The sequence below is a fragment of the Vulpes vulpes genome, chromosome 2, assembly GCF_048418805.1.
Source record: "Vulpes vulpes isolate BD-2025 chromosome 2, VulVul3, whole genome shotgun sequence".
In the NCBI taxonomy this organism is placed as follows: Eukaryota; Metazoa; Chordata; class Mammalia; order Carnivora; family Canidae; genus Vulpes; species Vulpes vulpes.
This window is the reverse complement of record NC_132781.1, coordinates 156914877-157038552: the sequence shown is the minus strand read 5'-3', so window position 1 is coordinate 157038552 and position 123676 is coordinate 156914877. Positions and strand designations below refer to the sequence as shown.

The window sequence follows — 123676 nt, the reverse complement described above, 5'->3', positions numbered from 1 at the left end:
ATTTGAGAGAAAGCGAGTGAGTATGAGCAGGGGTGAGGGACAGAGGCAGAGGGAGAAGCAGGCTTCCCGCTGAGCAGGGATCCTGATGTGGGGCTCAATCCCAGGCCGGAGATCATGATCTGAGCTGAAGGCAGACACTTAACTGACTGAGCCACCCAGGTGTCTCTGAATATCTCATGATTTTTTCTGTTCAACTTATTGTATGTTTTCTGTCTAATTATGATATCATGTATCTAATCATGTAAAAGAGAATTTAACATTCTCAAATCTCTGCAAGTACAAGACTATTTTATTTCCATGTCCCCGGACTAGTTTTGAAATATCTATCGTTTTCTTTGCAAAGTGGCCTGGTGATCTGGAGGTATGGTATTGCAAAAAAACCATGTTACTAGGATCTGTGGAAGACGTGTGTTTTCTTGGATATGTAGAGACCTTTTCTGGAATTGGATGAGGGCTCCCTGTACATTTTATCTTGTAATTTTGTACATATGGTTTTATTTTGCACATTATATTTTACTTTTATGTCTAATTCCGCTGTCACTACGCATCTTTCTTCCAGCCACACCAATAACTTGTAGGGGCTCAGGTCTGCCTAGTTATACCTTCTTTTCGAATCCTGTAAAAATGATTGCGATATCATTATCTCATCCTCGGGTTCTGTAGTGTAGACGATGAATAAGCTTGGCCAATATCTGGGTAACCAAAAGAGAAAAACTATCTCCTCACATAACTCGATATCGAGAAAGGTTTCTTAATATTGTCGTCATGGAATGAACGTGGATTTAGACGTCAGAAAGACCCTAAGTTCTGTCCCTTTGGGCTGGCTATTGAACCCGAACACCTGCTTGGCTTTGGGAGACGTGAGTCTGCTGTGACCAGAAGGGGGCACTGTCCCAGTTTGCCCAGTAAAAGCTACAAGGGAAGAGGGAAGAGGGAAGAGGGAGGAGGGAGGAGGGCACGGTGTGTGTGTTTGGGGGGGGGGGGGGGGGGCAGGCTCTCCCAAGCCTTCTTGGATCTGTGCCTACTTCCTCTTCTGCTGAGAACACTGCGGAGCCTCTCTCCACCTGCTGAGGTCCTGTTCAGACTTCAGATTTCAGGTCAGAGGATCCCTCCTCTCTGCAGCCAGGCCGCTTCTCCGTTTCGTCACTACATACCACACCTCTACAGAGTACTCAGCGCCTGCGTGGCTTAGGTCCTTCATCTGAAAAATGAGGCTGGTCCTCATACCTACGTCCTGTTACTACTTTGAAGAATGAATGAACAGACACATGAAAACAATCCCTGGTGAACAGAAAGCATTTGATAAATTATGATTAATTTATTGTTAATAATAATTTTCGTTAGTAATAATGATCATTTATTCATTTTATTAACACTTGCTCATTTTATTATTCTCTGCCTTCTCTGCCCTGGCCGAAGCTGGCTTCACCCTCTCTGTTCCCACAGCCCTGGCTCTCATAATGCTGAGTTGTAGTTTTGTTTTGCTTGTCTGCTAGGCTCTGAGCTGCCTAGGTGCAGAAGTGTGTCCTTTACCACTGGACACCAGCTCCTAGCACAGGGCCAGGCACTTTAGGACTAATGAGGCCAAGGCACGTATTAGGAATCAAATTATGACTCAAGGGATGATGTAATAAGAAGAGAATTGGGCTCTGGAGCTCTAAGAGAATGGGCAGGCCTAGATCTATCTCCTGCCTCCTGGGCTACTTTCAAGGCCCTAGGCTTGGATTTAGATCAATGAATAGTTATTTACTAGTAGCTTATCAAACTGCAAGCTGCAAGAAAGAATGACAGATGAGGGGCGCCTGAGTGGCTCAGGCGGTGAAGCGTCTTCCTTCTGCTCTGGTCATGATCCTGCGGTCCTGGGATTGAGCCCCACTGCAGGCTCCTTGTTCAGCAAGGAGCCTGCTTCTCCCTCTGTCTGCCACTCCTCCTGCTTGTGCTCTCTCTATGACAAGAGACACACACGAGACACACAGAGAGAGAGAGTGAGAGGCAGAGACACAGGCGGAGGGATAAGCAGGCTCCATACAGGGAGCCCGACGTGGGACTCGATATCCCGGGTCTCCAGGATCATATCCTGGGCCAAAGGCTGTGCTAAACTGCTGAGCCACCGGGCTGCCCAATAAAATCTTAAAAAAAAAAAAAAAAAAAGAATGACAGATGAGATGTGACACCCTTAATGCAGAAGCATCAGCCCATATTCCAGATTCAGAGAGGATCTCAGGGAAAGAGCCCTTAGAAATGATCCAGTCTTGCTGACCCGTTGGACAGAAAAAGGACACATCAATTGAACAGGACACTTACCCTTTTCTACAATTACCTGAACATGTAGGGAAGACATCTAGGACTCAGACCTGAGATGTGGAGCCCCTGGTTTCGGATGGAGCTGCCACCAGTGCCAGCCTCCAAGTTGAAGGGCATCCCAAGGCCACTCAGCCGCCATTTCTAGGATGCACAGTGAGGTTCCTCATCCTTGTATTGGCTTTGACTGCCCCCTAGGGGACATTTTAATTCAGACCCATGGGTGCATTCCTCCAAGAAAAAGGGATGGGGCCCTGCCCAAGCCTCCTGGTTATCTTCTCTCCTGTCTCTACTCACTCCCATGACAGACTCACCCTGTTGTGTGGCTTTACACACCATCCACACACCAACTGCTTCCCCATTGTATCCCCAGCCCTCACTACCCCCCCAAACTCCAGAGAGCCACTTGTCATCTCCACTGGGAAGTCTAACCCTCATCTCAATCAGAATGTGTCCAAAGCTGAGATCCTCATCCTCCCCATCCCAGTTATGGCAACGCCATTCTTCCAGATGCCAGGCGGAAGCCCACGGTGCCATCCGAGACTCATCTTTCCTTCACACAGAAGTCCAACTGTCAGCAAATCCAGTTGGCTGCACCTTCAAAATATATCCAGAATCTGACCACCTCTTGCCATCCTGCTTCACGCTACCATCATTTCTAGACTTACTAAAATGGCCTCCTATCTGGTCCTCTAGTATTTGGCCCTTCCCAGTGGTTCTTGTCTCATTTGAAGAAAAAGCCAAACTCCTGGGACGTCTGGGTGGCTCAGCGGTTGAGTGTTCGCCTTAGGCTCGGGACGTGATCCTGGAGTCCCGGAATCAAGTCCCACATCGGGGTCCCTGCATGGAGCCTGCTTCTCCTCCCTCTGCCTATGTCTCTGCCTCTCTCTGTGTCTCTCATGAATAAATAAATAAAATCTTAAAAAAAAAAAAAGCCAAAGTCCTGACAATGATGACTTATTGATCTAACTCATCTCCTGTCACTCTCCCCATCACTGCATTCACTCCATGCTGTTGTTGCCTGTATCGGGCATGCTCCTGCCTCAGGGCCTTTGCACTTGCTCTTCCTCCTGCCTAGCATGTTCTTCCTTCAAATAACTACATGGCTGGCTCCCTCGACCTTCAGATCTTCACTCAAAAGAACCTTCTCCATGAGTCCTAAGATATCCTATCAAAACTTCAACATCTGACATTTCACATCTCCCCACCTTGCTTTATGTTTTTCCTTCCTAATATTTATCACTATTTAATACACCACACCTTTGCTCATTTATCCTCCACTGGAATATAAGTTCCCTAAGAGTAGAGTTTTTGTTTGTTTCCTGAAATATCTCCAATGCCTACAACAGAGGTTAGTGATATTTGAAAAAGGAAATTACATCCTTCCTTTGGTTTTTTAATTTTTAAATTCTTTTTAAAATTATGTTCAACGTAGAGCTCGAACTCACAACCCTGAGATCAAGAGTCACATCCTTCACCGACTGAGCCAACCAGGCACCCCATGACAAACATTGGTCTAATAACAAATTTTGGAAAAACCTGAAATGGGCCAAGCCCTTTCTTTTATACACAGAGAAGTTAAACCCAGCAGACGAGAGGTCATGTGCTCAATACTACATATTTTTCTTATTTTCTGGATGCCTGCTCTGTGACGGGCACTGTGCTATGACCCGGGGCTCCAGAGATCAACAAGACCGTTGTGGATAACAATTTTAGTGGGGCCAATGGATCATATACCCATGAAAGAAGTAAGCCAAGTAACTGGAGTGAGTGCTGAGAGAATAAATTGGGGAAGATGGGACTGAACGACAAGGGGTGATGGCACCGATTCAGACTGAGAGGTGGGCTAGGGAGTGGGATCTGAGGAGGGGACATGTGAGCCAAAACCCAAATGACCTGAAGAAGCCAGTCATGCAACGCTATGGGAAAAGAGCACTCCAGGTGGACAGAACTGTGAGTGAAAAGGCCCTGAGGTAGGGACTCCTGGTCCAGTGATCCTTACCACTTGCTGCCTCTCTGGGGCCCTGAGAACCGCCCTGTGATTGTCCTGGGCCTCCCTCAAGCTCAGCGCTAAGCTGTCAGCTTACCCAGAGAACAGCAGTTCTCTGAGGCTGTGGGTCCCCCTCCCAGAAGCCTTGTGGGTTAACCGGATCTGAGTTTCCTGGTTCCCGTCTGGCAGGGGATGAGTGGACATTTTCACTGCCTTCGTTCCCCAGGCTCCAGCCTCAGCCCCAAATCTCCATGGCAACCCTAGACACAATCCTAATCTGAAGAAGGATCTGGAGCATAAAGACCACTATAAGGAGGCCAGAGGGCTGGTGGACTCCCCTCCTCTTGCTCCTTGTGTCCTGCCAGCCCGTCTGCCGGGTCCCCACACCCTGGTCTCCCCAGGGACATCTAAACTGAGGATTCTGCAGGTCTGCGCCACTGCTGGGCACAGCGGGGCTATGGAGGCCTGTCTTCTGCAGCTGCTTCTGCTGGGGGCGGCTGCCTTGGCTGCATCTGCTCTGGAGACAGGTGAGCATGGGGGGGCTTGGCGGGGGCTTGGCTGGGGCAGGCAGGAGATTCGATCCTACCACCCTTAGAGACCGTTTCTCCATGATGGGCTGGGACCCCCTTGACTTGAGGAGGCTGGGAAGCCCTGTGCCTGGTCTTGCTTGGTGCCCCCAAGTCCAGAGTGTGTGTGCACGCGTGGCGTGTGTGTGTGTGTGGCAATGGACAACACCGTGGGTGTTGGGGTCAGACAGTCTGGGCTCACACTCTCACCACCTCTTCCTACATTTCCACCCTTGACATCACCGCCTCAACTCTTGGAGTCTGTTTCCTCAGCAGCAAAGTGGGAATAAGGGACCTCACCCCTTAAGGGACTATTATTATTGTGCATATGAGATAAGCGTGCAAGTCCTTCTGCACCTGGCACATAGAGATCGCTCAATTCACTCACTGTCCAAACCTCCCTCCACCCCCGTGGGCCTCCAGGGCAGCCCCTGGCTTTAGTAGGTCTGCGCAGATTTGAGAAAATGCCTCCACGTCCTAGGCCCTGATGGTGGATTTCTTCCCCAAAGACCCACATTCTGGCTGGTCCTCAAGACCCACAGGTGCCCCAACCATGCACCAGAAAAGCCACCTCCTCTTCTCCATCCTTACAGAAATTAGAGCTACTTGGATTATTTACACATTATCTCATTCAACCCTCACAACAACTCTGTAGTGTGAGGATGTTTTGGGATGTAAGTTACAGACACCAAAGTAATGAGGCTTAACCCATGAGGGACATTATTTCACTTAAGAGTGGCCATAGAGGATTCCAGAAATGGTTAATATAGCAGCTCAACCATGTCAGTACTTCTCCATGAATCTCATGACCTCACCCTTGCAAGACGGCTGCTACGGCGCTGGCCATCACATCCTCAGCCAACTACTTTCGAAAGCAGGAAGAAAGAGCCTCCTCCTCACACAGCTCTCCCTTTTCTTTCTTTTTTTCTTTTCCTCTTTTTTATTCAGAGAGGGAAACCTTCCCTTCAGTAAACCTCTTCAGTCTCACTGCCCAGAATCAGGTGGCATTCCAACAAGCCCTACAAGTAGAATTAGGAGGACAGAGCTTAGTTTAGGCTCTCGGTACCAGGAGGGCTGGTAGGCTGCCCTCCGACAGCTGAGAGATATTAGGGTTTTTATAGGTGCAATAGGGAAAGGCCTGGGGTGGGCAGGTGCCCAGTTCAGTCTACCCTCTCCTCCAACGAGATGCTAACAACAGCTCACATTTCTGTGACACTCATTAAACGCCACGCATCGGCCTAAGCACCGAACCCTTACCTGCCCACAGTCCTCCAGTTCCAGTTCCAGAATATGAAAAGCTCTGGAAGACCAGAATTCCTTAACTAATTTACCGGCAGCACCTGACCTGAGCTGAAGGAGGCTGTTTCTTGTCTGTATTTGTCCTGCTCAGGGTTACGTCCATAGACTCGCTCTAGAAAATGGGCTTGATCACCAAGGGCTGCAAACATAATCTCCTGCACATACACCACGTTACCTTTCTAAAATCTGGAAGATTCTGAAACACGTCCTGGAGTCTTTCAAGAAGAGACTGGGGGCCTGAATTAAATTACTCCCCCCTTCCCCAAAGGCCCGAGATTGCGCGAGCGTCCCATTTTGCCGACGGGGAAACTGAGGCCCGCGGAGGGATTGTGGGGCGCGCAGGGCCCGGGCGCGGGCGGCGCGGTTCCAGGGCCGGTCTCTCCCCGCAGCCGACCTGGCGGCCCGGTGCGGGCGGACGTGGCAGGGGGCCGGGCTGCTGCTGCGCTCGCACGCCGCCTCGCGCACCTCCTACTTCGTGGCCCGGGACGCCGACTGCGCGCTCTGGATGCGGGCGGCGGCCGCCGGCGACAGGATCCGCTTCCAGTTCCGCTTCTTCCTGGTGTACAGCTTGGCCGCGGCGGCCCCGGGGTCCCCGGCGCCCCCCGCCTCCTCCGCCGCCGCCTCCACCTCCTCCACCTCCTCCGCCTCCTCCGCCTCCGCCGCGCCCGCCGACCCCTGCGCCCCCGGCTCGTACGTGCAGTTCTACGAGGGCCCGCCGGGGGCGCCGCGGCCCCTGGGCGCCCGGGTGTGCGGCCGCAGCATCCCCGCCGCCGTCGCGTCCTCCGGGCCCGTCCTGGGCCTCCGCCTGCGCACCCGGGGCCGCCAGCCCCGCGTGGCCTTCGTGGGCGAGGCCACCTCCTTCCGGCTGGGTGGGTGGGGGCAGGGGCGGGGGGCGGGGGGCGGGGAGGCCGGGGGCGGGGGGGTGGCGAGCGCGCTCCTGGCAGCGATGGTTCCAGAACCGCGAGCCCGGCCCGTGCATCCCACTGCCCGGCCATGAGCGTGCCAGCCCCCGCCAGCGCCTGACGCCCACGCACACTCACCCGCACTCTCATTCACCACCGCGCACACCCACCCCCCACGCTCATTCACCACCGCGCACTCACCCACACGCTCATTCACCACCGCGCACTCACCCACACGCTCATTCACCACCGCGCACACACCCCGCGCGCATATTCACCACCGCGCACACTCACCTGCACGCTCATTCACCACCGCGCACACTCACCTGCACGCTCATTCACCACCGCGCACACTCACCCCGCACGCTCATTCACCACCGCGCACACTCACCTGCACGCTCATTCACTACCGCGCACACTCACCCCACATGGTCATTCACCACCGCGCACACTCACCTGCACGCTCATTCACCACTGCGCACACTCACCCCGCACGCTCATTCACCACCGCGCACACTCACCCGCACGCTCATTCACCACCTCGCACACTCACCCTGCACGCTCTTTCACCACCGCGCACACTCACCCTGCACGCTCATTCACCACCGCGCACACTCACCCCGCACGCTCATTCACACCACTGCGCACACTCACCCCTCACGCTCATTCACCACCGCGCACACTCACCTGCACGCTCATTCACTACCGCGCAACTCACCCCACATGCTCATTCACCACCGCGCACACTCACCTGCACGCTCATTCACCACTGCGCACACTCACCCCGCACGCTCATTCACCACCGCGCACACTCACCCCGCACGCTCATTCACACCACTGCGCACACCCACCCCCCACGCTCATTCACCACCGCGCACACCCACCCCCCACGCTCATTCACCACCGCGCACTCACCCGCACGCTCATTCACCACCGCGCACACTCACCCCACATGCTCATTCACCACCGCGCACACTCACCTGCACGCTCTTTCACCACCGCGCACACTCACCCTGCACGCTCATTCACCACCGCGCACACTCACCCTGCACGCTCATTCACCACCGCGCACACCCACCCCCCACGCTCATTCACCACCTCGCACACTCACCCGCACGCTCTTTCACCACCGCGCACACTCACCCGCACGCTCATTCACCACCGCGCACACTCACCCCGCACGCTCATTCACACCACTGCGCACACTCACCCCTCACGCTCATTCACCACCGCGCACACTCACCTGCACGCTCATTCACTACCGCGCACACTCACCCCACATGCTCATTCACCACCGCGCACACTCACCTGCACGGTCATTCACCACCGCGCACACTCACCCTGCACGCTCATTCACCACCGCACACACCCTTCATGCACTCACGCCGCAGCACTCCTCGCACTACACCTACCCCACCTATGCGGCACACTCGTTCACACCACCCCACGCCATATGCTGCGCACAACCTGCACTTATTCACACAACTCCACGCTTACACACCTGACACCCAATGCCCACACTCACACACCCATGCGTCCTGCACCGTTTCACACAATCCCACACACTGCACACCCAACGCTCACACTGTACACAGCCCTCACAAGCCTGTGCACCCTCGTTCACACACATACTCCCACGCCCACACCTGACACCCAACACACACACTCTCACACCGTGCACACCCATTCACATGACCCCACGTTCACACACCTCACACCTCCACACCCCCACACACTGCACATACACCACACACCCTTCACACTCATTCATGTGACCCTACACTCGCACACCCATACCCTGACACCCACATTCACACACATTCTGTGTGTACATAGAAGCCACAACATTGCACTCATTTACACAACGTACGTGCCCATGTGCCTCACACAGTGCAACGCAACCCGCATACCTCACAGACTGCACACTCACAGTTTGCATTACACACCTCATACACACAGCACCACTTTGCACACTTAGATACAACTTACCCAGTCTCAGGTTCACACCGGGCTCTTCTGTCCTGGCTCGGCCCTGCAGGTGATTGTGGGGGGCGAGTGGCTGTAAGCCACGCAACCCCCGCCCAAGCACATTAAGGAAACAGAGGGTGATTAATCATCATTTAGCAAGCGTGGCCTTTGCTCTTTGGGTGCTGTCTGTTCCTCAGGGCCACGCCGTGCGTGTCTTCTCGTCCTCTATTTGTGGGTGAGACCCAGGCTCGGGGAGGGGAGGGGAGGGGAGGTGCCCAGGCCGCCTGCTCTCTGGAGCAGCGGGGCGTTAGCGGTCAGAGCACGTCCTCTTGCCCAATTGGGTTTAAGGCTTTAGCTCCCGCAGGCGCCGGACAAGCGGAGGCTCAGCCTGTGTCGCAGCAGACGCCGTGTCCGGGGAAGGCGAGCACGCGGGCTGCCGAGACTCAGAGGACTCCAAATGCTCAGAGAAGCTTTGCCACCAACTCTGGCAAAACAGCCAGGACTGTGAGCGCCCAGAGCCCAGAGCAGGGCCGTCCGAGCACCCATGGGCTCCCCATGCCCTCCACCTGTGGACCCTGGGCAGCCCTTCAGCACTGAGCAGGTCGGGGAGCGCCCCCAGGCGCCCCATGGTCTCTTCGGACCAAGCCCACCTTTCTCCTTCCTGGGCCTGGTGCCTGGTCTGAATTTTGGATATTATTTAATTATTTAATTTTTAGCGAGTGTGCGTGAGCAAGAAAGAGCAAGGGTGGGAAGCAGGGGCAGAGAGGGAATCCTAAGCAGGCTCCAGGCCCAGCATGCAGCCCGTTGTGAGGCTGCATCTCACGGCCCTGAGATCATGACCTGAGCCGAAATCAGCAGTCCAGCACTTACTGACTCAGCCATCCAGGTGCCCTGAATTCTGGATTTTATTTTTATTTTTTTTTAAGATTTTATTTTTTATTTATGAGAGACACAGGCAGAGGGAGAAGCAGGCTCCATGCAGGGAGCCCGATGTGGGACTCGATCCCGGGTCTCCAGGATTACGCCCTGGGCTGAAGACCGCGCTAAACCGCTGAGCCACCCGGGCTGCCTGAATTCTGGATTTTAGATTTTCTCTCTCTCTCTCTCTTTACCATTAGTCTCTGGCTCTGGGAGGAACCATAGATCCTTAGGGCCAAGACCAGTGGTGCCGGGGTCTCCTTTCTGGCTCCTGTTGGCAGTAGGGTGCCCAGGGACCTATTATGTTTTGCAAACAGTTCTTACTGGTGGATTGAGAATGAACCCCGCCCTCTCTCCCTCTTTCTCTCTTTCCCTCCCTTTCTCCCTGTGGCCTTGCCTGCTTGCAAGAGGTAGCTGTCGGCCAGGGAGCTGGGGTGCTGTGGCCACACTGTGCTTAGCAGGATTGGACTCCCGCAAGAAGGTGGCAGTGGCAAAGCCCTGTCACAGCTCTGGCTTCCTTAGATCAGATTTGTCATCTAAATGAAGAAGGGTCCATTTCATATCCTCCGGCCACACACACAGTCCCTGCCACTCACACCTGCAGGCACAGCCTGCCTGCTGCATGCACACCCTCTTACATTGACACCCACAGGTGACTCCCCATACACAACCACACTACTGTTTGTGTTTTCTCTCATATTCACTCGTAAGCTTACATACCTGCTATGTATTATTCATTTTCATTTGTAGACAAAAGAAACCCAACTCAGGTTGGTTTAGCCAAAGGAGAATGGGGAGGGACCCCTGGAACAGGATATCAAATTGTTGGTTCAGGTACAGCTGGATCCAGCAGTTCGAGTAATGGCACCTGGGCTCTCTCTTTGATCTCTGTCTTTGCATTGTGGGAGTCTGTTTGGCTTCCATCTCAGGCAGCTTCTCCTTCCACCTGGCAGCAAGGTGACCCTGCAGCTCCAAGACCACGGTCCCCCTTACAGCTCTCACCTTGACAAGATAGCTAGCTAGCATCTTTTCTTACAGTTCTAGCAAAAGTCCCAGGGCCAAATCTGATTGGTCATGTAGGTCATGTATCCATTTCTGTGGCCAGAGATGGGGCGTTCTAATTCCATGCCAAAAGCAGATAATTGAGTGAATCCACGTTCTGCTGGGGAGTGCTGCCAAGGGACGCAAACCAGGACAAGGAGGGCCGGAGTGCTGGGGACACTGGCGTGCCGTTCTCACGTGGAGCTTAGGGCCCTCCTGTAAGGTAATGAGTGCGGACCCGAAGGGAGAGAGCCATGCACTTACTGCTGGGAGGGGACGCCGGGCAGAGCTGATGGCAGGGCCAGGCCCTGAGCGAGGAGTTGCTGGGAGCGGCCAGGCTCTCTGGGACACAGCAGACACCCTCACACCTACTGTGCACCACAGGGTTCATGAGCGGGGGACTGAATTCCTACTCTGCTACTTAGGTACAGGCTGTGTCGTCTTGGCCAAGAGACCTGAGCTCTCCTGTAGGTTGTTTTTTTTTTTTTTTTTAAAGATTTTATTTATTTATTCATGAGACACAGGGAGAGAGGCAGAGACACAGGCAGAGGGAGAAGCAGGCTCCATGCAGGGAGCCCGATGTGGGACTTGATCCTGGGTCTCCAGGATCACACCCTGAGCCGAAGGCAGATGCTCAAGTGCTGAGCCACCCAGGTGTCCCTCCCATAGGATTCTTGTGAGAACTTAAGGAGCTGGGGTGTGAGCCAAGTGCTTAGGGCCGTGCCCAGCACAGGAGAGGAACTCCATAAATGTCAGCCATCAGCATCATCTGGTGACCGTGCACCTGTCCCCCGTGACTCACCCACCCATGCTTCCATCCATGCACGTGGAAGCAGCCCTGCTGCTCGAAGCTCCCACGTTCCCTCCCCCTAGGGCTGCACATCCCTCTGTGTCACGGACAGACTCAGGGTCCTCATCTCCTGCGTCCCCTCTTGGCCCCAGGATCCTGTGGTGCCTACTTCCGCTGTCAGAACGGCAGGTGCATCCCCCCGAGCCTGGTGTGCGATCGCTGGGGCGTGGACAACTGTGGCGACGGTAGTGACCAGGCTTCCTGGCCACCAGCCAACTGCAGAGGTCAGTGATGGGCGCGGGCCCTGGTGTGCTGAGCAGTGAGGAGGGGCAGGGCCTCAGTGGGGAGCCCAGAGGTGGAGCTGGGGTACAGGGATAGGCAGGGGAGAATAAGGTGAAGCAGGTAGTGGGGAATCTGTGGAGGCCGGACTGAGGATCAGAGCCAGTTAGAACCAGAATGATGCTGGAGAGGATCTAATCCAGCTGCGGCCAGATGGTATGCTAGTGGTGGGAGCTCTTCCTAAGGGGCATTTTGCACAGAGGACCAAGACCTCCCAAGGAGAGATGCTCCATCTAACTGGACGTGGAGGCCCAGGCCCTAGCTGACTGCTGATGTCCCCAGGAGTGGGGACCTTCGAGTCTTACTTTGGAAATCATTCAACCAGTCTGACTCCCACATTTTATGTATGGGGAAACCGAGGCCTAGGGAGGCGAAATGACTTGCCCAAGGTCATAGAGTCCGGGAGGAGCATGACCAGGAATGACCTCTGTGGACAGGGGGCCCCAAAAGATCCTTGGAATCTAAGATGCCGCATCCTGCAAACAGGGCTGCCATGTACTATTGAACAGACTGTTCACTGCAAAAACCCACGTGGCTGAAGGGTGCAGTCCAGCTTCCTGGGACCCCACACACTTGCCTCCTAAGCCATTCTCAGTCTCCTTTGCAGGTTCCTCATTATCTCCCTGACACTCTGTGCTTCGTGCCTGAGGCCCCGTTGCCATACCCTCCCTTCCTCCAGCCTTCACCGCACCAGTTCCCTCTGTGGTCTCCTTCCTACTGCATTGCCAGCTGGACTCGTCTTTTTTTTTTTTTTTTAGATATTTATTTATTTATTTATTCATGAGAGACACACACAGAGAGAGAGGCAGAGACACAGGCAGAGGGAGAAGCGGGCTCCATGCAGGGAGCCCGATGTGGGACTCCATCCCAGGACTCCGGGATCACGCCCTGAGCTGAAGGCAGATGCTCAAGCACGGAGACACCCAGGAGCCACCCAGGCGCCCAGACACATCCTCCTTCTCGGGGAGACGCTCCACTGGCAAACTGCAGGGGCTGGAGCTGGGCCGCGTGAGCTTGTGTCCTTCCCTAGGACTTCCTGCCCTGCGACCTGGGCAGGCAACTTAATCTCTCTGCCTCACTTCCCTTATGAGTAAGATGGAAATTCTGAGAGCAACAAGCCCAGATGGGTTTAGGGAGGCTTCACTGAGCCCAAGTCAAGCCCTGGAAAGTTCTAAGTGTTACTCTTATTTCCCGCTGCAGGTCCCTCGCTGGTGCCCAGCCAGGCAGGGAGTACAGACGTCCCTCCGCCCAGGCCCCTGACGCTCTCCCAGGCTCTCGGGTCTGCAGGTCCCCTCCAGGTGGCCGCAGGGAGGAGCCCCCTCGCAGGCCGGGCCCCCGAACAGCAGGATGCTGCAGCCCCTCCGGGAGGTAGATGTCTCTTGCTTCCCACCTGCTCCCACTCCTCCCACCAGGCAGACCGCTGAGCCACCCGGGCACCCCCTCCCGTTCCTTCTGCAGGTCCCCGGCTCCGGGCCCCGGCGCTGGTCTCCTCGCTGGTCCTGGCCTCTGCGGGACTCCTCCTGGGCCTCCTCTGGTGCTGCTGTGCCTCCAGCCGGCTGGCCTGGCAGGCTGGCGCCCGTGGCCTCTGCCCCCGCTGCAGCATCTGTCCGTGTCCTGGCCAGGTGGCTCCTGGGGAGCTGCAGCCCAGTGGCCCGGCCTTCCAGGGCCAGGGAGGACGTCCCTAGAGGCTGTGGCTTCAGAAAAAGACTGGGCTCTGGGGTCAGATGGACATAGGGTTGTGCCTCAGCCCCAGGAGGGCCGTCTGACCTTGGACAGGTCACGTAACCCTCAGACTCAGTCTGCTCCTCTGGAAAATGGGAAGATTCCTGCCTCCTGGTTGTTGTGAAATACACGGGAGCTAACCGGCCTTGTAGCCCTGCTGGATCCATCAAGGGTGGGGAGCAGGGGCCTTGCTTGGCTCCCAGAGCTCACCTGCCCTGCGCTGCCCCACCCCAGCCCAGCCGCAGGTTCCACCGAGTCAAGCCCCCGTCGAAGGCGCAGGACACGCTCTGGCGGGGATAGCACCGTTTATTAAGAAAGATCAAGACAAAGACCACAGGAGGGTCCCTTCTAGGACACAGAGGCCAGGCGTCCTGGCCCCACATCTGTGGGCTGCTGGTGGGGAGGGTACATGCCCCCAGTTGGGCCCTCAGGCTCCCACAGATGGGGCAGGGCTGTCATGTCCCCTTCCTGTCCCTCCCAGTCATGAGTCCTGGCATCCCCCACCCAAGGCACTAACTCTTGTCAACCACCAATGCCCTCCTCCCCCCATGTCCCCTGGGCCTTCACTTCCAGATCAGTGGGGGGGCTATGGGCTGGTGTGGGCGGGGAGACCCTCTCAGTGCTGGGCTCTGCCTGTAGCAGCTCCTGGTAAGAGTTGGGGTGGAGTTTCCCTGGCAGCCCTGAGGCCGGGGGGCCCTGGGCTAGGTGTCGGGTGGGGGCGGGGGTGGGGGGGATGCAGGCCAGGAGGGCTCGGTGGGAGGGGGAGGCTATCAGGGGCAGGTGGCCCAGCTGGCTGGGCAGGGGTGACAAGGGCTGGGACGTGGGCTGGCGGGAGTGGGGTTGCCCGCCCAGGGGTGAGCTGCCTTTTGTTCCACAGTTGGCACTAAAGAGCTTTCCCCACCCGTCGGAGGGTGGTAAAGGCCATGCTCCTTGCTCCAGGTAGCTGGTGAGGCACCAGGCTACAGGCCGCAGTTGGCTCTGGTAGGATTGAGGGCTGCCCGAGGGCTGCTGACCTGGACAGCCCAGCTCTAGGGGAAGGGGGGGCTCTCTACTGGTGGTGACAGTTCTGAGCCCACTCAACCACCGTGTCTGACCCCAAATCCTGGCGGCCCTCTGAGGCACCGGCTCCCATCCAACCTGCCTTACCTACCAGCCTGCGGCTTTGCCCAGGTGCGTTTGTGTATGGGGGGTGGCGTGCCCACCCTCCAGTCCAGCCCAGGGCAGTAGCAGCAAAGCGTGGCATTGCCTCAGTTTCTTACAAAATATTCATAATAATATTAATAATAATAATATAGTCGACGTTGTGGGGCTGGGACACTGCCCGGGAGTCCGTCTGGGGCAGGCGGCTGCCTACGAGGGGCAGGGGCGAGTGTTGGCTCCCGCCTGGGCGCCGTGCTGCAGGTCCAGCGGCTGCGGGGGCGGGGCGCCGGGCCGGGCGGAGTGCAGCACCAGATTCTTGATACAGCCCGTGATGCCCGAGGAGAACCTGCCCCCGGTCAGCGTGGTCACGTCGGGAGCTCCGCCTGCAGGGAGCCCAGGGCGTGAGGAAGGGGCATGCTCTAGCCCCCCTCCCTCCCTTGCCCAGAGGATGGTGCCCTAGGCCAGCACCGAGCCGGGACTTACCGATGTAGACGCGGCCCTTGGTGTTGACTGCCACGTTAGGGCCTGGGGACTGGCCGCTGACCAGCTCCTCACCGTCCACCTGGATGGAGCCTCTCCGGCCCTCTCTGTGATGGGACGGGGGCGGACCCCTCACCACCAATCCCGAGTCCCCTCCCTTTGCCTCAGATATGCCAGCTAGGGAAGCCTGGCCCTGCTCCGAGCCCTTTTCTTCCCCCACTGGATGCGATGTGGCCCGGTGTAGCTTCCCAGCTCTCATCCATCATCCCATTCGGGTGCTTGCCGGCCTCCCCCCCAAGGCATTTTGTCCCCCCACCGGAAGTCTGCATTCCTGCAGGTGGCCTCTCCGCCCACCATGGTTCAAGTTCTGTCTCCAGAGCTCAAAGCCTGCCTCCCTGCACGTGGTGGGCGGCGATCTGTCCCACCTCAGAACTCTGTGCCCCCCGCCCTAGGGCCCAGGTGGACTCCCTTACCGCAGCGCAGTCACCCGATGCCACTCGCCATCGTCAATGGGGTCCTCAGAGACAAGTCGGGCCTCCCCACTGCCCAGCTGGTAGCTGCAGACATGCAGGCCCAAGACAGTGTGAGCTGGGGCAGACGGTGGTGGTGTGTGGGGCTGGGGTGCCGAGGGCTGCAGCTTCTTTCGGGAGGAGCCACGGCACCGAGCAGAGGGGAGGCCACTGAAGGGGTGAGAAGGGCCAGGGATGGGGGGAGGAAGGGCCAGGTGCCCGGACCCACCTGAAGACCAGGTGCCCGTCCTGAAGCCCAAGACTGATGAAGTCCTTGCCACGGCCGGCCTCGCCCATGTCCTGTCAGGGAAGCACAGGGTCGCTGGGGTTCCTGGTCTGGGAGCCAAGGCCCCAGCCACTGTGGCCTCACAGCCCTGGCCACCAGGAACCCTAAGACCGGGCCAGACGCCCACACTCACCACGCCCTGCCAGAGCAGGAGGCCGTTGGCCGTGCTCGTCCGAACCTCCAGCTCGATGGTCTCTGGCACCTCAGGCACACTGGGGAGTGGAGGGGGCAGGTGAGGGGGAAGAAGCTGCAGATTCCTGCTGCCCTTCCTGGATCCACAGGCTCCCCCAACACCCATCTTACCTCCTGGAGAAGATGCGGCCTGGGAGAGCTAGGAAGCCATCGTCATGGAAATAGGCTCCGTACTGCCCAGGGGCATCTGTGGGACAATGTGGGGATGGTGAGGCACCTGCTCGCCTTCATGGAGCGGCCACTGCACGGGCTCTGGACCCCCACCTCCACCCCAACGTGTGCTACTATGGGGCCCTGAGCCTGCAGTCTCTGGAGACCGCAGAGGGCTATGGACACAATTCAGGGGCCTGTGAACTTGGGTGGGGAGACACTGTAGCTCTACCTTCACTCACTTCTCATGACGTGTAGCAGTTCCTTTCATTAGGGCATGTGGGCAGCAAACCCAAGGAGCAGGAGCAGGACCTATGATTTATTACTAACAGACTTCCTTTTTTTTTTTTTTTAAGATTTTATTTATTCATGAGAGACATACACAGAGAGGCAGAGACACAGGCAGAGAGAGAGAAGCAGGCTCCATGCAGGGAGCCCGATGTGGGACTTGATCCCAGGACTCCAGCCACTCCCTGGGCTGAAGGCAGGCGCTAAACCGCTGAGCCACCCAGGCGTCCCACTAACGGACTTCCTTATCACGCCGCAGTAGTTACCAACACTTCAGAGCTTGCTGAAATCGTGGTAGCTATTAGGGCCACCACGAGGTCTCGTTTACTGCATTAATACAGAACTACATATGTTACAAATCAGAAAATTTTACATATTTTAAGAACCTTATTTCAGTATAACTGGTTTCCTCTAAAATCCTATGTATTTTATTTTATATAGTCAGTAGGGTCCAGATAGGGTGACCAATCATCCCTCTTTGCTGAGTCCCGTCCTGGGTTTAGCTCTGAAAGTCCATATTCCGAGAAACCCCTCAGTCCTGAGCAAATGGGGAGAGCTGGTCACCCAGGTCCGTGGCACATGAAAAGTTCAGAACGTTTGTATTCCCTCCATCTTGCAGCTGGGAAGACAGGCTGGGGTGGGGGTGGGGGGCTGGTGGTGAGTGGCCTGCCCACAAGTGGGAAGCCTGCATGACACCCCGGGCCTGTTGGCCCCCACGTCCATACTGTGTGTGGCTCCAGCATCCTCAGCCCTAACTGCTCAGACCCATCCCGCAGGCCAGCACTGGTCCCTGCGGGCCTACGAGGGTAGGGGACATCTGGCCACCCTCCACCAGATGGTGCTAACAGCTAACATTTACCAAGCGCCTACTATGTGCCAATCAACGTGCAGGGAGCTTTACAGCCAGCTGCAAGCATGCTTTCATTTAAATGGATCCTCATAGGGGCACCTGGGTGGCTCAGTGGTTGAGTGACTGCCTTTGGCTCAGGTTGTGATCCCAGGGTCCTGGGATCGAGTCCCACATCAGGCTCCCTGTGAAGAGCCTGCTTCTCCCTCTGCCTGTGTCTCTGTCTCTCTGTGTTGCTCATGAATAAATAAATAAAATCTTTATTTATTTATTTATTTTTTTAAAATAAAATTTTTTAAAAAAATAAACGGATTCTTACAATAATCCTATGGTTTAGACATAATGATTCCAAGTATATTAAATAATTGTACCGTGACACAAACTTTTATCCAGCTCTTGTGGAAAGGATGTTTCTTCTCTTTACCTTACACATAAGGAAACTGAGGCACAGAAGGGTAAGTGACTCACCCAAGGTCACATAGATAGTGGGTGGGGGGATTTGAATCCAGAGTCCGTGCTCTTAGCCACCCTACCACTACCTCTCCTATTACATTAGTGAGAAATAAGAAGATACCTACAGAGCCGTTAGCCCGGTGCCTGCGCATGTTCAATAAGCACTGATTTTTAAGAAATGATCACTGCTCTTAAACAGATTGTGGAATCCTTGAGAATGAAGGTCTTGCCTCATTCATCTTATATTTCCCGCTTCCAGGGTGAGGATGGGCATGCAATAGTTTGTCGACAAGCATGAATGTAGAGGAGGAAACTGAGGTCAGAGTGGCTCAGGACCCCGCCCCGGGTCACCTGGCCTGTAAGTACACAGCGGGACCGGGCTGTGTATGGCTGGGCTCTGTTCTGTCCCTCTGAGCCCAGTGAGCCTCTCTCTGGCCTTGTCTTGCTCACAGGGGTACCTGGGAGAGGGGCCGAGACCGGAAGCCAGTGTGGCCATAGGAAGTACGTACCATTGCCCCCACTACCTTCCAGATGCCAGTCAGACTCCACTGTGCCTGTGAGGAAAGGCAGCTGCAGACACTGTGCCAGGGTGGCCAACCCCAGATGGCCCCCAGAGGCAGGTGGGAAGAAGCCAGGACGGTTACCTTGTTGGCAGCGCGGGCCAGAGAAGCCGGGGGGACAGAGGCAGCGGGTGCCCTGGCAGGTGCCCCCATGCAGGCAGGGCTCACGGAGCAGGCAGGGGTTCTCCTCGAGCTCACAGAGGTCTCCTGTGGGCCAGGGCACGGTGAGCGGGCGTGGGCCGGAGTGGCTGCCCACCACCCCGCACCCCCCGCTGGGGCCAGCTGGGCTCGCCCACCTTTGAAGCCATCGAGACACAGGCACTGGAACTCGTACTCGCCGGCAGGCATGCATGTGGCGCCGTTCTGGCAAGGCTGGCGCTCGCACGGGGAGCTGGTGTAGCACTGGCCGACGCCCCGGCTGCCCAGGAAGCTGTAGGTGAGGTCCAGCCGCTTCCCGTTCACGGACACCTGTGGGCACAGGGGGCGCTGAGGGGCCCTGGCCCAGCGGGGAGCAGGGCGCAGCGGAGGGTGGCTGGGAACCGGAGCTGGGGCGTGAGTGGTCACGGGGCATCCCAGCCTAGGTGACGGAGGGACCCGAGCTGCATGCCTCCCAGGCGCCGGGGAGGTCAAGGGGTGCAGCCGGTCCTCTCCAGGAGGCGTCCTCATCCCCGCGTCACAGAGCAGGGACCTGAGGCCACAGGGAAGCGTCTGGCACCCCGCCCTCCCCTGCGGTCCTGGGGCTGCTCCTCACCTCGCCCACACAGCCGTGGAAGTGAGCGCTGACGTTGGTGGCCGGGGGCAGCCGCACGGAGGGCTCCACGCCCCCGAGGTAGAGGAGGGTGTGCAGGTTGAGGCCCTGGCTCTTGCCGGGCGAGGAGCGCAGCACCGGGCGTCTGCCGTTCACGCTCAAGCTGCCGTCCTTGTTCAGACGCTCCGCCGACACTCGGTGCCAGTGGCCCAGGGCCAGCGGCTCGGGGCTCCGCAGCACAGCCAGCCCTGGGGGGATGCCGGGCAGGGATGGCACAGGCGCGGAGGGCCCCCCGGTCCCCATACGGGGACTTGAGTGGACATGGTGTTCCGGGAGGAACCTGGGAGGGGTCTAGGGGACTTGCCTAAGGTCATGCATGGAGAGAAGGGACGTGAATGAACAGGGGACTTCAGTGGATCTGAGCCCTCCTTTGGGCATGGGGACCTAAAGCCCAAAGGTCTGCTTTTGGTGTCTGGTGCTCACCTGACCCTAACTCGTAGCGGAACTCCAGGTGGCCGCCGACCATCGCCAGGGACACGAAGTCCTCCACGGGCCCGCTCTTCCCCCCGCTGAACAGCAGGATGCCGTCGGGTGCCAGCGGCTTGAACTCAACGTCCAGGCGCAGCTCGTGGTGTGTGTTGGTGAGGGCGGGCAGTGCCAGGTAGGAGCCGGTGCCCGACATGGAGGGGGTGGTCACCGTCACACCTGCAGCAGCCATAGATCAGCCAGCGCAGTCAGGGTACCGGTGTCCCAGCCCGGCCCACTTCAGGCCCAGCAGCTGCAGCTGCACAGGAGCCCCTGCCCTTTGGCACCGCAGACCAGGCTGGAGGTGTCTCTAGGAAGGGGGGGCCCTTCACGGACTCTCATGGGGGGGATTCAGACTGGGCAGAGGCTTGGTCAGGTGACTTTGGGGCCCTCTGGCTATGGACTAAGTGTTGTCATTCACAGGGCGCTTTGTGGCCTCAGGGTGCCCTATCCAGCTTCCCCCAACTCCCGGGCTCCCTGGGGACTCAGGTCTGACACCACTCACCTTCCTCACACCTCACCCCTGAGCGGCCCAGGTGGCAGCGGCAGGTATAACCTCGGCCATCAGGCCGGTTCACGCAGGTGGCGTCGGGCCCACAGGCCTCTGGGGGACACAGAGGGCAGCAAGAGGAACATTGAGGTGGCCTGGGAGAGGGTGGGGTCCTGATGCTACAGCCCTACCTATAGCACCCCAGGGGCCTTGGCCAGCTTGGGAGGACTACGTTGGGAGACTGGGCAGGAGGAATGGATGGTGGAGGGGTAGGGGGCACCCAGGAGGCTGGGCAGGGGGCAGCATGGGAGGGAGGTGCATGAGTGGCCGGGTAACAGTGTGGGGTGGTGGGTACCTGGGATGCAGGTCATGGGGTGAGTGCTTTGGTGAGGGATGAGAGGGTGGTGGGTACCTGGGGTAGTAAGAAGCTGGCGGGGGTCGGCGCCTGGGAGCAGTGATGGGGGTAGGATGAGTAACTGGGCACCAGTGACGGGGGTGAGAACTTGGGGAGCAGAGCTAGGGGGCAGAGTGGGTGTTAGGGTGGCAGTGATGGAGGTCAGTATCTGGGAGGAGTGGTGAGAACCTGGGCAAGTGAGATTGTGGGTGGACATGGAGGGGGTAGCTGCGGGCAGAGGCGAGCACCCAAGGGTGGCAGCGGTCACAAGGGTGGGTCACGCACCTGGGTGGCAGTGCAGGGCCTGGGAGTGCTCACAGCGACTCCCGGTGAAGCCAGCCGGGCAGATGCACACGTAGCTGCTGCTCTCTGAATCCTGACATTGGCCCCCGTTCTGTGAAGCCAGCCCCAGAAGTCAGGTGGAGAACACCCTGGCTCTCCCCCACTTCCCACGGGGGCTTCCCTGGCGGAGGGCAGCAGCCAGGGGCAGTTGGGTGGGCTGTGTGGTGCGGGGTTACCTGGCACGGCCGGTCCCTACAGGTGGGGCAGTGGGAGATGCCGTGGGCGGTCAGGTTGAGGTCGTGGAAGATGATCTCCTCGCCCTGGATGCGTAGCTCCCGGACGCAGCCTGCACGATGGGCAGCCACAATGAGAGGGGTGGCAGTGCCAGGGGCCTGCCCCGCCCCCCCGCACCCTGGGGTGCTCTCCCAGGCTCCCATGGGCTCAGCCAGCCAGCAGGGGAGGTGGGGCAGGGGCTCACCTATGAAGCCGCTGCTCAGCCCGGCCTTGGGGATGGCACCGTAGTCGGGGTAGCCACCCAGGTAGAGCTCCTCATTTAGGTCCAGACCCTGGAACTTGCCCTGGGGAGTGGAGAAGCCGGGATGGGGAACAGGGGCTGGGCAGTGGTGGGCAGGTGGCTGGAAGTGTGGGGGACTGGTGGGGCCTCACCTGAGAAGTCCCGTTGACGGGAGCCAGGCTGCCCACAATCAGGGAGCCCTGGGTCAGGCTGCGCAGCAGGGTCACGGTGTGGAACTGGCCCAGCGCCAGCGGTGTGGGGTGGCGGATGGTGGCCATGCCTGAGCCTGCGTCAAACCTACTCCGTGGGGTGGGGCCAGGGCAGGAGAGAGCGCACACTGGGCTAGTCAGAAGGGCTGGGCAGGGGGCCCGGCCTGGGGAAGGCGATGTCACCGTTTCCTACCGTTCTGATCTAGTTCCTGTCCTTGCCTTGTCCACCCCCAGCTCACCCCATCCCTGCCCCTTCCTCGGGTCTCCTCCTCCACCCCCCACCCCAGAGTTTATCCAGAGCAGCCCCCGGGTGCTAACTGCCCTTGGCTCTATGGCCCTAGAGATCACCTTGCTGCTTTCCTCCTTTATGGCTGCTCTTGCCCAACTAGGATATGGATTTCCCCAAGGCCAGAACTTGATCTGTCTCTACCGGTGCATGGCACAGAGGAGGAGTCCAGTCCAGCAACTAATTTTTGAGCCAGTGAACGTATGAATCCTGTCTGCAGGAGTCCTACCCGGTAGACACGCGCTCAGCATCACCGAGCATCTCTGCCACGGTTCTGAGCTAGTCTGGGGCTGCTTCCTCCTTTACCCGGTCGGCACACTGTCCCTGCGCCACAGATCACGCGGTCACCGAGGGTGACGGCCGCATCTCCTCCTTCATTCAACTCAGTGCAGGGTGCTGTGTGCCTGACCAAAGCCCCGCGGTCCAGTCCTCTAGCCCCTTCCCTTGTGAATGGGGTGGGGGAGAGTCTCACCGGAACTCAGGCCTGCCCCCCACGAGGCCGAAGGAGATGAAGTCAGGCTGCCTGTTGGCCAGGTTGGTGGGGCTCCCCGGGCTCCGCTTCTGCCCATTGTACAGCAGCATCCCTGGAGGGCACAGCCGTGTGAGGGCCTCCCACCAGCCACGGGCCCCCCGTCCGCCCCGCCCCAGGAGTGAGTGACCACAGCCGGGGAGCCTTCACTGTCTAGCTCCCGTCCCTCCCTCCACACACCCCCGAGCAGCCAGGGCCTTCTCACTGTCTCCAGAGGCGCCCTACCCAGGGCTGGCTCCCGGTCCCTACAAACACATGGAGTCTGCTTCACTCACACTGGAGGGCCTACCTGAGAGGACAGGGAGGCAGAGACTCACCCGAGTAGAGAAGGAGGCCTGGACAGTGAAAGTCAGAGAGCCGTAGGAAGATGGGGGGGAGAGAAAAAGAGAGAGGGAGGGAGAGAGAGAAAGAGAGAGAGGAGGAAAGGCTGAGAGATGGAGACAAAGGAGGACAGAGCCAACAGGAAGCCGGGCCAGGAGGCTGGCTGTGGGTGTACCCATCAGAGGTGGGAGGTACTGAGCAGTGGGGATAGAGACAGGGGGGGATGTGAGAGGTGGCCCCGATGGCAGGCCAGGGGTCCCGGGACAGGGAGCTGGGGGAGGTAGGTAGGACAGGGGGCCTTCAGGGCTCAGACAGTGGTGGCGGTTAGCCCGGGAGATCCCCACCCCACAGCGGCCCCTCCCCTGCTCACCATCAGCTGAGTCAGGCCGGAAGGTGATCTTGATCTCGAACTTCCTATAGGCATCTTTGATGGTGGGCAGCGGCAGGAAGGAGTGCGGGGTCTGCGTGAAGTAGGGGACCACCCGCTCTGCGGGCAGAGAACGCAGCTCGAACCCATGCCTCCCAGGCAGTGGGCAGGGCGCTGCCAAGTGCAGAGGCTGCCGTCTTACCCGGCACCTGCAGATGGGCGAAGGCTTTGACCTTGCCCTGGCGGTTAGTGGCGGTGCAGACATAGGTGCCGGCGTCCTGAGGCCGGACAGAGGGCAGCAGCAACATGTTGTTTTCCAGGCGGCTGTCGGGTGGCAGGTTGCCGTCCAGCTGCAAACACAGCTGCACGTTGGAGCCTGGCCTCGGCCCGCACCTCTCCAGGGCCTGCCTCCCATCTCACCTCGGGCCCACCCATAAGCACTGCGGATGTGCTCTGTGCCAAACCCAGGCCAGGTCCTGGGGGCACTGAGATGGTGAAGACTCGGTCCCCACCCCTCAGGCCCACGGCGCCCCTGCCTGGCACTTACCTTGCTCCAGGTGATGTCAGGAGTCGGGTAGCCAGAGGCCATGCAGGGGAAGGCGGCTGCAGAACCAGCAGGCACACGGACCTCTGGGGGTGTTGAGATCTGGGGCAAGGCTAGGAGTGGGGAAGGAGACACAGGCCATCAATCTGATGACACCCACCGTTTCAGAGCCCAAACTGTGTCCTGACTCCTTCCATCCCCACAATAGCCCCCCGAAGGGAGGCACTGCATCCCCATTTCACAGATGAGGCTCACTGCTGCTTGCACACTGAGGGACAGGTCCATTGGACTCCACAGCCCGAGACGCTTCAACACATCCCAGTAGAACATTGTGTCATCCCCTGAGGACCTGAGGAGGGGCACCAGGGCAGTATGCAGTGGTAAGTTTGGGGGCAAGTCATGCGGGTTGGGGTGAAAAGGAGCTTCCTTTAAAGACAACACAGATATGTGTCGGCCCTTGATAACTGCTCTTTGTCACTCTCGAGTGTCTGTGTTTATGTCGTCTCTGCCATCACACTGGGCTGTGGGTCTCCATCAGCATCTCCGGTGCTTTAGTGCATGATGCCCCCCATCCCCGTGGAGGTCCCCGCTGGCCTTCACCTTGTACGAGCAGCAGCACGTGGGACTGGGTGGTGCCGGCAGAGTTGGTGGCGGTGCAGCGATACTGTCCTGCATCGGCCAGCTCCACGTGGGCGATCCTGACAATGCCTCCGCTCTGCACGATGCCGGGCCGCAGGCGTCCCCCAACTTTGCTCCATGTCACTTGAGGCTTGGGGTCACCTAGGGCCAGGCACTCGAACTCCACGGCATGGCCAACCACCACGGTCTGCACGGAGGTCCGGATGTTGATGAGCACCGAGGGCAGGGCTAGGGAGGAGGGAAGCAGGGGCAGAGTGAGGCCAGCCTGCTGCAGGCCTGGCCCAAGGAGGGGAGAACTGGGGCCCCTGGCGTCCATTTGCTTTCTCGTACATTCACTCATGAACATGCTCACTTGTCTGCTCTCTTTTGTAGGTTCACCCTCTTGGGTATCTGCTGTCCTTCATTGGTTGGTCTGAGCACCCACTTGCTCCACCCATCTCCTTTTCTCCCCTCCTTGCAATATTTGTCAAACCTCCTTATGCTATGCTAGACACAAGCAATAATTCTCTTTCTTCATAGAAATTTAAGGTGCTTCCTGGGGAACACCATCCCTGTACCCCTCATCTCTGTCTCCTGCTCTTAGGAGAGGCCTGAAGGCGCCATCCTACCTTGGACAACCAGTTGGGCACTGGCCTGGGCCTGTCCCCACGGTCCATGGGCCTGGCAAATATATGTCCCTTGGCAACTCTGGTCCAAGTTCTGGATTCTGTAAAGAAAAAAATAATACGGGATCCCTGGGTGGCGCAGCGGTTTGGCGCCTGCCTTTGGCCCAGGGCGCGATCCTGGAGACCCGGGATCGAATCCCACGTCAGGCTCCCGGGGCATGGAGCCTGCTTCCCCCTCTGCCTGTGTCTCTGCCTCTCTCTCTCTCTCTCTGTGACTATCATAAATAAATAAAAATTAAAAAAAAAAAAAGAAAAAAATAATACAACATTAGTGAATACAAATAATTGACAAGAATGCTTTCCAGTGGGGGCATCTGGGTGGCTCAACAGGTTAAGCATTTGCTTTAGGCTCAGGTCATGGTCCCAGGGTCCTGGGATTGAGCCCTGCGTGGGGCTCCCTGCTCAGTGGGGAGCCTGCTTCTCCCTCTCCCTCTGCCACTCCACCTGCTTGTGCTCTCTCGTTCTGTCAAGTAAAATCTTAAAAAGAAAAAAGAATGCTTTGCAATGGCATGCAAGCTCAAAGCCATCAGAGGTTAGCACGTGGCATAAGCTTCTGGTCTCCCACTAACCACATGAGGTAGGGAGAAGGTGAGGTAGACAGGCAGGCAGGCCGACTAATGTCACCACAACCATTTTTTTTTTTTAAAGATTTATTTATTTATTTATTAGAGAGAGAGAGAGAGAGAGAGAGAGAGAGAGAGAGGCAGAGACACAGGAGGAGGGAGAAGCAGGCTCCATGCTGGGAGCCTGATGTGGGACTCGATCCCGGGACTCCAGGATCACGCCCTGGGCCAAAGGCAGGTGCTAAACTGCTGAGCCACCCAGGGATCCCCACCACAACCATTTTAGGTCAAGACCTTATGGTCAGATCTCAAGAACCCACAGTTACAGAACAGCAGAGCTGAGATCTGGGTCATGTGTATGTAATTGGCCTCAGAGCCTATTCCCTCTCCCCTACTGATAAGGATACAGATATGAGCCACTGTTTACTGAAAGCCTTCCATGTGCTTTAGTAATCTCATTAATCTCATTTGGCCTCATGTAAGCCCTTGTAGGGCTAAGAGCATTCAGGCTCAGAGAATGGAAGTGACTTGTCCAAGGACATGGTTTCATGCTGAGCCCCACAGGACAGGTGTCCTAACACCCCCCTCCCCCCGGGGCATCCCCACCCTATGCACCTTGGACTAGGGTGCTCAAATTCAGTCTGGCTGCCCTTCTCGACTCACCGGAGCACCCCATCCTGCACACTGTGGCCAGGAGGCAGCTGACCCCCTTCCTTGATCCAGCGGAGCTGGGTGCCCCGGTCACTGGGCACGGCACAGTGGAACTCGACGCTGGCCCCTATGCTCTTGGTCTCCAGCTGAGGTGTGACCTGAACGGTGGGCGTGGATCCTGCTGGGATGGCAGTTGCCAGGACAGAGCCAGAGGGGCCTGTGGGGACATGCAGGAGGTTCTCTGTGTGTGTGTGTGCGTGTGTGCACGCATGCATGAGAGTGATATGATATCCGTGATGCCTCCCCTCCCAGGACCCAGAAATTCCCCATCCTAATATCCAAGGGATGTTCTTTTTGTAGGACCCCCTTCTGTGCCTCCGGAGCCAGGGCTGCTCACCTTGAACAAACACCTGGGCGAAGGCCTCTGCCGAGCCCACCTTGTTGGTGACCTGGCAACGGTAGCGGCCCGAGTCCTCAGGGGCCACGGACTCAAAGCGCAGCAGCTCGTTCCTGGCGGTTGCCCTTGCAGGGAGGCTGCCACCCACGCGGCTCCACTGGAAGGTGAGCGGGGGTGTCCCATGAGCCAGGCACTGGAGCTGCACTGTCTCCCCTGCCTGCACCGAAGTGTGCTCCGGGACTGTGGTGGCATACGGTGGGCCTGGGTTGGGAGGGGACACAGAGGTCAGGGCAAGGAAGATCAGTGGTCAGGTGGGAGCTGATGCCTGACCCAGGCGACTTGCCAAAGGACCCGAGATGCCCAGTAGTGAAGCAGAGGACGGGATGAGGGGAGCCAGGGTCCCGGGAGGAGAGGTAGGTCTCAGACTAGGGCAGGCTCTGGGGGCCTGAGGTGCATGGGGCCCTCTGGATGGCATTCCTTGGGTTCTGTCCAGGGTGTAGCCTGCCTGGGCCTCAGACCTGCATGCAGGGCAGAGAGGGGAGCCCAAGGAGGGCGGATGAGCGCCTTACTCTCTACATGCAGGGCGATGGTGGCCTCAGCGTGCCCGGCGGGGCTAGTGGCGTTGCAGATGTACTGGCCTGAGTCCTGCTGGGCTACTCGGGGGATGATCAGTGTGTCACCTTGCAGCTGGTGCTGCCAGGGCAGCGGGGAGCGCAGCTTGGACCAGTGGATGGTGGGCATGGGGCTGCCTGCAGAGTGGAATAAAAGACCACAGATGTCAGTGGGCGGCCCTAGAGACTAGCTGGGCATGAGGCTGGTGTAGAAGTGATCGGGTGACCTTGTCCCTTCACGGGGGTCACTGAGTGGGCACCTCAGCCATCACTGGGTGGTGCCAGCAACAGAGTCCCCTCCCGGGGTATGATACCATCTTCAGATCTCTTGTGTCTACAATTCAGGCCCCAGGGCAGCACTGCTCTGCCTGCCTTGTGTGCCAGCCCCCGTCCACACCTGTGGCTGAGCAGCGCAGGGTGGCTGTGTGTCCAGCCTCTACGGTCAGCTCGGCTTCTTCAACTTGGACCTGGGGCGCCCCTGGGACCACAGTGCCCGTGTCCACAATCACCTCCACCCGCTTCTGTGCTGTGCCCAGTGCATTCTGAGCTAGGCATACGTAGGTGCCTGCATCTGATGGTTTAGCTGATGAGATCTGGAAGAAAGCAAGGATGCTGGGTAAGTGGGCACAGACAAGCACCTCGGCATCAGCCCCCAGCTCTGGCTTGCTTTCACCTCTTCCCTCTACCCTTCCCTTTGCTTTTGGTTCTCCTATTGGGCTGCTTGAGGACTTACAAACTCAAGACATCCAGCCCATTAGTCTATCCCATCCACTTGTCCATCAACCCACCCACCCCTCCCCCATTGACCCACACATCCACCCACCCACCCATCTACTCACCATACATCCACCCACCTACCTGTCTACCCACACATCCACCCATTCATTCAGCCACCCTTCCACCCACCCACCCTCTACTCACCTACCCATCCACCCATCTACCTACCTATCCACCCAACCACCCACTCCCCCATCTACCCACCCACCTACCCACCCATCCATCTATCCTTCCAGCCATTCTTTCTTCCTTCCCTTTTACCTTTTTTCTTCTTGCCCATCTTCCAATCTACCCACCAAACACTTATCCCATGCCCCTCTTTCTCTATCCATCCATTCATCACCCATCTGCCCATTCACGACTCTTTCCTCTAAGCATGTGCTCCAGGATGGGCCCTGGCTGGACCCTCAGACCCAGAGATGAAAAGGCCCTGGCCTGTGGCCAGGGGAAGGCTTGCCTCACCTGCAACACCGTGTGGCTGTCCACGACCCCATACATCCGCTGCTCTACATTGTTGGGGGCGCCGATCCGAGTCCAGCGAGCTGAAGAGCGGGGCTCCCCAGCACTGACACACTCCAGGGTGACAGACTTGCCCACTTTCACCCGCACGGGGCCCTCGGGGAGCACAGACACAGTGGGGGGCCCTGCGCAGAGGAACGGCATCATTGATGCGCCTGCGGGGCTCTGCCCACCACACGCACCTCACGGCCCCTGTCGCAGTAACTGCCCAGTGGGCACTATTCTGCACGGATGTGGAAACCGAGGCCAAGAAGGAGGATGCCCAAGAGGGAGGCGTTGGCTGAGGCGGGATGGAGATCTGGAGGTTGTGAGCTCAGAATCAGGGCTGGAAACAGGAAAGCGGAGCCCCCAGGGCTGAGGCCACTCACCGTGCACGCTGAGGTTCACGACACTCTGGGCCACACCGTAGGCGTTAGAGGCCACGCAGCGGTAAGTCCCGTGGTTGCTGGGCCGGGTGCCCACGATGGTGATGATGGAGCCGTTGGGGCTGATGTGAACATTGTCTGCGGAGTTGGCGCTGGTCAGTGAGGTGTTCCTTGTGCCTTGGTGTTGCCGTAGGCGTGGCTCTGCCCCACGTCCCCAACCCCTCCAGCCTGGCTGTGTCCAGCTCACAGGGGCCCAGGCCTCAACCTTTGCCCACTCACTCCTGGGCATGATCACTCACTCCTGGGCATGCCCACTCACACCCGCCTCCAGGATCCTCCCCCCACCCCCCAGCTCACCCTCCAGTTCTTGGTTCCGAGTCTTCCACTCGAGGCTGATGGGGGCTGCCCCGTCATGGATGAGGCACTTGAAGCTGGCATCTTGGCCCTGCTGCACGGTGCTGCTGGGTGGGTCGATAGAGATGACGGGGCTCCTGAGGCCTGGGGGATGAGGCAGGCGGGGGGCTGGGCTCAGCAGGGCTGGCTCGGCTTGGCCTCCCCGCCTCAGCTCCACGGTCTCCCTCCTCCCCCTGCCCGTGGCATCTGCCACACTCACGGTAGGAGGACCCCGCACTGGGCAGGACAGTGACTGTAAAGGAAGCCTCCTGCTCAGGGCCCGAGCCGCCAACCACGCGGCACACGTACTCGCCCGAGTCAGCGGGGGAGACGTGGTGCAGCCTCAGCCGGGAGCCGTGGGTCTGTGGGAGTTAGGAGGGGGCAGCCGTCAGGCCAAAGCACTGGGGCAGGGCAAGTCCCCAAGCCCACTGTGCCATGTTGATTCTCCCTAAAGTCCCAGGAGCTCAGGGCTCCAGTGGGGAGGGATGAGGGAGTGTCATTTACTGGATCCTACATGTCTGACCGACCCACTGTGCAGAGAAGGAAGCTGCCCCGGGAACACTGTGGCAGCAGGGCCGGAATACCCAGGTCTCCCACTCTCATGCTGAGCAGCTCTGCTCCAAAAACTACACTATCCCCTGGGGTCCAGGAGGAGGCCGGGGTCCATGTGAGGTTTGGGGTGCAGAAAGCAAATGTAAGTTGAGCCCTGACTGCCCTGGAACGCTTCCCAGCAGGCCCCTGTACCTGGTGCCGGGCGGGGAGGCTGCCCCCACGCTTGTACCATGTGACCTGGGCGTGGGCCTGCCCGGGCACCACGCAGTTCAGGTCCAGGCTCTGTCCTTCGGCCACATGGGAGGAGGAGGCCTCGATGTAGATGGGCTGGGCCAGTCCTGGGGCTGGGGACACAGAGGGTGGGTAAGAAGGGTGAGGCTCTGGGGCATGGAGGCAGGGACTGAATTTGGTGGTAGTGACAAGACACCATGGGCTCATGCCGCCCAGACCCAGGGCTGGTCCCCAGTGGTGGGGGGGAGGGGCTGGAGGACCTCCAAGGAGCAGAGAGCCAGAGCCCCGCCGGAAGAGTCGGGAGGAGCAGGGCCAGGGAGAGGTCCCCAAGCTTCACCCCCTGCCCCTGTCACTTACCAGGAATGGGGCCTGGGCTGGACGGCTCAATTGTGACAAGGACAGAAGCCTCCAGGGTGCCTGAGCTGCTGGTCACTTGGCATGAATACTCTCCAGAGTCAGCCGGGGACACCTGATTCAGCCTCAGCAGGGGTCCGTGGACCTGGCCAGTGTCAGGGCAAGGGTGGGGAGGGTGAGCTGGGGGCCTGGCAGCCATGGGCTTCAGATGCCCAAGCCCTCTGGTACGTGCACCCCAGGACCGTCACGTATAGTTGTGAAGGCTGCATCCTGTGCAGGGTGACCCCCTGAGACTTCAGACACCGTGGAGTACGTTTATGACATTTTGTGGTAGGAAGAAGTCTAGTGTCCTGAGTAACAGGTGCCTTTTTTTATTGCACCAAGGTGCTGAGAAGCCGGTGGCGGCTCTGCCGTGCCCAGCCTGTTCTCCACCTCCTGGATGTCAGTGACCTCCTGCTGCAATTCCCCCAAAGCCCTGGATGGTGAGGCCACCTTCCCTCCTGGCTAGTTTGAGGCAGGATTGTCGGGCAGGGGTGGGGTGGGGAGGGCCCGCATCCTGCTTTCTCCAAGCCCCTGTACCTGGTGCCGGGCAGGAAGGCTGCCCCCGCGCCTGTGCCATGTGACCTGGGCGTGGGCCTGTCCAGGGACCACACAGTTCAGATCCAGGGTCTGCCCCTCGGCTACATGGGAGGAGGAGGTCTCGATGCGGATGGGCTGGGAGCCACCTGGGGCTGAGGCACAGGAAGAGATCAATGAGCTGTAACTCCCACCCCTTTGCCGTCAGTCCTACCTCCGGGTGCCCAGATTTTCGGACCAGGGGCCAGACCGCATATGGAGAGATGGCTTCGATCCCCCCACTGCCTATTCTTCTGAAGCCTGGGGCAGCTGGGCTGGCCTGGAGGAAATGGCAAGCCCCAGACCACGGCCCCACCACTATCTCCTCTTGTGCTCCCAGCACCTCCAGTGGCCAGGGCACAGGGCCAGGCACCTCCACATAGGTCACTCATTTTTCTCAAACTTGAGCGATGTGTGGCTAAGAACCCAGACTCTGGGGCCAGACTCCCTGGGTTCCAAACCTAACTCTGCCACTTATTAGTTGTATGACCTTCGGAGAACTACTTCACCTGCCCGAGTTTCAGTTCCCCATCTGTAAAATGGGGAGAACAACCATACTGACCTCCAACAGTTCTTGTGAGGACGAAATGGGTTAATATGGGTAAACAGAACAGGGCCCAGCACCTCGTAAGTGCTTGATCACATTTGTTACTTAGCACTTCATGTACTATCATGTCTGCTACAGCCACGTATTAATCACGTTATGTTACGTTTTCCTGTCAACGGAGTCGCTTAACAGAACCCTTAAATACTTGGCCCCATCGTAGGCAATGATTTCCCTGAAATCATGGTGGGCTTCATATGTGGCTGTTTTTCTCTGATATAACACCACTAATATGAAAGACTTTTTACCAGGGCACTGCTCCAGAGCACCCTCTTGTACCCCCAAAAGCACGGTTCCAGCCTTTAGGGAGCTCATGGGTTGTTGCAAGAGTTCTGCTAGCCCCACTCTACGGACAAGGAAGGTGAAGCATGGAGCCTCTTGTGCAACATCTCAGAGTGTGGACAGAGGAGCTGGGACTCAAGCCCACCTGTGCCAGACCCCCAAGTCTGTTCTCGGGCCTTGGACATCCTGGTTCACCTGGCTCCCGACTCTGCCTGCTGGTCACTGCCACCCTCCCTACTCCCCCTGCTGCCTTCCTGCTCCAGCCTCCCTGCCCCACCATAGAGACTCTCACCAGGAGCAGGAATAGCGCTGGAGCCAGAGGCTTCGATGTTGACCAGGACTGAGGCCTCCAGGGGGTCTGAGCTACTCCCCACGCGGCACACATACTCGCCTGAGTCAGCTGGGGACACCTGGTACAGCCGCAGCCGAGAGCCGTGGGCCTGAGCAGGGGCAGGACAGGGGAACAGGAGCAGAGCAAGAGAGAGTCAGAGGGTCAAGGTCTACCCTCTGACCTAGGCAGGCATGTGGCCTCCCTCCTGACTAGCTCTTGGGGGAGGGGCCTCTAACTGGCGCCCCCACATTCAGCAGCCCTCCCATCATTTCCAGCCCCGACTCTTATACCTGGTGGTGAGTGGGGAGGCTGCCCCCGCGCTTGTGCCATGTGACCTGGGCGTGGGTCTGCCCGGGCACCACGCAGTTCAGGTCCACGGTCTGCCCTTCGGCCACGTGGGAGGAGGAGGACTCAATTCTGATAGGCACAGCACTGCCGGGGACTGTGGGCACAGAAGCAGATTTGGGTACAACCGGGTTGGTAAGAGCCTCAGCCACAGAAACCCCTGGGGCCCAAGGTAATAACAATGGCTAACACCTCTTAAGTGCCTATAGCGTGCCAGGCACTGTCAGAAGCACTGGGTGTGTGTGAACTCATTTAATCCTCACAGAATTCATAAACTTTCTGTGATCATGGAAATCCTCTATATCTGCACCATCCACTACGGCAGCTACCAGCTGCGTGTGGCTCTGGAGCACTTGAAACGTGACGTGAGTGTTAAACTTCAACAGTAATTGCCATGTGTGGCCAGTGGCCACTGTAGTGGACAGTGCGAGGTCAGGATGACCGGCATCTCCGTGCTGCTGACGAGGAAATGAAGCTGAGGGAACCCAAGTCTCTTAGTGGTACAGGCAGGATTCGAACCCAGGCATCTTTCTGCAGAGCCCTTGCCCCGGATTGCCACCGTCACATGAGAGCTCTGACTGCTGACTCCCCAGGGAGCACTGTTACCGGAGTCTCCTGGTCCCTTCCCGGGCCCTTGTCAGACTCACCGGAGGGGCTGCCGGCGCCGGGGGAGACGGAGACCATGATGGAGGTCTCCTGGGCATCGATGTTGTTGTTGGCACGGCACACGTACTCGCCCGAGTCAGCCACAGACATGTGGTGCAGCCGCAGGCGGGAGCCGTGGGCCTGGGGGCAGATGGGGAAGAAGGGGGACAGGGGTGAGGGGCCAGGAAGTCACCAGCCGGCCCAGGCCTCCTTCCAGGCCGCCCTCTGCCCACCCAGGGCGGGAGGGAGGACTTCACTGCCGGTTCTCTGCCCATGGGGGCTGTCCCTGCAGTGCCCGCCCTGGGGGCAGGGGCTCTGCCCTCACGGCCACGGCTCCAGTCTGTACCTGGTGTTGGGTGGGAAGGCTGCCGCCACGCTTGTACCATGTGATGGTGGCCTGGGGCTGCCCAGCCACCACACAGTTCAGATCCAGGGTCTGCCCTTCAACCACCGTGGGGGACGAGGACTCGATCCTAATGGGGGGGGAGACGCTGGGCACTGGAGACAGAGAAGGACGGGACCCACAGCCGGAGTCAGGCAGCAGTGATGGCGCCAGGGCCCTGTCCGCCTCCCCCTGCATCACCTGCCTGGACCCCCTGCCCTGTGCCCTCTCACCGTGGGAGGAGCCACTGCCCTCGATGGTAACAATGAGTGAGGTCTCCTGGGAGCCGCCACCGTTACTGACGTGACACACATATTCACCCGAGTCGGCCGGCGTCACCTGGGGGATCCGGAGTCGGGAGCCCACGATCTGAGGGAGAGCAAGTGTCAGTGGGTGGGGGCAGCACCTCCACATCTCCAGTGCCGCCGCCCTGGCCTCCAGGAGCCTCCTCTGCCTTGTCGGGGCTGGCCGCCACCAAGACGTCCTTCAGAACCCCTCGGTGGCCTCCCCACGGCCCAGCTGGCACGGACAGGCCTGTCTGTAGCCTCTGTCCTGTTCTCACCTGTTACCTGGGCCTAGAGCCTGCGGAGGCCATCCCTGGTGACTCGAGTGCCCTGCTCTGCCTTCTATTACACTGCTGTCACAGGACATGTCTGCCCCATCCGCTAGCCTGTGAGCTCCCGGAGGGCGGGCACCTGTCTCATTCTACCTGGAATCCTTAGTGCCAAGCATACACGTTCGGCCTGGAGCAGATTCTCAGGGACATTCAGTGAGTGAGTAAATCATAGAATGTTCTGGTAAAATATGGGCTCCAACTGAGGTCAGTAGCGCCCATCAAGTAAGAACGCTCAATGTTTGCTGAATGGCTGAAGAGCACAGGGAAGGGGTTGAGAGCCGCTCCTGAGTCCCATTAGAACCGGTGTGCCCAGTTTTTGCACCCACACCCAGTGCCTCCATACCTGGTGCCGGCTGGGAAGGCTGCCTCCACGCTTATACCAGGTGATGGTGTGCGGGGCTTGGCTGGCTACCAGGCAGTTGAGGTCCAGGACACGTCCGTTGGCCAGGGAGGCCGAGGAGGACTCAATGCGGACGGGGTACACCACACCCTGGGCTGGGAGGCCAAGACAGGAGACAGGGTGTGGGAGCCGCTGAGGTTGGAGCCGCCCTCGTGGCCCCCCCACTGCTTGTCAGGATGTCAGGACCACCCCCCCACACACACTCACGGTGGGAGGGGCCATGGCGCTGCTGGATGCTGACCAGGACGGAGGCTTCTTGCGTCCCCGAGCTGCTCACCACGCGACACACGTACTCCCCAGAGTCGGAGGGGGTCACCTGGGGCAGGCGCAGCCTGGAGCCGTGCACCTGGGTGGGGCAGGAGGGAGCCCCGCTCAGGGTCAGGCACCGGGGCTCCGGGCCAGGCTCCTGCTCCCTCCCCTGGCCCTGCTCCCAGCCCAGTCCAGCCAGCTGGCCTTGCGAGGCGCTCTTGCTGGAAAGACCAGCATTCATGGCCAGTCAATTCCCCTGCTCCAGTGTGGGACTGGGCCCAATGAAAAGGAGTGGGCAGCCAACAGTTGTTGACGTGCTATGGGGCAGGTGAGGTAGGCAGTGGGAGCCCACTTGACGGAGGAGGGCACTGAGGATCAGGGAAGTTGAGTGACTGGCGTAGAGCCACACAGCAGGCACAGGGCAGAACAGTGTCTGACTGAACTCAGGTACGCCTGAATTCAAAGCCTGGATGCCCTGCTCTGTAGTCACAAAGGTCCTTCAGGCTCCCCCCTAGCTCTCTTGCTTCCTACCTGGTGCCGGGCGGGGAGGCTGCCCCCGCGTTTGTGCCACGTGACCTGGGCATGGGCCTGCCCAGCAACCAGGCAGTTCAGATCCAGAGTCTGCCCTTCTGCCACGTGGGAGGACGACGATTCAATCCGGACAGGGGGGGTGACCCCCAGCGCTGGAGACAGAGGGCAGAGGGTGAGTCCCTGGCTAGGAGGGGAGGGTGGGGGGTGTGTGTGTGTGAATGTAAGGGCTACTGGTCTCGTGGGGTCCTGCCAGTGTCTCTCACGGCTGGGCCCCTAACCCTGCCCTACCCCCAGGACTGCTTACCGGGTACAGAGCCTGCAGGCTCAATGGTCACCAGGACAGAGGCCTCCAGGGGCACCGAGCCACCCACCACGCGACACACATACTCGCCCGAGTCAACTGGGGACACCTGGTGTAGTCTCAGCAGTGAGCCGTGGGTCTGGCCAGAATGGAGGTGAGCTCAGAGGGGGCCCTCACGAGGCCCCTACACCTGTAACCTACAGCCCTGCCTCACTCTGACCCATCAGGCCTGGCCATCCACTGTCTTGCTTAGGGAGAGACTTGTCCCAAGAGTCGGAGGTGGCCAGGAGGAGCCATGGAGAACTGGGCAAACGCTAATACCACTTTCTGTTGGTTCTAAGACACTTATTAATGTCTCTGAAATCAAGATGTGTCTTACGGTGAATAATCTGTCTTACGGGGAATAATTTTACAGTTACAAATGGCAGCTTTTCTTCCTTAGAGGTACAAAGAATAATAGCACAACTTGCAATCGATAGCATCCTCAACTCTTTAAAACACAGTAATATTAATAACTGCTAACAGTAGTACGGTAATAACGGTTGGGCAATTTCTACGTGCCAGAGCTCTGAGCACTTTGCACGGATGTTAACTCACTTCACCCTTAAAACAATTCTATAAGACAGATACCATTTTACCGATGTTGAAGCTATGGCACAGGAAGGTTAAGCAACTCGCTTAAGGTCACAAGCTAGTAAGTGGGGGAAATAGCATTCACACCTAGGTTGGCCAGTCCTAGAGTCTGGGTTCTAACCATGGTGCTAGACACCTGGACACCCTTGGACAATGGGGTCCAAGGCTCCCCCTGACTCTGAGGAGCTTCCAGTCCTTCCCATCCTTGACCTCCACCACCCAGGGCCTCCCTCCTGTCTCCTTCTTGGCCTGCCCATCTGCCCATCTTCTAGGCCTGTACCTGGTGTCGGGCAGGGAGGCTGCCCCCGCGCTTGTGCCATGTGACCTGGGCGTGGGCCTGGCCGGGCACCACGCAGTTCAGGTCCAGGGTCTGTCCTTCGGCCACGTGGGAGGAGGAGGACTCGATGCGGATGGGCTGGGAGCCACCCGGAGCTGGGGGAAAAGACGGTCACCGGTCACTCCAGTTCTCTACAGCTGCTCCTGCCTGGCCCTGCCTTCCGTCCCAGCCCAACCTGGTGGCCCCACTCACGGTAGGCGAAGTTGGCCCCCTGGGTCCTGGTTACTGTGACTGTGATGGAGCCCTCCATCCCGTTGCTGGCCCGGCAAACATACTCGCCTGCGTCGGCCGGCGAGGCCTGGAAGATGTACAGGCGGGAGCCGCGGACCTGGGCAGACAGGGGCAGGGGTGTGAGATCGGGGCTTCCCGCAGCCCAGCAGACGCCCCTCCGCCCTGCTCCTCCGAGCTGGGAACTGCCAGCCGCTCAGCTCACGGGCCAGGACCCCCTCAACTCACTGCCCAGAGCTCGGCCTGGCCAGTCCCTCCCACCTTTCTGCCAGCACGCACCTGGTGCCGGGCGGGGAGGCTGCCCCCGCGCTTGTACCACGTGACCTGGGCGTGGGTCTGCCCTGCCACCACACAGCTCAGATCCAGGGTCTGCCCCTCGGCCACCGTGGGGGATGTGGACTCGATCCTGACAGGTGGGACAGGTCCTGGGGCTGTGGGGAAAGAAGCAGTGGTAGCAGGTGCCCCCAGAAGAGTGGGCAAGAACGGTCCACCTCTGAGCCAGACTGGCCTGGTCTTCTGAGCTCAGGCTCTCATATGTTTGGGGTTTGGTGGCCTGGGTTTGATGTCCTCAGCTGAGTCGCCCTGAGCAGAGGGCCAGGGCAGGGGCTGAGCCTTGCAGAAAGGAGCAAGGAAGTGGGGGAGAGGAGGGTAGCTGAGGCTGGGAGAGAGGAAGAGGAGGCCATTGCGTGGTCAGAGAAAAGTGATAGGAAGATGGCAGGTTGCTTAGAGAAGTGGAGTCGCCAGCTCCAGTGTGGGCCTCTGTCCCACCCTCCCGATGGCAGCAGGCGTCGCTAGGACCTCAGCCCCTTGGAAGGCCCTCCTGCTTGCCCTGTCCTGGGCAGTTGCTCACCAGGGATGGAGCCCGCAGGGGAGCTGGTGGCCTTGATGTTGACCAGGACAGAGGCCTCCAGGGGCCTAGAGCCAAGGATCACGCGGCACACATACTCGCCCGAGTCGACCGGGGACACCTGGTGCAGCCGCAGCAGCGAGCCGTGGGTCTGAGTGCAAACAGGGAGGGTTGGAAGGGGGCCGGAGGGGCCCTGTCCACCCCTGCAGCAGGCTGGTCCCAGGGGCTGCCGTACCTGGTGCCGGGCGGGGAGGCTGCCCCCGCGCCTGTGCCACATGACCTGGGCATGTGCCTGCCCGGGCACCACACAGTTCAGGTCCAGGGTCTGCCCCTCGGCCACGTGGGAGGAGGAGGACTCAATGCGGATGGGCTGGGAGCCGCCTGGAGCTGGGGCTCCCTCCGGAGCTGGTAGAGAGGAACTAGTAAGAAGCCTGGGCTCCTGAGCGCCAGTCCTGCAGCCCTGGGGCAGAGGCCGAGGCCCTAGCAGGGGAGGGCCGACGGGAGGCCTTTCTGAGCCTGGGACCCTGCTTTTCTACCTTGGCAGGGCCACTCAGGCCCCTCCTTCCCTCACCCACCTCTAACTTTGAATTCGGGGCCCATTTGTCCACCTATGGCTTCCTGAGCTGTGGTGAGCTACTACGGCCTGCAGGCAACCAAAGCCAGGCCAGCGGATACAGACAGTAATGTCACAACTCTCCTCTAGCCAGTGTCTGTCATCCGCTAACAACACATGGTAGTGGTATTGTCCCCATTTTACAGGTGAGGGCACTGAGGCCCTAAAATGTGGAAGTTCAACTAGTTCAAAGCTGGATACAGGGTAGAGGTAGGATTGAAATCCAGGTCAGCCTGACTCCCAGCTCAGTGTAATCCCGACTCTGCTGTCGTCTGAAACAGCATCCTCATCGTCAGGCCCCAGGTAAGCCAGGTCAACCTCACCCTCACTCTCAGTACCCCTCAATTGACCAGAGCCTGTCTAGAGCGCCCCCTCTTCCCCGAGGTTCCAGAAGAGACCACAGGCACCTCCCCTGGGAACAGTGGGGAGGTCCTAGGATGTGGCCCCGGCCCAGCCCCACGTGGCTCCTCACCTAGGGTGTAGCTAGAGCCCGAGTGGGTGCTGTGGAAGACAGAGACGATGATGGAGGCCTCCTTGGCACCTGCCTCGTTCTCCACTCGGCATACGTATTCTCCAGAATCAGCTGGTGAGACCTGGGGAAGCCGTAACCGGGAGCCGTGCACCTGGGGCAGGGGGGGATAGAGGTGTGAGGGGACGAGGCCGGTCGTCGTCACGACTCCCTCTGAGCCTTGGTGAGTGGGTCATGGAGCTCTCCCTGGCTCCGCCCTGAGCTGCCCCATGACAGAAGAGGAGAGGGCCGGCAATGGGGCTGGCTGTCGCTGGTGGAGGGCGTCGGGGCTGTGTGAAGCATCTGCCTGGAAGGATCGGCCCCGGGTGCCCTCGTACCTGGCTGTGGGGGGGCAGGCTGCCTCCTCGCTTGTACCAGGTGATGGAGGTGTGGGCCAGCCCTGCCACCACACAGTTGAGGTCCAGGGTCTGGCCTTCGGTCACGGTGGGTGAGGAAGACTCGATTCTGACTGGCGGGGAGCTGGCACCTGAGGCTGGGGCCAGAGCGGGGGCGCGGGGATTGAGTCAGCTTTGGGGGAGCCCTGGTTTGCCCTCCCCGCTCTTTCAGACCCCAGAGGCCCCGCACCTGGGAGCACAACCACTTGGATCCTGGCCTGTGCGGTGCCCGCGGGGCTGGTGGCCACGCAGAGGTAGAAGCCGGCGTCGGCGGCCGTGATGGCCGGGATGAGCAGCGTGGCGATCTCTGCGTGCTCGGACCGGGCCTGCCGCCCAGGGGGAAGGGTCAGCTGCCCGAGGGGGCGAGGCAGCCCGGCCAGGCCCGGCCCGCGAGGGTGGGTAGGGGCGCCTAAGAGGCAGAGGCGAGCAGGGAGCCGAGAGCAGGGCCCCGCTGGACACGGAGGGCAGGGCCAGGTGGCGAAGCAAGAGGCCGGCAGCTGCTACCCACCAGCGCTACGCTTTTGGAAGTGAGGAAAACCAGGAGAGGAAGAGACGGGGCAGGAAATGGGGCGGGAAGGTGGCAGTGAAGGTGGCAGGTGCTGGGACTCTGCCCCGGAGAGATCTCCTCACCTGCGGGGGGAGGCTGCCCCCCTCCTTCCTCCAGGTGATGGTGGTGCTGGGCACACCTGCGGCCCTGCAGTACAGCCTCACGGTGCGGCCTTCGTGAACCTGCGTCCTCTCTGGGCTCACCTGGACCCTGGGCCCGCTGCCCCCTGCACACAGAACGCCGTGACAACCCCTCTCCGCACTGCCAGGCGCCCCCGAGCTCCACCCTCAGCCCTGCACCCTCACCATGCACGTGGAGCACGGCCCTGGCCACGTGCTGCCCGGCACTGTTATGGGCACGACACAGGTACTGGGCCTGATCCGAGGGCTCGATGTTTGGCAGACGCAGGATGCCGCCGTGGATCTGGGCCTTCTGAGGGAGCTGGCCACCGGGGCCCCCTGATGGAGACAGGTGGGGTCAGCACCACTGGCACTGGCATCACCAGAGCCTTGGCCCCCCACGTCCAGGAGCGGCGAGCCCCAAGGGCCGTCCTGCCACGGCGTCACCTGTCCACTGGAGGGTGGGTGCGGGGCTCCCTGTGGCGCTGCAGCGGAACTCGGCCAGCTGCCCGGGCTGCACGGTGAGCTGCGGCGGATGGATGGAGACCACGGGGGCCGATGGGGTGCCCGAGGCTGACAGGGGCAGAGAGGGAGGTGGTCAGGGTGGGGAGGGTCCCCCTTGCTGCTCTCTCTGCCTCTGCTCTAGCCTCCTATGGTCTGTTCACGGAGTGGCCACAGAGAGCTTTTAAAATGTCCATGGGCTCTTCATACCTCCCTACTTCAGGCCTGTCTGTGGCTCTCTAAGGCTTTTAGGATAAAATCTGAACTCTGCTGTGATCCACTTCTGGCCACATCTTCAACTTCCTCACCTACCCCCCCTTCCATAGCTCAAGCTACGTTGGCCCTGTGGGTCCTCCAACACATCAAAACACGCCTGCCTCAGGGCCTTTGCACATGCTGCTTCCTCTGCCAAGAACACTGCCAGTTCTTCCAGTGGCTGAGCACCTCCTTTTCCTTCAGCTCTCTGCCCAGATGTCACCTCCTCCGAGAGGCCCTCCCTGACCACCCCGCTGTCTGTTCCTATCCCAGCCCTCATCACCATGTGGCATTACGTTGCTTCTTCATTTGCTCCCAGGCCTATTGTACCCGGATCAGAGCTCCCGCTTGTCCTCTCCCCCACTGCTTCACAGACTAGCCAGGACTTAGCACAGCGCAGAGGCTCATACACTGTCAGCCGACTGAAGAAATGGTCACGGTCCTGGTGGGCCAGCTGCGGAAATGAACCGTGTACCTTGCACATGCAGCGTGGCTGTGCCCTGGTCCATGGCAAACATGTTGGAGCCAGTGCACACGTAGGTGCCCGCGTCACTCGGCTGCACGTTGCGAATGGTCAGGATGCCGTTGAAGTCCATGGCCCGCGTTGGCAGTTTCCCGTTGTGCAGGCGGGTCCAAACCAGGGTGTAGGCCGGAGACTGTGGGTGAGGCAGGGAGGTGGACGGTGGGCGGGTCAGAGGTGAAGGCGGGAGACACCCACCGGAAGCCGAGCCTCCCTTCCTGATGCCCACGCCCTGCTCTGCCCACCTTGCTCTTGGCTGTGCAGATGAAGGTGACGTCGGCTCCGGGGCGCACGCTCTGGCTCCGCTGCTCCTCCACTGTCACTGTGATGGGCTTGCTCGGAGCTTCTGCGGGGACAGGAGGCGCCCGTGAGCTGGGTGCTGGCCTCTCCTGTGGTTCTCTCTCCATCGCCCTGTCCGGGTGGTGCTGCCCTCCCAGGCTCGCTTAGATTCCACTCTGTTCCCTGGTGTCTCCTCCCCGGGCACCCTGGCTCAACCCCTGGTCCACCTTCTTCCTGCTGACCCTGAGCAGCCGCGGGCTGTGATCAGAGAGCACTGTGCCACGAGTCCACCTGGCTCCACTTCAGGATCACAGAGCACAAAATTGCTCTTAATACTTCGTGCTTCATTGCAACTGGGCTTCTCTGTCTGGTTTGAGTTTCCATCCTCCCCAACGATTTCGCACCTCTTCCCACCCTCTCCACCCACCCGCACCCCCTTCCACATCCACAGCCAAGAGCTTCAATTCACACTCGCTGGGCAAATCGAAACTACGAGGCAGGACTTGGCCCATCTTCCCAAGCCTGCTCCCTGCAGGATGGACCCTCCCCTCCCATCACCCCAGCCCCATTTTGTCCTTCCATCCCCTCCCAAGGACTCCCCCCACCCAGGGGCTGGGCACTCTCTTGCTACATCAGTCCCTCCTCTCTCTTTTTCTCTCCATGGATCATTCTAGAATTTTCTACCTTCAAAAACATTCCTTTGACCTCATGCTCCCCCCCGCTACTGCCCCATTTTTTGGCCTTCCTTCAGAGCCAAGACTGAGAGTGCTGTATTTGCTGTCTATACTTGGCCTTCCCCTCCATTCTTTGCCTCCGTCCAGTCTGGTTTCTACCCTTCCTCTCCACTGAAAATGGCTCTTGTCCAAGTGTGACCTCTGAGGGTAGCCCTCTGCCCACATCTGACTTCCCCAGGGTGTCTGGTGAGGCTGACCATGCCTCTCGGGAGCCCCCTCTCCTCACGACCCCCAACACATCTCATCCCCTGCTCTCGTCTTATCTCACCGGCTGCACCTGCTTTGCCCCTTTTGCTGTCCTTTGTCTTCTACTTGACATGTCTGAGCAGGAGCTCCTGGGGGCTCCGTAGGCCCCGTCCTTGGGCCATACTCTCCCTGGGTAATTTCCTTCTGTTCCATGGCTTTAAACACCATCTCTGAGCCAACAGTTCTCGAATTCATTCCCTGCCAGGGCCTCTCTCCTGAATTCTAGACTCATCCCCAAATGCCTGCCTGCTGTACCTGCTTAGATGTTTTCTCAAACTTTAACTAGTCCCAAGCCAATGCTGTGATGCCCTCTGTAGGGCCACGTCCTCTGGCCCTGTCTCTCCAGGGCCTGCCTGTCTGACTTCTGTCAGCTGCTGCATTTCTAAGCCTGAGGTCTTTCTCAGGCAGCTGGAGACTACCGTGCCCACCCCTCAGGTGGTGCAGTGTTCAAGGGAACTGGTGCTCCTCAAATAGGCCTCATCACTTAGACCTGGGGTGGGGTGACTCCAAGGTGGATATTTTACTCTAGAGTTTCCCAGAATTTCTTTGGCTGCATTCAGCAATAAACACCCATGGTGGGAATGTGCTCGGGAACATGCCTGTTATGGGATGCCCTCTGTTTCCTGCCTCCCCTCACCTCCCAAATAAACTACTGGCATGTGGATCCTCATGCCAGAGTCAGCTTTGGGGGAGCCCAAGTGAAAATATTCTATCTCATTTGCCTACTGCTGGAGTCCAGACCCCCGGGGATTAGCCTAGCTTTTCTTTCTCCCTCGGTGACGACAACCAAGTCCTGCTGACGACAACCAAGTCCTGCTGAATCTGCCTCTAAAACTAGCCTCTGCTCCATCATCTCTCCATCTCTGTGGCCGGCACCCCTGTCTAAGCACCACCACCCCCTCCAGCAGAGGAACGTGCTTTCTGCCTGTGTCCACGGTCCAGCCCAGCACAGATGGGCGTGGGGAGGTGCAGGCGCAGGGACTCACCAGTGACCAGCAGCTCGGCCCGGCTGGTATTGGCGTGATGGAGGTTACGACAGGTGCAGATGTAGACGCCGGCATCTGAGGGCTGGACGCTGGGGAAGTGGAGCTCAGAGCCTGGTGGGAAGAGGATGAGAGCTTGTCAGTGCAGATGCATCCCTTCCCCCACGTGGCCCTGTGTGTAAGGATAGGATCCCAGTGAATAGGCCTGTGCCTCCCCTCCCACCAGGGTGAGCTCACAGGGCTGAGGGGCTTGGGGCCATGGGTACCTTGGTGTCGCTGCTGGGTGCTGCTGGGCACGGGACGCCCATCCTCACGAGACCAGTAAAAGTAGTGAGGTGGGCTCCCACTGACCTGGCACCGCAGGGAGTGGGAGCCACCTTGGGGTACTATGCTCCGAGCTGGATGCACCTGGACCACCAGCGGGGCTGCATCTGCTGGAGGAAGGGCAGGAGAGGCCGCTCAGTCAGGCGGCTCCCACCGCATGGCATTGTGGCAGGTCTGTCTTCCCAAAGACTGGCAGGCCCCTCCCTCAGCCCTGTCTCCTCTCTCTGGCCTTAGTAGTCCTCCAGCTTCCTAGGCTCACTGCTTTGCCCATCACCCTCACCCAGGACCACGATCCCACTTACCCTGTGGCAGGCATCGGCCCCCTCGCACGCTGGGGTTACCCACGTAACCTGGGGCACACCTGTAAGGTAGAACAAAGCCCAGCTCTGGCAGGCCCCTGAGCCCAGGGGACTCCACGCCTCACGGTGGGCTTGGGGAGCCAGAAGCCCGTGGGGAAGGGAGGCTCGCAACCCCGGAGGGACTTTATAGATCAAAGGGACCCCAACACACGGTCTCACTGAGCTGAGGAAGGGGAGCAGAGGGCAATGTCAGCGGGTTGGGTAACAAGGCTAATAATAAGGCCTGTATTCTCCAGGGAAACATTCATTCCACAAGCATTTATTAAGCAACCATTATGCTAGGTTATGAAAATAGGACAGTGAACACCATGACACTCTTAGAGAACTCAGTTGTGGGGAAACCAACATGGAAACTGTAAATGAGTGAGGGACAGTAGTTGCTCAATAAAAACATGCTGAATGAGTGCATGAGGCTGAGCTTAGAAGGCCAAACAGGAGTTAGCCGGGAAGGGGAAGTCTGAGGGTTGAAGAATGTTCCAGGTAGAGGGAACGTGGAAAGACCTGAACATTGGGAAGTCAAGAGGTTAAGCCCACCTATGGTAGGTCTGGGTGTCAAAAGTGGGATGAGCTTGGGCTTGGCCCAAGGATAATGGGGACTCCTGGAAGGGTGAGTTTTGGGCAGGGGAGGGATGTGATCCTGGCAGGGACCTTTCTGAGCAACAGCACCCAGGGCTCTTACCTAGGAGTCTAGCACATGCCCCGCCCCCATCCGTTCTATTTGCAAACTTACTGCTCACAGTACTGGCCAGCGTAGCCAAGTTCGCAGGCTGTGCAGCGGTACCCACCAGCCCCCAGGCTCTCACAGGTGCGGGAGAACCTGGGATGGGGGAGGCAGAGGTCAGGCCACAGGACGCCCACTCTCCACCCTAACCCCTCCGCTTCTTTGGTGCCCTCTGTTCCCCAGTGGGAGTTCCTCCTTGGGCCCTGAGTGAGGGCACCCACATGTTCTCCGGGTTGGTCAGTGGGCAGGCACAGGGCTGGCAGTCCTCAGGTGTCCCAGCTGTGGCATCTCCATAGTAGCCAGGTGCACAGAGCTCACAGAACTCCCCAGCGGCGTTGTGCTGGCACTGCTACAAGGCACAAGGGTGTCGGCCACTCACCATTTGGCAACGTTTACCAAAAACTGTACGATTCTATAATCCCTTGACCTGGAAATTCCAGGTTTGTAAGCCTATCTTAAAGAAGTAATTGTAGAGTGGCACAAAGATCTCACTACAGGATGTTCACCTCAGTGATGTTTATAAAAGCAAAATGCTGGAAACAAACATAAACAGGGAACTGTATAAATTAAAATGAACATCCACCCCCAGAGCTATCAAAAAGGATGATGTTGGGGCGCCTGGGTGGCTCAGTGGTTGAGTGTCTTTGACTCAGGTCGTGATCCTGGGGTCCTGGGATCGAGTTCCGCATTGCACTCCCTGCAGGGAGCCTGCTTCTCCCTCTATCTATGTCTCTGCCTCTCTCTCTGTGTCTCTGAGTTAATAAAAATCTTAAAAAAAAAAAAGGATGATGTCAATATATCACTGTATATTAACTATATTGGAATTGAAATACAAATTTAATAAAAAAAATTTAAAAAGATTAATTTATTTCTTTGAGAGAGCAAGCATGAGCGAGTGCATGTGAGCTGTGAGGAGGTGGGGGGGAGGAGAGAATGCCATGGAAGACTCTGTGCTGAGTGCGGAGCCCACCTTGGGGCTCAATTCCACAACCCTGAGACCACAACCTGAGCCAAAACCAAGAGTTGGGAGCTCAACTGACTGAGCCACCCGGGCGCACCAATAAAATATTTTTTCAAGAGGATGATGTTGATTGCACTGGTCACATTTTTCTACCCAAATGTCTGTGACATCAGAGAAAAGTAAAGGCATACACTTGGGTGGGTGGGGGCAGAGCTTTGTAATTCATGCTTCATCATGAAAATATGTGTGGGTTGGGCAGCCCGGGTGGCTCAGCGGTTTAGTGCCGCCTTCGGCCGAGGGTGTGATCCTGGAGACCCGGGATCGAGTCCCATTTCAGGCTCCCTGAATGGAGCCTGCTTCTCCCTCTGCCTCTTTCTCTCTCTCCTCTCTGTGTTTCTCATGAATAAATAAATAAAATCTTTAAAAAAGAAAATAAAATATGTGTGGGTTTTATGTTCTCCTCCAATGAGATCCGTGTTTATTTTATTAACAGCGCCTGTTCCTTGCTCTGGGTTTAGCTGTGGATCTGTCAACCACCCAGTCCCTGACCACACACCTGGGGGGAGCCTACGTGCGTGTGCACCTCTCTGAAAAGCTCCCAGACAAACAAGCATTTAATGATCTGGAAAGATGTTCATGAACTTGTTAAGTAAATAAAGCTGATCATCAAACACAATGATGCTATATTTATTTGTAAAACAAAAGGCATATTGATATGTGTAAATATTGGCCCAAGAAAAGAACAAAAGAGTTCCACTCACACTAATGCTGACAATGATTACCTTCAGGTGGTAGGATTATAGGGGATTTTTACTTCTTTTTGGTTTGTCTCTGTAGCCTGATTCCTCCACAGAGAATAAGTGTCACTCTGGTGATATGACATAGTAGGAACCAACTTTTTTTTTTATAAAGAAAGATGTTATTCTAACATTCTGGCCGACCTACCATGTCTGCAGCACCACCTCCCCCACCCTCCACAGACTGCGGGTCCAGGTGCTTTGTCCCACAGGCCACACCCATGGCCTCACCGCTGGGCCTCGGCCTACCTTGCCAAGCCCACCTCTCCCTGCCTCTCGGGCAACCCCAGTGCCCGCCCCCCCCCCCCCAGGCCAGAATAAACTGCCCCCTGCCCCTGCCCTGCTTGCAGCTTACCGAGCAGGCCCCCGTCTCTGGGTGGCACACGTCTGAGTGGCCGTTGCACTCACACAGCTCACAGTGTCCGAGGTAGAGCCCACTGCCAGTCCGCGTGTAGCCCGGGGCGCAGTCCTGGGGAGAGAGGAGGGCTGGTCTCTATCTCCACTGTGGTCCTACAGACCAGAATCCTCTCCCTCCAGCATCTTTCCAGTCTAGGCTCCCATTGGCTCCAGGCTGGGAAATCCCATGCCCAGCCCTCCCCCCACCCCAGCATCCTCTCTCTGTCTTCACTCTGGAAGCTTGGGACCCTGTCTGTCCCCATCCTGCCTGCCACCTCCAGCCGCTCTGAAGTTACTAAAGTTGCAGGTCACCCTTAACGGAGAACCCTTCTCCATTTTGCCCTTTTTGTTTCTGAAAATTCTTCTGGCAGGGTCTCTATTGAAAAACTTCACTCTCTGATGAAAAACCCAGGTTCGGGAGACCCAGATTTGGAATGAGCCCCTGGAGATCTTCACAACTGCCTTACATTCACTAAATGAAGTGAAAGAGGCAGCACACATATGATCGAGGATGTTTTTACACATTCTACATGAGTAATCATGGGTTCTGGAAACAAAGAATTTCTATTCACCACCCCTCCTTTGAAACCCCTCCAGGCCTTCCCACCCCAACCATTTCAAAGGGATGTTTATAAATCTGCGTTGCTTCGCTGCAGAAAATGTGCACACGGGATTATTCTGCTCACCCCAGGACTTCTCCTTCAAAATGTGCTAAATTTTATCACTTCAAAGGATGTGCAGTTCATCTATTTGGATTTGAAAGTTCTTGTGGCCACAGCAAAGGGACACAGATGTAAGACTGCGGAGGTGTGCGCTTTCCACTGGGGGGGTTCCTGAGTCCGGGTGCTGGCTGTTCCCCCACTTGACCTCCTGGCCGCCCACCTAGCCTTGCAGCCCTGCCCCCTCCCCTCCCGCCGCCCCCCTTGCTCAGTTCCAAATTCACTCATCTGGTGTTGACTGGGTGCCTGCTGTGTGCCTAGAAACTCGGTGGTACGGTCTCCAGCCAAACCCTGAGGACGCTCTCTTATGTTCTCTGCGACTGACACCCTCTGCTCCCCCCCACCGCCCTCCCTCTAAATAGGACTCCTCATCTCTCCCCAGGGCAGAAGAATTTTCCAGAGGCCCAGCGCAGATCACAGCACTCCCTTCACAGCTTGGCATGCCCTGCTGAACGGAGCCTTGTTCTGGGCCCAAGGAAGTGGTCCCTGCCCCCCACCCACGCCCAGCTTTCCAGGGGTGACCCTTCTGCATTGCAGGCTACATACCTACCCTACATACATTCCTCCTTCTGAGTTTCTGCTAATCCTGCCCTCCTGCCCGGAATCCTACACTGCTCCACAGTTTGCCTCCTTGAGGCAGGCCTATGCTCTGCTTTGGCCAAGGGTAACCTGTGTCTGGTATTGTCTCCCTGTCTCTGGGGGGCACTCTGGGAGCAAGAGCTGGGTCTTAGCTTGGGTGAATGTAGCTGTATGCCCTTGGGTAAGCACTCACCTTTCAGAGCCTCTACTTAAAAAGAATCTGTCAAAAGGGGATAATTACACATCTCTCGGGGGTGTCAGGAAGAATGAGATACTGCACCGTACGCTAGTTATGGCAGTAATCACAGGTCATGGAAATGCCAGATGACCAGCTTGCTGCCCCGGCCGAACTAGAGCACAGGTGTCCGGGCTGGCCACACCCACCTGGCAGGATAAGCCAATGTAGCCCGGAGGACACCGACACTCCTCCACCTCCAAGGCCCGGGGTCCCTCTGAGGGCCCCGGCTGGGCGACCTCCAGGCTGACTGAGTTGATGCTGGTTGCCAGGGGCATCGAGGAGAACGTGGCCCGGACCAGGAGCTCATCCAGGTCAGCCAGCGCCATCAGGAGGTGCTCACGGGTGGCCGGCTGCCCATCAGGCCGGCGCCAGAATTCCTGGGTGGGGGAAAGAGCAAGCGTGGGTGTGGGGTGTTGGGCTTTGTGAGCTATTCGTGCAGCACCCCCTACCCGAACCCCTAGCCTCCAGGCATTGGCTGGGGACAGGCAGGGGTGGCTGGTGTCAAAGCAGGGTGGGGATGGGGGAGGGTCAGACACGGTACTATCGGGCGCCTCTCACCTCTCGGAAAATGATCTCAAAGCTCTTCCTCTCAGAGCCCTGCAGCGCTGGCTGGGAGGCCACCAGCATGATGTTGTTACCCTGGGGGAGATACCAGCAGAATTGGGGGGGACCGAGGGGCTCTCAGGGACACAGGAGTCCTCCACTGGTCCCAGCCTCTCCGTCACACCAGCCTCCCACCTCTCTGATTTCCCAAGCTCATGTGCCCAGAGCAAGCAGGTACATGCTCACTGCCGCCTTCTCCCAGCAGCTGGGCCTCTGCCCGGCTAGTGGCTAACCGGATGGTGGCAGTGGGGGGCATGGGCCTTAGCCCTCCAGCTCATGCCAGGCCGGCTGAGTGCTGGGCTGAAAGGACACCGAGGGTGCCCACGGGACTGGGATCCATGTGCTCACCGTGATCTGGACGTCAGGGTCAGAGAGCGGGCTGCCCTGCCCTGCTGCTGTGTAGGAGAGGGTATACCGCAGCTTCCCACCATAAGCCGCCACCTGCAAAGACGCAAGCCCTATAGTCATGGCCTGACTCTGCCTTCAGGGACCATACAGGTGAGTGGGCGGAGCCTCTCAAGGCGCTTTTGCACCTGTGCTGTCCCCTCCATTCAACCAGAGGTCCTCGTGCATGGCCTCTGCTTGCCCAGGAGACAGGACACCTCTCAATCCCTTCAGAGCCTTGGGCCAGCTGGTGGTGACCCTGTGCAGCTTGATGACTCAGCAAACAAGCTCCGAGTCCCTTTCCATTGGGAGAAATTTCCCATACAGTAGATGGGGGTCCTGATGGTGACCAGCATGAGGGCCTGCAGGCCACAGAAGGCCCAAAGGCTCCGGTCGTGGGGGCAGGCCCAAGGGTAGGCCTTCCGAGGTCTTGTCTCTTGGGCAGCTGGGTTGTGTCTGCTTAGGATCCATTTGCCCGCTTTTTGCCAAACTGTGGCCTTGGTTTCCTTGAAAGGAAATTATGTCCTGCATGTGGGCCATGTGGTTTGAGGGCAGACACGAGCCAGGCCTGGCGAGTGTGCCATCTTCCACTGCTCTCTCTTCCACTCCTCAGGGATGGACATGAAAACCTGGCACTTCTGCTCTTTCCACTGGAACAAAGACACTTCCTTTTACTAGCCAGAGTGGAAGACAGAGAATGATGCCAATTGAGATAAAAGTTCTAATGAGGCCCGGGACCCAGTCATGCCTGATACCAGCATCCTTGGATTTTGTAGTTACAGGAGCCAGTAGATTCTCTGCTGCATACCAGCCAGCTGGACGTGAGCTTTTTTATTGCTCATAACTGGAAGAGTCCTTAGGCCTCCTGCTGGGGGCTTTCACATGGGCAGCCAAGGCCCTGGCTCTGCCCCAGAACTTTCTCTCCTCTGCCACCAGGGCAGATGTTCAGATCGGTATCACAGTATGTCAGGTCTAGCACATTTGTTCATTCAGTTGGTGAGCATTTATTAAACGCCTACTGACTACATGCCAGGCCGTGAGCTACACCAGTCCTGAGGATGTTCTCCATGAGATCAGAGTGAGGTAAGGAACTGTGAGGTGTAACTGGACAACGCCGAAGCAGTTTCCTGCTTGCTTTGGATGTCGGCAAGTCCATTGCCACATCCAGGACCAAGCCACAGGCATGTGCAGCAGGGTGGTTCAGGGAACAGACTGTCAAGTGTAAGACTGGAGTTCAAGTCCAGCTGTACTGGCTGGACAGCCTTGGACAAGTCACTTACCCTCTCTGAGGGTAATGGAAGTGATAATAAAATGTGGAAAAGTACCTTAAAGAGGGTGCCCAGGTGGCTCAGTCAGCTAAGGGTCTGCCTTTAACTCAGGTCATGACCCCAGGGTCCTGAGATTGAGTCCCACATTGGGCTCCCTGCCGTGGGGAGTCTGCTTCTCCCTCTGCCCCTCTCCCCTGCTTGCACTCCCTCTCTTTCACGTGCTCTATCTCTCTCTCAAATAAATAAATAAATAAAAATTTCCTTTAAAAAAACAAAGTAACTTGAAGGGTAGCACAAAGATTAAGTAACACAGGCTGTGTAAAATACTGCACTGAGCAGAGTGCCTGCGGGATGCACGGCCTCCAAGCTTGCCAGCTTCTCATGACCCCTGGCTCTACCCTCGGCTTTAGCAAGTCTTTCTCATCCTCAGTTCCCCCTGGACCGTGTGGTCCTATCTGCTTCTCTGAATGTCATTTTATTGCATGTTATATGTATTCTTTTCTTTTTTAATATTTTATTTATTTATTCAAGAGAGGCATACAGAGAGAGGCAGAGCCACAGGCAGAGGGAAAAGCAGCCTCCCTGCAGGGAGCATGATGTGGGACTTGATCCTGGGACTCTGGGATCACGCCCTGGGCCGAAGGCAGGCACCAAACTGCTGAGCCACCCAGGCGTCCCTGTTATGTGTTCTTAAGAGACATTCTGTCTTTTGGAACAACATAGAGCTGATGTCAATCCTAATGCTACGCCAACGGTAACAACAATGCTATTATTGACGATGCTGACAATGACAGGAACGACAATCGGAGGAACAGTGAGCTGGGGAGGGCAGGGTCGTCTTCTGCCCACACACAACACAGCGCACAGGAAGTGCTAAATGAACGTTCCCTGAAGGAGTAGGTGCGGAGCCAAGGGCTAGGTCAGTGATCCGGACACAGGGTAAAGCCTCCTGGGTGAGACAGTCTCAGCTCCACGTGGGACCCAGGCAAGTCCCTTCCTCTTTCTGGGCCTTGGTCTACCCGTCTGGGTCTTAAAGGGCTTTGACAAAGGCCTCTTGAATATTCTAGGATTCGATGACACCCTGCTACCCCCCAAGTCCTTGTTACCTTGTTCCCCAGGAAGGCTTGGGGCAGCTGCCAATAATAGAGGCTCCCAGGAAGCTGAGAGAAGCCTTCGTAGGAGAGAGAGAACTAGGAGAGAGAAGGACAGGCAGTGACAGCTGCTGAGAGGGCTGGGAGGGGCGGGCAAGAGCACAGCTACAGCCCTGGCAGGGATACACATGCACACGCATGTAGACCCTCGAGGCAGGCCCAGAGGAGGAAACCCCCCACCCAAAGCTCAAGTTCTGGCCCTGCTCTTGGGACAACTTGCTCCCCAACCCTGAACCCAGACACCACCTCAACTGCTCTCACTGAGCGTGGCTGGATTGGCATCTCCTCGTGTCTGCCCTGTGCCTCCTGGGGACCCCACAACGATGGACACGGCGCACCAGAAAACATTTAGAAATTCCGTGGGTATTGTCTATTGGAAAATGTATGACTAGCACAAAGGACTTGGTACGGGGTTGATTTAAAGGGAAAGCTGAGAGGCCCCTGGCTGGCTCAGTCAGTGGAGCATGCGACTCTTGATCTTGGGGTTGTGGGTTCGAGCCCCATATTGGATGTTAAGGTGACTTTAAAAATAAAATCTTAAAATAAAATACAGGGAAATCTGAGGTAACTAAGAGTCCAGGTAGTGGGCAGAAACGGTGGAATTTGTTGAGTTGGTTCAGAACCAACTGAAGTCTAGAAAACATGGCAGGTGGGGGTCTCCTGGCGGGTGCCTCGGCACATACCTGAGAGCCTGCTGAGGAAGGCCCAGAAGCTGAGGAGGAGGAAGAGAAGGAGGAGGAGGAAGAAAGTGGAGCTGCTTGCAGAGCAGCTGCAGGCTGTGGACGGGGTAAGAGCCCCCCGGTGGGGGGGTGGGGGTGGGCAGCAAAGCTAGAAAGGAGCTCCCAGATCTCGGCATCCATCCGCCTCTGGGCCTCATCCAGCTGGGGGACCGGGAGAGGGGGGGACAGAGGGAAGGAGCAGAGAGGGACAGAAAGACACCATGACGCTTCGTCTCCCCTCAGGCCACACGAGGCCCAGGGAGCCCCCTACTTCTGTGCTAGCTCTTCTCGAATACCTGGCCTTCTGGCCCTTGTATCTGAAGTCCTCTTGCTCCTCATGAGCCTGAGGGAGGGGTCGTCCTGGGATGGGCCCAGATGCCCACGGGGAGACGCCCATACAGAGGATACGTCCTGGCCAGAGGCAGGCCGACAGCTCTGTCCAGCTCAGGTGAGCACGGCTGGTGGCTGCCCAAGGGGCCTCTGTGGTTGGGGAGGCTGCTCCTTGGGCCTCACCTACAGGCATGCCCATGGTACCAGCCCAAGCCCTTCACAGCTCTGGAACGTTTCCCCAGGGCAACCCTGGAGTGGCCTGGGCATTAGGCTGGGGCTTGGGTTGGGGGAAATGGTCTGGGAAGGTCAGGACCTCAGCTCAAGGCTCTTGCTTGAACTATACTCTCTGGTCTGAACGGGGCCCCAGACGCAGCCTGTCCCGGCCAGACCCGGAGTTACCTGTGATGGCCGCTGTGCCCGGCCCCTGCCCTTCGGGGGCCCCATGGTCCTCCCAGGTGTCATAGCTGTCCGCAACTGCTCCTCTGAGAGGGACGTGCGGTTCTGATGGGGGAGGGCACAGGCCAGCTCAGATCTCCCAGGGCCCCAGCGCTGGAGCCCGGGGGAGTGACCTCTCCCCATGGATACAGTGGCCAGAGAGGCCCACACTGGCTGGGGAGGAAGATGCACACTGCCCGCTCCGGGCTGGCACACAGGGGTTAACTCCAGGCTGCTGAAGGGGCATACGCACACACACAGAGAGTTAGTGGAGGTTGCTTGGGAGGCAGTGCTAGGGTAACCTGGTGGGCCAGGTATGGTCATGTGGTTTAGCTCGAGTCAGTTTCCCTGTCACCTCGGCCACCACTCTGGCCACAGACAGCAGGTGCCAGGACCAGACCACGGAGCAGATGGGACACACACCCTCTGAGCTCTAATTCCTGGCATTGCAGGGCTGGGGCACACCAGTGCCCTGACTGCGGGGCCATCAGGCACTACCTGGGTTCATGCAGACCCACATTTCCTTGGGCACTGGGCATTTCTCCATGCGGGACTGACAGCCTCCAAAAACACCACGACTGTGTCACATCCATTTCACACCACACGGATCATGGGCCTACCTCGTGAGCCCGGCGCATCTGTGCAAAATATGCCTCCCTCTGCGGGGCACAGGGAAACGCCAAGAGAGGGAGTCAGAGAAAGAGGTCTGTGAACTGCAGGCCAGAGCAGTAGAGAGGCAGACAGGGAAGCCAGGAGCGGTGGAACCAGAGAGGGAGAAGGGACTAGAAAGAAGGTCAGCCTGGGGAGGAGGCTGCAATACTTGGGTCTGTCCACGGAAGGACAGGGCAGCTTGGGGACTGTCCCTCCTGTGTCCCTGACCTCCCTGGAATCCTGGGTGAGGGGACACAACTGCTTGAGCCCTGACCTCAGCCAGCAGGGGACTCCTGTACCAAGACCATCTTTCCCTGGGTGCCACTGGGGGGCATGGACAGTTCGAGGAACATATTTGGGCAGGCTGCTCCGGAGTCTGCCCCTAAGATCCTGTACCCCACACCACCACCATCACCACCACCTCCCCACCGAACCGCGGCTCCTCCCTGACCAGTGCAGTATCCCAGGGCAGCCTCTGACCTGGGTCTGCATGCCAGCACTGCCACCTTCTGGGTGGCACCTTTGTTTTCCCATGGGACATGGGGCAGTAGAGGTGATTTACAAGTACAAGCACTTGGAGCAATGCCCGGGACAGTGAGGGCTCAATAACTATGACCTATAATCAGAATTAGTATCACAGTAGACACAGAGCTAATAGCACAGACGAGAGAACGTTGAGGGAGCAAATGGATGAAATTGAAACTGTGCTGTGTCATTTGTCCCTGTGTTTCCAGGGCCTCACCCAGGACCTCTTTGTTGCATGAAAGCTAATAATCATTAACAGGAGGGCACTTCTCGTGTGACAGGCACGGCTTCCCATCCTCCCAGCCACCCTGGAGCTGAGGTTTATCAAAAGGCAGTCAGCTGATAAATGGCAGAGCTGGGTTTAGACTGAAGCCTATCTGACCCCAAAGGTCACACACTGAAGCACAATGTGGCCGACGCCTGCTCTGAGGTCAACTTGTGTCTGAGTCCCCGCTGGCCTCAGGGCTCAGCAGGGCCTGGCTCGGAACCAGCGACCAGGGAGAGCCTGCCCGCCCTCACGGCGCACCACACCTTGTCTCCCTGGTACGGCTCCGGCAGCTGCCAGTAGAAGGACTCATGGCCAAGGTGGGCGAAGTTGCTAAAGGAGAGCTGGGCGCCCTCGGGCACAGGTTCCACCGAGAAGCCTCCGGTCAGGCGGCTGTTCCGCTGGGGGTTCACCAGGGCAAAGCCTTGGAAGTCCCCGGGGGCAAAGTGGGTGGAGATCTAGCAGCAGAGAGAGGACAGGGTGTCAGCGTGGGCTCAGGGGTGGGTACGGGGTGGGGGTTGCTGAGAGCAGGGCTAGGACAGAAATAACAGGGCAATGGGGAGGCCACTGGGGAGAAGAAAGGGGTGCTGGGCTCTGTGGTGACACAAGCGATAATGGGGTCGGGGGGGTGGGTGCCTTCACAGGCATAGGGGATGCCAGCTTTCTGCCCAGCCCCAGGAGTGACTCGGAGAGGGGCGGTGCACACGCTCTTACCAGGTGGCGGGTGTAGGAGGAGCTGACACACTGCTGGGTGATGCCCATGCAGAAGCAGGGCAGGCAGCCGTCGGGGTTGCTGGCACTCAGGTAAAAGTGGTGGGGCCGGCAGTGACTGCACGTGAGGCCTTCCACCTGGGCCTGGGAGGACGGACAGAAGGGTGGGTGTGGGGCTCAGGTGGATCTCTGGTACCTCCAGCCTCCCAGCCACTTCCCGCAGTTCTGGGGGAGCCCCTGCAGCCCCCGTGCCTAGGCCCCGCTCCCATCAGAGGCTTCCTGATTTCCCACCAGGCTCTGAACAGCGGGGCAGAGATGGGGCCTCAGGATAGGTGGTGGGGGCTCCGGGACGGCCCCAAGGGTACGGTGAGAGGGAATAGCAGGGCAGCCACCATGGCTGTGGTTCGGGGCCTCAGAGGCAGCAGGGGGTTGAGCTAACCTTGCAGTGGCATTGGCCAGCGGCGTCACACTGGCTGCTGACGCTGCCCTGGGGGTCACAGCCACAGCCGATAGGCTCTGGCAGTTGGCCGTCTCCTGAGGTAGAGGGAAGCCAGAGCTGGAAACCCAAACCGCCTCCACGCACCCTCACTTCCACCACCGTCTAGGCGTCTAACTCACCACCCAGGGAGGGAGTATTTATTTCTGACCACCTACCACACGTAGGCGTTATATCCATTCATAGCAGCCCTCTGGAGCCAGTGAGCTTTTTACTACACCCATTGTACAGATAAAGCAGCCGAGGCGAAGAAAGGTAAAGTCACTTGGTGCAGGTCGAAGGAGAACTGAGGCTCTGACCCAGATCCACCCCTGGGGGAGACAGGGGAGCCCAACCCCAAAGGCCTCCCCAACCCTACTCACTTTGGCATGGCTGGCCCTGGCTGGGGTTGCCATAGTAACCTGGGGCACACCTAGGGAGAAAGCATGGGGTGAAGGGAGGGCAGAGCCACGGAATCCTGGGGAGCCTGCTGTGAGCCCAGGACTGCCGGGGGCCCTTGTCGGACTCAGGCTGGAATCAGGCCTCTCGTGTGGGAAGGAATCAATCAGCCTAACTCGCCCATTTTACAGATAGGGAGATGGGGGGAGAAGGGCAGGGACAGGCCTGAGGCCACCGAGCCAGTGAGTGAGCATGATTGGGCCCTGAACCCAGGACCTTTTGTAGGAATGAAGGGTTTTCTGGGAAAGCCCTGGCCTGGCCAGAGTGGGGGTGGGGGCAAAGGCTGTAGGTGAACTGCAGGCTTAGATCTCTGAGGTTTTAGGTTCTCGGGGAGGGGAGCTGATTGTCCTCTGGGCACCTGAGTGAGGGGAGAGTGGGAGCTTCTGGGGCAGCCCCTCCTGCACACTCCCCACCTGCCCACCACCTGCCTCACCTCTCACAGTGACGCCCGCTGTGGCCTGGGGAGCATGCGTCACAGGTGGGGTGGCCGTCGGTATCCAGAAAGCAAGTATGGGTAGCCCTGATGTGGGGGGGGGACGACAAATTTCTAGTTAGAAGGCCAGCAGCCCTTCCTTTAGGACCAGGGGAGCAGGGAGACAAAGAGTGGGCAAGCGAACTATGTGCCAGGCCCTGTGCTAAGAGTCTTCATTCAGCTCTCACAGGGGTGGCCAAGCTGGGGTGTATCATTATCTCCATTTCACAGATGAGGAAGTTGAGGCCCAGAGACGGAAGCATATCTCACACAAAGTGACACAGGCCCCTGGTGGTGGCGAGGCCAGGATTTAACCACTGCCTCTCAGAAGGGACTGGGACGAAGGGAGTCTGGAAGGGGGCAGGGGATATTTCAGTAAAGGGCAGGTACAGGCAGGGGCTGGACGCACTGGCCACCAGCGGGGGCTCCATAGCATGGGCACGGCTGGCAGTCCTGCGGCGTCCCCCGCTGGGCATCTCCGTAGTATCCTGGCTGGCACTGCTCACACTGAGGGCCTTCCGTGTGGTGTTGGCAGCCCTGGAGGGGCAGAGCGTAGGTTGAGGCTGGGCCCCTGCAGGCCACAGATCCCTGAGGTCGGAAAGAAGGAGGGCAGGACTCACCTGGCAGGTACCTGTTTCAGGCTCACAGACCTCCGTGTGGCCATGGCAGCTGCAACGCTCACAGGTGCCCAGGTAGAGTCCGCTGGGCATGCGTGTGTAGCCTGTGTCACAGTCCTGGGGGCAAGAAGGTGGCAGTAGGAGGACCCTCCTTGGCAGGGCCCATTCAGGGCAGTGCCCACGGGGCTTGGGGCGGTGTGGGCCTGGGGATGACGGGAGAGCTAAAGGGGGAGGAGCCGGGAAGCACCAAGGAGGTGGCTGGCGCACAGGTGGGCAGGGCTGCAGGCCTCACCTGGCAGGATGGGCCACGGTACCCGGGTGGGCAGGTACACTGTTCCACTTCCAGCGCGGGGTCTTGGCCGGTGTCCTCAGGCACAGCCACGTCCATGCTGATACCAGAGACCCTGGGAATGACAAGACCCACTATGAACAAGCACACGTTCTGGGCCAGGCATCCCTGGAGCTCCACGTGTGATCATGTCGTTAATTCTCCCATCAGCCCTGCTGTGATATTGTGGGGCCCCGTCTGGCTCCCCAGCTGGGGGTCCATCCTCCAGCTGCTGTGAGGGCCGAGGCGAATGCCTTACACCTGCAACTTTCTCTCCGGGGACTGAGCTTTCCTTTCCTGGGCAGAACATACCACCCTGCTCACCCTGGGGGTGACAAGGACAGGGTGACCGAGCGTACAAAAGCCCCTTTGCTCTAAAGCAGCCGCCTGTGGGGTGAGGCTGAGGCTTGTCTTTATCTGAGACTGCTTCCTTGTCTGGCCGCTTCCCCTTCCTTCGTCCGTCTGTCCTTCCCTCCCCCTCCCTCCCACGTTCTCACTGAGTGGTGTGCTGCCGCAATCCTCATCTCAGCTTTGCTTCTAGGGAGCCTGACCAAACAGAGGCCCCATGATCTTGATTTTACAGATGGGGAAAATGAGGCACCAAAGACCACACAGCCTGCATGTGGGAGAGCTGGCAGTCTGGCCACACCACATCGCACTGCTTAGACTGGAACCGCTGGCCCCAGCCCCTCTGTCCTCCCGCCCTGGCCCCAGACACCTGCTCTCGGCCGGCCGCTGGCTGAAGGACGCCTGGATCAGGAGGGTGTCGATGCCCGCCAGGGCCATCAGCAGGTGCTCCCGTGTGGCCGGCTGCCCATCAGGCCGTTGCCATGCTTGCTGCCAAGGAAAGGACATGTGTGCTGTAAGCCCTGATGTCCTGAAATACTGACACCCCTGAGTGAGACAGGCAGGGCACCCTCCCCTCCCCAGCAAGGCTCCGGGAGTGTTGTTCACCTCCCGGAAGGGCACGGTGAAGGTGCTGGGCTGGCCGGGGCTGGGCTCCTGGGAAGTGTGATGCTCCAAGACGATGCCATTGCCCTGCAGTACAACCAGGGGCTGCCCGTGCAGGGGCGTGGAGCCAGGCTGGGGCCTCTGGGTCACTGTGAAGCGCAGCTCTCCTCCATAGGAGGTCACCTGGGACACAGGGTAGACATGCTCAGCTGAGGCCCCGCATCCAGCCATGCCCCTGCGCCAGCCACGTCTTCCACCTTTTCTCCGAAGGCACCGTAATACTCTTGCTTCCCGGCCTTTGCCTGTGCTGTGCCTGCTGCCCAGAATTCCTTTTCTCCCGTCAGCCCCTGCCCACCTTGTCCCCACGAAAGCGTGAGGGGAGGCTCCAGAAGTAGGGTCCGGTCAGGAGGCTGTGGAAGGAAGAGAAGACCAGCTCCCCAGGCAGGGGTGATGAGATGCCCTCGCTGGTGGTGTGGGTGCCTGCGGCGTTGGTCAGACTGAACTGCCCGGGCTCCTCAGAAGCCCCCTGCACCTGTGAGGGGGAGAGAGACCGGCACGGTGGCTGGGGGCTGGGACCGGCTCATGGTCCACCCTGGGGCTTGGGGATCCCAGTTGTCTCCCCTCCCACCCACGTGGGTACCTGGGCACGTCTCCAGGAGGAGCTGGTACACTGGCGACTGACGCCCATGCAGAAGCACTTGAGGCAGCCATCAGGGTTGCGGGTGCTCAGGTGGAAAGAGCCGGCGACACACTCATTGCACAGACGCCCCACCACGTTGTTCTGCAGGCACAGAGCTGGGAGCTGCAGGATGGCCCACGGGAGGGGCTGCCTGGAGCTTCCAGCTTAATCTGCCCACATTCTAGATGGGGACCCAAGGCCAGGAAAGCCACGGAAAGAGCACTTGTAAGCAGGGCTGCCACCATGGGAACAATTCCCAATTAATGGGAGCTTATGCAACCTATCTTTTTTCCCTTTTCTCTTTGGTGGGAGGCTCAGAGACACATGTAGATCTGAAATACAGTGGGACGCCTGGGTGGCTCAGTGGTTGTTGAGCATCTGCCTTTAGCTCATGACATGATTCTGGGGTCCTAGGATCGAGTCCCACATCGGGCTCCCTGCAGGAAGCCTGTATGTGTCTCTGCCTCTCTCTCTGTATCTCTTATGAATAAGTAAATAAATAAAATCTTAAAAAAAAAAAAAGATCTGAAGTACAGCAACTCAGTTAAAAGTTGCTGCTACTCTTTATGGAGTGTTTCACGCACTGTGCTGGCTACTGTTCATCCATCGTCTCATTAAAGTCTTCTCAGTACTTTGAGAAGTATATGACAGCTCCATGCTTCACATGAGAAAACGGAGGCCCAGGGATGGGAAATGATTTACACCAGGTCCCTCAGTTCACTAACCCACTTTGGGATTTAAGATGAGGAGTGCTTAACTCCAAAATCTGTCCAGTTCTTTTTTCCATTGACACTTTTAATGCAAATCATGTCCCGCCTCTGGGCCTCCGTTGCTCAACTGTAAATTGGGGCTGCTAATACCCATATGGTCACATCAGTGTGAGAATATAAAAAGCAAAGGTACAACAATACAGATACAACAGTCACGCTAAGAATGACTGGCAAAGGATCCAGGACTTCAACCCAGGTTACCTGACTCCCCAGCTGAGGCTCCTTCCTGAGGGCAGGCCACCTCGGTGAGGGTAAGACAAGCCGGCCAGGCCCAGCAGCCTCTGGCTAGGCCACCACCCACCAGTCAAGGAGCCATGGAGAAGGTGGAGCCTCCTTCCTCCCTCTCTCAGCTGTGCCCGCTGGAGGCCCCTGGGTGGTGGGGGGAGGGCATGCATACCTTACACTGGCAGGCCTCCCCAGAGGTCCCCACACTGCCTCGCTCGTCACAACGCACAATCTCCTGGTCTGGAAGCACAAAGTGGGTGTTGGCAAGGCAGGTGGGAATGGGATGAACCCAGTCTGGCCAGACAGGTGGCAGGATGGGATGGCTCCCCAAGGAATGAGGGGCTGGGGCTGGTCTCCAGGACTGGGGCCCAGTGGGCAGCCCAGGGAAGTGGTGAGGGACGGTGGCTGTGATACTCACTGGTGGGTTTGCACTTCCCGCCTGGCTGGATGGGGTTGCCCTGGTATCCAGGGGCACAGCTGGTGGAGAGAGGGAGGGTCGTCAGTGGTGCTTCCATGTCCCCACCCAGGACAGCACCTGCTTCCCCCAGTCCCCGCTGGCTCTCCCTCACCTCTCACAGCGGCGGCCTGTGTAGCCTGGGGCACACGCATCACACGTGGCCTGGCCATCTGTGTCCAGGAAGCAGGTGTCTGAGAATCTGTGGGTATCAAGTGGCAGGACATGGGGCAGGGCTGCAATGAGGGGCCAGGCCAGGGCTTACATTCCCACCTTGGGAAATGACTGTTGCCTACATGGCACAGTTTGCCATGAGACATGATGCCGTTTCTTTGCTCACCTCTTCCTTTTTTTTTTAAGATTAAAAATTTTTTTTAAATTTTATTTATTCATTCATGAGAGACACACAGAGAGAGGCAGAGATATAGGCAGAGGGAGAGGCAGGCTCCCCGCAGGGAGTCCAATGCAGGACTCAATCCTGGAACCCTGGGATCACGCCCTGGGCCAAAGGCAGATGCTCAGCCGCTGAGCCACCCAGGTGTCCCAAGATTTTAAAAATTTTTAAGTAATCTCTCCAACCCAATATGGGGCTCGAATGTACAACCCTGAGATCAAGAGTTGCATGCTCTACTGACTGAGCCAGCCAGGCACCCCTGCTCACCTATTCTTGCTCTGCAGCCTCATAGCAACGCTAGAAAGACAGATGGGTCCATTGTATGGGGAGGGAAGCTGAGGCCCAGAGAGGTCAAGAGGCACAGGACAATTTAGTGACCAGGTTAGGATTTGAACCTGCGTCTCCCACCTCCCTGCCCAGAGTATACCCTAGCCGCTGTACGACCCACTCCCCCCAACCTCTCCCGCCTCCCCAACCCCGAGCTGGGTCTGACCTGCGGGAGGCATCAATGTATGGGCAAGGGCAGGGCCGGCAGGCAGTGGCTGTGGCCTTTGTGGCGTCCCCGAAGAAGCCAGCCTTGCATTTGTTGCACTGTGGCCCCTCTGTGTTGTGCTGGCAATTCTGGGGGGAAGGGGAAGGAGTGGTTCAGGTCCCACAGAGCAGTCCCTCTGCCCCCAGTGTAGAGCCACACTGGATTCTGAGGGTGGCCCTTTGAGGCTGGCCCAGCCTCCTCCATCATGCTGGAACTACTCCCTAGCTCTGCAGACAGGGGAGCATCCAGCTGCATCCGGATGGAGAATTCGTCACCTCACACGGGCAGCCTGTGCCACAGAAGGTTCTAAATGCCTGCCTTACACTGACCTAAGCCCGCCTCCCTCTTCTAACCTGTACCCATTGGCCATTTCAGCCCTCCGGAATCGGTTTCTTCCCACCCTATGCAGCTCTTGAGGAACTGAAGATAGTAGTTTGCCCTGCTGGAGCCTTGTCTTCTGTCAACTTCATGATCCCAGCACCCTCTACTATTCCTTAGAAAGAGATATGATTTCCAGGCTTCTTCCCCTTAGGGCCGCCTTGCTAAGGACCATCCTTAACACAGTACTCTCCAGGACTGTTCTGGCCAGGGTGGAAGAGAGCAGGACCTTCACCTCCCTTATCTGGACGCTCTATCTCTGTTAATGCATCCAGAGGTCATGATAGTTTATCCAGCAGCCATGACAGTCATTCTAGAGGCTCATGCTAAGCTTATGGGCACCAAGAGACTTCAGCCTGGGTTTCCCACCCTGTCTGTGCCCTCTACCCCAGTCCAAGTGCCAACTGGCACTACTCACCAGGCAGTGGCCATACACAGGGTCACAAGAGCTGGCGTGCCCATTACAGTTGCAGCCTGAGCAGGTGCCCAGGTAGGGCCCGCCAGGCACCCGGGTGAAATGGGCATCACAGCTCTCACAGGATAAGCCGGCATAGCCAATGGGGCATCTGTGGAGGCAGGATGAAGACAGTGGTTACAGGAACCGTGAGCCTTGCTGTTTCTCCCCTCACCTTGCTGGGGACCCTGTGGTTCCGTCAGGCACCTGCACTCCTCCACACTGTGGGCCCGGCCGTGGCTGGTGGCGTGGGTGACGGTGGTGTCCATGGCAATGTCGCTCAGGCCCACGCTGGCCATCTTGGCATTGTACACGGTTTGGATGAGCACGGCCTCCAGGCTCTGCAGCACCTGCAACATCTCAGCCCGCTGTACCGGCCGGCCAGACTCGTGGACCCAGTGCTCCTGGAGACGAACAGAGGTGTGCGGAGGCGTCACACCTTAGCACTGCCCAGACCATAGCCCCTTCCCCCCACGGCCCAGAGAGCCCAGGCACCACCTACCTCAGAGAACTGAACCTGGCGCTGGTTCAGAGTGCCGGGCTGTGTGGGCACGTGCCCTCGGGAGAGAAGGCGAAACCCGGCGCCCACAAGAACCACATCCGGCCGCTGCACTGGCTCCAGCATGCCACGCGCCAGCTCATAGCGCACCTTGTAGCGCAGGAAGCCGCCGTAGGAATCCACCTGGCCGAGACAAGGCAGATCAGGGCAGGGAAGCTGGGGCACACCCCAAGCCTGCTCTGTGTCCACTTGGCCCTTCTCCGCCTTCCCTGTGTGCCTGGCACTCATGGCATGCCTGGCACAGGGCAGGGCCCAGGGAAGCAGAAATGGGTGGGACCTGGCTCTGCCTTTGGGGTACTCGGTCCAATGGGTAGTAGAATAAAAGGTGCGCAGGGAGGCCAGAGGAGGGGCACTGACCCCATCCCAGGTGTGGGGGAATGGTCCAGGAACCCTTCCTAAAGGCAGAGTCCACATTCCTTCTAACCTGAGGGTGGTGGCCAGGCATCCCGAATGAATGAGCCACTGCCCACCTTTCCCCCAGAGCTGAGTCTGTCCTGCTGCCTACCGGCTCCAGAGGGAGCGGAGCCCAGGGAGGTTCTGGGCATGTGAGGGGGGCTTGGCTCCTTCCCCACCCAGAGCAGCAGGCCGGTCGCTCACCTTATTGCCCAGGAACTGCTCAGGCAGAACCCAGAAAGAGTCATGCACCAGGAAGCGTCGAGACAGGTCGACCAGCTGGAACTCCTGCAGAGCAGGGTCAATCAGCAGCTGGGTGGAGGAGAGGGGTGGCATGCCGGGCTGTGCGGGCATCGTCACATTCACGCCTGCGGGCAGCAAGAGGGAGGGGTGAGCGCCGCAGCACGAGTGGACTGTTGACACCCACCTTGAGAGGTGGTCATCCAGAAAGACAGGAAAGTTCTGGGAGAAATATGATTGATTAAATATTTTATTTATTTATTTATTCATGAGGGACACACAGAGAGAGGCAGAGACACAGGCAGAGGGAGAAGCAGGCTCCCTGCAGGGACCCCGATGTGGGACTCGATCCCAGGCCTTTAGGATCACGCCCCAGGGCAAAGGCAGGCGCTAAACCACTGAGCCACCCAGAGATCCCAAGAAATCTGATTTAAAGAGAACTTTAGTGTCTCCCTCCCCCCCCCCCCCCCCAAAAAAAGCAGTGTTTTCCTTTCCTACGGTTTTGGAGCAGCATTTCCCAAAGCACACTCTGGGGAAAGTCAGTGCTGAAGAATGACAGCTGGGAACCATTTGGGAACCACAGAGTCAAAAGAAAGGTCAAGGGGATGCTTTGTAGCAGGACTTCTCAGAGCCTTTTGTTGGAGGACAGCTCCATGGACTGTCAGGGTTGGAATGGCCCTCAGGGGGCAGTAGAGAGCTGCCCAGGGCTCAAGAACAGAGGCCAAGTCCTGGTTCTACCACCCTTCAGCTGTGTGAGTCTGAACAAAGGCCTCAGTTTCTTTATCTGTAAAATGGAAGTAATACTGGCTTGCTTCAGTTTATTGCGAAGATAAAATGAGCAAATTGATATGAAGTGCTTCAAACAGAGTGTGACACAAAAGGAGTGTTCAAAAACAGCTGTCATGATGAGGGTCATCTAGCCCAACCGCCCCCACACCCCCATGAGTGTGCACATGTGCACTCACGCGTGCACACACACACACACACACACAGAGGACTTCTCTCTACAGCATGCTTCCAGGTCTCTAGGGCAGCACTAACCATCCAAGAAAATGTTTGTGAGGATGGACATGTCCTATACTTGCCTCTCCAATACGGTAGCCACTAGCCATATGTGGCTACCGGGTGCTCAAAATGTGGCTAGTGCAGCTGAGAAAGTGAATTAATTAATTTTTAAAAAGATTTATTAATTAATTTATTTGAGAGAGGGAGGGAAAGCCCGTGTGCACGGTGGGGAGGGGCAGGGGGAGAGGGAGAGAGAGAATCCAAACAGACTCCCTGCTGGGCATGGGGCCCGACATGGGGCTCGATCTCACAACCCTAGATCATGACCTGAGCCAAAACCAAGAGTCAGACACGTAACCACTTAACCGACTGCACCACCCAGGGGTGCAAGTTAATTAATTTTAATTTAAATACCCACGTGTTGCTAGTGACTGCCACACTGAAAAGCTCTAAGGGATGAGAGGCTCCTTACCTCCAAAGGCAGTCCCTTCCAACCCTGGACAGATTTGCCTCTTAGAAATTCCTTCCTTGTGCTAAGTCTACATCTGTGTGGTAACAGCTTCTCCCCTTCATCATAAATGTAAGCCCTGTAACCATGGAAGAGTCACACCCTCATCTGCAGGATGACCATACAGAGCCCCCAAGCCTGGGTCACGCTCCCCCAGGCCTGCCCTCCTCCCTTCCTTCCAGGATGTTTTTGGGTCCCCTGTGTCCTAGTCACCAACCATGTCCAGGCCACCTGCTCAGCCTGGAATCCCTGCCTACCCTGACCCCTGATCGTTCTGACTCCGATTAGACAGGCCTGGGTTCCAGCTCTAAACAGCCTCTGCAGAGAAGCCCCACAGTCTCTCGGAGGGCCTCAGGGTCCTCCTCTTAAAGGAGTAAAACCAACCCCGACCCTGCAAGGACCACCGGCTACACGATGGCTGTGTGTTGGGCCACAGTGCTGAGAGTTTACTATGGAGGCAGCTTGAGTCCCTTCCTTGCATCCTTTGTGATGCAGAAAGTGAGATGGGGTGCAGCTTGAAGAGAGGAGGAAACAGGAGCTGGGACTCGAACCCAGATTGGTGTCATGCCTGGGCCCCTGCCCTTCTGCCTTTCAGAGCCAGAGAGAACGGAGGTTTGAGGAAAGAGGCCTAGAGAAGCGAAGAGTCCCATAGACGGTAACTGGTGTAGCTGGAGGTCAGCCCCAGGCTAAGAAGATGCCAGAGCCTGGCTCTGGGGACACGGGCACCTCTCAGTCTCTTCGGGATGAGGATAATGAGGATGATGGCAAGGACACCAGGGGACGTATACTGGGCACCTACCATGGGCTGAGCACTATTCTGAGTGTTAACCCTTAAAGTCCCTACAACAACGTGGGACGTAGTTCTTCTTTTATCCACATTTCGTAGATGAGAAAAAGGAGACACAAGGCAGTAACTTGACCAAAGGCACACAGGCAGTAAGGGAGCACTGGGATTTACACCAGGAATCTGACTCCAGAGGCACCTGGATGGCTCAGGGGTTGAGCATCTGCCTTCGGCTCAGGTCGTGATCCCGGGGTCCTGGGATCAAATCTTGCATCAGACTCCCCGCAGGGAGCCTGCTTCTCCCTCTGCCTGTGTCTCTGCCTCTCTGTGTCTCTCATGAATAAATAAGTAAAATCCTTAAAAAAAAAAAAAAAAAAAAAAGGAATCTGGCTCCAGAGCCCATCCTCTTTGTAACCCAAGCAGGCAGACATCAAGTCTGGATTTGGTTTTTCCTAAAATGTTTGTTTCCCCCTGAAATGCTGTTCCTACAGGGCTCAGCCTTTCTTCAGCAACCCTATGGCCATCCTTGAACCTGACCCCATCCACCCCACGCATACTGCTCTCCCTTATCTGTCCCCTCCCTGAGCCCACTGGAACCTGGTTACCACCCCCCAATGCCACCCCACACCCCCGCCCACCACGGCGCCTGCCCAACTGTCCACCCATCAACGCACCCTTGAAGTCATCGGGCTGGTCAAAGCGCAGCCGGATCTGGTCTCGGAAGCGGCGGCTGCTCTGGCACACGTTGGTGACCCCAAAGCAGAAGCAGGGCAGGCAGGAGGCGCTGTGCTCCAGGTAGAAGTGCCCATCGGGGCAGGGCCCTGCCGGGTGGCACAGGAGTGTACAGCCGGTCACCAGCAGGCAGCCTTGGCTCCACCACCACGCCCAGGACCCATCTCTCCACCGGCCATACCTCGCTTTGGAATGAGCTCCAGGACACCGTCAGGAATGCCGAACACCATGCCCCGGGCATTCATGGCCTCACAGGTGTAGGCACCCTGGTCTGCCTCCTTCACGTCACGGATGGTCAGTGTGCCACGGCCCCCTTCGCTGGTCACTGTCACCCTGGAGAGCCCCGAGACAGAGGCGGGATCAGGTCGGGGCCACTGGCCCAGCGTCCCCCATACCCTAGGCCCTGCCCAGGCTTAGAACCATACCTGGGATGAGAGGGGATGTGGCCCCAGTTAAGCCTCCAGTTGATGATGGGGGTGGGGACGCCAATGGCCACACAGGTGAAGGTCACTGTCTGACCCCGGGAAACCTGGATGGACTCCTGGGGAGGGGTCACCACCTGGGGGGGCACTGGGGAAACCAGAGCAGGAGTGAGGGATGTGAAGGGCAAAAGGAAGAGGGGCAGATGAGGGGAGCAGGACTGAGACTCTGGACAGGGGTACTGGGACCCACCCCGGGCCCAGGGCCCACAGCTTGCAGCTCCCCAACCCCAGCCCCTACTCACTGCAGCCAAATTCATCACTGCGGTCGGGACAGTCGCTCTCCTCGTCACAGTGGAAGCTGGCCGGGATGCACGTGTTCGTGGAGACACAGCGGAACTGCGTGGGCCCGCACACATCCTCGGGGCGCTTGGCAGCTGGGGGACAGAGCCAGGCGGTGTGGGCAGCAGACACTGCCCTCCAGGAGGACCACCCAACTCCCAGGACACACAGCTGCCCTGATGAGACCCACCCACTGTCGCCACAACACTGCCCACTGTCACTGCCGGCCACTGAATGGCTCATCACATTACCCTGTGCCCCTCTCACTCCACCTGCATTCCCTAAAACAGGTATATACATCATGGTCACCAAGGTCTACCTGCACTCGGCGCCCTCAGAAACACAAGACCTCTGTCAAAGGCACAGGCCAAGTGGCCGGTATCCCTAGACACCAGGTAATGCCTGGTGCAGTTCTCTCTACCAGGAAGGCCTTGCAAGGGGCCTGTACCCCTCTGACTGGCCCAGGGGTGGCACCTGACCCAAGGCTACCACCAGTGGACCAGCCAGAGGTGGTCTGGCACCAGGGCTGGGCCCCAGCTGGGCATCTCTAGGAGATGACGACTGGCATTCTTCCTTGAGGAGATGGACTTTGAGACAGACACATGGACAAGGCCAGAGAAGGCCGAGCCTGAGGGGAGGCGACACACCCACAGGGAAGGAAGTGAGAGAGGCCAGGAGGCAGCCATCTATTGACCAGCTTGGGGCTTCTGGCCCAATACTCTATGAGTTCCCAAGGCCACTCAGCTTTCACATTCTCCGTCCTGCTCTGCCATCAATGACTTGGTCTCCTTTGCCTTTTCCCCAGCTGAGAACGGCTTTTCGACTAAAGCCCTAAATTACTCCTCTTCCCCAAGGGGATGTCTCATCAGGCAAGCTTAGCCAGAGGAAGGACAACCTAAAACCCTCGTCAGTTTGTGGCATGCTATTGCTTCCCTCCAGCACCAATACGGGACAGGGAAGGTGGAGGAAGGACTCGAGGACAGAAGGAAGGCCACCATGTACCCAGACATGGGACCCGGGATCACAGAGAAATAGTTTGAAGATCATCCTCAATCTCAGACTAATGATCCCCAGGGTTCCCTATGGGACAGGACACTCGAGATGCTACGCAATAGGGTGTCTGGCTCTCTGGCCTCACCCATTTAACTGTCAGAATGTCCTTAACGCTGGCTGAATGGATGGATGCCAGCTGGGCGGATGGGCAACAATCAGACGGTTGGTCAGACAGATGGATAGGAGAAAGGAAGGATGTGGGGTGGACGGGTGGACAGATGGAGGAAGAGCTGTGTGGACAGACAGCGGATGGACGGAGAGTTGGGTGAATGGATGGACGGACAGGTGAGCAATGGGTGACAGAATGGGGAGATGAGAAGAGCTGGGCAGATGCACGTGCAGAAACCCCAGAGCTAGCTCTACGTGAAGAAGCCCTACACCCCCGGGGAGAGGCTCTGACTCCCCCATCCGCCAGGAGTCACTTCACTAGCGGACACAGTGGTATCAAGCCCTCTCGGCCACTTGTCTGACCTTTACTCGAGCGTAAATAACAAAGAGAATGTTATCAATGGTGACAAAGTACAGAAAAGAAAAAGGAGACATTAGCCACGGACAGTCTGGCCACACTGATTTCTGCAAAGTTTAGCTCAGAGCCAAGAGCCCTCACTGCTGGGGTGAGAGAGCGGGGGCGGGGGGGAGCCTTCTAGTCTGTCCCCAGGGCCTCTGAACTCAGCCAGGGAGTGCAGACAGTCCCAGGGGCAGGGCCGGGGCAGGGGGGCTGGGTCCGGGGGGCCCCCCCAGCTCACTCACGGCAGTCCACCTCGTCGGTGCGGTCCTCACAGTCAAAGTCCCCATCACAGTGCCACAGCTTGAGGGCGCAGTGCCCGTTTCCACAGGGGAACTCATTGGGCTCACAGGGTGGGGTGGGGCCTAGGGGACGAGGCCAGGTTCAGCCAGCGGTCCTCTGCCCACCCCCTGGACGGCACCCCTGCCCCCTGCCCCCCTCCACCCCTGGCCAGCACCCCTGCCCTGCCAGTCCTCACCGCAGTCCAGCTCATCGCTGCCATCCTTACAGTCCTCCTGCCCATCACAGATGTAGTCTTTGGGGATGCAGTGTCCGCTGTGGCAGGTGGCCTCGTGAGGCCCACAGGGCAAAGGCCTGCTTGGACTGGGGAGCAGAAGCTGGGGAGTGGGGCTGCCTGGGAGCTGCCTTGTGGTGGTTGCCTCCGGCTGGGGCTCTACGGGTGGTGGTGGTGTCTCCACCAGGGCGGGGGGTATGGAGCTGAGCTCTGGGACCGGCTCCTCTGTGGACAGAGCCCCCCTGGTGTCAGCACAGGGTGGCAGTGTGTGGCTCCTCACCCCCCTGCTCTGCAGGCCCTCCCCGTCCCTCCCTGCCACACACGGTGCCCCCACCCTTCCCGTATCCCTGCCCACCTGCCTCAGAGCCCCCCCACCTCCACGAGACCCTCACGCTCCCGGTTGGCTTGGAGGCCTCATGCACCCTGGCCCTGCTTGGTGTTTGCAGGGCCACTTGTAGCCCTGGATGACAGCCCCTCACCACAGTTGAGCTCATCAGACATGTCCCTGCAGTCAGGCCTCCGGTCACAGCGATACTCCAGGGCCACGCACTCGTTGTGGCTGTGGCAGGCAAACTCAGCCTCGGTGCAGACTCTTGCGAACTGGGGCACTGTGGGAGTTGGAGGGGGTCAGAGGGGCAGGGGGCGGGGGGCGGATGGTGCGGGTGGTACGGGCACTGTGTGTGGCTGGGAGCAGGCTCTGGTGCCCCGTGTCTGGCTTTCCAGCAGATTTCAGCGAGGCAAAGAAGCACACAGTGGACACATCACAGCACACATGGGACATGGGACATGTGGCGGTGGCCTCACCCATCCCTTCCGCAAACCCCACACACCGTTAACAAGCCACACGCATGCAACCACCACATCACACACGTGCAGGCCACAGCCTGGCCCAGTGAGGATGAGGGAAAAGCAGAAGGGGCAGCTCGGCTCGAGCTCTGCCCAGCCATCTTGCCCTCATCCTTCCTTCTCCTCCATCCACGAACTTGTCCAGGTACCTGGCTGGGCCTAGCTCTGGCTTACACTCTCACCTGGTGTCACTGCGGCCGCCACGGCGGCCGGAGGGGGCGGGGGTGTCTGTGCTGGAAAGGAAGGTGTGATCAGCACCGTCCCCCCTGGGACCTGGGAGCCAGGGGCTGCAGGGCCGAGCCAGGCCCATCCCACCATCCCTAGCCAGGAAGGCTCCCTAAAGGGTGGGGAGAAGAGAGCTGGGCCCCCAGCAATCTTCAGATCTGAGGCTGGGGAATGCCAAAAAGAACAAATGATCTTCAGGTGCATTCACTGGGTTTTTATGTGCAGAATGAGAGGTGATAACTTCACTGTTTTGTTTTGTTTTGTTTTTGTTTTTTTTCTGATTGGCTACACCATGGTAGGGAAAGAGTCTGCTCAGTTCTGGGTTCCCCCAAGTCAGGGACGGTGATGTGCTGAAGGTTTCCCAGAGGGAGAGACTGGGATGGAGTCGGGCCTGAGAAGTGGAGCCCGTGGGGGAGTGAACAGAGCCTGTCTGGTCTGGGAGTCAAAGCAGGAGACGGCGTGCCAGGCCTTCGTCTCTGATAGCTGTGTGACTGCAGGCCAGTTTCTTGATGTCTCTGAGCCTGAGTTTCTCATCTCATCTCATCACAGGTTCTGGCAGGACTGGCACAGACATGGCATTTGGTGTAAGTTCTGGCTTTTCCAGAACTGGAAAATTGTGTGAATTGGGACAAGCCACTTGTCCTTCCTGGGCCTCAGTCCACTCATCTCTGCAACGGGAAGAATATCTACTTCATAGGGATGATGAAGGCTGAATGGGAGGCTGGATATAAGGCCCCCGCTGAGTGCCTAGCATACGGTCAGCACTCAGTAAACATCTGTTGGTTATTATCAAATGTAAGAGTGTTTGGATCTGAAAGTATTAGATGCAGAAAGGAATTATCACCTATTGTCAGTGTATAGAGGTCCAGAGAAAAAGAACAGAAATTGTGTCTAATTTGGCTCATGTTAGAGGAAACAGATGACACTCAACCCAAGCCAGGACTGCATAGAGACCCATGGAGCAGACTCATGGAGTAGTGAGCCCCCCGTCCCTAGTGGTATATAGGCCCCAAGCCAGAAGAGCCCGTGGTGGGGATGGACACTGGAAGGGGACCCGTACGAGTCTGAGAAACGAGGAAGCACTCCAGGCCCCAGGATGGGCTCACCTGTGCCCAGGCGACGGAACTGGAATCCCTGGGGGGAGGTGATGTAGGAGGCCACGGAGCCGCTGGAAATGACTGTGTGCAGCACCTCCTGAATCTGAGCCCCGTCCGCGTTCCCCTCAGAGCCCACATCCAGCTCCACAAAGACCCAGCCGTCCAGCTCCCTAGGGATGGGGACGGGGCAGGGGAGCAGGGTGAGGTAGATGCCTGCAGCCTCGGCTCCTCCCTCTGTCCCCAGCCTGAAGCTCAGGCCTGATCTCCTCCTTCCCTGTTCCTGGAAAGCCTGGACCCAAGCGGGGCTGTTTAAAGTCTAATTGTCTTCCCAAATTCCTGAACTTCCACTCCATGTGTCCCTCTCTTACTTCCCCTCCTTGTCACCTCCCTCCACAGCACCCCCCACCCCTGTCCCTCACCGGCCCCCAGGGGACCCTTCTCACTTGATGAACACCACACTGACAACCTGGTCTCCGGGAATCTTCAAGTACTCCGACTCGAGCTGGAGAGCGACACAGCCCCGTCAGCCTCCAGATACCTTCACCTCACCCCAGTCCCGGCCCCATGCTCGGGGATCCCGAGTCCCTTCACCTCACCGTGTCTACCACAGCCTCGGACACCTCCCGGAACTCCTCGGAGCCTGCATCCTCCAGCTGAGGACTGTAGTGGATGGAGCGAGTGAAGTTTACCAGGGCCCGGAAATAAACTGCAGAGAAGAGTGGGGTGTCACCGTGAGGGGTCCAGCCTGGTATGCGGTGGCTTCAGGCAGCTGGGCCAGTGGGTGGACATTCAGGGATGGTCTCTAGCGGCCTCTTGCCCAGGTTGACACCTGTGTGTCCACAGCCATGCCCAGCACTGCCCGTATGAGCACTTGTCGCGGCGGCCCTGGCAGACCTGCCCAGGATCAAAGCTGAGGCTCCCCACCCTTGAGTGAGGACCTTCAACCAACAGGGAAGCACCCTGAACCAGAAACTAAGCGATGATGCAGAAGAGACCCCCAGTGGCATGGAGGAAGCTGGACAAGAAAGGTTGGCTTCCAGAAGAGGCTGGCCTGCAATAGGGATCTTCCACAAATGACCGAGCCATGCCTCCCTCCTCTTCCCGGGCTGGTTCTAGTCATCCCTCAAGGCTCTGCTCAGCCATCACCTCCTCCGAGCAGACCACTTGAACTTCCCTCCTTCCTCAACCCTGCCTGGGCTAGAGACCCCTCCTCTGGATCCTCCAGCCCCTAGGCTTCTTCCCTCATCAGAGCACCTCCCACCCTGCACTGCATAGATCCCGCCTGGTTATACAGATTCTGGTGAAAACCATGGGTTCTGAGGTCAGCCACACCACAGGCACTGACCTCACCTCTCTGAGCTTCAGTTTTCTTCTCAGTTAAATGAGGATATTAATTACATTTATCACACTGGGCAGCTGCAGGGAACAAATGACACCGCACCTGCATGCACCATCTCCCCGTGCACTTAGAGATGCGGCATCTGGCACAGAGCAAGAGCTAGAGAATCAGATGCTGGTGTCACCTTTCTCTTCTGCGAGACTGTAAACCCGATGAGAGCAACTCTGGTCCTCATTCACCCTACATCCCAGAGGTAGTGCAGTGCTTGGCCAGGTTGGTGTCTAATAAGTGACGGCTGAATGAATTCTTACCAGATTGGTGTGAGCGTATACATAACCACTGATTCTATATAAGATGTTTTATCCACATTAAATCTCATAAGGTTCATGAGTTCATATAGCAGTTATAAATTCGAGTCGATCTGAGCTGCAAACGAGTCATACACATACACATGCATGCACAAGCGCGCACATGCAGGGCTTAGAACCTGGGCTAAGAACCTGGGCCTGGCATGGAGTAGATGCTGAATCAACGTGTATCCTATGCTTATGGAATACATAGACTAGTATGTACGTGTGCATGTCCATCCACATAGACACACACACAGTTACTCGAGCACCTATAATATGCAAGATTTTTTATGCATTAAATCTTTTTTTTTTAATTTTTATTTATTTATGATAGTCACACAGAGAGAGAGAGAGAGAGGCAGAGACACAGGCAGAGGGAGAAGCAGGCTCCATGCACCAGGAGCCGGACGTGGGATTCGATCCCCGGTCTCCAGGATCGCGCCCTGGGCCAAAGGCAGGCGCTAAACCGCTGCGCCACCCAGAGATCCCTGCATTAAATCTTATTCAGGGCACCTGGGGGGCTCAGTGGTTGAGCGTCTGCCTTTGGCTCAGGTGGTGATTCTGGGGTCCTGGAATCGAGTCCCACATCAGGCTCCCTGCAGGGAGCCTGCTTCTCCCTCTGCTTGTTTCTCTGCCTCTCTCTGTGTTTCTCTCATGAATAAATAAATAAATAAAATCTTGAAAAATGAATTTAGGTGTAAATTATCAATGCCAAAGCAATGAGTTACAAATGTCTAAATATGTGTAAGTGCTTAGAACAGGGCCTGGCACATAGTAGGTGCCGTATAACATGAGCTTTCACTATATGAGAAGCAGTGTAGCTTAGTGGTTAAAAGTTTAGCTACTAGAGTAAAATCCCTACTTCTAGCCCCGTGACCTCATGCGAGGTACTCAACCTCCCTGAGCCTCGGTGTCAAATGGGGATAATAGCAGTGCCCACCCCAGAGGGTTCTCTTAAGGACTGAATAAGTTAAGAAATGTAAAGTACTTATAACAGGGCCAAGTGCATACTAGGGGCAGCCTGGGTTAGCTTTAGTGATGGTCTCTGGTCTTTACAACAAACCCGAGGGATGAATTTGGTTTTATTACCTCTCATCTGAGAGAGGCATTTATTATAACAAATCTTTAACAAGTCTATGTTTTGTTTTGTTTTTTTTTAATATTTCATTCATTCATTCATGAGAGACACAGAGAGAGGGAGAGGCAGAGACACCAGCGGAGTGAGGAGCAGGCTCCATGCAGGGAGCCCAACACTGGACTCGATCCTGGGTCTCCAGGATCACGCCCTGGGCCGAAGGTGCCGCTAAACCGCTGAGCCACCCAGGCTGCCCTAACAAGTCTATGTTGAGGGCCTACTACATTCTAGGTGGTGTTCTCAGGGCAGAGAATATGGCAATGAACTGTCCCATTCCTGTCCCCACAGAGATCACTTTCTAGGGGGGAGCAAGGAAATAAATGAACGAAGAATACATGGACCAGGGGGAGAGAGTCAGGGCTGTGGGAGAGGCCTGCTGGGGTAGGGGTAGGTTGCTCTTCCCCAGGGTGGCCAGGGAAGGACTCTCCTCAAATAGGATCCTCAAAGGAAGAGAGTGAGCCATGGAGAAGCATCTGGAAAAAGAGCATCTTCTGGACAGAGGGAACAGCAGCTGCAAAGTCCCTGAGGCAGAAGCGGGCTCAGAGAGGTGACCAATGACAGGGTGAGGCTGGTAAAGCAGGGAGCGGTACCGGCTGGGCCGGACTACAAGGCCAGTCCCCCTTCCACTTCATTCTGGCAGGCCCGCAGGTGCACACGCCCCCGAGCAAGGACCCTCTCCCTCTGTGGCTTGGGCTAAGCAACCCCTGGGGTGTCGGGATGAGGCAGGAGTGGACTCCTACATTGAGAGAGGGTGCTTGTGACGGCAGCGCTGCCTGGGCTGGAACACAGGGACAGTGCTGGGCTGGGCTCCTGGGTGCCGGGTGGGTGGGGCTCTGTGGGCTGGAGCGTGGAGACCGTGAGCTCGGCCACAGAGGCCCCTTGTGAGCAGGCACAGAGGCCCATTGAGAGTCCCCCACCCCAGCCCCTGGCCTCAGCCCCGTGGCCCAGCGCGGGCGAGGAGGCCGGGCCTCTGCCCAGGAATGTGCCCGCTCCTGGGGGAGGGGGCTGGGGCTCCACAAAGCCCCTTTCTCCTAGGCCCTGGGAAGGGCTCGGACCCTGCAGCCTGACCCCACCCCGGCCTTCTCCCAGACCCAGGGTAGGTCAGGGCGAGCACCCTCCCTCTTCTACCCTGAACTGTCTCCCTGCGGCCAGTGTCTGAGGCTTAGGGCAGAAGGTAAAGCCCTATCTATTCCAAGAACCAGCCCCTGGGGCAGAGGGTACTGCAAGTGAGTGAAGCTCCCTGGGGTGGGTGTGCTCTCTGGGTGCCTACCCTGGCCAGTCCTCTCCCTGCTGGCCTTCATCTTGACCCCATCCAGACAGCTCACTTGAAGCCAGAGGCTGGAGGGACAGGAGGCCGGAGCTGTCTGCGCCCAGGTGGGTGTGGGAAACACACACCTGACTCTGCCCAACCCTGGAGCAGAGCGGACCATCCCACCTACTCCCTGCTCAACAGAACTCCACCCCACACCCATGCCCCCCGAGCCTCAGCCCCAGGAGCCCCTGGGATCCTTGGGTGGGCCCAGCATCAGCCAGTCCTGAGGTGGGTACAAGTCACCTGCAGCCTCTAGGGCCTTGTTCCCTGAGGGATTGTTGCACTCATCCCTGAAGTGGGGGGACACCCAGGGTCCTGGCCCACTGTGCGTAGACTTGGATACCCAGATGGAGCCTGGCTGTGTCCTGGGCAGGGGCCGGCAGGGCCCCCAGACTCAAAAAGAAAGTGCCACGGAGCCTTGCGTGTGACAAAGTAGAGGCTGGGGAGAAAGGGGAGAGGGAGAAAGGACAGACAGGGAGAGCGGGGAGAGGGAACTGGGAGGGAGACAGAGGGAGCCCCCCACCTAGGCCGCTTGGCCTCACTTACTGGGAGGAGACTCCTCACCAGCCATAGGACGGTAGCCCCGGGCCTGCAGGCCACAGAGAGAGTGGCCAGGAGGAACAGCAAGGCACGTAGAGGGTCCCCCAAGCAAGAGACACAGAGTTTAGACAAAGGAGAGAGACCTGGACCAAGGCAGGGGAGGGGGAGGAGGGGAGCACGAGAGACCAGACAGGTATCAGAGCAGGCCAGGCAAGAGATGCAAAGAAATTGGGTGAAAGGAGGTGGGCAGGGGTCCCAGAGATGGAGAGTCAGGCCCAGGGGCTGTCCATCAGGTTGGGGTATCTGCACACAAATCGCAGGGTAGTGGGACTGGGCTGGGGTGGAGGCTGTAGGAGCCACAGCCCTGCCCGAGGGGAGGGTGGCACCATCTCAGCGCCTGGACTCCAGGGTGTGGGCTGCATCTCCGTCAGGATGGCCCTTGCTGGCCAGCACAGAGAGGGCACAGCTATGGGGCAAGACTGAAGTGGGCACACCAACACTCCGGGTGCCTCCAGGCCTCAGCCTCGGCCCAGCTGCCTGGACCTGCCCCAAGGGCGGCAGGTCGGTGCCAGGGCCGGGCCTGGAAGGTCTGAGACTCCGTGTCTTCCCACGGATAGGCTCCACTCACAAGCACAGGCCTCTGCCCTGCCAGCAGGCCCTGCCCAGCTGCTGCTCCCCATTCCCCGCCCTCCCCTCCTCTGCCCCTCCTGCCCTCACAGCTGCATCTCACGGGGGAGGTGGGCTGGCAAAGACTCCTCAGAGAGGGCCGGCTGCCACGGTAGACAGCCTCAGAGGAAAGGCCATAGACATTTCCAAATGGACAGTATGGACTGGACCAGGGCCTCAGCAGGAGGCAGCTCTCCCACCCTCCCCCTGCCCCGCCCCCGATCCTGCAGCCCTGGAAGGACCTCCGTGTGGAAAAGCTTCAGGCGGGACCTGAGCCCCAGAGGCTGGGAGGTCACAGTCAGGACCAGGACACCTGAGGGCAACCCTCCTGTCTGCACTTGCCCAGGCAGGACACTGCCCTCTGGCAGGTGGATGCCCCTGATGCATCAGTCAAAGGGGGGTGACTCCATCTCTGGGGAGGCGCAGGTCCACCACTGTGGGCGGCACCAGACACAGCGCGGATGCCCAGTGGCCCCCCTGAGCTGAGCTCCACCCTTGGCCCAGACCACAGAGTGCTCAGCGCTGGCTTCCAGAGAAGGCATATGGAGCTGCTGGGCTTTGTCACCCGTAGTTCACTCTCTACTGGGGTGGGAAGAAGCGGGGACTCTGAGTCCCAGCACTGGCCTGGCTGCTGCTCCAACGTGCAGAGTGCTGGCAGGGCAAGCAGCTGATGGAAGCCTGATTCTTTTCTCTCCACCAAGCACAGCTCCCTTCCCCAACCCAGGAACCCTTGGCTTCCCAGCAGGTGACCCAACCTAATGGCAGGGTCCTTTCTGGGTCCAGGGCGAGGCTACCTCCATCCCTTGCCAGCTCTGTTGGCCTGTGCCAATGTCCTAAGCTGAAGAGCACTTCTACCTGCCCACCCCTGCCTGGGGTCCCCAGCTCTGCATCCCCAAGAAGGGCTCTAGGGAAGGACTTTATATTGAGCTGCCCTGGGAGATGAGAATTTTGCTTTGAATGCTGAGGGTCTGGCTTCCAGTACCTATTACAACTGGGCATTTCCGGCCTGCTGCCCTATGCCTTGTCCCCGTGGCAAAGTCACAGAGCCCGGCCATCCCCTACCTTGCAGGGACCTGCCAACCAGGCCACAAGACTGTCACTCAGGGAGTATGAGACCACCTGCATGGCAGGTCTTCGAAGCCCTTGAGGCCCTCAGCCCTGGTGATAGGACCTCTGTGGGGGGAAGACCTCTGGGGCTTCTGCAGGGGTGAGGAGGGGGGCCTGTGCCCTCAGCAACTTACCCATCTGAAAGTCCCCGCTGCCCAGGTCTCCACTCCCCAGGCCATCTGCAAGCAGAAGAGAGATTTAGGCAGCAATCAGTATTTGTTGAGTATCTACTGGGAGTTGGGTGCTATTCGGGGCACCTGGCACATGGTGGGCAAGGCCATAAAGCAGAGAACTGTTGCCTCCTCCCAAGCCTAAGGAGGCTGGTTTGTAAAAGACAGCTCGGAAGCCTCCATTGGAGAGGGTGTGGGCCAAGGCCACACACTCTAGGGACTTGACCGTCTGCCCTTGGTGGGGCAGGAGGGGCCCGGTCACACTGGCCACCAGGTGAGGCCAGGACGGGGTGCAGAAAGGGGCAGTAACTGTCCCCTACCGTGCCTTGTCTGCCATCTCCCGGACGTCGGTCCTAACCACCTGTGCTATGAGGACACAGCAGTGGCAGAGGAGTGGTCAGCATCCCAGGGTCACATGGGTTGCAAACAGAGGATCTTGGAGTCATTGGGACCACGGCCTAGGATGGCCATCTCTTGAGGCATCCCCTGGGGCAAGCTTCCTGGAGCCTCTTTAAGGACCAGTGGGAAGAATCCTATACCCCCTTACCTCTTCCACTCCCTACTACCAGAACCCTCTGCTCACCTCCAGAGGCATCGTCCGCCAGCAAGTCCTCGTCATCAGAGAGGTCTGAGTAGCTCCAGCCAGCCCGGCCCACTGTGACTGTCTCTGCATCCTCGGGCAGAGACAAGCCATCATACGCCCGCAGCCCGTGGGTCACCTGTGGGAGTTCACACAGCCGATGGTCACAATCTCCAGCCCCTTGCCCAAACCAGGACCCCTCCCCTCACTACAAGGGGGACCCAGAGTCCCACCCCAAATCCCTGTAGTGGTTAAGTCAGATGTGGTCTGGCTAAGAGAGTCAGGCTGGGGCTGAACCACTATTTTTGACTCCATTTCCCCAAAGCCCCATTAGCCCCTGGAGGCCTCAGAGACCAACCCTGCAAATTCACGGAGTCTGAATGAATCCTCAAATGAACAGAGAATAAAATTAAAATCACTTTGGTAAATGATGACAGACTTCTCTTCCTCTGGAGAAGGCAAAGGTTGTCCAAGACATGAGGCAGTATCTACTCACTATCATACGGGGACATGGGCAGGTACAGGGTGACCTGGGCCAGCAAAGATTGGGGGACACAGGGCAGGAAGGGCAGCCAGGATCAGCATGGACAGGGTGAGTCCACCAAAGCTGCTGTCTCTAATGACAGCTTCCCACCGGGCCATCTTGGCCACCCCTCTCTGCCTTTGTCTGGCTTCCAAAGCTCCAAGCCACAGGAAATACATTCCAGCCATGTTGGACAACTAGCTCTGGCACTTGTGGCCACACTGACAAGCTCATCTGTGCACACAGCAGAGGGGGTGGAGCCCAGGAGCTGGCCTGGATGGGGGCAGGACAGGCGTGGTGTCAACTCTGCATGACCTCGGGCTGATGCTGAGCCCAGCACAAGTTCCACCCCAGTCTCCCACTCCACAGAGGGCCTGCTGAGACCCCGCACCCTGCAGGCCAGGGCAGAAGGGCCCCAGTGGCCAGGTCGGGGGATGGGTGGTGAACACCTCCCTCCCCTTCGACAAGATCAAGATGTTTCCAAAGGAGTTTTATCAGATAACCCAGAGGAAAACACCAACCCGGGGGAACCCCGGGGAACCGAGGGAACCCCAGAGCCCCTAAGCACAGTGCGCATGGATTTGCTGTGGCCCCGTAGTGCACGTCCAGCCCCAGATAACCTGGCCTGCGTGTCTCAGGCCCTGCCCTGGCCTCAGCCCTCTCTGGGGAGCCCAGCCCAGCCAGAAGGAAACGGTCTCGCTTTTGAAAACCAGACCCAGCCCTCCCTGGCTAGACAAGGTGATGGCAGCAGGAAAGAGGCCCAAGGAGGAGAAGAAAAACAATGAGACGGCCAGTCTCTCCCCCTCGCTACACCGCCCAGCTTCACCCAGTCCACAACCCTGGGAGCCTCTGGCCATTTCTCGTGCCAGTCCCTCCACTGGAATGCCCTTCCTCCCTTTGTTTTTCTGGCTAAATCACCCTCCAAAACTCAGCTAAGTGTCACCTCTTCTAACTGCTCAGGAAAAAAAAGGCACAAGTTACTGATATTCACAGCGACACGGCTGAGGTTCAATCACACACGATGAGTGAAAGACGCCAGACACAGAAGGCTGCATACTGTGTGACCCCACTGATACGAAACTCTGGGGTGTGGCATGGGACAGTGTTCGACAGTGACAGAAATGTCACTAGTTGCCTGGGACCAGGGATAGGGTAGGCTGACCCGGCAGGGACACCAGAGAACCTCTTGGAGTGACAGTTCCCTGGGTATATACATGTCATGATTGAACTGTAAACTTAAAATGGGTACATTTTATTGCATGTGATTTGCACCTCAAGAAAGAGGACTAAAAAGAAAATCTAAATTAAATTAAATTAAATTAAATTAAATTAAATTAAAAAAGAAAGACAATGTTCTCTGGGGGACCTTCTCCTGACCCTTGGCCGTCACAGTGCCCTCTGTGCCCAGGCTGGGTTCTGGGCACTCCTGGGTCCACACTCTAATCACCTGTATCTCCACTAGAGTGGAAGCATCCTAAAGGCAGGGATGGTGATTAAGTCACCTCTACCCTCTCAGCAACCCATGTTCAATAAGTACTTGAATGAATGAATTGAGTGAATGGTCAAAAATGCTATCACCCATATAATCTAGCTGCTTCCTGAACTCGATTTGCTTTGCAGGTACCACCTGCCCCTCCATAGTCTACATGCCACCTCCCTTCTTAGGCTGGGAGCTCCGGGGGCAGGGACTGGCTGCCATTTGGTCACCTTTGTGTCTGCAGGGCTACCAAGCCAAGGTCTGCATTGCCTGCAACTTACCCCCTGCCGTGGCCTAATGCCCCTTCCCCTCCCATCCATGGGCAAACCCCCCTTCCTGTTCCTTTTCCTTCCCCACCCTCTCTCTGCACAAAGGCAAAGGCCCACCCCACTCCTAAGTGGCCAGTGGACTTCTGGGCCATGCCCACTGGGTCTGTATCCAGGCGAGAACTTTAGGCTCCCCAGGAGCTGATGAGAAATACGGATTCCTGGGTCCCTCTCATCCAGGTGGGAGGGATGCAGTGGCATGTGCTCAGAGAACTCTGACACTTGCTAGCTAAGAACCACAAGATCAGTCCCTAAGAGGGGTTCTACTCTCTTCCCTGCTGCAGGTAGAGGGCAATGTTTCCACTGGGTGGGAGGGAGTTCCAGAGCAGGCCCTGAGTGACCTAAGGAAAGTGCGAGGCTAAGACTGGCAGAGGGGCACAACATAGGGGCTGATGGGGTTAGAGGGGCAGGCTTGCATCCTCCCAACCTGCGGAGGCTCTCCTCTGTGTCACTGCCACTCCCTCCTCCTCCCCGTGCAAGCCAGGCCATGGGGCATAGAGATTCCCAGCACCCCCTAGACACGGATGTCTGGAAAGGAAAACTCTGGTGGTGAGTAAGGTCCAGAGAGCTTCTCCCAGGCCTGGAGCCGGTGGGGGGAGGTGGTGGTGTTGGGACTGGACAGGAAATAGCAAAGTGAGACTCAACTTGGAAAAAATGTCAGGAACACACATCTGCAGTGAGAAGGGTGGGAGAATCCAGAGCACGTCGGCCCGGATAGAAGACCTCCCACCCCAGGGGCTCCAGGGAATGGGCCCTTCCACATGCCAGCCTGCCCTTGCTTACAGCCCCCTCCCCACGGCCCAAGGCCCTGGGGTCAGATCAGGGCCTGTAGCGAGGGCCAACCCAGCAAGGGCAGAGACTTCGTTTGTGAAAAGCTGAAGATCAAAAGGTTCTAGCAGCTGTATTTCACATCTGGGAGGGGAGATGGAGCCAGACCGGAAAGAGGCTCCCAGAAAGAGCCCAAAGGAGCCTGAGACTTGACCATAGAAGGGAACTCTGATTCAGATCTGGAAAGTCCGGTATCTACTTGGAATAGAAAGAACTAACATTTATTGAGCACTTGCTATATATGCCAGGCACCCCTTTAAGGATTTTTATGAATGCTAACCCAGGTTACAGGCAGGGATGGGGACATGGAGCAGGCAGGTCATCTGCCTGAAGATCTAGCAGGTGGCAGAACTGGGATTTGACCTCTCTGGTCATTCAGTTCTAATGTCTAAGCTTTTGCCACTGAGTCGGAACCGGCTGAGGTCACCGAGAGTCACTCCGCAAAACCATTTAACCGCAGTGCTGTTTCACAGTCTACAGAGCATTTCCTCAATCTTGGTGTCATTGGACCTTGACAACGACCCCCTGAGGTGGCTGAGCAGGTGTGAAAGGCCCCCTTTCACAGAGAAGGGAATAGCACCTCGCTTTCCCCATGTAACTTGCCCAAGGATCACAGGTGAGTGGCAGAGAGCCAGGATAGACCCAGGACCTCTGGGTTCTGCGCCTGCCGACCAGGAAAGAGGCAGGGCTAAGGCCGAGCCTCCAGGCTGGCCTTGAGGCCTAAGCAAGGGGGCAGGGCCAGAATGTCCAGGGCTGGCTGGTTCCCATCCCCAATCCAAGTAGCTCCCAGGATGGCCCTTGGATGCCTGAGCTGCCAGCGGCCTGAGCCCGTGCAGTGTGCGCCTAACGTCCCAAGGAGGGCCACTGGTGGCTCCAAGGTCAAAGGCAGAAATAGAACCCAGGTTTCCTGCCCTCCAGCCATCTCCGGCAATGAGAAAGCCCGGCTTCCTCCCAGAGGAACGCAGTACTCAGGCAGGCGTTGGAGCCGGATGGCGGGGCCAAAGAGGAAGGGTCCAGAAGGCAGACCCGGGCCAGAAAGGAAGGAGCCAAGCAGAGAGGGGGATTTTCCAGACCTGGCAGGTTCCTGATGGGGGAAGTGGAAGCAGCTGACTCATACAAGGCAAGGCCAAAGGACTGTTTTTTCAAGCACTGGGAACAATTGCTTGGGGCAGGGGTGTGGGCACAGTGGCCCCTCATTGGGGGGTGGGAGGGTGGGGGTGGAGGGGACCCAGACAGGCGGGATACCAGACAGACAGGGAACTTCTGGGAGACAGCTCCTTGAGGCTGGGTTGTATCGCCACTGGAGACGGGAACAGAAGGTAGAGAAAGTTTGGGGTACAGGGGGAGGTGCAGCTATGGATATAGGATATCAGGTCTGGGGTTTTTGAAGGATTTCTTAAGTGAGGATCGTGGGTCTTGCACAGGGCATGTGTGCAGGTAAGAGTTTCCTGTGCTGCTAAAATCAAAGCTGTAGGAAAGTGGCAGGAGGGTGAGGACAACAGGGATGGGCCGATGCCACGGAGGGCTTTCTCCGGGCCGTATCCTCCTTGTCCTCAGCACTGTGTGGACCACCTCGATTAATCCTCGTAGCAACTGGGGGGCAGGTGAGGTGGGGGTGCCACTGCAGGGCTATTAACCCTCATCTGTAGCAAGGGAAATGCAAAGAGCTCTGAAAACTGAGAGTGTTTTCTTTTTTAAAATGAGTTTATAACAAGCTCATTTGGTGCCAAGTCCTGACCTGAACTGACAGGAAGCTATTAACATCCTATTTACTCCACTTAGGGGTGAGGAGTTGTATGTTTTGCTGCAGCAATATTACTGTGTTTCATTAGGGGCGTTGCCCCAGACTCCACCGAGTGTTCTCATGTGCTCTATTGTAACCTTTCTCCTATCTGGAAACTTCTGGATTCCAAAGCAGCTTCGCGGGTTTCAAGGTGCATTATCATTTCCATTTTGCAGACGAGAAGAGAGAGATCACAGAGATCACCGTGTGAACGAAGTTGAAGGCGTGTAAGGAGCCCAGCTTGATGCCTTATATACTGTAAGTGCTCAGTAAGCGTTAGAATTAGTACCCTGCAGGGGACACAGAGTAGAGGTGAGGGGAGGGTACCGACAACAGGTGATATGTGGGGGTGCGGGGCATGGGCTCAGGCCCGGGGTCAGCCTCCAGGTCTGGGATGAAGGGAAGGGCCTGGCACTGCTGCCTAAGCTCTGGGCGGGCTAGTGGGGTGGCTCCCAGGTCGGGGGTGACAACAAAGTTTGGTGCCAAAGCTCAAGTTAACTGCCTGCTCTGAGGTTGACTCTGGGACCACAGGGGGACTTTGGGCTGCTGCAGAGATGTTATTCACATATGACTCGGGCCGCCGGCCCATCGCCCCCTCCTCATGGTCCAGGCCTGGGCTGAGCCCACCACTACCCCCGCAGCTGGGCAGGAAGGTTGGAGCACGGCAGTCCCCAGGGTGGCTGCAGCTGCCCAGGGCAGGGCTCCAGGCATCTGGGCTGGAGTGAGCTCACTCCATCAAAATCCAGAGACTGTGTGGGGGCGGGAGACAAACGAGCCCCTGCCTGCCCACCTGCCTCCTGCCAGCACAGACTTTGCCTCAGTGTCCCTTCCCCCATCTACGGTCCCCAAATCTTCAGAGAAGACCCAGACCTCAAAAAGTTCCCACTCCCACTCTGTGACGATAGAGGCTCCCAGGTGACCCCATAACACATGCTCCCTGGTTCTGCGATAACCCAGGCCCCCAGATACAGGGTCAAGGTGCCCTGCCCCACCCCCAGACTGTCCAGTGCCCTGTCTATGGGCAGCAGACGGCAAAGGGGAAGGAATCTGTCAGGGCAGCACTTTGTTGTGCAAACTGCCAGGGGCGGGTGAGCCCGACACAAAGGCCAAAGGCCTTTAATCCCCTGGCAGGCTAAGAGGGGCGCCGGGCCGGAAAGGAGGCGGCCGCAGCCTCCTCTGGCATGCCTACGCTGCCCGTGCCACTCGGGAGGCCAGCCAGCTTCCCACACTCAAGCTTCCAAGGTGCAGGAGCTTCGCCAGCCCGCTGGCCAGAAAGAAGCATGACCCCCCAAATAAGGAGAATAGTGGAGGCACAGCAAGCGCTCACTGGACGTGGGTGCCAAGATAAGGCTCTCACCAGGCTTACCTCGTGCAAACCCATAACCCCATAAACCAGATACGGGTCCCCGGCCAACCCCGCTCCCACCATCCCCAGTTTACAGATGAGAAAAGCAGCTCAGAGAAGTGAACTCACCTCCCCGAGGTCACACAGCTAAGGCAGTGGGAATCCAGTTTGAAAGCAGGGCCCCCGCTTCTGCACTCTGCTAGCTTGGTGGCACAGCAGCCAGCAAGCCCCTGCTTCCCATCCCAAGGCCTGTGACCCGCAAAGTCTGTCCTCCAGCCAGGGCCACGTCGGAGCACTGAGGGAAAGCAGAGGTCTGGGGTCTCTTGTCCCAGCTCTGCCCCAAGCTCACCATGTGGCCTTGGACAAGCCCCTTGGCACCCCTCCCATTTAGCAAACTGCAGTGAGACCCCACTCTATGCACTAGGCTTCCACACCAGCCATCTCTGTTGATGTGAAAATACCAGGAGGGCCGAGATTTTCATCTGTGTTGATCATTGCTGCATCTTCAAGACAGAAAACACATACTAGGTGCTCAATTAAGACCTGCGGTCACAGACAGAATGCGAGAACGAACAAGCGGACCTGCTCAACAACCCCAAGGTGGGAATTAGCCTTTCTGACAGAAGAAGAAAATGAAGTTCAGAAAGAGAGAGTGAGGACTTGCTCAAGATCACATAGCAAAAGCTGCATTTCTGAGCCTCAGTTCCCCAGCATTAGAACTGAGGCCGGGGCCTGTGGGTGGCTCATTTGGTCAAGCATCTGCCTTTGGCTCAGGTCGTGATCTTGGGGTCCTGGAATGGAGCTCCACATCGAGCTCCCTGCTCAGCAGGGAGTCTGCTTTTCCCTCTCCCTCTCCCTCTCCCCCTGCTCATGTGTTCTCTCTCAACTAAATTAAAAAAAAATTTTTTTTTATGAGTGGCTCAGTGGTTGAGCGTCTGCCTTTGGCTCAGGTCGTGACCCCGGGGTCCTGGGATCGAGTCCCACATCGGGCTCCCTGCAGTGAGCCTGCTTCTCCCTCTGCCTGTGTCTCTGCCTCTCTATGTGGTCTCTCATGAATAAATAAATAAAATCTTTTAAAAAATTTTTAAAATAAAACTGAGACCATAATACCTTGTCCCAAGAGAAAAGGGACTCTGAATAACATCCTCCTTGAGATGGATAACACTCCCTCCACATCTCAGGTTCCTCAGTGATGAAATAGGTAGAGGTCCCTTGTTTGCCTACTGCCCAGGGCTATTGGGAGAGGCAAGGGGAATAAGGGGTGATCTGCTTTGGAAAGGGTGACCAGAAAACTGGCTGGCCCTTTACCAGGTCGACCTGACCCTTTACCAGGTGGACCTGACATGGTCTCTACCTTCAAGGTCCCTATGCACGCAGCTGCGGTTGCACCCGAGCAGGGCTGCCACCACCACCGTCGAGCGAGAGCACTTTATGAGTCTCAGAGATGCAGCCAGTGGGGCAGAGGGCAGACTTTACTGGGATAACCCTGATTCCAGGCCGCCTTGGCCACTACATCTCTGGGCAGCCTCAGCTTCCTCCCCAGTAAGGAAAGGATAATCAATCCCACCTTCCCTAGAAGGTTCAATTCAAGTTGCTTTGATCTTTACTTCCCATGCACCTACTATGTGCTGGGTCCTGGGGATAAAACAGGGAAGTTAACAGACATAGAGCTCTGTGTTCCTAAGGGAGATGCAGCATGAAATACAGTGCATGGAGGACTCTACAGAAGAGGGGCGGGGGCTGGGAGGGCCCAGGGGACAGTCCCCTCAGTGACCGAGGCAGGTGGGAGTTTGGGGAAGGTTTCTCCGGGGTAAAGGACAATTCAGCTGGGTCTGAAAGACCCTCTCACCTAAGTAGGGTGGAGAAGGGGTGGAGGGCGTGCCCCAGGGAGAAGGAAGGGGCACATGTGCCCAGGCCCAGAGGTGGGAAGAGGACACAGCACCATCAACGGACCAGCCCTGAATGGCTTTTTCCACCCAAAGACCAGTGTCCCTTGACTATGCTGGTGTCACGGTGCTAGTCACAGCACCCAAGTACCCCGGTCCCCCCAGAGTCCCTGCACTCTCCTCCCGCGCCACAGACACCCCAAGAATGGGCCTCCCCTGGCGGTGGATGAGCTGCCTGCCAGCCTAGACGGAAGAAGCAGGAAGTCACGGGGAAATGCCCCCGCCCCCACCCATGTGCCAGGTGCGGCCAAGGTGGTGGGGGTGGCCCAGTGGGAACGGCTTCCGGGCTGGGCCGCCCAGCAAGAAGGTCCCCAGGGCTTGAACACTATCTGCCAAGCACGGCTGGTGCCAACAGCGCCTGCGGTGTTCACGTGCCTGCCTCCTGCCTGCAGCCCGGCGTGGTTCTCAGATTCTCTGGCACCCAGGAGGCCCTGCTGCCACGGAGTGCTGGAGTGTCTGTGGGCCTTCCAGGCCCCACCGACTGCTTGGGCCGGCCCATCCTCTCTGGGGTCGCCACCCATAGATTTCATGAATGAAGCCCCCAGCACAGTGCCAGGCCTACAGGAGGACAGGAGGGATCCCGTTCCACAAATTTTGGTTGAAATGAGACACCACTTACAACAATGACCACCTCCTGAACCTACTGGGTTAGGCCTTTCCATTAGTCTTGATTCATCAAAGGAGGAGAAGAAAAGCCCTTACGAAGGGTGACCAGGTCCTGTGTGACCTACACACATACACACACGCCTCTCCAACCTCCTCCCCTCCTGTGCTCTCCCCACTCCCTGTCACATTTATCTCAATAGTTTTCAACTACACCTCTCTCCCACCTCAGGGCCTTTGCACCTGCTGCATCCTCCACCTGGGACACTGCTCTCAGATGTGCCCACTCCTCCTCTTCTTGTTTCTGCTCAAAGGCCACCTTTACAGAGACCCACCCTGGCCATATCCCAGGTCCAGCATCTATTCACTAGCCCTGTCACTTCCCTTGTCCTGCATCCTAGCGCCTCACCACCTACATTCTACCCACATTTACACATTTATCTGTTTATCATCAGTCACCCCCACTAGAACATCAGTGCCACAAAGGGAAGGGACTCTGTCCATTGTGCTCACTGTCATATTACCTGGCACAGAGTAGCTGCCCAAAGACACTTTTTAAGTTAATGAAGGGGTGGAGTTTATAAGTGAAGACTCGGAGTCTCGGGAAGACCACTTGCCCAGAGTCAAGAGCTGGAAAAGCCAAGACTAGGAGCCCGACCCCTCCTTGGTTCCCAAGCTCTGTACTGCCCGAGACCTCCTCCTGCCATCTCTGACGCCTGAGCCTTCAGCCAGGGGCCCATTTCTCCCATTACTGAGCAGGGACCTGCTCCCAGGGATTGGGTGCGGATCTCGGAGGTGAGCGGGGCCACAGCCCAAGCTCAAGGGCCTTGCACAAGGCAGCCCGGCCCCCAGGCCTCGGTGATCCCACTCCTGCTTGATCCCGTGGGCATCGGCAACAGGAAAAAACAGGCTGGAACGGCAGTTTGCAGCCAAGGAGGCCAGCACCCCCTGCCCCCCAGGGCTTTCCTCATCTGCTTCCTGGAGGGGGAGGAAGGGGCCGGCAGGGCCGAGCCCATGCCTGAGGACAGGCCTGGTGGAGGGGGCACAGAGCTGGAAATAAAAGGAAGGGCCCCTTCCTTTTGAAGTGTCCCACCCCCTTTCCTCATGACTAATGTCCAATCCAAGGCACAGTAACGCTGGACATGGCGGGAGGGTCCTGCAGACAAATACACCTGGGACAGGCTGGTGACACAAAGGTGAGCTGGTTCCCTAAGTCCTCAGTGTCCCGAACACCATGACGGGAGGAGGGGGCAACGATTCACTGTTTCCCAAACGTGCTTAACTTAGAACCCTTTCTTCATGCTCAGGGGACTAGGGTTCCACGGAGCACATACTGGGGGCACCCACACCGCACCTACCACCTTCCCTGGTCGAGCAGCCAACGAGCTCTGCTTCAGCGAGGCTTTGGATGTGAGATAGAGCCCGTCAGCGACACCACCGCCGTCACCACCACTGCTGCCACAGCCTCGGCCACGGCCACGACCACTGCTACCACCGCTGGCACCACAGACACCATGGTCACAGGGGTTTTGAAAAGGGGGCTCTGAACACAGAAAGCCCCGAGGTCCCACGCAATGATGGTCGAGGAAAGGCAGGCCAGGTGACACCAGGGGTATCTTCTCTCCTCGGGGAGAAACACTGTCAGAGCCTGAGAAAAGCCAATCAGAAGCCGCCCCGTCCCTCCCTGCCAGCAGCCTGGCCTCTGGGGAGATGAGTCCTGTAGGAGGGGACAGAGGGCATGGCCCAGCGCCTGGTCACGCTGGACCCTGACGACCATGCAGAAGGTCACAGGGTCCCTGCACCCACGAGAGTGGGTGGGAGCTGAGGTCTCTGCAGGGAAGTTCAGCTGTTGGCGCTCCTCCGGCGGCAGAGTGGGCCGGGAGGGACTGAGAAGGGCTTCCAGCTCTCCCCACCGTCGGGGTAAGCCCCTTCCCCTCTCCAGGCTTCGGGCTCCCTCGGTTACATGAGGAAGCAGGCCTAGAACACTGCTTTCCAGGCCGTCCTCGGCGCCTCGGGGACCACTTCAGACAGCAGGTGACTGGGTGGGGGGACAGATAGAACTTGGGCCCCCTCCCCCAAATACTTGCTTCAGTGAAAACAAATCCATCTTTTTCCATTTTATATTAGGACCCTCCACATAATACATCCGGTGTGGCCCCTGGTTAGCTGGGTGCAGGCCGCTTAACCCCTCCATGCCTCGCCGTTTCTCATCTGTAAAATGGGCATGATTGTTCCTGTTAAGAGTATCTACCTCATGGGATTGTTGTAAGGATAAGACAAAAATGTAAAATGCTACAAATAGCACCAGCACCCAGTGAACGTCCGATGTTTGCTGTTATTTATCAAAATATTGCAAGATTTGGGCAGCCCCGGTGGCGCAGCAGTTTGGTGCTGCCTGCAGCCCGGGGTGTGATCCTGGAGACCTGGGATCAAGTCCCACGTCGGGCTCCCTGCATGGAGCCTGCTTCTCCCTCTGCCTGTGTCTCTGCCTCTCAGTCTCTCTCTCTCTCTCTCTCTCTGAATAAAATAAATAAATCTTTTCAAAACATATTGCAAGATTTAACCAAAATACTATTATTTTGATTGGCATAAGGGTTTCACTGCTCATTAAGAAGTTTGAAAGTTCTCAACTTAAATGATCCTAAAGGTTCCTTCTGCCTTTGACATTTTAGGACACTGAAATCCCAAAACCTTAGGTTTCTAGAATTCTAGGCTATGCCTCCACCGGCAAAGAGGGCGAGGCTCGCAGAGGTAATCACGAAGTGAGATCCAAGCCTTAAGGAGTGGCCTGCAGGGAACTGCCCAGCACAGGGTTGCCGTCATCCCCATCATCATCATCATCATCATCATCATCATCATCATCATCATCATCATCATCATCATCATCATCTATTTATACTTCCCCTGACACCCTCTTCCAGAAAAACTCAAAGCTGCTTACAAAGATGCACACATAATAGCAGGAGAGAATGAAAAAAACATACGTAAGAAAAGCTCACAAGAGCAAGCTGACAGTCTGGAGGGAGGTGAGTAGATAGACAGTATGTGCTGAATTCTGGAGGTCTGGGAAAGCAACAATTCATTTGGCTCTGAGCTTTCCAGTGGCCAATGGGAGGAAGGAAACCTGACCAGTCCCTGGATTCCATGTCCCAATGAGATCAAAACAAACCCGTTGCTTAGAGGAAGCACAACTATTCCTGATACCGAGAGCAGAGAATGTCTCAAGGGCAAGGTCTGTCTGGTGCCCTTCTTCCCCCTTGCCAGTGGAGCTGACATCCCGTAGGGGTCCACGGACCGGGACCCCTTGAGGCTGAAGTCAGGGGCAGAGGCTACAGCCATTGAAAATCCAGGAGCCTGGAATGGCCGTCCAGAGCATGCCCTCAGCATCCTTGGCCTGGGCAGGATTACCCATCCCTCCCCAAACGTGAACACAGCCAGTGCCCAAAATAGCCAGAGCACCAGAGGGTGCCAGGAGGCCCCAGGCAAGGGACATGGCTAGGCCTGCCCACAGCGGAGGGCCCAGTGGGCCAATGCACACACGTCCCTGGCGCACAAAGGAGCACCTTCACTCAGGCACACAGCCCTCCTTGGGAGTCCCCCACCCACGGAGCTCCCCCGTCAGCCAGCACGTTGCTCACGCAGAACCAGGCAGCGCTCCGCCCTTCCCACAGGCAGCCTTTCCTGCAGGAGCCAAATGGAAAAGTCTGCCCAGAAACACCACCCCTGCCATATAGGAAAGACCTCCTCCTGCTCCAGGATCAGCCTCCTTCAGCATCCTCCAGGGTCCCCCGCTGCAGGCCAAGACAATGGGGGCTATTCTGGGCTGCATGGGGTATTTAAAGCTCTGGCTGGGCCTCCTCCCTGGGGAACAAGAAGCCTTGACCTAGGCAAGACCTTCCTGAAATTGTTGCTGCCCAGACTGTGATAGCTGCATCCCAACCTCTCCTGCCAGGCCTTGAGGCCCTGAGGGATGCAGCACCAGTGTCACCTCCTCTAAGGAGCCCACGGGACCACTGCTCAAGACCCTCAGGAGAGCTGGGTCTTGGGCTCTGCTCCGCCAGTGATCTCAGCCCATTTTCTCGTCTGAAAACGTGGATAATACAGCAGTGTGTATAAAAGTGCTTGGCGGCTTCTGTGGTTAAGATGAAGTTGTGTCTCCCCAGCCACCACGTGGGATAGAATGTAAGCAAGGATGGGAATTTTGTTTGTTTTGTCTCTGCTCTTTTTCAAGCACCTGGCACACAGTAGGTACCAAATAAATATTTATTGGCTGGTATAAATATTTGTGGAATGTGTCTGTAACCCCCATGAGCCAGCCACGGTGCTGGGTGCACAGGTGGCTAACAGTCCTTGAGGATAATATTGCTAGATCTCAATTTGGGTACTTAGAACACTCCAGGCCATATGCTAAGTACTTAACATTGATTCTCTCATTTTAGTTTGCTCAATAAGCCTAAGAGGTAGGTATTATTCTTATTTTATAAGCAAGAAAATGAGAGTTCCGTTCCAAGCAGTTAAGGAGTTTGCCTGGAAGGGCGCCTGGTTGGCTCAGCTGGTGGAGTGTGCAACTTGTGATCTCAGGGTTGTGGGTTCAAGCCCCATCCTGGGTGTAGAGACTACTTAAATAAATAAATCTTAAAAAAAAAAAAAAAAAAGCGCTTGCCTGGAGTCCTCAAGCTACTAAGTGGCCAAGGTGATAGGCCCAGGAACCTCAAAGTCTCTATTGTCCTACACAACACGGTCTAAAGAAAGGCAATGGGGTAGGCACTGGGCCAAGAGCTGTGTGATTTCAAGCAAGTAGCTTGGCCTCTCTGGATCTGTTTTCTCTTCCGTAAAAATGGGCTCATTAATTCCTATTTCTCCATGCTAGTAGGATCAAAGGAACTCAGGGATGCAACCCTGTCCTCCGTATTAGCCCCAACCTCTCCCTAGGGGCAGTGGCTGTGAAGGATGGTGGGAAGATGTCCTTCGGGAGGAGGGAGGTGCCCACTGCTGGCTCTGGAACAAAGCTCAGCAGCTGCTGACAACAGCTGGTAAGAGTTCTGGGCCTGGTCCAAGCAGGGGGAGAAGGGACGGGCTGAGAAGTCACCTCTGGCCCTTCTCTATCACCCTTCCCTGCTGACAGCTGCTGGGGCCTCGGGGGCCAAGGGCTGCACAGCACGAGGGGGTTGGGAGCAGCAGGGCTGGGGTCATCTCAGTCCTCATGCTGCCAACTGCTCAAATCCCAGGGTCCCTGGCCCTGCTGGGCCCACTGGCCAGGACTCAGGCCTCATTCCTGTAGCCCTTTACCCAGTTCCTGGGGGAAGTCTGGGCAGGGGAGGGAGGGCTTGGAGCAAAGGTCTGTGGGCCGAGGATGCCTTGCCTGGAGCCTGGGTGCCCCAGAGACCCTGGCTGGGAGGGGGGATGGGCAGGGCCGAGTGGGCAGGGGGTCCCGGGAGAGGCTTCGTGCCATTCCTGGCAAATGGCCGGGGGTTGCAGGCCCTGCAGGGAGCCTTCTTGGAGCCTGTGGACCTGGTCCTGCTCTGCCCCACCCCAGGCCCCTCTCAGTCCCACAGCCCTGCTCCTAGCACAGTGCCAACCCTTTCCAGTTCCCTGCAGCCCACGCGGCTCTCCCTCCTCTGAACTCTTGCATCCCTATAATTACGCCTGGCCATATTTTCCAAGGCGAATGTGGAGAAACAGTTTAACAAAGGATCCCTGGGCCACTTCCAGGTGTCAGAGGCAGCCTGGGAGATGTAGTTTGGAGCCACAAGTATTCAAAGTCTCGGGCACGGTCACAGTTTTTCAGGAAGACTATTTTTATTTTATTCATAAATCAAAGCCATCCTAGGAAATGTGTGTTGGTCACATGCCACTCCATGGCACTTGGAGCTGACCAGACACCCTGAGCCTGGTAACTGCCTAGCTGTGTAGCCCTCGGCAAATCACTTGACCCCTCTGAGCCTCTGTTTTCCAGTCTGTAAAACAGTAATAAAAATGACCCCCTTACAAGACCGCGGTGAAGATTTCACAGGACAACTTGTCACTTCCTCCCTCCCCCGCCCGCCCCCACCCATCCAAGAGCTCATGGGCCCAGAGAATGAGCTTTCCAGAAACCCGCCGCCAACCCCCCAACCCTGGGGAAGAATAATTCCTGATATGCCTGCCCCCCTTCCCCTCTACCAGGTGAGGTAAGGCTCACGCTAAACCTGCCTGGGAAGCTTTCCAACAGATTCCTGGGTCCCAGGCTGCCAGGGCTAGGAGGGATCACCTGGCCCAAAATTCTCTCTTTTGCCAAAAAAGGGCCCAGAGAGGGTAAGGAAGGACTTCAAGGAAGACCAGCCAGTATGGAAGAGCCTGAGTTCAAATCCCATTCTGTGATACACCCCACTGGGTCAGTTCCCCCTTAGCTTCATTTTAGTGACACCCCCTCCCCTCAGGTGCTGTTAAAAGGATGAGTTGGATCATGTGTGTGAAGGATAAGACAGATCGTGTACGGAGAGTACTTAGAGAAGCGCCGGGTGCTCAGAAAAGATATGGAAGCACCAAGAAGACAAGTCCTGGCAAGTCGATGGTAGAGGCAGACACAGGCCCCTTCTCCTTCCATCACGTCACCTCCTTCCCCTCCTTTCCCAAGGCTGGGGACTCCAGGAGGGTGGCATTAAGCTGGGGCTGATCAGGCCCTGAGACCCTGGTCTTGACCTCTGGGACTTACAGCTGGTCCCTCCAAGCAGGTCCTAAGCCGCAGGCAGACCAAGGCCGAGGAAAGGGCAGGGCTGGCAAGCCAGGGGTGCATGTCCTTGGCAGGGAAGACCTGATCTCCCAGGGACTCGGGTTACCGGAAATGGTAAATCTCCATTGCCTGCCACCTCCGACCAGGAATGTCTGTTGCCTCAGGGAACATCCTGTTCACTTGCCTCCAGAGAGTCAAGGGATAGCCCAGGACCTGGGCCCACCCTCTGCTCCCTACCCCACCCCTGAGGTGTCCAGTTAGCCTCTGGGGCTCCCCAGCCAAAGGGTACCTGTCATTCTGGGGCAGTGAGAATGGTTATAATCAACCGATCACAGGAGAAGAGAGAGCTGGAAGGGGTGCCCCCCAAAAAGATTGAGAACCACCCTACGATCTGATCCATTCACTCCTGTCAAATGTAGAGTCCGAACCCCAAATTTGGGTAAAAGCTGTGATCTCGTTAACCCGATGCTGGAGGTAGCACAGTGGGAGCTTTGGGCAGGAGTAACCTGGGTGGAAGCCCGGCTCCGTGACCCTGCAGCTGGGGAGCTCTGGGCGAGTCGCTGCAGCTCATGTCTGACCAGTGACAAGGCTGCGATGGGGACCCTATGAGATTCATGGAGCTGAGACGGAGTTGCTGGGCACAGAGCCTGGCGCAGGGCCCGGGCCCAATTAACAGTGGCTCCGAGAAGCACCCGGTGGAGGAGGGAAATGACCAGTCATTGTTACATGTGCAGGTATTATGCGTCACATGTGTTTTCTGCCCTCATGGAGTCAACATTCAACTTGGGAGTCAACTGGACCATAAACTACTATTTGTCAAATGGTGAGAGAGTTATAAGGAAAAATACAGCGGGGGGTCGGGGGGCAGGGACCATCGTGGTGACACCTGCTATTTTACAAGACCAGTCAGGGAAGGTGACAGCAATGGGAAGGCAGCGAGTGCACAGGGGAAGGGGACTCCAGGAACAGGGAACAGGAGCTGTATCTGCACCAAGGCAGCAGTATCCTTAGGATGTTCTAGAAACAGCCAGGAGGCCAGTTGCCTAATGCTCACAACTCTGCCCTGAGAGTGAGGTATAATTATCCCCATTCCCCAGGGGGGGCCCAGGACACTCAAAGAGGCTCGCCCCAGGTCACGGAAAAAGTGGCAGGGCCAGGATTCCAACCCTTTTTCTTTTTTTTTCTTTAAAGATTTTATTTATTTATTCATGAGAGACACAGAGAGAGAGGCAGAGACACAGGCAGACGGAGAAGCAGGCTCCAGGCAGGGAGCCCGATGCGGAACTTGATCCCAGGACTCTCGGATCATGGCCTAAGCCAAAGGCAGACGCTCAACCGCTGAGCCACCTAGGCACCCAACCCTTTTTCTCAGCTAGATATCCAGGGGTTACTGTCCCCAGAGCTCCCACAGGGAGAGAGGCAGGATGGGAAACGCTCCTAAGGTGATCAAGTCAGAGTTCTGACTCCTCCAGACTGGCTGTGTGATGTCAGACATCACATCTCCTTGCTGGGCTCAATGGCCTCGGCCCTTGTGGACAGAGATGCCTGTTTGTCCACCTCCCAGCTGATGAGGGAAGAAACCACCAGGAGGAAGAGGACAGAACATGACACTCAGAGGTGACCCTGAGCTTCTCTGGCATCTCAGACCCAGTGCTCCTCCCCAGACGGGTGTGAATGGCGCGTGCAGACCCTACCAATCTGAATCGCCAAGGGTGACCTCCTGCCCGGCACCCAAGAGTGTTCACCCTTCCCAGGCCTGCCCGGGCCTTGTCCCCACTCGGTGGGGTGTCCAAGATCTGGCCACTGTTGCCAATCTGGCCTGCACTCCAGCTCCAGGTGTCAGGCATGCCCCTCATCCCCAGGACCCAGCCCAGGGACAATTCCTGGTGTCCTGACCAGGCCGAGGCCCGTGATCAGCCTTTGTAACCAGGGGTGCCAAGTTAGGCCAGCCCTTGAGGGCACTGCGCCAGACCCTGAGGCCCAGCCAAGTGCAAACAACATGCTTGGTGCCCAGATACAGGAGTGTTAGAGCGGGCAGGCTGCCCACTGCCCCCGTCACAACAAACCATCATCTCTGTCCTGCCGAGAGGGGCCCAGGCACCTCAGCTGGGAGCAGGGGACTGCCAGGGGAGGCCTCCTCCCCCACCTCCACGCCCAAGGAAGGGCAGTGGGAATGTCGGAGCCTGGACACGGAGATTCCAGATGCCAGCAGCTAAACAGGCAGATCTGCAGAGACAGCTGAGGGGAGTGGGTGGGAAATTAAGGAGGAAGGGGGGACCTTTTTAGCATTATGGGTGGAGTCAGGGGAGGGAGAGGGAGAGCTCCCCAGGGACTGAGGAGAAAGTGGGGAAGGTACAGAGGGACAATCCTGTCCACCTCTATCAAGGCCTCTGCAGCCTGTGGAGGGCGGGGCTCCGAAACCGGGAAGGGGAACCAGTCACAACAGCCACCCCTTACTGAATGCATAGGCCACCCAATGGAACTTTCTGGAGTGATGGAAATGTTCTGTCCAGTAAGGTAGCCACTAGCCATCTGTGGCTACTGAGCACTTGACATGTGGCTGAGGCCTCGGAGAAACTAAAATTTTTATTCAAAACTTTGAATTTCATTTTATTTTATTAAATCTTAAACTTATTAAATAGCCATCGAACCGGCCAGCGCAGATCCCACCATCACCAATCTTTTAAAGCAAGCCACGGAGGTAGAGCTGTCTCCACTCTACCAAGGAGGAAACTGAGGCTTGCCCAAGGCCACACAGCTGGTAAGCCGCAGAGGGAAACCAGAACCCAGGCCTGGCCTTCCACTGTGCTCCCCACCCAGTGTCATTGTCAACGCTGGAAAAGACTCACGGAAATTGTACATGTGTGGGTGATAAGGCTGCCCAGTTAATCAGGACATCAAGTCTCTTGCTTTTGGCCCAAATTCTGTCGGCTATGCCCGTTATCACACATTGACCAGAAGCTCAGGCCGGCCATTTATTAAAGTCTTTGATTTCTTGACATGAAGAAAAGTCAAAGCGGAGATGGAATAATCCCAGCTGGCGGAGGAGCCAGTCTTGGAGAAAACTGGAAATCTTCAATGACAAGAAAGCTGGAGTTGGCCTTCTTGGCCTTATCTCCGCAGACCCCACGCAGCCCCTGGCCCCCAAATGCTGCCCCCTCTCACGGGGCACATTTCCTCTCTCTAGGCCTCCAAGAAGGCTGTTCCCTCCTCCTAGAATGCTATGCCTACGCCTCGCAATCTAATCTACTCCGTCCTCCGAGGCCTGGCTAAATTACCACCTTGACTCTGAGGTCTTCCGGGACCCCCCACAAAGACATCTTTCTCCCGCACACATCCATAGGACCTCATTTCTTCTAACTTTTACAGGACTAGAGATCCGGTCTTAATTATAGCCCCCTGAGTAAATGTCTCTAACTGTCCTCCTGGAACCAATGCTTCTTGAGGACAAACACCAGGATGGGTTTTCTCACCATTTACATGTATTTTAACCTCAGGATACATCCCAATGCCGAGCAGCAACTAGCAGATAATAAACAAACATTTACCAAAGTGAACTGAATTATAATAGTGGCTTAGAAATTTGGGGACTCAATTTCTTATGGCTCTGTCCTCATGTCCTGTGATCCCAACAGACGGGTCCCCTTCTTATTCTGGACCTCAATATGCACACTTGTAAAATGGAAGGCAGTAACAGTACCTGCTTTGCTGGGAGATTATTTGTACTTATTATATGTATTTAACAGACACTATGTGCCAGGCCCTTTGACAAATATTATCTTCATAACAATCCCATGAGATAGGTATTATTAGTATTATCATTCTCCCATTTTATAAAAGAGAAAGAAACAGGCAGTGGAATTTAGTAGATAAAAGAGATAATGCAAGTGTGTGGCACATGTCAAGTGGTACACAAATAGTAGTTAGCATTTTCATTTCTGGATAATAAAGAGTCTACAGAATTGGGGGAAATTTAGAATATTTCCTTGGGGCTGGGCACATAGTAAGTGCCCCTCAAATTATTTGCTGCTAGATGAACTCAGTCTCAAATGTACCAGGGATGTGCAGGGTGACCCTATCTAAGGCCGGGGCAGGCCCTGCTCTGACCCCCTGACTGTCAGGCAGTGGCCACTGTCTGTACCACTATCTCTACATTGATAGAGAGCCCCTTCCCTGTCCCTATCTTTCTCCAAGGACGGGAAGAATAGAATGACTTTGGAATGACCCCTCGTCTAGCTGTGCTGATCCCATGGGTGCATGCAAATAGGAGGGTCTGATTAAGTCTCAAAGGCAGGAGATACTCTTGACTTTCTCCAGTCCGGCCAGGAACTTTGACATACCTCCCCCAAGCCCAAGCCCAGTCCAAAAAAGAGGAGAAGTAAGGACAGATCTGGGGAAGAGAATGAACATGGATGGAGCACCTATGCTGGCCATCTCTCCATGCCTCAGTTTCACAACAGATGACAGGGATTCCCACATCACAGGGGTAGTTTTCAAGATAAAATTAGACTGTATATGTAAAGCAGAGTTTCTCCGACGGGAATCTCCTAGGGGATCTCTTAGGGATCCTGTAGGTCTGGATCAGTAGGTCTGGATAAGGCCCTGATTCAGTAGGTCTGGATAAGGTGCCAGCGGCTGGTGTGTGGACCATCCTTGGAGTCAGAACACCACCTTGCACAAGTTATAATAAAAGTTAGCTCTGCTTTCTCTTCTAGAGATTCAATCCTTAAGGAACGTCTCCAGGGGGCTGGAACCATGTTCACTACTGGTAATTTCGATACTGATAATACCTCAGGTCCACTGAAGTGGAGTGACTTGCCCAAGCACAGAAGGCTAGAAAGAGGCAGAAGCAGGATTCAAGGCCAAGTCTGTGGATCCATCCTCCCCATGCATCACGCCACCCCAAGCCCCACCCGCCTCAAGCAGCAGCCAGAGGCACAGAGCTGAGGACACAGCAGCCCTGCCCCTTCACCACATCGCCAGCCCCTGCTGGGCCAGCCAGGCCTCCGGGCAGGGGCCCAGGCTCCCCCAAAAGAGGCCCTGAGCCATCACCCCCACCACCCCCGCAGCGGTCTCCCCCTCCATCGCCTTATAAAGTGACCCGAGCAGCTCTTCTCCAAGTTGCAGTTAATTTTATATGGAGCGAACCCACTGTCCTCTCACTGCGGCCTCAGCCCCACAGCTTCACACATTCCTTCTGGAGCAACATTACCTAATTTAACCATAGCCCCTGCTCTCCGGGGCTCTCAAAATAGCAGCCGCCAGGGGGGGAATATGCCCTAATGTTATCAAAATAAACAATTATCCCTCCTCCCCCACTCAGCAGGCACCAACCTCAGGACCCAGCCCTGGGGGGGTGGACAGGGAGCCGGTGGGGGGGGCAGTGAGGGGGCCTGGGGGAGACCCAGAGAGGCTGCCAAAGCCCTGTTGTCTCCAGCCAGCCAGCCCTCTCATACATGACCTCTTCAAACATGTTCCTGGGATCTCCCCATGCCCTGCCTCCTCCCAAATCCACCAGCCACAGGCCCAGAACCCATGGGCCACTGTGGCCCTGGTTTTACCCAAGACTAGGATTCAGCTTTCACTTTCTCCTGATAATAAAAATTATGATAATAATAATTGCTTCCATTCCCCGGGAATTAATCATGAGCTACAAACTTTCTGCAGGTTGGCTTACTGATGCCCACAAAGTAGGGATTGGTAGTCTCTTGTTTCAGACGAGGAAATGGGTGCTCGGAAAGGTAAAGTGACATCCGGGGTCACACAGCCAGGGTTGGGGCAGCCAAGCCCAACTGCCCCAAAGCCCTACCCATCATACCACCTTCTACCTGGGACTCCCCTGCAGGGTCGGAGCCTGGGTGAGGAGGAATACAGGGGTTCTTCTGTGCTCGGGGGAGGGGGGGGCTTGCTCACCTGGTATATTATTGTAGGGTCTGCTCACATGGCTGGCAAGAAACCACAGGGGCCTATTTTGCCTAGCTCACATTTCACCCAGATCCTATGGGCCCTAAGTCTGTCCCCAGGGCCCCAGGGGCACAGCTGGCCTGTCAATCTGTGACTCCAAGAAGACCTTACTCCCTGTTCACCATCCCCCCCTCCCACCCCTGGCCCATGTGCCTCAGAACTGTGCTGCCACATTAAAGCAGGGAACACCCAAGCCACTTGCTGACATACCTTGGGTGCAACCAGTGGTTAAGGCGCTGTGAGGGCGGGCCTCCCAGTCCCCTGCTGCCCAGAATAATCATTAACTGTGGCAGAGCCACGACAGAGAGCAGAGGCAGGAGCCCCAGTGGTGGTGAGGGTGCTGAGGCCCCTGGAACTCCAGGGAGTGGCTTGGACCACCCCGCTTGCTCAGGCTGGCCTGGAAAGATTAACCTTGTATCACTAGGGCAGGTGGCCTGGCCGGTGCCTTGGGGACACTTACAAGAGCCCGAGCCTCCTCTCACTCACAACCTGTCCTGCCCCACTCCCCTCTCAACACTATGAGGACTCCTAAGTGAAAGGTGCTGGACAGAAGGATGGACCCTGGGGCCTGGGCCTTTCTCAAAGCAGGAGAGAGGTGTGCAGAACAAACTGGAGCCTTTGGGTTTACCTAGGACAAAATACCAAGAGGCAATCTTCAAAGGGAGGGAAAGAAAATCATAAAATAATGGTTCCTGTTATTTGTCAACTGTCTCTTCCGGCTATAGGAGATTTATATGATCTCTAATCTTCTCCAAAATCCCACCAAGAGGGTATTACCATTCTCAGCTGACAGATGAGGTTCAGAGAGGCTAAGCCACCAGCCCAGCATCACAGAGCAGTAAGTGATGGAACTAGGATAAGACTCAGGGCTGTGCCTCCTGCCCATGACACTATCCCAAAGTACAACCTGCAGAGTTAAATGGAGCAGAATAAACAGAGGAGGGGGCTAACAGGCAACTGAAAGAGCCCCCTGAATCCTAGCCAGAAACCCCAAGGGTGAGAGAGCTGTAGGGGTGGGGGTGGTAAGGAGGATGCTCCCCTCCCCTTCCCCCCACAATCTGGATGTACCAAGTAAAGGTAGTCCCTGGGGCTTCTAGCACCTGTCAGGGCAAGAGCGGAGCCTTCTGGAAGATGGGGGGGCGTGTGAAGCTACCTGAGGACCTCTTTTGGAGTGCCGGAGGGAGGAAGGTGGGACCTACAACCCCCCACTCCGGAGTCCGTCCTCCTCCTCCTCTTCCACCAACGTTGAGAGTTGAGAATTCCCTCCGGTTGCTCAGGTGAAACCAAGGTGAGGCCCCGGCAGGCTGAGAGCTTTGATCTTATCACACATTCCTGCCCCAGCCACCCCTTCCCTTCTCCCCACCTCCCCGCCCAGGCTGACTTAACCCTTTCCTCCACTTCCCCGAAATCAAAACCAGGACAGAGCTGGTCTTCCCCAGAAGAGGGAGGAGACAGGAAAGAGGACGAAGGTGGAAAGCAGGGCCCATGCTCTGCACTCAACTCCACGTCACACAGCCCCAAACCCGAGCCCTGTGCGCCGCTTCCATTTCTCCTAAATTCAAATAACCAGACTCAGCCTAAACAGCCCCCGCGATTTCCCCCGCATCCACGAGCTCATCTGAGACTCCCAACAAAACCGGCCTGCTCTCTTCTCCAGCCCTGGGGGTCTTCTCTTCTGCCCTAGCCCAGGGGGGAGCTGTGTCCCCAGGTCCCCTCTTCCTAGAAGGGGAACAGACTGAAGCAACGACTAACAAATGGGGGCTTAGACAAAGTAAGGAGACTCCAAGTAGCTCCCAGAGGTTGCGTGGCCCTGAAAATCTGCTCTTGCAGATCTCTCTCCCAGACCCCACACTTTTTATGGACTAGTCCACCACCCAGCTGGTCTCCCTAGCAGACTGTAAAGCTCCATCAACCCCTGGCTGGATTACACCCAACACCGGGCTGGGCATAGAACTGGCACTCCATAAATGTCTGCTGGATGAATGGATGGTTCAATTTTGCATCTGGAGGAAATGAAGCTCAGAGAAGTCAAACGATGTGCCCTGGATCACACAGGTAGGGCCAGGAGGAGTACAGGAACCTCGTGACCCCTGAACTACTGCGCATTCACTCAACTGACAACACCCCAGGTGTTAGCTCAGCAGCAGGTACCCAAGGGCACGGAGGGAGACTGATGTGGGCAGGCCGCCACAAGAGGGATCCCAGGTGTGCAGGAGAGGCCAGGTTAGATCTAAGGGAGCGGCTTGCCATCTCCTCCATCTGTTCCCTGGCTCGGGGCCTGGCACCTGTGGGGGCTGGTAGCATCAGTGAAGGAAGATGTGGAGTTGGTAACGAGGTGGCTACCTCCCCGGCTCCAAAGAATGCCCCGACGGGAAGCTACAATTTTCTCCAAGAACTCAAAGTTCTGTTCCTCTGGGTTGGCAGGTGACCAAAGAGAAAGGAAGGAGTCCATTTTGTGGATAGAAAAATCAAGGCCCAGAAAAGAGGGTCAGTAGCTGGCTGGCAACTAAGTGGAAGCCCAGGCCTCGACCTCCGGCCTCCTAGTCTGGGCAGGTAAAGGGTGCGGGGCTGGGATGGATGTCACCTCAGCTATCTTGGTGGCTTCCTCTCATTCTTTTCCCCATGTTAATGACTCCAGCAGCAGGCCAGGGCTTCCTGCCCACACACTTGACAATAATGTGAATCTAGGGACAATGCGGGCAGATGACTTCTAGACCCCTGCCCCGGATGCATTCCTCCTTCACCAGCCAAATCCTCTACGCTCTTTAGGTCTCGCTGCCTCCAGGAAGTCTTCCATACGCCTCATGCCAAATGGATCTTTTCCTTCCCTGACTACCTGCTCTTGTCTGCACTCTGAGTGGCACTGGGTGCTTATGGCTCATGCTTCCTGCCTCTGAAGGACCCAGAGATTCTGGCGAGGAGGGACCCTGCCTCTAATTTCTCCCAGGAGGCCTGACAGATGCGGACTCAGCTCCTACCTTCCTCTGCACTTGGCTGTGTGATCTTGGGCAAGTCACTGCTTTCCACTGAGCTGTTTCTCATGGGAAAAGAAGGGATAATCCCAACTACATGGGAGAGTGGACAATGCAGATAAAACACCCAGTGCAATGTCTAGCCCACAGTCGGTCCTCAGGCAATGAATGAACGAGAAAATGAATGGATGAAAAAATTCCTGACTCTTCCACTGTATAGGGATGCTCAAATGACACAGTTTGGGCCTTATATGTAAATCACGCCTCCCAGCTGGGCTGTGTGGTTCTGTGCCTTGTATTTCACCCAGGTCCCCAGGATGGAGGTGGGTACACGGCTGGCTCCCAGCAGGCCCCGTCTGGCAAAAGTTCACTGAACTCCAAATGACAAAACCTGTAGGCCCCACCTGTAGGAGCCTGGGACCTGACTGAGCAGGATCCAGGTTCCCAAGGGTCTCAATCCCAGGAAAAGCCAAATCCATCTCCCTAGGGAATGTTATCAGTAAGTTGGGATGGAGGCCAAGGGGCAAAAGGCACCCAAGTCTCCCAAGTAGGAGTGAGATAAGCCCACATGGCAGATATACAGTTTGCTGTATCCTCTGTCAAGGCCAGCCCAGTCTGCCTCCTCCGCGTGGCCTGTCCTATGCCAGCCCTCCCCGACTACCCTCTCTTTATACCCAATGGGCTGGATCCACTGAGGGGGAGGGATGACAGCTTTGGAGGCAGACAACCTGGGCCCCACTCCCTAGTATGTAGCTGGGCCACCTACTAGACAGATGAATTGGGCCAGTCATGCCCCTGCTGTGCCTCAGTTTCCCCCTCTGCAAAATGGAGATAATAATGCCAACCTTGAGATTTCTGGGAGGATTATATGCAATAATGCCAGCAGGAAGAGGGCCCCGTGTGGGGCTTGGCTGAAGATAGGGTGGTGGTTCTCAACCAAGAGAAGGCGTGCATGCTCACTGAGCAATGGCTAATGATCTAGGTGACTGAGGTCATAGGGGAGGAGACCCTGAACGTCCCAGGGCAGAGAAGACACTGGTCTGTCCTCAGGAAACTCCGAGGTCTCTGTTCTTCTGGCCCAAGGGTCACAGGAAGGCAAACAGAGGAGAGAGAGAAGAGCCTGTGGAGTGACAGAGGCCACTGGGGCCAGGATTTATGAAGCCAGAATCTCAATCCATCCAGCCAAGAAGAGGCATGATCCCAGTTCCCAACTATTTGAAAACTGGAACCGCCAAACAAGTAGAGGGGATGAGTCAGCTGGGGTGAGGAGGAGAGGCCAGCAGCAGCAGGAGGTGGAGGCCAGAGCTGGCTCCTTGGGGGTGAGCTTGGGGAGGCGGGGAAGGGAGAGATGGGGTCAGGGACCTGGAGGTGGGCTGGGAAGGGGCCAGAGGCAGCTGGGAATTCCCAGCCCCATGCCAGGAGACCATCTGTGAGGTCACCCAAGGCCACCTCTGAAGTCCTCCCCCTGCCAAGCCCCAGGCTGCCTCCCCCAGCCCACTGACGGGGACCGGGGGGAAAGATGGGGAAAGATGCCAGATGTGAAAAAATGAAACACCTGGACATGACACACCCTGGTGGGGAAGAGGCATGTCTCTACCCAGCAGCCCAAGGCCAAGGCGACAGGTCACCACATACTTGTGTGTCTCTTCCCCTTAGCTTAGCCCTGCTGCTTTTCTGAGGGTCCATGGGGGTCAGAGCGACGGCTGTGCAGCCCTACCAACCCTGGCAAGGGACCCGCTACGGGCTCCCTCGGGGCCCCCCGGGCAAGGTCTTCTGTCCTCCAGTGCCGGCCTGAAGGAGGATGGGGCTGGGATGGGGTCCAGGAAGCCCCCTCGCCGGTCCTGCTAAGATGCACGAACATCCTCTCTGCACCCGTGGGAGCTACTTGGCCACACCACTTGTTGCTCAGAGCCCACCAACTGCACACATCTGGGAAGGGGACAACGCGTCCACAGGCTCCAGCCTTTCCCAGGCCACACCCTGGGGTGTGCTCCCCTCCTGCTCCCCCACCAGGAAGGAGCAATCAGGGTGGAAGGGTGGACTCTGTCCTGCAGCTGTGGCCTCAGTGGGGGAAGGGGGGCAGTGGCAGATCAGATGCAGTTACATCCAGGGCTCTTGGACTGCGAGGGAGCAGAGAAGCAGCGGCTTCCATCGGCTCAGTCATTGATTCCACAAGCAGAGCGCGGGGCCTGGGTAAATAGTTGGCAGCAGTTTTGATCAGGAGAAGGTGTACCGTGCCGGGTGCTGGGAACCCTTAATCAAATATCACTCCGGCCTTGCCCTCAGCAGGAACAACACGAACAGAACAGCCACCATTACGTTTCACACCCTGAGCGAGGTGCATCCGCAGGGTCTCACGTCCATTGGGCAAACAGGCATCATGTTCCCTATTTCTGACCTGAGGCCCAGAGAGATGAAGCAACTTGCCCAAAGTCACAGAGCCAGTTGGAGCCGAGCTAAGACTTGTGGGCAGGGCTCTCTGAGCCCAGTGCCCTTGATCACAGTGCCCGGAGAAAGGGGCTCCGAGTCCACTGAGGAACCAGACAGCACTGTGGGCATGCCAGCGTGTGCCACACGCTCCAGGTCTCGGCAGAGAGCAGCGGCTGGAAGGACAGCTCCCCCTGAGCCTGGGCGGCCAAACCACCCCCTCTGCAATCCTCAGCAAGGAGCCCGGGCCTTCTTGGCCTGCTGGCTTCTCCCAAGGCCACTAATTTATTCACTTGATAAATGTCCACCTACTGTTGCCTAGCACCAGGCAAACTGCAGTGAACAAGATCTGAGGCCAGGTCCTCATGGAGCGTCCACGCTAGACTGGGGGGAAGGCAGTAAATTCTAAATAAGCACATAAATATCTAAGCATGAGCTCAGGCTGTCGGGTGTGAAGGGACCAAGGCCTGCGGCTCCTTAGATGTGCATTGGGAAGACCCCCCCCCCCCCCCCCGCCCCGACCTCGCACCAGCTCCCTAGGCCAGTGTAGAGGCCCCAGCTCAGGCTGGGAGCGCGTGTGGTGTGGGAGGGGGGCCGACTGCCCTCGCTCTGAGTCAGGCCAGGGCCGCCCCCATCCCTAAGCCTTCCCCTCCAACGCCTCCTGGAGGGTTCCCATCTTAGTGTCCCCCCCGCCCCCCTCCTTGGCTTCTTCTGGACGCTCATCCCACAGACTAGAGACTTCCCTGACTCCTCTTCTGTCCCAGCCCAAACCTCGTCCATCAGCAAATCCCATCGGGCCTAACTTCAAAATATATTCAACAATCAACTGCTTCTTCCCACTTCCATCGCCCTGGCATGAGGTCCCATTGTCTCCGGCCTGGATCTTGGCTCTCTGGCTTGTGCCCTTGACCCTCCACATCCTCTTCTCCGCACAGCAACTAGAGTGGCCTCTCATCTCACTCAGAAGCAAGTCCAAAGGCCTTCTCATGGCCAAGGCTCGGCACACGGGCCACGCTCCTCCTCACTCCCACTGCTCCAAACACGTGGGCTTCTTGTTTTCCGCAGATATGCTGAACACCTCTGGGCCTTTGCACTTGCTGTTCCCTCTACCTGGAGTGCCCTGTCTCCAGGCCTCTGAAGGGCTCGCACCCTCACTTTCTTCAGATGCTTCTACTCAAGTATCATCTTCTCAGAGGCTTTTCCTGACCGCCCCGTCCTACCTCATCACTCTCTCTACCCTCTTCCCTGCTTTCTCTTTTCCTATGAGTACTTCTTGCCATCTGACATATATTTATTATCTGTCTTCCTGTACTAGCTATATTGCAAGTAACACAAGGGGTGGGGTGGGAATTTGACTTTTTGTTCCCTGCTGTAATCTCAGTGCCAGGAACAAGGTTAGGTCCTTAGAAGATGCTCAACAAATACTTGCTGAGTGAATTTTACATCCACCACACACCTGTAGGGGGACTTTAGCCTGTGGGACATTTAGTCACATACATCACTGGTCCATTCATTCATTCCCCACACACTGCAGGCTTTTGTGGACCAGGTACCCTCCCCACCCCAAAGCCAGAGCAAGGGCTGTGGTAGGTGGCCAGGAGCTGGACCTCAGGACACCTCAGGGATGCCACAGAGATGCTCTTAGGTCCCTGCAACTCTGGCACAGGGGGCTATGGGGGAAAGGAGGGAAGGGTGGGTTCTGGGGGCGGCTGATGCTCGAAGGCCTCACATTCCCAGGCCTCAAAAAGCAGCCTTGTTCCCGGGGCTCTCAGGCTTTCTTGATGGTGCCCCTAGCCCAGCCACCCCCAGCAGCCACAAGCCACTCCCTTCTCAAGGCCACTATTGACAGGGACCCAACACCAGCAGTGAGGCTGGCGGCTCCCCGCAAAGTGAGTTCCACACATTCTTCTAGGTTTCAGTCAGCCAGCCTGGGCGCTGGGGCGGCTGGGACCAGGGAGCAGGAAGGGGCAGCAGGGCCAAAGAGGCCAGGGCCTGGGTTGGGGCAACATTCCAGCAGGGCTGGGATCCTCAGCCCAACCTCCCTCTTCCTGGAAGGAGGGTGATGGGGACAAGGCCAGGGTGGGCCCTGGGAGGCGGGGGCACTGTGCTCGCCATATCCTTGGGAAGCTGCTGGGGGACAGGGTCAAGTTCACCCATTGGCTCTCCAGCCTGACATCTCACAGCTGGGATGGACTGGGGACGGGGGCCATGGGCCAGAGCTGAGAGCCCTTCCCACACATCCCAGTGGTTGAAGATCCAGGATCTACATGTCTAGCTTCCAAGTGGCCTCTCAATCATGGCTCTGTATCCTTCCACATCTTGGGCAGCCCCTCCAAGAGTCTCCCCACGAGGCCAAGGAGCCTTGAAGCCTCTGAACACTTGCTCTAACCCTGAGGCCCCAGGGAACAACCGTGGTAACCCCGTGAGGGCTCCATGCACGGCGGCTAGCCTTTCTTCCCCCCTCACTCCCTGCACAGGGTAGGGCCCAGCCTGGCCCCCTTGGGCCTAAAAGCCCTGGGATTAACTCAACCTTCTATAGGATCTCAGGGAATATTTGATGAGGAAATTAACTAACAAACCTGCAAATAAACAGGTAATCCCACAAGTGGCCACCCTGGAGTTCCATCTTTCTAGGCTCCTGCCAGGACAGGCATCTCCAGGAGGCCTCGTGGACGAGACATATCCACCCTGAGTGCCTCTGTCTCTGAAGCCAGACCCAGATATTCCTTGTCTGAGGCAGCCTCTGTACGACCTCAGACCTGAGTTCTTACTTTTATCAACATCAGTGACAACAGTTTTATCAACATTAGTGCCTGCTATAAGCAAGTGGGCTGCTAGGCAGAGTGGCGAGGAGAGAAGTCTGGTTTCAAAGCCTGGCTCTTGGTACCACCGAGGATATATGTAGGTGACCCACTGGGCAAGTTATGGAACTTTCTGTGCATCAATGTCCTCTGCTTAGAGAATGAGAACCATACTAGGAGCTATGGCTTCGTGCATTCAACAGATATATTGAATGAGCACCTACTACCTGCCAGATGCTAAAGATAAAGCAGCAGCAAACAAAAATACGCAAGGTCCTGTTCTCATGGAGCTTAAATTGATGGGGGGGGGGGTGTAAATAAATAAACAAATACTTATCAGATAGCGACAAGAAAAAAAATAAAGCAGTAAGGGGACAAAGAATGTTGGGCAGAGTAGTCAGGGACTTAAAGGAAGGGAGGCAGAGGGTCACATAGATATTTAAGGGACAAACGTTCTAGGTAGAAGGAACAGCAGATGCAAAGGCCCTGAGGTGGGAGTGTGTTTGGCATATTGGAAGAACAAAGACCAGTGTGGCTGGAGTGAGTAAGCAAGGGGAAAGTTGGCAAGAAGAGAAGTTTGAGAGGGAGCAGGGGAGGCTGGATCCCAAAGGGCCTCGTAGGCTATATTAGGGCAGGGGCTTGAGTCTGATGGTGAGCAGCAGGGGGAATGCAGGGAGGATCTGACATGTGAGGATTTGTTGAGAAACACTGTGCCTGGCAAACAGTAGGCACCAATAAATGTGAACTGTCCATATGATTTTTGTCAGCATCTGGCCTGGCAGCCCAAGACTTCCCTCCCTACCACTCCAAGCCCTGAACCCAGTCACCTTCTGCCACCTTCCTTCCACCCCTCTCCCCAGCTGCACCTCAGATCCACAGATCCCAACATGCCTGCGCTCAGACTAAGAACAGGCCCAGGCTGAGCCAGGTGGGGGCCACTACTCCCCAGACACAGGGAGCTGGGCCCCATGCATGGAGGGGTGGGGGTCCTTCTCTGCCCCTTCCAGCCTCCACCTCCCTCTATGGCCTGTAGCCCTCCCTCTAGAAATCCTCAAGGCATACTCACAAGCCCCCCCTCCCCCAGCAGGTCTGGAGCCAGAGGGGCGAGGGCTGGGGCAGGGGGGTGGGCAGGGCAGTGAGTTATGTCCAGGGAAGGGCTGAGGTAGCGCGACCCCCCCGGGGGAAGGGGAGGCTCCTTTAGCTCCTCCATTTCCCCTCCGCCCACAGCCTCCCTAGTGAGGAAACCCAGCAGAGGCAGGAAACAGGTATCTCAGTGACTTCCCTCCTCAGTCCTGAAAAACACCGTAATCATGGCAGCCCCCTCAAGATTCCTGTCTCCTGGTGGGGCTGGCCCCAAGAAAGGAAGGGCTAAGGCCCCAGCAGGAAGAACAGGGATCAGCAGGCCAAGGCAGGCACTGAGTCACCCAGGCCTGGCCCCCACCCCGAGCAAGCCTCTCCACCTCCTCTGAAATTACTCCCACACTTAATCACAGACCACTGCTTCCTCCGTCTCCTGCCCCCAATGAGGTCTCGAGCTCCCTAAGGACCACCTTACCTTCCTCTATTGGCTTGTGGATGTGAACCAAAGGGTGGAAAAGATAAAAGGACAGCAGGGGTGAGGAGGAACCCAGGGCTTGCTGGGCCCTGGGCTAGGAACCTGATTTCATGTAAAATATACAATGAACTTCTTATCCCATTTTACAGATGTGGAAACTGAGGCCGAGGAAGAAGAAATTGCCCCAGATCACAGGCTAGAAAATGACTGAGCTGGGATTCAAACTTCTTGGGTCCAAGCTCTTTCCAGCTCTCCGCCATCAGCGTGGGGAAGGACAGTGAAGACCTCGGTGTGGTTGCTGAGGAGACTCTATAATCCTGCAGGGTCGGAACTGCCTGTTGACCCATCTCAGTTCTGGGAAAGCAAAGACGGGGCCTGTTCTTGCTCACCCATAAACCCCAACCCCTAGCACAGTGCCAAATGCACTGGTACACAGTAGGTGCTTAGCAACAGCTGCTGAATGAATGAACCCCTGAACTCCCGCTGACTGACTGTCATGGAAGGCTGCTCAATGAAGATATGTTGAATGAACAAGTGAGTGAGACGATTGGCTGCCATCTGGAATTTCTGTGTAAATTCCTCCAGCACACAGCACATAGCTCCACCCTCCTCCTCACTCGGCCCTGTGGAACCCTGTGGAACCCTGTGGAACCCTGTGGAACCCGGCATCCAGGAGCCCTCAGCAGGGAGCAGAGCTGGGGGAGCTGCAGAAAAGGAAGACATCCCATGTGCTAGGTTCGTGCCTACTTTCTGGAAAAGTAAAGATCAAGTTTGGATCAAGCCTGGGAAGCAAGTGGATGGGCATCTGTTGGATACCCTGGGGTGAGAGGCTGAGGTGGGGAGTTGGGGAGGAGAGGTTCTAGGTGGGTGGGGCATGTGAGCTGAGGGGTCAGGCCCAGGGTGGGGGTTAAGGAGTGACTCAGGAGGGCAGAGGTGAGACACAGCCGGCCAGGACAGGGATTCAGTCACTGGGTAAACACTGGCTAAGAGAAAGTCCCTCTCTTGGCTCTGAGAAGGGGCTGGGGGTAGGGGGCGGGGGTTAGGGACAAGAACGGCCTAGGACCACCTCAAAGAGGGTGGGGGTAGCTGTGTGGTTCTCCAGGGCAGGCCCAGCTCCCCAGATGTGCCCCCACCCACAGCTGCCACCAGCTGCCTGCCCACTGACCCCGCCCCGCCCTTCTGGAGTTCACTCAGGTCCTCGGAGCGACCCTGGTCAAGCATTCTTTGCACCGGCCCGTCCAAGCTCAGAGCTGGGAACCTGGCTGTCGGGGCAGGCCTCCCCTGCACCTGAGGACCCCGGAAGAGGAGAGCTAGGAGACCGACCTAGGTCCGGTACCAGGCACTCTCAGGCTCCTTCCACGCAGTCCTGCCACGCACCTTCCAGCTCGACACTTCGAGGCCAAGCATTCTGAGTTCTCTTTGGGCTTGCCCGAGGTCACACAGCTCCTGGGCGAGGAGCAGGGATGGATGCAAGTCCGGGGGTAGGGCTCCAGGGCCCGGGGGGGGGGGGGGGTCCACACACACCTCACTTCGGTCCGGAATGGCTTTTCAACTCGTGCCTGCCTGGTTACTAGCTCCCCAGGGGGCCGGGCGGCCTGGTAAAGTTCCAGCGAGGGCTGATAGGCTCCCCATCACCAGTGAGTGCCCCCTTTCCAAGTTGGCACAGAAAAGGGTGCCCCGGCCCGGCCAAGTTCCCGCCCTGCTCCAAGTTTCTCCGCCTGGTCCCCAGGAATGGCAGGCCGGGCCATGCCCAGCGCGACCGGGAGGCTCCGCAACGTGGCCGGGCGACCCGGGGGCTCTCCCGCGGGCCGGCCCCGCCCCCGCCCCCACGCGGGGCTCCCCGGGCGCCTCTCGCGACCGCCCCACGGCGGAGGGGGGCGCCGGCCCGGGGTCCCCCCCGGCGGGCGCCCCCGTCCCGGGCCGGAGTCCCGGCCAAGTTGGCGGGCGCCCCCCGCCCCGCACACTCACCGCGAGCAGCCGCCCGTGCAGCAGCAGCGCCAGCAGCAGCGCGCCCGCCGCCCGCTGTCCCATGGCCCGGCCCGCTCCGCTCCGCTCGTCGCTCGGCGCCCGCCCGCAGCCGCCCGCTCGCCAGCCTGCGGAGTCCTCGGGACGGCGCGGCCCGCTCCTGCTCCCGCTCCCGCCGCCCCCGCCCCTCCCGCCGCCCGCCCCGCCCCGCCCCCGCGGCCGCCCGCCCCGCCCCCGGCGCCTGGCCCCGCCCCCGCGACGCCCCGCCCCCGGCACAGGCCACGCCCCCGGGCAGGCCCCGCCCCCGGACCGCGGGCGCCGCGAGCCCGAGCCCGAGCGGCCGCGCTGCCAACTGGGCCTTTGTCTGGGCCCCCAGCCCCCTCGGCGCGGGCCGCGGCCCAGCCCGGCTCCCCGCCAAACCCGGCCTGGAGTGCGGGATGGGACGGGGCCCGCTGCACCCCCTCTCACCCGGGACCCCTCACTCGGGCCGCTACACCCCGCGCTGGCCTCCCCACGGCCTCTCACCCTCGGCCTCGCCCCCCACCCGTGCACACCTACAGACCTCGCGCGTTCCCGCGCTCGCTTGCTCTGTCTTCAAAACTGTCACCCGCAGGGTGACATGATTTCACACACACACCACCGTCAGGTTCCTATTAACTTCTTTTTACGCAGACTCACAAGTGTGAATCCCCAGACCCGAAGCATCAGGACGTGTTTTCGCACACAAATTCGCCTGTGCCTTATACACAGGCCCGCATAATCGGCTCATGCACGGGTTGCCTTGTCTTTTTTGCATTTTTCTCCCGCACTAACCACAGCGCCTTACAGTGGGCACTTGAGAGTGAGCTGAATTGCCCCGCACACACGCACCATTTTCCCCATAAACCACTGACACATCAACTTGGATTGACATACATCAGAGACCGAGTGCCAGAGACACACCGTTCGCACACCCAGGCCCAGACACAGATGCTCCGGTGGTAAATCCCAGTCCCGGCTGATCCACCACTGACACAGACCCACAGACAGCACACCCGGCCTTGCCACTGGGCCTCTCTGCCTGCACTCAGGTCTCCGCTCTGCCTGAAAATTTCCAGGGCAACCCAGGCTGCTGATGGGTGGAGAGAAAACTGGCGTGTGTGTGCGTGTGTGCATGTAGCTTAGAGGAAAACCTTTTGAGTAATGATGGAGGGGAATAAAAACTGAAGTTTCCATTGTTTCCTATGAGAGTTGCTAGGTTCCAGGGACTCAGGGCTGGGTTTGAGGCCAGGAGTGAGGTGAGCTGTGGACAGAAGGAAATGCCCAGCGACCTAGGCGGCACCAGGCTGGGCTCCGGAAGGCATGTTCCCTGTGATAGGAGCCTGCAGGCTCCCAGGCACTCTGTGGCCTCCCATCCAGGCACAGGGGGGTGGGGTGGGGGACAGACTAAGAGAATGTTAACATCCTGACCCCCACCCCCAGGTAGATGTTCCATTCCCCAAAGATTGGGTTCTTCGCCCCTTGGGGTATATTTCTGGGGGACCAGCTTAGAGCCGTAAGGGGCAGAAACTACATCTGCAGTGGCTTGGCCAACTACCTGGCGTCGACCCAGATGCCAGGCACAACACTGAGTAAGGGCTGTTACTGCTCCAAACAGCGAGATACAGGTAGAGGAAGAGGGGTTGTGTGATCTTGGCTCTGAGTGACCCCTAATCTGGTGGAGGCAAAGGGCAGGATATAGTCTCTGTCCTTGTGTTGTTCTCAGCCTGATGGGGAATCCTGCCTGTACCACCTTGCCATGTAATCTTGAGCAAATTACTCCACCTTTTGATGTCTCAGTCTCATCGTCTAGAAAACAGGAAAAGGAGAATAATACTAAGACCTCTCTCACAGTGTTGTTGAGGGCAAAAATGAATTATTTTTTTTTTAAAGATTCTATTTATTCATGAGAGACATACACACACAGAGAGGCAGAGACACAGGCAGAGGGAGAAGCAGGCTCCATGCAGGGAGCCCACCGTGGGACTCGATCCCAGGTCTCCAGGATCAGGCCCTGGGCTGAAGGCGGCGCTAAACCTCTGAGCCACCCGGGCTGCCCTTAGTTTTTTTATTTTTTTAAAGAACAATTTCAGGCACAAAGTAAGCACTACATAAAGGGTCCTGCTGCTCTCCTGCATCTCTCCTGCTGTTTCTGGGTGAGCTCCTAATCTGAAGAAGGGGACACACTTCTGCAGTTAGGGGGCTCTAGTCTGATGGAGGAGCAGCTTCTACACCCAATGTGTTGCTCCTAATCTGAAGGCTAGATGCAGCCTTTACCCCGAGGATCTCCAGTCTGATGGGTGAGTACAGCCTTGTGCTTGAGAACTCCCTCTCTGATGAAGAAGGTTACAAAACTTCAGTGACGTCAGAGCTGGCATGTGGCCAGCCTTGGTGGCAGGATTTTTCCAAGGCCTTGCCGGTCTGTGGAGGGTCAGCCTCCATGACAAATCACATTTTGTGAGCTGCCTCAGTGTCTTTTCCCCACCTCGGGCCCTTTAAGTCTCAGAGCTTTGGCTTCTTGGATGATTTGCTCATGAGCAAAGGGAAACGGGGAACAAGCAAGCCTTTGTAGATGTCTGGTCAAGACTAAACCCAAGCTATAAGTCTTGCTTACTAAAAGGGGTTGGGGAGAGACATGGTAAAGCTGGGCTGACACGGAGGGCAGGAAAATATGGCCTGTCTAGAAAGTCTTCCAAAGTAACTCCACCCACCCTGAGGATTGGTTACCCACCTATTTATTCTGCATCCTTTCCTTCCCACTAAGGGATTTGGCTAGCTCTGTTTTCTTTTGCAGCCCTTGATATCTTTAGTAAATGTTCTCAAGTTGCTTTGTCTAGGGCCTGGCTATCTCCTCATATGGCTTCGAAGAGCAACAGAGGCAGGGCTTTTGGGCTTTGCTGAGTCCCGGAGGCGCCTGTAATCGCAACTGTACGTACTCATAGCTCAGGGTGCTCGTCATCCTCTTGGAGAGAAACAATCCAAGTCTTGCACAAGGTGCCTTAGATAAGGAGAGACAGCAAGAGTTTGGATAGGTAAGAGCAGCCAAACAATCTGGCTTGTACGAAACAGCAGTTGGGTGCCTTCAGGAACCCGTAGCTAGAGTTTGTGGGTCATCTGTCTGCCACTCCAAAATTGACAGGACTCAGGTTTTCCTGGCTTCCACTTCCACTCCAAATCTTTTCTCTGCCTCAGAGCTTCTCACTAGTTTCATTTTCCTCCTTTCCTTCCTTCCTTCCTCCTTCCTTCCTTCCTTCCTTCCTTCCTAGCTGCAGTGAATGGTTGGGTAGGTTGTTCACTGAACAAAAGTATGCAGCCAAGTAAGTGGGCCCTGCTTTGGGGCTATGTCTGCCCTGAGGGGTGACCTTTTGCTCATTTGAGTAAAGGCACTGTGTAGGCCAGCTGTGGACTTGTATTCATTTAATTATGAAATAAACACCTATTTTGTACAAAGGTTCCAAAGCCTCTGTGGGCAAACAGATGCTGGCAGGGTAGGGATATGTCCTTGGATGAGAATGTAGAACTAGAAAACTGGTATTAAAAGGGAGTGGAGATGGAGGAGAGGAAACTTGGAGGTGATGGGAAGAAGAGGAGGACACAGTCTAAGCAGGCAGTAAGTTAAAGTTCCTGTGGAGAGGGGGAGGACCCTACAGGCCTGGCAAGATAGAGCCCTGCCCATTTCTCCAGCCACACGCCTCCCCCCTTGTCCTACTGTCTTGTAGCTCCAAGATCATACCACCATAGGAGCCTTCCCACCTTCCCTGCCTTCTCAGGCTAGGTCATGTTCCCTGCTGCACTTCCCCACAACCTGCCTCCCCCAAGTTGCTCTTGCTACATTTTTACAATGACAATAATTTGGAAGATCATTCATTTAATATTCTGAGCATAGGGGGCACCTGGGTGGCTCAGTGGGTTAAGCGTCTGCTTCGGTTCAGGTCGTGATCTGGGAGTCCTGGGATGGAGCCTTACATCTGGGGAGCCTACTTCTCCCTCTCCCAGCTTGTGCTCCTTCTCTCTCTCTCTCTCAAATAAATTAATAAAAGAATTTTTAAACAGAATTCTTTTTTATTTTTTTATTTTTATTATTATTTTTAAATTTATGATAGTCACACAGAAAGAGAGAGAGAGAGAGGCAGAGACATAGGCAGAGGGAGAAGCAGGCTCCATGCACCGGGAGCCTGACGTGGGATTCGATCCCGGGGCCTCCAGGATTGCGCCCTGGGTCAAAGGCAGGCGCTAAACCGCTGCGCTACCCAGGGATCCCCAAATAAAGTAATAAAATCTTTTAAAAAATTATTATGAGGCATAATAAAGGCAGGGAGCATGATGGTCTGGTTTCTGTATTGTTCCCAACTACATCTCCTGTGAAGGGCACAGTGCCTGGCAGGGAGCTGGCACTTGGATGATTTCACTTGAATGAAAGAACAAGTTGGTTCAAGCATGGCATAAGATATAAATGTTCCCCCTTCTGGTTTGTACTCCAGGCAGATAAACTCCCCTTGCTGTCTGATTCACGCTGAATCGCATTTGGTTACTACCACAGTTCTGGGGAGTTGGCAAGTGAGTGTGTTTTATGACTGCCCTCCTCAAGACAGAGAAACTGAGGCCCCAGAGCGTGAAGCAGCTTGCCTAGATCACACACAGTCAATAGGAGGTAGAGCCAGGCTTCACATCCACATCTGTCAGACTCTAGAACTTTCTTGACCGCATCCATTTCTGCCTCCACCTGGGTTATTCTCAACTCTGCCTAGGCAGAAATGTGACATTTCTGAAAATAGCCTTGATTCGGTCCTTCTGCCCCTTCCAGATATCCTCCCCACCAACCCTTGTCATTCTCAATCACTTTCTTGCTGAACTCCCCACCTGGGGTCCCAGGCCCCAGGGCAGGGTTCCCACTCTGTACCTCATGGATCACCTGCCCTCTGAGATGCTCCTTCAAAAAGGGGTTCCCTGCTCAAGAAGTTTGGGAACGCTGTGCTCTTTCCTACCCTTTGGCCATCTCAAGGGATACCAACACAGGAAAGTTTCTGAGCAAGCCTCCAGCAAAATCGGCTTGCCCAACTCTACTTAATCCAGCATTCCTCAAGATACTTGAGAAAGGAGCCCATTTGTTTCTATGAAAAAATCTTTTAACATCCCACAAGACTGGGGTTTCTCATAACACACTTTGCAGATACTGCCGCAGAGCCTCGCTCCTGAGCTGACCATAAATGGTCTCTATAATTTGAATTTGTCACTCACGCACCCCCCCCCCCCCCCCGCTCTCCAGCCAGGCTGGAATTCTTATGGCCTGCGTACACCCCTCCTCACATTCCTACCCGCACACTCTTGCTTCAGCTATAGAAGACTTCTGTGCAAGGCCTGTAGCTGGTGCTCTGATCATTTCCCTTCCTTTGTTCCCGTACACACATGCATTTTACCCCATGTGCTCAGTGTTACGTGTACCATTTCATGTCTTGCTCCCCTTGCCTAACATTCTTCAGAAACACAGTTCCATGTGTCAGTCAACGCCAGGGCTACTTACAAATGTCTCTACGGCTCGGTGCCAGTCCCCAAACTATTTATTACCAGTCTGAGATGAGATAAGAAATGTTCGCAGAGTGTAGATCAACTGTATCGGTAAGCACTCTGGTTAGCTCAGCTGACCATTTTCTTCTTGCCATACTGGCTCCATATTGCAAGCAGTGCGCAGATATACATACTACATGGTCTTTTATTGCAAACGGTAACTGTTGGCGATTTGTGGGCCAGCTCCTTTGAACAGCACTCACACTGACTTTGTACATCATAGTTCTCATAGTCATTTGGTATAGTGCCCCCTAAACTCACCATACTTCGTCAGCCCTATCCTATTGTTGGATATTTGGGCTGTTTCCAGGTCGTTGTGATTAATAAAGCACTGCTGTGAACGGGTACACATGCATCTGTGTGTTTACTTCTGCAACTCCCTCAGTTTTTAAGGACCACGAATCCGAGGCCAGAAAGGTGGACGGTCATGAGCGGCAAAGGCCAGCCTCCCGCCCTGGCCTCCTGACCCCGGCCCCCTAATTCCTTCCTCCAGCCTGAAGGGCCCTTCCTACTGGGCAGATTTTCCGTCCCTTTCATGCTTTTCTTTGCTAGGTTATGAGGTTTCTGCAGTGTTCCCACATGTTGTCTTTTGGAGCTTGAGAGAAATCCTTTTGGAATGTCCTGTGCCTTCTCCCTCGAGTTCCCGGCTTTGTTCAATTGTTCACGATAAATTCCTGCCCTGCTGGGAGGGGCCCAGAGGCTGTTAAGTTTGCCAAAAATGGTGGTACCAACTCAGGCACAGCACATGTCTGAGGCTCTTTGCTTCTACTGAGATTTCAACCTAAAAGAGGGCAATGTGGATGCAGTTGGGGGTGAGGGGGTATCGCCCACCCCTGGTTTTCTGCTTCCTTTGTAGAGTAAGCAGAGTGAGTCGTGTGCAGACAGAAAGGACAACGAGGGGTAAGGTGGGCCTCAGGAATGAGCTGGGGGCTGGGGAGGGCTAGAGTGGGGAGAGTCAGGTTCATGAGGTTCAGAGACAGGAAAGGTGGGTGGGGGAGTGAGGGTTGGGAGCAGGACAGTGTGTCACTCCAACATGCGCCTTGGCAGTACACATGTATTTTCTGGAATCGTAGAATAGTGATATCAAAGTATCTGTTTGATAAAAGCGCTATGGTAGATTTTTAAAAAATATATACAAAAATCATTCTGATGTCACGCACCTATCCCCAGTGGTCCGCAACGATGCAGGGACCAGTGGATTGGACAATTGAGACACAGGTGACCTTTGAGGAAATTTCTCCCTTTGTTTCCTATTTCCCGGAAAGAGCATATTCCAGGTTAACACTGCCCTGTCTGGAACACTGGTGTTGAGGGGCAGCCCAAACCCCTGGAGTTAAACACCATTTTGTTTTGTCTAATTTACCGCATATTTTGGATACCAAGATTTACCTCTCTTTCTTTTGGAGTCCATTCAATAAACACTAAGAAAAGAAGCAATTTGGATAGAAAGGGCATTGGCTGAGGGTCAAGCCCCAGGTGGGAATCCCAGCTCTCCTCTGTACCAGCTGGAGGAGCTTGAGCATGTCACTTCTACTCTTTGAGTCTCAGTTTTCCCCTCTGCAAAATGGGGTACTAAAACCGAGACTCACAGGGAGCAGAGAGGGCTGAAAGCCCATATTTCAGGCCTTGGTGGCATGCCTGGAACACAGTGTGGGCACTCGGTAAATGATGAGGTACTTCTGCAGGCGTGAAGGACTTTCCCCGACCGCCCCCAGTAGTGGGGACACCTAGCTTCTTCTGTTTACAAGCTGGACAGCACACTAGGCTGTGGCATTGTTCTGTAGCCAGCACGCTGCTTCCTGTTTACACAGACCTTGCAGATGCATGGCTTGAACAGTGGACGTGGAGGACTTCCTGTGGCCTCTGCATGGCCATGCGGAACAGAGAGCCTTCTCTAGCGAAGAGCCTTATTTTCTCAGGACTTGAGCTGAGTGACTGGTGCAAGGGGTTTGTGAGCAGTGAGTATCCAAGAGCAGTTGGGCTAAATGCAGACATCCTGTCCCTTTCACGCTCAACCCAACCCCCCACCAATGGTCAAAGTTCATTTGAGCACCTACTATGTATTGGGCTCTGTAATGATATTTGCCATTCATTGGGCATCCACTGTGGACTTTTGCAGAGCATCTACTACTTGAAAGATGTTATAATCATGAAGATAGTTATTGAGCACCTACTGTGCGCATGACACTCTAGAATGACGCTGCCATTCAGTTTTGGAAGAGTCACTGTGTTGTATGCGGTGTAATCATCTTTATCATAATCACTTATGCCTAACCTCGATGTGCATCTCCTCCATACAATAAGGACAATAATACCTTCCTTGAAGGACTGATATGGGGATTAAATGAGTTGATATGTAGAAAGCGCTTAAAACAATGACTGGTGTATAGGGAAGAGCTTAATAAATGTTGGCCACCATCATGGATAATTATTAAACACCCATTGCATGCAAGACACTCTAATCATCAGACAATTGTAGTTATCATTGCTGAGCATCAATTGAGGACACGGCCCTATAATCAGTATTTATAACTGAGCCCCTGTTGTGGGCTAGGCACTGGGGAACTCAGGAACAGTGTCCTAGGCAAGGATCTTATGCTCTGATTAGGGGAAATTAAACTATTTGGGTGGTAGGCATCTCCAGGAGAGTCAGGGACAAATCCTATGCAAATACCGACCTAAAGCAGGAAGGGGATGGCTTTGAGCGGCCAGACAGAGGATTTGGGAATCAGGACACCCTCTCCTGAGTCGGGCCAAAATGGATTCTAATAAGCTGTATTCCTACAAGTGTTCACCTGGGGGATGGGTCACTGGAGAACCCACCAGACCCACCAGACAAAGGCCAAAGTCTTCTCTCTTGGGAGGGAAGGAATGCAAGAGACAAGGAAAGGAGTGTGCTACACTGCTGAGCTTTGGACCTAGAGAGGATATCCCAGGTTCTCCAGAGATGAAATACAAGTGAGGGTGAATTCAGTAAACTAAAATCCTATTCCCCCTTTTTTCCTCCTATCCTGAGACCTCCATGGTGAACTCCTGGCAGGGATATTCAGGCTTGCCACTTTCTCTTTTTGGCCATAGAGCTCAGCCAGAGCAGGCCACTCCCTCCAAGAGTCATGGAATCTTGTAGAACTGCAGGTTCTGCATTATTTCAAGGTCAGCCCCATTCCACACTCTGACCTGCCATTGGCCCTCATATTTCCAAGGAGACAGGAAAGCTCCACCAAGAAAAGGGCCTGGACCTGAAGTTCAGAGCCACACAGAAATGGCCTTGAGGGCTGAAATGGGAAGTTGGCTCAGGACTCAGGTGGCCTGAGTTCTCAAGGGTCAAGGGGGCGGGGGAGGGGTGGTGGTGGGGAGACACTCTTGATTCTTAGCCCAGGCCTGGCTTGGGACTAGGAGGATAGACTCAGAAATATCAGAGCCTGGGTCCCTTAGAGCCCATTAAAGCTACCCTACTCATTTACAGAAGTGGAAACAGGCCTAAGGGGGAGAAAGCGATGCACCCAAGGTCTCAGAGTCGACTAGTGGCACAGTGAGGCTGGAATCACAGTCTTTATGGTCCCTCAGCCAGCAGGATGGTAGAGAACTGGATGCCTTGTGGGTCCTGACTTCTCATCACCCAAATCAGGTCTCTGAAGGTATGGAACCCTCAGTGGCCCAGAGAACAGTTTCTCAGACATTTGCAGCAAGATACTTGGGACCTCCTCATTCTGACCCTCCTGGCCCTCATCCAGCCTGGATAGAACCATTCATTAGAGATTTCCCAGGAAGGGCAGTACCTCCAGTGGCAATGATCCCTGGTTGCCTCTCCCACTCGGCATCCTAAAGTTTTCCTCTACCTCCACCCTAAGCCTTGGTCATTAAAACCACATCTTTAAAAGAATATAAAGGGGCACCTGGGTGGCTCAATGGTTGAACATCTGCCTTTGGCTCAGATTGTGATCCTGGGGTCCTGGGATTGAGTCCCACATTGGGCTCCCAGCAGGGATCCTGCTTCTCCCTCTGCCTATGCCTCTGCCTCTCTCTGTGTCTCTCATGAATAAATAAATGAAATCTTAAAAAAATAATAAAAGAACATATAGAAAGCACTTAGAACAGCACCTGCCACATAGTAAGTGCTCTAGGAAGTTCTGCTATTACTATCATCATTATTATTTCTGCTCACGATGAACAGTGCAAAGTCAACATCAACAACAATCTCAAAATCAGAAGAGGATGAAGAGGGATTGGAAATGAATAGCTAGTCTATGTCTTCCCATGGGGAAACTCCCCGGTGACCCATTCAAGATATAAACCAGAGATTCCAAACCGAGGACTGTGTGCTTCACATTCCACCTGCAAGTATTTTTCTTGAGCCCACAGAGCACTATGACATTTTTGAATTTGTTGTTAGCATATAAAAATGAGATTCCTGGCTTCTCTTGAAAAAGCAACAACCCGTTGGAGAGCTGGGTTTAGACCAAGTATTTCCTCCCCACCCAGCCCGGCTCACCCATTAGCTTTTACCTTCCTGGCTCTGTAGGTCCTCGAGTTCATAACCCTCCTGTCGAAACCATTGCCCCCCCCCCCCCAAACCTCCCCAACAGAGTCTTGGAAGGAACATTTTGCCACAGACAATTTATTTTCTACACCTGCAGCTTGATGGACATGTACCCATTTCATGGTCGATGTTACCACCAGCTACAGGGTTTAGAGATGGGCTCGGGGGCTCTCCAGCCCGAGCGGATTGCTTCCCAGAGCTTAGGCAGGCGACCTAAGGAAAAGATCCCGTTGCCGAACAAGGGGAGCTCGGGCAGCTTCATCCCGGGCCTCTGCGGCAGCACAGGTGTGAGGCTCCGGCTCTGAAGCCGGTGCGGGTAACTGGTGCCGGCAGGCTCATCCGTATACTGCAGCGTGTTGATACCCCTGGGGGAAGGCACCATGCAGGTGTTGGTGTAGTTGTCAGAGGCAGCCGTGCTGGTGATGGGACTGGAGTAACTGCGGGGGAAGGAGTGGTCTGGGTGGTCCAGGTGGATGGAGTTGGCCGCGCGTTCCAGGTAGTTGGCTGCAAGCCTTGGCAGGCTCAGTGATGACTTGGGACCGTTGGTACAGAAGGCATTGGTGGATCTGTCAAGGTAGTTGATGCCTCTGATGAGTTGGTCCAGGAAGGTGGGGCTGCAGGGGCCCGAGGGACGTTCTGTACAGAGCAGGCAATGGGGGCTGCCGCGGCAAGAGGGCCTTCTGGCCACCTTGGGGTGGTTTGCGAGGTGGCTCGTCTCCACGTACTTGGAGTTGTAGGGGCGGCCCATGCAGATATTCCTCACGGGAAGTCTGGGGGAGCTGAGGCCCTCCGATTGCTCTAAGGGGCCACTGCAGTTACTGAAATCCGAGCCACTGGGGGTGCGGGGACGCTTGGGGCTATGGGGCCA

At 56.8% G+C, this 123676-nt stretch overlaps 3 protein-coding genes and 1 long non-coding RNA gene across 16 annotated transcripts in view; 2 read left to right on the top strand and 2 right to left on the bottom strand.

The window, feature by feature from the left end:
* The first annotated feature begins 4501 nt into the window (after positions 1-4501).
* Positions 4502-13981, top strand: LDLRAD2 (low density lipoprotein receptor class A domain containing 2). The gene is made up of 5 exons (XM_072750849.1): positions 4502-4818; positions 6546-7025; positions 11928-12059; positions 13315-13482; positions 13573-13981. Exons 1-5 carry the CDS (start codon positions 4749-4751, stop codon positions 13797-13799), a joined length of 1077 nt encoding a protein of 358 aa, XP_072606950.1. The 5' UTR covers positions 4502-4748; the 3' UTR covers positions 13800-13981.
* Positions 13982-14124: 143 nt separating this feature from the next.
* Positions 14125-112859, bottom strand: HSPG2 (heparan sulfate proteoglycan 2). Of its 13 annotated transcripts, none has more exons than XM_072750847.1 (102): positions 112689-112859; positions 79462-79597; positions 78843-78887; positions 72856-72965; positions 72703-72761; positions 72269-72429; positions 70571-70699; positions 70056-70316; positions 69823-69942; positions 67983-68114; positions 67684-67828; positions 67440-67591; positions 67201-67347; positions 64194-64357; positions 63540-63719; positions 63245-63441; positions 63002-63149; positions 62167-62294; positions 61395-61481; positions 61244-61302; positions 60998-61065; positions 59792-59953; positions 59507-59683; positions 59155-59334; positions 58919-59037; positions 58165-58276; positions 57876-57989; positions 57665-57792; positions 57217-57303; positions 56708-56757; positions 56289-56383; positions 55853-55993; positions 55405-55596; positions 54318-54356; positions 53662-53763; positions 52897-53094; positions 52169-52252; positions 49759-49851; positions 49366-49446; positions 48954-49184; positions 47231-47344; positions 45339-45466; positions 45127-45213; positions 44340-44398; positions 43980-44147; positions 43717-43827; positions 41717-41817; positions 41427-41607; positions 40643-40768; positions 40382-40534; positions 40160-40302; positions 39720-39855; positions 39473-39627; positions 39099-39249; positions 38249-38418; positions 38017-38164; positions 37446-37597; positions 37131-37266; positions 36882-37033; positions 35972-36107; positions 35668-35819; positions 35095-35233; positions 34831-34982; positions 34105-34240; positions 33836-33987; positions 33492-33630; positions 32790-32941; positions 32461-32608; positions 31247-31398; positions 30671-30812; positions 30275-30426; positions 29751-29892; positions 29495-29635; positions 29141-29275; positions 28716-28897; positions 27874-28069; positions 27435-27614; positions 26866-27126; positions 26481-26685; positions 25198-25295; positions 24551-24817; positions 23954-24063; positions 23609-23756; positions 23410-23526; positions 23036-23053; positions 22662-22773; positions 21847-21991; positions 21659-21758; positions 21417-21526; positions 21184-21292; positions 20520-20618; positions 19973-20194; positions 19493-19737; positions 19038-19209; positions 18826-18948; positions 18691-18735; positions 16555-16630; positions 16385-16463; positions 16195-16265; positions 15930-16013; positions 15460-15563; positions 14125-15359 (listed from the first exon to the last, which is right to left on the bottom strand). In XM_072750847.1, exons 1-102 carry the CDS (start codon positions 112749-112751, stop codon positions 15187-15189), a joined length of 13668 nt encoding a protein of 4555 aa, XP_072606948.1. In that variant the 5' UTR covers positions 112752-112859; the 3' UTR covers positions 14125-15186. The 13 variants fall into 13 exon arrangements, with proteins under 13 accessions (XP_072606948.1, XP_072606938.1, XP_072606937.1 ...); XM_072750837.1 differs by having other exon boundaries at positions 43980-44144; positions 112689-112853; XM_072750836.1 differs by having other exon boundaries at positions 45339-45463; positions 112689-112853.
* Positions 83852-86304, top strand: LOC140597997 (uncharacterized). Its single transcript, XR_012000119.1, has 3 exons — positions 83852-83931; positions 84572-84653; positions 86165-86304. It is a non-coding gene; the product is annotated as an uncharacterized lncRNA (long non-coding RNA).
* Positions 112860-122938: 10079 nt separating the features above from the next.
* Positions 122939-123676, bottom strand: part of LOC140597042 (uncharacterized) — a 2461-nt gene continuing 1723 nt past the window's right edge. The window contains exon 2 of the mRNA XM_072745289.1: positions 122939-123676. This exon is cut by the window's right edge and continues 159 nt beyond it. Within this exon, the coding sequence (XP_072601390.1) occupies positions 122939-123676 (738 nt within the window).

What these genes read in the sequence shown, in the direction of transcription:
- LDLRAD2 (XM_072750849.1), top strand. Translation starts at nt 4,749, where the DNA reads ATGGAGGCCTGTCTTCTGCAGCTGCTTCTGCTGGGGGCGGCTGCCTTG. An exon ending in TGCATCTGCTCTGGAGACAG is followed by an intron (nt 4,819 to 6,545) that starts GTGAGCATGGGG and finishes CTCTCCCCGCAG; the next exon opens with CCGACCTGGCGGCCCGGTGC. An exon ending in GCCACCAGCCAACTGCAGAG is followed by an intron (nt 12,060 to 13,314) that starts GTCAGTGATGGG and finishes TTCCCGCTGCAG; the next exon opens with GTCCCTCGCTGGTGCCCAGC.
- HSPG2 (XM_072750847.1), bottom strand. Translation starts at nt 112,751, where the DNA reads ATGGGACAGCGGGCGGCGGGCGCGCTGCTGCTGGCGCTGCTGCTGCAC. An exon ending in CCGAGGCTGTGGTAGACACG is followed by an intron (nt 72,762 to 72,855) that starts GTGAGGTGAAGG and finishes GTCGCTCTCCAG; the next exon opens with CTCGAGTCGGAGTACTTGAA. An exon ending in CTGAAACAGGTACCTGCCAG is followed by an intron (nt 57,793 to 57,875) that starts GTGAGTCCTGCC and finishes CTGCCCCTCCAG; the next exon opens with GGCTGCCAACACCACACGGA.